Below are 144,179 nucleotides of genomic sequence, written 5' to 3' on the forward strand. Positions count from 1 at the left end.
GGATGATGAGCTTTTTTCATGTGTTTGTAGATCATGCATCTGTCTTCTTTAGAGAAGTTTCTGTTCAGGTTCTTTGCCCACCCTGAGATGGGATTGCTTGTTCTTTTCTTGCTAATACGTTTGAGTTCTCTGTGGATTCTGGTTGTTAGACCTTTATTGGAGGTATAACCTGCAAATATTTTCTCCCTTTCTGAGGGCTGTCTGCTTCTTTTATTTACTATGTTCTTGGCTGTGCAGAAGCTTTTTAGTTTGATCAGGTCCCAGTAGTGTATTTTGGATACTGCTTCAATTGCCTGAGGAGTCCTCCTCATAAAATATTCACCCAGGCTGATTCCTTCAAAAGTTTTCCCTGCACTTTCTTCAAGTATTTTTACAGTTTCATGTCTTAAGTTTAAATCTTTTATCCAGTGAGAGTCTATCTTAGTTAATGGTGAAAGGTGTGGGTCCAGTTTCAATCTTCTACAGATTGCCAGCCAGTTCACCCAGCACCATTTGTTAAATAGGGAATCTTTTCCCCACTGAATGTTTTTAATTGGCTTGTCAAAGATCAAATAATGGTAAGTAGCTGGATTTATCTGTTGGTTCTCTATTCTGTTCCAGACATTTACTTCTCTGTTTTTGTGCCAGTACCATGCTGTTTTGATCACTATTGATTTATAGTACAGTCTCAGGTCTGGTAGTGTGATTCCTCCTGCTTTGTTTTTATTGCTGAGTAACGTTTTGGCTATTTGAGGTTTTTTTCTGATTCCATATAAAATGAAGTATTATTTTTTCAAGATCTTTAAACTATGACAATGGAGCTTTAATAGGAATTGCATTAAAATTATATATTGCTTTGGGTAGTATAAACATTTTAACTATGTTGATTCTTCCCAGCCATGAGCATGGTATGTTTTTCCATTCGTTAATATCTTCAGCTATCTCTTTTCTTAAAGTTTCATAGTTCTCTTTGTAGAGATCTTTCACATCTTTTGTTAGGTATACTCCCAAATATTTCATCTTCTTTGGCACTACTGTAAAAGGAATAGAGTCCTTGATTGTTTTTTCGGCTTGGTTATTGTTGGTATATATAAAGGCTACAGATGTATGGGTGTTTATTTTGTAGCCTGAAACGTTGCTGTATTTCTTGATCACTTCTAAAAGTTTTGTAGTAGAATCCCTAGTGTTTTCCAGATATATGATCATGTCATCTGCAAAGAGTGAAAGTTTGATCTCTTCTGACCCTATGTGGATACCCTTGATCGCCTTTTCTTCCCTAATTGCAATGGCTAAAACTTCCATTACAATGTTAAAGAGCAATGGAGACAATGGGCAACCTTGCCTGGTTCCTGATCTAAGTGGAAATGATTTCAATTTAACTCCATTCTTTTTTTTTTTTTTTTATTTAATCATAGCTGTGTACATTAGTATGATCATGGGGTACCATACACTTGGTTCATAGACCGTTTGACACATTTTCATCACACTAGTTAACATAGCTTTCGTGGCATTTTCTTAGTTATTTTGCTAAGACCTTTACATTCCACATTTACTAGGATTCACATATACCCTTGTAAGATGCACCGCAGGTGTAATCCCATTAATCCCCCTCCCTCCACCTACCTCCCCCCTCCCTCCCCTCCCTTTCCCCCTTTTCTCTATTCTTAGGTTGTAACTGGGTTATAGCTTTCATGTGGAGGTCCTACATTAGTTTCATAATAAGGGTAAGTACATTGGGTACTTTTTCTTCCATTCTTCAGATACTTTACTAAGAAGAATATGTTCCAGCTCCATCCATGTAAACATGAAAGAGGTAAAGTCTCCATCTTTTTTTAAGGCTGAATAATATTCCATGGTGTACATATACCACAATTTATTAATCCATTCGTGGATCGATGGGCACTTGGGCTTTTTCCATGACTTAGCAATTATGAATAGGGCTGCAATAAATATTCTGATACAAATATGTTTGTTATGATGTGATTTTTGGTCTTCTGGGTATATGCCCAGTAGAGGGATTACAGGATTGAATGGCAGATCTATTTTTAGATCTCTAAGTGTTCTCCATATCTCTTTCCAAAAGGAATGTATTAATTTGCACTCCACCAGCAGTGCAAAAGTGTTCCCACCAGCAGTGCAAAAGTGTTCCCTTTTCTCCACATCCACGCCAACATCTCTGGTCTTGGGATTTTGTGATGTAGGCTAGTCTCACTGGAGTTAGATGATATCTCAAAGTACTTTTGATTTGCATTTCTCTGATGATTAAAGATGATGAACATTTTTTCATATGTCTGAAGGCCGTGCGCCTGTCTTCTTCAGAGAAGTTTCTCTTCAAGTCCCTTGCCCAGCCTGCGATGGGATCCCTTGTTCTTTTCTTGCTAATGTGTTTGAGTTCTCTGTGGATTCTGGTTATTAAACCTTTGTCAGAGACATAACCTGCAAATATCTTTTCCCATTCTGAGGGCTGTTTGCTTGCTTTACTTACTGTGTTCTTGGCTGTGCAGAAGCTTTTTAGTTTGATCAATCCCAATAGTGTATTTTTGAAGCAGCTTCAATTGCCTGGGGGGTCCTTCTCATGAAAAACTCGCCCAACCCAATTTCTTCAAGAGTTTTCCCTGCACTCTCTTCTAATATTTTTATAGTTTCATGTCTTAGGTTTAAATCTTTAATCCAGTGAGAGTATATCTTGGTTAATGGTGAGAGGTGTGGGTCCAGTTTCAGTCTTCTACAGGTTGCCAGCCAGTTCACCCAGCACCATTTGTTAAATAGGGAATCTTTTACCCATTGAACGTTTTTAATTGGCTTGTCAAAGATTAAATAACAGAAATTAGCTGGATTCATCTCTTGGTTCTCTTTTCTGTTCCAGACATCTATTTCTCTGTTTTTGTGCCAGTACCATGCTGTTTTGATCACTATCGATTTGTAGTATAGTCTGAGGTCTGGTAGTGTGATTCCTCCTGCTTTGTTTTTATTTTTGAGTAATGTCTTGGCTATTCGAGGTTTTTTTCTGATTCCATATAAAATGAAGAATTGTTTTTTCAAGATCTTTAAAGTATGACAGTGGAGCTTTAATGCGGATTGTGTTGAAATTATATATTGCTTTGGGTAGTATGGACATTTTAACAATGTTGATTCTTCCCAACCATGAGCATGGTATATTTTTCCATTTGTTAGCATTCTCAGCTATTTCTTAGAGTTTCATAGTTCTCTTTATATAGATCTTTCACGTCCTTTGTTAGATAAACTCCCAAGTATTTCATCTTCTTTGGCACTACTGAATGGGCTAGAGTTCTTAATTGTTTTTTCAACTTGACTATTGTTGGTATATATAAAAGCTACCAATTTATGAATGTTGATTTTGTAACCTGAGACACTGCTGTATTCCTTGATCACTTCTAAGAGTTTTGTAGTAGAGTCCCTAGTATTTTCCAGATATACAATCATATCATCTGCAAAGAGCGAAAGTTTGATCTCTTCTGACCCTATGTGGATACCCTTGATCGCCTTTTCTTCCCTAATTGTGGTGGCTAAAACTTCCATTACAATGTTAAAGAGCAATGGAGACAATGGGCAGCCTTGTCTGGTTCCAGATCTGAGTGGAAATGATTCCAATTTAACTCCATTCAATATGATATTGGCTGTGGGTTTGCTGTAGATGGCCTCTATCAGTTTAAGAAATGTCCCTTCTATACCAATTTTCTTAAGTGTTCAGATCATGAAGAGATGTTGGATGTTATTAAAAGCTTTTTCTGCATCGATTGAGAGAATCATATGGTCTTTGTTTTTTAATTTGTTTATGTGCTGAATTACATTTATAGATTTACGTATATTGAACTAGCCTTGAGACCCTGGGATAAAACTGACTTGGTCATGATGTATGATTTGTTTGATATGTTGCTGGATTCTGTTTGTTAGACTCTTGTTTAATATTTTTGCATCTATATTCATTAGTGATATTGGTCTATAATTTTCTTTTCTTGTTGGGTCTTTTCCTGGTTTGGGGATCAGGGTGATGTTTGCTTCATAGAACGTGTTGGGTAGTCTTCCTTCTTTTTCTACTTTTTGGAACAGGTTGAGTAATATAGGTACTAATTCCTCTTTAAAGGTTTGGTAGAATTCTGACGTAAAGCCATCTGGTCCCGGGCTTTTCTTTTTGGGGAGATTTTGTATGGTTGATGTTATTTCCGAACTTGATATGGGCCTGTTCAACATTTCCACTTGATTTTGGTTAAGTCTTGGAAGGTGACGTGCTTCCAAGTAACGGTCAATTTCCTTCAGATTTTCGTATTCTGAGAGTAAAGTGTCTTGTAATATTCATTAAGGAGTTTTTGGATTTGTGAGGAGTCTGTTGTTATTTCATCTTTGTTATTTCTGATTGATGAGATTAAAGATTTTACTCTTTTTTTCCTGATTAGGTTTTAACTCCATTCAATACGATATTGGCCGTGGGTTTGCTGTAGATGGCCTCTATTAGTTTAAGAACTGTCCCTTCTATACCAATTTTCTTAAGTGTTCTGATCATGAAGAGATGCTGGATATTATCAAAAGCTTTTTCTGCATCAATTGAAAGAATCATATGGTCCTTATTTTTTAGTTTGTTTATGTGCTGAATTACACTTATAGATTTATGTATATTGAACCAGCCTTGAGACCCTGGGATAAATCCCACTTGGTCATGGTGTATAATTTTGTTGATGTGTTGTTGGATTCTGTTTGTTAGGATCTTATTGAGTATTTTAGCATCAATATTCATTAGTGATATTCATCTATAATTTTCTTTTCTTGTTGGGTCTTTCCCTGGTTTGGAGGTCAAGGTGATGTTTGCTTCATAGAACTGCCTTTGCAGTATCCCAGAGGTTCTGATAATTCGTGTCTTGATTATTGTTTTATTCCAAAAATTTGATGATTTCCTTCTTAATCTTGTCTATAACCCATCTATCCTTCAGCATAAGGTTGTTTACCTTTCATGTTTTTGTATGGGTATGTAGGTTCCTGTTGTTATTGAGTTCAACTTTTATTCCATGATGGTCTGAGAAGATGCAAGGAATAATTTCTATTTTTTTAAATTTGCTGAGGTTAGATTTGTGGCCTAGGATGTGGTCGATTTTGGAGTATGTTCCGTGGGCTGATGAGAAGAATGTATATTCAGTTTTGTTGGGATGAAATGTTCTGTAGATGTCTGTTAAGTCCAGATGTTGAATGGTTGAGTTTAAATCTAAAATTTCTTTGCTTAGCTTCTTTTTGGAGAATCTATTCAGCACTGCTAAAGGGGTGTTAAAATCTCCAAGTACTATGGAACTGGAGGAAATCGAGTTGCTCATGTCTGTTAGAGTTTCTCTTATAAATTGAGGTGTGTTGTGGTTGGGTGTATAAATATTACTAATTGAGATCTCATCATATTGAGTATTACCTTTAACAAATATGAAGTGTCCATCCTTATCCTTCCTTAATTTGGTTGGTTTAAAGCCTATTGTATCTGCTTGCCAGGGCAGTTCTCTCACAATGGCTCCCTGAGCCCCACAGCCAAATACTATTAGCTCTGTCCAACTCAACAGCTCAGTCTGGGCCCCTAGACAATGCCCAAAGTTCTCTGCACTCCTGCCCAAGCTCTCTCCAAGGCAGTTCAACTGAGTGCCAAGTCCAAAAACACCAAAACAGTTCACAGGTAAGGCCTTTCCGGTTTGTAGTCTCACTGCTGCTTGTCCTTACGGTTGCTGGTGGGATTAGGTCAATCGAACACACGCAACCACTTGCCAGTTTTCCACTGTTTTTGTCCTCCTCTTGGGGTCCAGAAGTCCCTTGCTGACTCCCTGTATCCTCAAAGGGATGATTATAGGAGGCAGATCCCACTAGCTAGAGATGCCTGGAGTCTTATCTCCCCAGACTCACCGTGTCCAGTTGCAGGGAAGCTGTTACTCGGCTGCCATCTTGCTCTGTTAAGACATTTATATTCTGGGCGACGCCTGTGGCTCAGTGAGCAGGGCGCCGGCCCCATATACCAAGGGTGGCAGATTCAAACCCAGCCCCGGCCAAACTGCAACAACAAAAAAAATAGCCAGGCATTGTGGCAGGCGCCTGTAGTCCCAGCTACTCGGGAGGCTGAGGCAGGAGAATCGCCTAGGCCCAGGAGTTGGAGGTTGCTGTGAGCTGTGTGATGCCACAGCACTCTACTGAGGGCGATAAAGTGAAACTCTGTCTCTACAAAAAAAAAAAAAAAGACATTTATATTCTACATTTACTAAGTTTCATATGTACCCTTGTAAGATGCACCGCAGGTATAGTCCCACCAATCACCCTCCCTCCACCCATCCTCCCCCTTCTCTCCCCTTCCTCTCCCCCTTCCCCCTATTCTTAGGTTATAACTGGGTTATAGCTTTCATGTGAAAGCCATAAATTAGTTTCATAGTAGGGCTGAGTACATAGAAATTTTTTTCTTGATTGAAGCTCCCATTAAATTTTAATACCATGTACAGCATATCTATTTATATACCCTAATATATTTCTATTTTATACATAAAAATAAACATAAAATCTACAGACATTTTACAAAAGCTCTGTAAATTTACAAAGCAACTCTTAATTCACTTGATTATATAAATTATAATGTATCAATGGACATTGCAAATTAAATATACATCAATATGTACATAATAATACCAATGTAAATATATACTTAAAATCATTATAAAGTTTGTTTTAAAGGAGAAAAATGAAATTATTTCCTCCATATTGATTCTTAATATACTTAGCTTTTAATTTTGTTTCTTAGGAGAGACTAAGTTTACTTCATTAATACTGGATAAACATTCAGGGATTGTCAAGATTTTTTTCTTTTGAGCACTTGATATGATTATTTGATGTGTTGGAAAATTTTAGTAGAATTAAATGACAAGACATAAAAGATTTGCATTTAGTTTTCAAAATCTACCTCATATTCAGAAGCACTGAGTCTCAAACATAAGCAAAATCTGGAAGACAGCTAATGATGGCTCATAACTAAGCAAAAGCCACTTCTCACAACGTAGCTTTGAGACCAAACCATGAAGAGAAAATCTTCGCAAAGGCCATCTGTCCTCTATAGGTCTATGGCACTGGTCTTGCATATATTTTGTTTATCTTCCATGAAATCAATGTCAGTATTCTCATTTGGTATACAAAAAATCCAATGATAAAAATGAATACTAAGTTATAATATTATATTGAATAAGGTTGAGCTTAGGTGGGTCAGAGGCTATTGTAGTATCTAAGGTTTGTTCATATCCCAAGAACTAATATTCATAGTCTCGGTAGTAATACCATCACGGATGAAAATACATGATTTAGAAAATATCATATATTTGAATTTTTTTTTTGTATTTTTGCATTAAAGTTAAAATTTCCAAAAGGATTTCTTCACTCAGAAAGCAAAAAGATAAAGAAAGTTAAGTAAAATACATAAGACATAGAGAAGCATTAAGGATGAAAGAGAAATAACATTTGAAAAGTGTGAGGACATCACATAGGAGGGTCAGTGTGATGGTTAGTATTGTTTCAACTTGGCTGAGACAGGGTGCCCAGAGACTCGGTCAAACACTATTCTAGATATTTCTGTGATTTTATGTCTTAGACGAGATTAATATTTAAATAAGTAGACTTTTTGAGATAAAAAAATTATCTTACATAATGTGTGTGAGATTGATCTAGTCCATTGAGGATTTTAATAGAAAAAGATTGACCTACCCCAGAAGAAGAGGGAATTCTGCCAGCTAACCACATGTGGACTTGAACCACTCTGCCCTATTGGGACTTGCCAAGCTTCTACAAACATGGGAGCCAATTCCTCAAAATCAATCTCTCGCCCCACCACCCTGTGTGTGTGCCCATTCTGTTGCACATTATCTTGGTTGTTTTTCTCTGGAGAACCCTGACTAATATAGGCTGAGAAGCCACGCCTTGTCCCCCTCATACATTTGTCCATCCTCCCCCCTATAGGAAGGGAGAAGACAGCCACAGACAAAATTTATGTTTTTCCAAGGCCCGGATCAAACTCAAGTTTGAGAGCAGTAAATTAAATGTTGAGTGTGTAGCCTGACCAGAAGTTCGCAGAGACCCCTCTGCAGTTTGCAGGCCCAACTTGCTGACTCAGCAATTTATGCACACTTCCTGGTGAAATACTTCAATGACAATATAATGCTGACTATGGGAATGCCTCTCAAATTATACCAAAATTGATACATTTGAATAAATAAACGTCACTAACTCTCAGATAACAATGATGTTATTCATTAGCACTCCTTAGCTGTTATGCACTTCTCTCTCAGCGGCTACATGGGCAGAGTTTTTACTATTGAGGGGAAGAGGTGTCAACATCGTTGTTAAAAGTGACAATGAGAGTATTCTTCTATTTGTTAACATTTGAAGTGTGATACTAAGAATGAATCTGGAACTAAGATTGCACTGAGTTAAGGCACTACTAGACATGAACTTGATCTGAATACTTTTGAGTTCCAATCCATATTGGTAGCTCTCTGCCCCCATGGATGTCCCTAGTGTGAGAACTGCCAATCCCAAGGGGTCCATGGCTGGCCTGAAACTGGAGACCCCTTATCTTTCTAATAAACCAAAGGTAAGGAAAGAGGCTAATGACATCATAGAATCTCAGCAGGAGAGAAATCCCCAGGAAGTGATAAAGTTTCTGCATAGTTCTGAAACCTGAACTCTGGCCTTGGTCTCGGCCCTGTCACACTTGGCCACCAGGCTGTCTTCCCCTGGGAGGTTTTCAGAAGCCCACATACAGGCTGGACCTTGCTTTCTCTTTTAGCTGCAGCTACCATGATGTCATAGGCAGGGGAAATCCAGGAAAGCCTCTGGTGCAGATGTCACCGCAGAGCTTCGATGTTCTCTGTAAGCTCTGCTTTCACTGCGGTGTTCTGCTCTGTTTTTTTGGGAAACCACGAAGCCCCAGTGACAGCAGAACAGAAAGCAGCTCTGTGTGCATGGTCAGGAAGATGAAGGCAGTGAATGACCAGAGTCCCATGGGGTTCTACCCTGAGAGGAAAGAAACCCAGGTGATACGGGAGTGTATTCTGGAATGCTAAGGGTGAGGACCAGCAGTTACGCAGTAAATAATTGTCGCTTGTCTTCAGCATGTCTACATGTTCATTCCCGTCACTCAGGTATTTAGACGAGCCATCATTTTCTGTGTATAAATAGGACGCTTCTTTGAAATGAAGATTGACAATTTTCTAAAATTCCCAACAGAATGTTTTTTTAGGCTCCTTCCTTTGGAAATCAGTTACTGAAGGATGGGACACATTCCTAAAAATTTTACAAAAAGACAAGTAGTATTCTCACAGCCTTTTAACTCCTTTCTCAGCAGAGGATAAAATGAAAAGTGCTTTAAAGTGCAAGTGTTCATTTAAGATCCACAACTATATAGATATTTTGGACTTGTTTTATTTATGAGAAAACTGAGGCCCAGAGTAATTAAGTGAGTTTGTCAATGTCACACATACATCCAAGCAAAATAAAAATTTAAATGTAAAATTCTTTATTAGTTACACCTGATGTAAATTTTGCGTTCTGGTTTTTTACAGTAATTGTTAAACCTTTTTTTTACTCCTAAATTATATATAACTCTCTCTTGCTATCTTTATTTCTTTGGTTCGTGTTGTATTTTCAGGTAGTTTTGACCAATTATTTTTTCTTTACCTTAGGCATTGAGAGATTCTCTGATCTAGTATTCCAATTTTCTTTTATGAAGGAAATTTGTCAGTCTTTACTGATATTCAGCATAGTATTAATGAAAATAATGATAAATTATTACTGCAAATAATTTAATGCTCCTGTTACCAGACAAAAAGGATCCAGCCACCTGTCTCTGTCAACCAATCGGCAGAGATGGGAATAGGTCCACTAAACTTTGCCAGAAGGCTAGCAATTCTGGAGAATAGTGAGAGTAGCCTCTCCAAGATTGCTCTGTTCTTCCGTTTCCAAAACCACAGTTTTATACATAAATGTTAAAAGCAAGAACCTTAGTAACACTTGTCATAAACATTAACACTTACCTCAAACAACAGTAATCGCCATAACCTATGACCCATAATAAACAATAATTGACATAACTCATAATCCAATACAACATTTTTAAAGTTAATCTCTTAAATCAGTTACCCTAACCTACTCAAATGCACACCTTCAGGTTACAGTTGAATTTACAAAACAACAAGAATGGGAGACATAAAGTAACAGTCATGTCGGACATAAATCAGCCAGACCAGCTGTGCCATCTTGGCCTTAGCCTGACTGACTCAATCTTATTCTCACTACATGCATTCTTGTTATGATTTAAAATAAACAAAATATTAACTATGTTAATGTGATTTGCTGAAAAATCAAATCCAAGAAACCTGTCCAGAGACATATATTTTCAAAAAGGTTAAGCTATGCAGATAAAAATAGTTTACATGGTGTTTCAGGTTTAACCCTATTTCTGCCTCCATTTCAAAGGTAAACCTCTTAAAATGATTTCCTATATACATAATCACTGATTTCTCTTCTCTGATTCACTCTTCCACCTACTCCAATATGGTTTCCGCTGATTAATTCTAGGAACCAGCTCTCACTAAGATCATCCATCATTCCATCTATTTTCCTGATATAGTGAGCAGTTTCAAACTGTATTTTCTCTATCCCGAAGGCAACCAACAACATGGCTTAGATTAAATTGTTTTTTACTTACATCTTGAATATAACAATGATGAGTAAAAGAATTGTACCATCTGTTCCTTAATCAGGCTGTACAATCAGGCCTGATTTTTGTTTTGTATTTTTTTTGATACAAGCTCTTTCTCTGTTACATGGGCTAGAGCACAGTGGCATCATTGTAGCTCACTGCAATTTCATACTCCGGGGTTTAAGTGATCCTCTGCCTCAGCCTCCCAAGTAGCTGAGACTATAGCACTTGCCACCTTTGCCCAGCTAATATTTCCATTTTTTGTAGATTCAGAGTCTCACTCTTGCTCAGGCTGGTCTTGAAGTCCTGACTTCAAGCAATCCTCCTGTTTGGGCCTCCAAAAGTGCTAGGATTACAGGTGTGAGGCACTATGCCTGGTCTAACTTTTTTTTTAAAGAATAAATAATACAAAAAAAGTTCTATAGTAAAACTTTAATGAACAAGAAAAGATTAAATATGAAGAATGCATTCTGTTATGTAAACTACAAAGGTACACATAACATTTTGTGAATAAAAATAAATCTTACAAATAGTTTAATAAATATTTAAATAAATAGATAAATAGATACATCAGTATGGACATCTGTGAGGAACTAGTGCCTATAGAATTGAACATCTTGTTGCTTCATACTCCAAAAAACATCTGACAAATTTGAATCTGTTCATGTGATGGATATAGCAGAAATGACAGTCTTTGAAATACCAGAACTCATGAAAGTGTGAGGTCTTGCTATAGTCAATGAGAATTGTTTCCAGGTTGGACTAGGTCTCATTCCTCTCTCCTTATTCTTTTTTGCAACCTTCTTGATAAAGAGAAGGATCTCAGGATTTCTGCTCGGACAACCTCCCAGGCACAAGGGCTGTATTTCTTCTCTTTCAGGTAGAGAGTGATTCTTTGGAAGTAGCTCCTCACGGCCAGCATGGAGTCCTGGTTCATCAGGGCAGTCTCTTCCACTCCCTCCTCTGGCATCAGACAGGCTTCCAGCTCCTTCAACTGCTGATGGAGGCCAGTGCAGAACTGGTCCAGGAGGGTCTGATTCCAAGCCTCAGATGAGTCGTTTGAGCTGAAGAGGTTGAAGGTCAGCTGGATCATCTCATGGAGGACAGAGAGAGCTTGAGCCTTCTGGAGCTGTTTGCCACCAAACTGTTCATGGGGGAATCTAAAGTCTCTTCTGTCCTTTAGGCAGGAGAAAGGAGAGATTCTCCCCATTTGTACCAGGGGAATCAAGGCCCTTCTGTTGCCCAGGCTGTGGGACTGAAGCAGATCACAGCCCAGAGAGCAGATGGATGTGCTGCTGAGCACCACCACAGCCATCAGGACAGAGAAGGGCAAGGTCATTGTGGATGTTGAAGATACTTCTGGGCTGGCTAAGGTGGATGACCCTGAGCTTTGGTCTCTAGGTTCTCTGGAGACCTTGCCTTGTGCCTCAGTCTTAAATAGGGAACATTCTAGTTTCTATTTTCTGAATGCCTCCACGTTTATTTCTATTTCTATTTCTGCTTTCTTTATACACTTTCTACATGGGTTTAGAACAATTTCTCAATTATTACTTTTTTTGTTATTCTTTCCAAACACCTTTGCTCCCAGAGCCTTTTAAAGATTTTTTTCTAATTCAACACTTAGTGAAAATTAAATGACAGATACTCTGTATGTCTATTTATGTCCTACATGTATATTTCTACAAAAGTATAACATTTAAACTTTTTATTCAACGTAAGGTTAAGAATCATCAAATGAATGCTTTAAAGTTAAAAGTTAAATTTTCAATTTATTGCCATTTAGCTTCATAACTAAATTGGCATAACTTAGTGACTTTAGTGTAATTTATTTACTTTTATAAATTGTAATGTACCAAGTCCTATACCAAATTAACAAATTATAAAAATAAATATACGTAATGAAATACATAAAAATCATTCAAAACTGCTAAAGAGTATTACATATTTAAATTATTTGTTTACCTTTTATTCTTGGTATACTTAACTTTTAATTTGCTTCATATGAGAAAATTTTAACTTCACTAGCTGCTAGATAATACATTAAATATCATCCACATTTTTATTTTCACTCTTTGACACAATTTTTGTTATGAAGAACAATTTTAGTAGAATAGAAAAATATAAAGTGTATAAAGTATTTATATTTAATTCTCAAAGCCCAGAACAGAATCAGAAGTACTAAGTATCAAATACAAACAACATCCACAGACAGATAATGACAGCACCTATGTATACCCAGGCCACTTCTCAAAGTTACCAGAATTTCTTTCTTCAGTAGGTCCTTGGTCTGGGGGATTTGAAGAATGAACCCACTGACCACATATCGGTGGTAAGAAGAATTTATTGTACAGAAAAGAATACAGAAAAAACACTAGAGCTCCTGGCAGAGGGAAGGGCAACACAAGTTGGACAATCTCTCCGCCTGGGTCACTTGTCTAAAGGTATATATAGTCGCGTGAGTCCTTTTTAGTTACCTTTGGTAACAAATGAATACAGTCCCTCCAGCTAGGGCAAGATGAATGAGCACATTAATGAATGGATACAGTCCCTTCTTGAAATTGTCCAGGCCTAGGAAAGGGTGGGGGTCCCTGTTCACCCCTGAATGGGGAAACCATGCATCACGGTCACTCTCAGCCTCAGAAGCTGTGCGTGTGCTGCCCCACACCAGTTGGCACTGCACTGTACTCTGAAACAAGGGGAAAGAAGAGGTGGCTGGGGCAACAGCATGGGCTGTGCCGTGGTTTCCCTCAAATTCCTAGGGCCCCAAGGCTTCAGGCGCTTGTCCCGCTCCACTGTTCTTGGTTCATCAGCCCCCACCTCTTTGCTGCCCCCCGCACCAACACCCCCTTCTATTGACACAGAAGGCGCAGCAGATAGCGCTCCTCCAGAGCAGATAGCGCTACCCCAGCCTGGTCATCACCAGCCCTGTATCATCATCATGTGATTAGAGATCTAATAAACCTTGGAAAGTCCTCCAGTGTAGACATTCATTTGCCATGGGTTTGTAGCACTGACCTTACGTATCTTCCATGAAGTCAATGGTGGTGCTTCTCATGAGATACACAGAAATCCGAATTGGAAATAAGTACTTGAAAATACTGAGGAGTAAGGTTTTATCATATAGGGTTGAACTTCAGAGAGTCATAAACTATTGTAATATTTAAGATTAGTTTCCATGTCCAAGAACCAACTTTTACATCGTTGGGAGCCTTATAATACCCAATGAGAATATGCAATTGAGAAAGCATCATTAATTTGATTTTTTAAATTTTTGTATTAATGTTCAAATTTCCAAAGAATCTTTCAAGTTTCCAATCCTAATTGTGGTATATGTACACCATGGAATATTATGCAGCCTTAAAGAAAGATGGAGACTTTACCTCTTTCATGTTTACATGGATGGAGCTGGAACATAGTCTTCTTAGTAAAGTATCTCAAGAATGGAAGAAAAAGTACCCAATGTACTCAGCCCTACTATGAAACTAATTTAGGGTTTTCACATGAAAGCTATAACCCAGTTACAACCTAAGAATAGGGGGAAGGGGGAAAGGGAGGGGAGGGAAGGGGGAGGTGGGTAGAAGGAAGGGGATTGGTGGGATTACATCAGTGGTGCATCTTACGAGAGTATATGTGAAACTTGGTAAACGGTGTGTGAAGCTAGTGAATGATGCCCCATGATTATATCAATGTACACAGCTATGATTTAATAAAAAAAATAAATAAAGTTTCCAATCCTAGTTGATCTTATCAAACTAATAGGAACCACTTTTGTCCAAGTATCCATAATAGGATGTCAATATGATAAAGTGAAGAGGCTGTACAATTGCTCTACAGAGCATGCTAGACACCGGATATCTTTCTTTCTCATTTCCCTTTTCATGGAAAGTAAAAAGTTGTCACTGTTTGAGTCTCAATGAATGGGTACAAAAGGAAAACAAATGTATATATAAATGTGATAAAAATATAAAAAGGAAGCAATGTCACACTGAAAAAAAAAATGACAAAATGCACCTTAGCTACTAATATATTCAGCCCAGCCACAATGGAGGGACTGGGAAGAGCAGAAGTGCAGTCTGGGAGGGTAAAGCAGGCAGGCACAGGCTGGAAAAAGTAATCATCCTGGTCCAGGGGTGTGTGCAGCTTTGCTTACTCCATCCTTCACAGGGAGAGTAAAGGCAACCAACCATAAGATTTCATACACAAGAAAGACCAAGTTGTGAGAGAACAATATTCTCTCTGTACAATGTATAATTGTTAATTGCATCAAGATCTCCACTAGAAGATAAGTAAAATCAGAATATCAATACTTTTCTTGTCATGTCTCTAACAGGAAGTGAGGGAATTTCAAGGGATAGCACCCCTAAATTAATAGTTAAATAATAAAGACAATGTTAATTTTTTAAAAATGAAATAGCTAGATTTTAGAAAGTGTTTATTTTAATTCAGACATTGTGCTTAGCACTTGCAAAATCAATGCCCACTATTTTCTCCAGTTGCAAAGTTAAAAATGGAACCCTAAGAAGGTAATGAATTGTGGAGCCACTGTTGTATCCCAGAATATCTAACTCTAAATCCTCAGCTCTTGCATGTTCTCTGGGAATAGTGCTTGTCAGGAGAACCAGAGTTGATTCTAAACTGATTAGTGTTTTTCCAGTATGGTCCTTCCTAAGTAATGGCAAGATTTTTCTCTTCAACTTCCATTTGTTTTCTTCAGTGAAATGCCTTATTTGGGCATGTCAACATGCTACATTATGATTAAATTGGGCCCATTTTACTTACACATTATAGTCTAATTTTGTCTTCTGAGAATGTACCTTCATAAGCTTAAATGTGTTTATAAAACACTCTGTTCACCCCAGTAAATATATTCTTCAGCAACTCATTGAAATCTTACCTATTCCTACTCATTTATTCAAATATGCTTAAGGCTTTAGGTTTCTACCTCTTAGTGTAAGCCTAAGTAAGACTTGATAGGGCTGGAGACCTGAGCTAAATGAGAGCTCAACCACGGAGCTGATGTTCAGCTCAGGGAGATCAATTCTTAGGGGAGGAGGAGGAGGACTTACTAAAGGTATTAAAGTTGTGGAAATGGAAGCATTCTCAGAGAAATGAGGAGAGCCCAGCACATTAGAGAAGGAGGACTGAAATGACAAAAGACTCAGAGTCACCTGACATGCCAGCTGGTTGATGCCTTTTATGTTGTAGGCCAGCAGAGTTTGTTTCTGGGTTAACTCTACTGACTGAGGAAATAGTAAATAAAAAAATAGGCTAACTCAGCAAAACAATAATGAAGACTTTATTTAGGACTACTGTGACAGGTGCCAAAACTATCACCATAGGTCACAGAGATCAAACGAGACTCAATTTTGAATACAAAAGACAATCTAGGATTTGTAGCCAGCAAGCAGAGTGAGGGGGTCAGTGTATGGAATTCACTAAGAGAAAAATATCAAAGGCAGGAGGATCCTTGCTGAATAAACTTGGCAGAATTCTTGGTAAAGACAGGCCAGTGAAATCAGCTGTCAAGAATAGGAGATGAGGAATTTTATCAGACATGAAGGATGATCAGATATCAAGGATAGGGGATGAAGAATTTGATCAGATATCAAGGGTGATCAGATATTAAGTGTGGAGCAGGATTCCTATAAGAAGAATCCTTAGTAAGATTCTTGCTACAAATGGATGAGGCAGATCAAAGACTGGGCCCAAAGACACAACCTACTCAAAAAGAGGGCTCAGAGGTGCCCAACTAAAGTTTGCTCAAGGAGAGAGTTTTTGCTAGACCCTTAAGGGCTAAGGCTTAAGACACAGGACTATGTTCTAAGAGTTACATGGGAGATACAATTTTACATTTTTTTTTTTAAGACAGTCTCATTATGTTGCCCTTGGTAGAGTGCTGTGGCATCACAGCTCATAGCAACCTCAGACTCTTGGGCTTAAGTGATTCTCTTGTTTCACCCTCCCAAGTAATTGGGACTACAGGTGCCTGCCACAACTCCTGGCTATTTTTGTTGTTGTTTTGTAGTTGTCATTTTTGTTTAGCTAGCCTGGGCTGGGTTTGAACCTGCCATCCTCAGTGTATTGGCCAATGCCATAACCACTGTGCTATGGGCAGCAAGCCAATTTTACATTTTGTGAAAAATAATTAGAATTTAACCTATGATTTTAATAAATGAATTTTTTTAATTTTAATCACTGACATTAAGAATTTTGAAAGCCTGTTTATTTCTTTTATTTTGGAACAATTTTAGATGTACAAAGAGTTCCAAAGATAGTACAAATAATTTCTCTTCTCTTCACTTCTCCTAATGTTAACAACTTACATAACCATGGCACAACTATCAAAAGGAAGAAATTAAGATTGGTGCAGTATTACTGACTAAATTTCAGACTTTAATTCAGATTTCCTCAATTTTTTCACTGATGTGTATTTTCAGGTTTAAAAATCGATCCAGGATCCACATTACATTTCCTTGTCATGTCTGTGCAGTTTCCTGCAATCTGTAACAGAAGCTCAGTTTTTCCTGAATCTCACGGCCTTGAGACATTTGAACAACATGGGTCAGTTATTTTGTAAAATGTCCATCAGTTTGGATGCGTGTGGTATTTTCTCATGATTAGATAGAAGTTACAGATTTAAGGATATGATGAATCCCCCGAGCTACTCATCATATCACGTGATAGGGGGACACATGATATTAGTATGTCTTATTACTGCTGATATTAAACTTAATCAGTTGGCTAAATTCATGTCTTCCAGGTTTCTCCAATATAAGAGAACGTGTTTCCCTTTCTAAACTCTGTTTAGAGATGATGGAGCCTTCTGAGAAAGCAGATTCTGAGGAGAAGTTGGAAGAGAAAGCACCAGGAATCTGTCTTTCTACCTAGGCAATAATTGATACAGCTATTTTGGAACTTTGGAATATATTGAAGGCTTGCAATTGCTAGGAAAAGCCTTGAATAGTAACTGGTTAATTTCTGTCAATTTCAGCTTTTTAGCACAGCAGTACTTAATAGATCCTCCACCACCCCTCAGGCCCTGTGTCAGACAGCTGTGCCAATGTCCCAGAATCAGTATCTGCATAGCTCATGGAAGCCAGGGTGGGCAAAATCATCCTCTCCTTTCAAAAAGCCCTTGAAAGTATCAGGGAGCTATCCCCTCATCTCTGTTTTGTTTCTGATCTGCCCATTGCTTCAAGTTCCTCCCTTGCTATCTGAAATGACTTTTAAGATATTAAAAAGCCAGCATATCCCCCTTATTTTTTCCTTTTTCCTATTTTAGGAACTACACATTATAGACCAGGACATGCAAAAACACCTACACGTATGGGAAAAATCTGAAAACACCTGCACATGTCCTGGGAAAGGTCCAGGCTCAGAAACAACCTGAAGAAACCTTAAGTTTATATCTCAGGGAGACTTGGCACAAAGACAGATTACAGTAATCAAAAGAAACCAAAAACAGTATCATAAAATCAGCAACCCTTGGGTAAGGGGGTGAATTTGATTTACAGACCTACTACCTTATTTGATTCAGCTGTCAGGTTTTCAGCAATAACAACAGCAACATCACAAGGCACGTACTGGAACAGAAAAGGATGGCCCATTCAGGAGCAAAAAATAAATCATCAGAAACTATCCCTGAAAAAGGTCTGACAATCTGTCTTTGTGCCAAGGATCTCCCTGAGATGAAGATCTTTAAGCAACTTTGTTAAAGATGCTCAGAGAACCAAAGGAGAATGTGGAGAAAGTCAAGGAAATGATGGATGAAAAAAATGGACCTATCATAAAAGAGATAGAGGCTGGGCGCACGGGGGAATACATGCCTGTAATTCTAGCACTCTGGGAGATAGAGGTGGGCAGATTGCCTGAGCTCAGGAGTTGAGACCAGCCTGAGCCAGTGAGAGACCCGCCTCTAACAACAGCCAGGTGTCGAGTCAGGCACCTGTAATCCCAGTTACTCGGGAGGCTGAGGCAAGAGAATCGCTTGAACTCAGGAGTCTGAGGTTGCTGTGAGCTATGATGTCACAGCACTCTACCAAGGGTGACAAAGTGAGATTCTGTCTCAAAAAAAAAAAAAAAAAAAAGAGAGAGAGAGAGAGAGAGGAAACCTATAAAGAAATTTTTTAAATTCTGGAGTAGAAAAGTACAATGACTGAAATGAACATCTTTTCAGAGGGATTCAAAAGCACATTTGAGTAGACAGAGAAAAGAATCCGTGAACTTGAAGACAGAACAATAAAATTATCTAGTCTAAGGAACAGAAGGAAAAATGATTGAAGAAAAGCTAATCAAGTTTAAAGTAACTATGGAATACCATCAGATGTACTTTAATGAGATGGTCATGTATCCCCAAATATTTCTACAGTTTCTTTCTCCTTGTTTAAGCATGCCATGGATATTAATATGGGCTGATAACTAAGTTGTCATTGGTCGTCTCCTCTTATTCTCACCCAAGTTGCCAGGTATCAGATAGTTTGATATCTTCCAAATGACATTGCCCCAGTCCTCTGAGTCTCTGGGAAACCATGAAAATGAGCTTTGGGATCTTTCTTTGATGATATTTTGCTGTTGCTGCCCATTAGGTTACCAACCCTAAATTTCTAAATGAATGTGACCCCCCCCAAATTCCTAAATGAATGGTAGAAACATTTTTAATTATGTAATGAAAATTACTGGAATAAACACTACTTCCTAATAAGGCAAGGAAAGAAGGAATAGTTATCCAGCTGGAAAGGTATAAAGGGCGGCACCCAGGGAGACCCGCCTTGGCAGCAGAGATGTTCAAGCCAGGTTTATTGAAAGAGGGTGTGTGACCCGTGTGGGCAGTATAAAGGTGGCGTCTGCCCTGGGGGGCAGTTAGAGACCCCTTTTATAGGGGGCCTTGGAGATGGGCACATTCCATAGATTTTCTGTTATTTTAGGTCCTTTGGTGCGAACTTCTGTGGCGTGTGGCTAGCTAGATCTTTTGTATCTTTGTCTTAGGAGGTGGGGAGGCAGAGGAAGGGAGAAAGGGTTTGTGTGTGGCTGCATTAGACCTCTCAATACAGATGAAAAGAGAAAAGTAAAATTTCTTTGTGAAAAATTAACTTGATTATCTAGAAAATCCTACAGAAACTTAAAAATATATACTAGGCTATACTAGTCAGCTTATCAGAGTTAATACACAAAAATCAATAACATTTCTTTATAGTAGCAATGAATAATCAGAAATTTAACCTTACAAAGACAATATCACTTACAATGGTGCCGAAAATAATAAATATTTAGGAATAAATTTGAAGAGAGGCCTGTCCATGGGAAACTATGAAATATTGCTGAGAGAAAAAGCAGACAACCTAAACAGACAGAAAGATAAACTGAGTTAAAGATTTGTTATTGTTATGATTTCTTTTTTTTTTTTTTTTTTTTGAGATAGAGTCTCACTATGTCCCCCTCCGTAGAGTGCCATGATGTCACAGCTCACAGCAACCTCATGGGCTTAAGCGATTCTCTTGTTTCAGCCTCCCAAGTAGCTGAGACTGCAGGCGCCCACCACAATGCCCGCTATTTTTTGTTGTAGTTGTCATTGTTATTTAGCAGGCCCCGACCAGGTTTGAACCGGCCAAGCCCCGGTATGTGTGGCAGGTGCCCTAACCACTGAGCTACAGGTGCTGAGCCTATTGTTTGATACTAATTGTAATCACATTGACCTGTAGATTCAATACAATACTAATCAAATCCCAGCAGACTTCTTGGTGAAGAAATTTATAGATTCTAATATTTATATGAAAATGCAAAGGACCAAAAATAGTCAAAATAATTAAAAGGAAGAAAAAGTTGGAGGATTTACATGATCTAGTTTTAGGATATATGATAATAGTAATCACGACAGTGAAATATTACAGAGAAACAAACACATCAATGGAACAGGCAAGTGTTTGCCATGCAGCCACACATGGAGTGCTGAATGATTTTCAACAAAAGCACAAAGGACATTCAATTAAAGAAGAACCGAATAAGTAAATGGCGTTGTAATAGAAGATCTTAAGGAGCCCTCATCCCCAGTGATCCACTGGACTCCCTCTTGGCCAAGGGGAGCCCTAAAACTGAGTTACTAGCCATGAGAAAGGAGATCAGACATGCCCATCATGCCCCTTGCCTTTTCTAGACCTTCTTAGAGATGTCCTCTGTGACTCACTAATAGCCCTAAGGCTTTGTCTCCTACCTGAAAGTCCTCAGTCTACATAACAAACCACTTAAGTCTGCACCTGTGTCTGTCTCTAACAGATCCTTTATCTTAAACATTCCTTTTCACCTACTCTTGGTCTTTTAGACAAAGACTAACTCTTTTAGTCAATTGTCAGCTAAAGAATCTTCAAATCCACCTACCTGTAACCTTCCCCACCTTCCAGATATACCACCTTTTGGGGGCCAAACCAATGTATATTTTCCACATATGGATTTATGACCTCAGCTGTAATTCCTACATTCCCTAAAATGTATAAAACCACACAATAACCTCACCATGCAAGTCCACTTGCTCAAAGCTTCTTGGGTGTGGCACCAGGTCATGGTACTCAAATTTGGCTTAGAATAAATCTATTTAAATTATTTTACTGAGTATGGCTTTCTTTTCTGTTGACAAGATTGATGCCCAATGTGGGGCTAGCAGAAGACTTAGGATCCCCAAAGAAGTAGCTCAAACTTAGCTCTAGGTACCGGCCTTGTCCCTTTGGGGCCCCCCAACTCTGAGCTTCCCTGAGCTCTGGACCTCCCATTTTTGGTTGAAGGTCCCTGGTTTATTGTGAGCTGCTTCTTTTCCTAGGAATTTTTTTTTAGGGATCCTAATTTTTATTTGGAGGTGAATTCTAAATTGTCCTCTCCATTGCCTCTTCCCAAAACTAACGTAAGTAGGCTTAAGAATGGAAATTTTCCTTAAAAATGAGAAAAGACAAAGAAAACAACCTCCTTGGGCACCCCAGTTTGATTTTGGAGCCTCAACTTCTATTTAACTTGTGTTAAATGAAAAGATTGAAAGGCAGGCCAGGTTTTCTAGGAATTCAGCTAGTTATGGCTAATTCTTGGGCACAAGTTTTTTACTGAAGGGCAAATTGTATCAAGAAAACTTCAGAAGTCGACCTGCCAGTTTAGAGTTAGAATGTCTCTCAACCTCTCTCACTCTTTAATTTTCTGCTAGCTTTCTTTTCTGATCTGCAGGGAGAATGGAGACCGAAGACCCCATTCTTGGCAAGGGAAAACGCTCCCAGAAAGGGGGAAAACAGAGAAATAAGCTGAGCAAGGCAATACAATTTAGTACTTTAGAAAAAAACTCATTGTTTATGATAACTGAAATGGAAAGGCTAGATCTTGCAGCCAGTCGTAGCCAAAATGTAAACCGTTTTTTTTTTTTTTTTTAAAGGATTCATTTTAAACTAAAGAAAAAAAAAGGTAGAAGTTTTTAAAAATCAAACTGCCATGGAAACTGCTTCCTTCCAAACTTTGATCCACAGGCACAATTAGGTTACCCGTCAGGGCAACTAAAGTTTTGCCATGTGAACAAGTTCAAGTTTTGTTGGAAGAAATTTGGCTCAGGTTGTCCTTTGCAAACTGATGAGTTATGATACTATCACGTGGCAAAAGTTCTAAGGTAAAATCTATTGGAACTTTGCATGTGTACATGAGTGCGTATGTTTAGATATGTTCTGTGTGTCTCCACATATTATATGTTTGTGCTACCTAGCTCTGGATTGCCTTATGAATAGGAGAGCCCTTGTAATTTAATTAAACAAACCGAAGTTCTTTTCTATCTAGTTTATGTGAATGTAGTAATCTTTTGTGAATAAAGTAGGCTCTATTTTTAAGAAGTATTATTGGTAAAATAAGAGTAAAAATGTTTTAGAATTGTCAGCATATATTTTTACCTGGGTTTTACTGGACATTTCTTATATTCCTAAAGTGTTAGGGCTTGACACAAAGGTTATAAAACTATAACCCCCCCCGCCAAAACCAAAAGGATCTGTGTTTGCATGATTTTTAATAAGTAAGGTAAATTTGATATTGCTGGTCAAATGATAATAGCTCAATTTTCTGAGTTTCAACAAAAATACCTATTCATGTTAAGGTTCTTAATTGGTAAACATGTATACATGCCTAAACAAAAGTGTCAGCAAATTAGAATAAATAAAACATCAAGTAAATAGAACACAAGCACAAACTCATGGTCAAATGTTCATGAAAATATTTTAGTTTTGGTCTTTTAATGCTAGCTGAAGATATAGTTTCTTCCACTGATTTCAATGTCCATGGAAAGGTACACATAAAACATGTTTCTAAATATCATCTGACATTAACAGTACTGCCGAAATTCAGAGCTGTCCTAGAACCTACAGTTCTAAGAGCTTAAGCTGGCAGTTTCAGTTTTCCCTTGGTCTTGTTCACTCTTGATTTTGCTGGTTGGTTAAGTGTACATTGTGTTGCCTTAACAAAGTTTTTGCCTAGAAAAAAACAATCCCCAAATTGTTAATTTTGTACAGTAATATATTTTAAGATTAATTAAAATGAATGCTAAAATCCAAAGAGAATCTCAAAACATTCTTTCTCTTTAGAAATACATTTGCTTGAATTTACACCCAAGTTAGAAAATGTTTTTAAAACAGCTTAATCTTGATTCTCATGTAAGAAAAAGCATGTTACAACTTTGTCAGTTTTTGAGATGCTAAGGATTGGTGCTGAAAGTTTTGTAGTCTAAAATATAGTGATATTATCTTGAGGGGGCTCAGAAAATTATCTTAAAATGAAGGCCTAAGAAGCTAAAGTTCTCTGACCTTGCCTTGTCCTCCCGCCTCTTGTTCCAGTTCTTCCCTGAGCCGGCCATAGAAATCAGAATCTTTCCCCAAGGCAGGTCAAAAAGCCAGAACCTGTTTTTTCTGAAGGCTAACCATAAAACCTAATTTTTTCTATGTCATAACTGGCCATAAAGTAATAATCGGGCTAATTTGTTTTACTCTAAAAACCTCATTCCTAGAAGGAAGGAATGTACACTCAGAGAGACTAACAAAATCTAGATAAAAGGGCCTTGCTGGGTCTGCCACCAGCCTGTTAGTTTAGCTCAATTGCATTTCTACACAGCTCCCCATACTTCGTTGACCTGAGAATAAAAATGGACAATTTCCCTGGTATCTTTGTTCATTCTGAAGGCACCCATATATCAGCTTGTAATTTTTCCTCCTGTTAATTAATGTTCCTGATGCTAGTGAATTTTCAGCAAATCTTTATCTGAACAGTGGCCTTTTCTCTCTATAGTCTGGCTGAACTTTAGGGGGCCAGACACACTTTGATTCCTACAATGTCAATAGATTTTGTTTGGAATGTGGTGTTTTGCAAGTATCTAATTAAACACTTTTAAACAGAATATAGACTAAAAACATCTGCTATATTTGTAAAATCATTTCTAAATTTTATTTTGTTTAAAATAACAAGTCTTATTAAAATACTTAGGTTTATTTTCTTGGTAGGAATTATGAGATTAAAAGAGGTAGTTAAAGCTATACTTCATTCTGTAGTCTATGTTATATATCTAATTTACAGAGTATATTTAACAGAAAAATAACTTAAAATGATAATTTAAACCTAGGCAAACTGCTAGGATAATTTAGGTAATTAAGAGTCTGAATTAAAGTACGTGTTTAAAAGCTGGCAAATATAAATTCTGCTTCTGTCTGTATGTCACATGCATGTGACATTTCACTGCCAAAATATGCAAAAAAGCTCTAATCAATTGGCTTTTAAAAAAAAGTAAGTGCTTACATCAAATAATTTATCAGCTCCATCCATGTAAACATGAAAGAGGTAAAGTCTCCATCTTTCTTTAAGGTTGCATAATATTCCATGGTGTACATATACCACAATTTATTGATCCATTCGTGGATCGATGGGCACTTGGGCTTTTTCCATGACTTAGCAATTATGAATAGGGCTGCAATAAATATTCTGATACAAATATCTTTGTTATGGTGTGATTTTTGGTCTTCTGGGTATATGCCCAGTAGGGGGATTACAGGATTGAATGGCAGATCTATTTTTAGATCTCTAAGTGTTCTCCATATCTCTTTCCAAAAGGAGTGTATTAATTTGCATTCCCACCAGCAGTGCGAAAGTGTTCCCTTTTCTCCACATCCACGCCAGCATCTCTGGTCTTGGGATTTTGTGATATAGGCTAGTCTCACTGGAGTTAGATGGTATCTCAAAGTAGTTTTGATTTGCATTTCTCTGATGATTAAAGATGATGAGCATTTTTTCATACGTCTGAAGGCCATGCGCCTGTCTTCTTCAGAGTTCATGTTTACATGGATGGAGCTGGAACATATTCTTCTTAGTAAAGTGTCTCAAGAATGGAAGAAAAAGTACCCAATGTACTCACCCTTATTATGAAACTAATGTAGGACCTTCACATGAAAGCTATATCCCAGTTATAACCTAAGAATAGGGAGAAGGGGGAAAGGGAGGGGAGGGAGGAGGGGAGGGAGGGGGAAGGAGAGAGATTAATGGGATTACACCTGCGGTGCATCTTACAAGGGTATATGTGAATCCTAGTAAATGTGGAATGTAAAGGTCTTGGCAAAATAACTAAGAAAATGCTACAAAAGCTGTGTTAACTAATGTGATGAAAATGTGTCAAATGATCTATGAACCAAGTGTATGGTGCCCCACGATCATACTAATGTACACAGCTATGGTTAATAAAAATAAATTAAAAAAAGATAAAATAATTTATCAGGAAAACAGAAAAAAAAAAAAAACTCATGCGATTCCAGTAATCTTTGATCAAAAAAACTAGTTCTAAAACTATTATTAAAATTTACATGTTGAAAGGTCATAAAACTGTCACTCCTATAATATTTCTAAATTTTGCTGGACTCAGCCATGAGCTCAGTTTTGAGTCTCTGAATTCTGATCTCTAGAGAGGTGGTTGTTGTGAGGCCCAGGGACATGTTCTCAGCTACCCAGGCCAGCAGCTAGAAGGCACAATCTAACCCAGGTGGTCCCTTCCTTCCCTCTCCAGCTTTGCCCCCCTACTATACTAGGAGAAGCTGAACTCTCCAGTCTTCCTGCTTTTTGTCTTGAACTTTGCACCTGGTCAATGAATTAAGGCCATAGATAGGTCCTGTCCTTTGCAGCCACATGGCCATGTGCCAGTTAGGATCAGAAAAGACAAGGATAGTGCCTAGGTTGTGGTTTCAAAACACTTTTCAATTACTTAAAAGGTTACAGTCATGTTATGTCAAGTTAAAAAGGAAATCATAAAATGTCTAGTTATTTGTAAGATGTAACACTTCAGCTATCTATGATTATTTGAGAAACTGAATCTTTTCTCTGTCAAAGAATAAGATGTTTGCCTTTTAGAAATCTCTTAATTATCAGGTTGGCTAAGTGAATGACTAACTTTGTAGTAAACTGTGATTTTGTTTTATGGAGGAATTTGCATGTGATCTGATTGGCTATAATTTAGGAAATTTGGTTAAAACGACAGTTTTCTTGAAATTTTAATTCATTCCTAATGAAATTACATGACCCATTTCCCTTTAATCTAAAATCACACTACAGGAGATTTTTATATCTTTTCAGTAACTGGCCTGAAAGAAGCAATCCTTGTGTTGTCTTTATGAGAGTTTTGGATAACTAGAAAAAATATCTAAATTTTAAAAAGGTTAAGGTTTATACTTATATAACCTCCTGTATTGCCTTTAAAATCTTTTGACTTGTTATTCTATTCAAACAAATGTTTTAAGCCTTTGATAGTTGACAAACTTCCCCAAATCAAACATCAAATGTGAAATGGTGTTTAATTTTCTTTGGATTGTGTTTGTATATACCTATTGTTAATATATGTTCCAATATTGATATGAATATTGATATGTCTTAGTGTATGTCATCAGTAATAATTATGGTTATCATATTAAATTATTGTATGTCACAAAAATGACCAACCTTCTTTGCCAATTGTCTCCTTAACCTTGGCTATTCTAAGACTTTTATCTTCCTTTAGCAATTATTATATTTTGATTTATCTCAGAAAGTGTTTTTTTTTTTTTTTTCAGTTGGCTAGCTCCAAAGAAAACCCATGGAAAGGACTGTCATGTTCTCTGGAATATAGATTTCTTATAGCTTTAGAAATGTACCATCAGATTAAAACAAAGCAAACTTTTATTAGAAAGCTGGTATGTCTATGAGTTTTGCTAACTCAACCTCAAGCAGAACAGAAATTAATAACATGGGACTATACTTATTTTTTGTGACTTTTTGTTTAACACATTACTGATTCTCTTACTTTGTTTTCCAGAGTTGTGACGCGTATTGAGCAAATAGCAAGTTTACCTGATATCTTCAGGATTTAAAACTATTAAATCCTGGAAGGGGGCCCAACCTGGTATTCCCTGCCAGTGCCCTGCTACTCAACATCCTCCCTGTAGGCCCAGGGACTATTGCAGAAGAGGTGTGTGAGATTGTAAGGGCTAGAAGAGATGGAATTAGTTTAACTCCTCCAGATTAAGGATGGGCACACAGAAGCCTAAACAAACACTAAATGAGAAACTTTGCCTTTCTGGGTCACATGGTACAGGTAGGTTATCCATCCCCATCATAAAAAATGTCCTGCTTCCCACAGACTTAAGAGCTTCTTGAGCATGATTGCTTTCAGTTATGTGGTTTCAGTTTCAGGGTTTATGTAAAAGGAGATGTAATAAAAAAATTATTGACCACCATAGGTTAGATTACCAAAGACACTAAAATATCATGATACAACAAAAGTCTCTAAATCCTTTAGCTTAAATAGTTAACAATGCTTATGTTTGCTATAAGCTTGCAACTAAACCCAAGAATATAATAGCTCAACACTTACAAACAAATTAAATTTTGTAGCCTACCCTTTGACATTTTGGTTTTTACTTCTAGGTTTCTATTGCCTAGAAGGGTAAAGGGTTGATAAGTACCTGTTCACCTCCAGTCCCAGCAGCGTAAAAAATTCAATGCCTGTAAGCCATTTTGGCTGTTTAGTCTTCTTGGCCACAAGGGTCCCATCCAGGGTCTCCATGCACCCAGGGCAGGTAGTTACAACACCCCAGAAACACATGGGGGCAAAATAAGAGATTGGCCATTGATGCTGCCTCTGGTAGATGTTGGCGAAAAGGGGGAATTGTGAACCAAAATAAAAGCTTAAGGTCCTCCCTCCCACCTCAGCAACTGACGAGGCCCCCTTTTGGCCAACGGGATCCCTATAAATGAGTTTCTAGCCATGGGAAAGGAGATTAAACAGGCTTCATCCTGTCCTCTCCCCTTCTTAGAGATGTCCTCTGTGACTTATCAATAGGCCTAATGCTATGCAACATCTACCTGCAGATCTCCAATATGCATAATACACCATTTGAGTCTGTCTGGTACTTTATCTCTGAGGAACATACCTTTTATCTTGGGCATTCCTTTTTACTGGCTCCTGATCTTTCTGCTACTTTTCCTGTAATTAACAGACCCTTTATCTTAAGCATTCCTTTTTACTGACTCCTGGTCTTTCCATAAAGCCTAATTCTCAGCCAATTGTCAGCTAAAGAATCTTTAAAACCACCTGTCACCAATAAGCCTGCCACCTTCTAGATGTCCCACCTTTTGGGGTCAAACCCATGTACGTTTCCCATGTATTGTTTTATAATTTCACTTGTAATACTTATCTCCCTAAAATGTGTAAAATCAAACTGTATTCCCACCACTTTGAGTTCACTTGCTCAAGGCTTCTTGGGTGTGGTTGAGTCATGGTCCTCAAATTTAGCTCAGAATGAACCTCTTTAAATTATTTTATAGAGCATGTCTTCTTTTCTATTGACCTAATGCAAAACCATAAACTTTAAACCATCCCTTGCATAATATAAAAATACTAGAAATGCAGTAATATAAAAAATATAAAACCTAAAACCATAAAATTTCAAGAAGAAAATATAAAATTCTTTTCTTAGAAACGACACCAAAAGCACAAAATTTAAAAAAAATAATTTATTTTTTATTCTTGAAAAGATGCTTTTATGAAAAAGAAAGGGCAGGTAGAGCCTGGGAAAACTGTTAAACAATTATCCCATAAAATACTAGTTACTGAAACTTATAGAACTCCTACAACTCAACAAGACAACAAAAGGGGCTTAAAAGGACACAAAAATACTTAAATAGACCTTTTACCAAGTAAGATATACAAATGATAAAATGCTTAACATCATTAGTCATAAAGGAAGTGAAAATTAAAATCACAGTGTGGTTCTGCTACTGGAATAAGAGGGTCTGGCTGCCTGTCACTGTTAGCCAATGTGCAGAAAAGGGGATAGGTCCACCCAACTTTATTTGTGAGAATGCTGGGATTCTGGAGAACAGTGAGAGTAGCCTCTCCAAGACTGTTCTGATTTTCCATTTCCAACATTATAGTTTTATACATTTGAGTTCAAAGTGAAGACCATATTAACCCTTATCTTACTCAATAATTGGCTGAACCCATGACCATAGTAACAATAATCAGTATAACTCATGACACAAAATAACATTCCAATTCAAAAGTTAATTTCCTAAATCAATCTACCTAAACTACTCAAATAGGCATCTTTAGGGTGGAAGCTACATTTGCAAAACAGTAAGAATGGGAGACAAGGGGTGAAGTTCAGACAGGACCCAAATAGACCAACCCAGCTATGTCATGTCTGCCCTAGCCTGACAGACTCCATCTCCTTCTCACTGTATGTGCTTTCATTTTCATTATACACCAATTGGAATGACTAAGTAGAATGACTAAAATTTCAAAGACAGATTATGTCAGGTGTTGGCAAGAATGTGGGCAGTCCAGAACGCTTATGCCGCTAGTAGGGATAAAAATGAGGCAGCCACAAAAGAAAAGTATTTGGCAATTTCTTAAACACTGTCCTACTGTGAGACAAAGATGTTTCACTCATAAATTTAACCTTAGAAAAATGTCCACACAAATATAGTATAGTTAATTACACATCAACAAAGCTGGAGAGGAGAAAAGAGAACCCACTTCAGTTTTGTGTTGTCTTTAAGAATATAGTCTGGTTTTATGTGTGCCTGAAAATTGCTACTCACCCCTTGTGCCCTTAACAAAGTCCTTCACTCTCACAGTGAGCTCCTGGAGCCTGTTCTACAGTGTTTTTGTCTCACAAGTTCATATGAAGAACATTTGTGGGTTGTCACCTCCTAGGAGGCCGACAGCACCTTCAAGTCAAGGAATCACAGAGCAGACATCAGCAATTGATTTTGATACCTGTCACCTGGTCCTTACTATGACAGTGCCACAGTTGCCAAATTCAGATACATTGGAGCCTGTCTGGTTCTCCTTGCACCAAATCTGTCTACTGGCAAATGCTGCAGTGGAACAGAAATTATTAGCACATTGCAATGACTGAAATTATTACCTGGTAATCAGGCATAAACATCTGAATATTCAGAAACTAGGTAAAGGAAAATGGGTTTCAGACTACAATGCCTGAGTCAGGGAATGAGTTGTCTCTGTCAAGGGAGACAAATAGTATATGAAACCTCCCTGGGAGAGAGTATGGATGAGCATTCAATGTTTCATTTGCACTAAGGTATGTACACATCCATGCTGTGCTGTAAGGTTGATGTTGGAAAACAGAAAATCCCAGAGAAACACAACAGGATCTACAGCCCAGAGGACCTGCTAGGATGGATGGTACGGAACGGATGTGGGCTCATTTTCTGCTCCTCTCTCTCCTCCCCCACTCTTAGGAACACTCTAGGACTGTTCCACAGTTCCGTGCTGCTGACCTGGTCCTCTAGACGGGACTGTGTATTCTCTGTGTCCAATTACCGAGGAAGCAGCATACTCAGATTCTGGAGAACTTTGACATTTTATTGAGGCCTACACTTTGGTTCCATCTTTTAGTTTTGTGTAGAGTTAGGATCCTCTCACTGTCATGTAAATACAGAGGAATCCAAATTTACCAATGTCTGAGAAAAATGGAAGCATCCATCTGGTAAGGGATTCACAGGGTCAACATTATTCTACTTTCTCTCCCCCCTTTTCTAAATTAACTATTGGAATAGAGAGATATTTGGAATAGGCACTCTCAAAAGGGATTAGAACCTCATTGGCATAAAACAGAGTGGTCAGGGCCAGGGACAGGGTGGAGACTTGGACCTCAATTCCTTGCTCACAGCCCACCTCCCTGTATGTGGCAGAAGGATCCAAAATGAATTGTTAGGAAGTGATTCAGGGTCACTGAATTGGCTCATTCAGACACCCAAGGAGAACAGGCCCTCAGCCCTTGTTCATCAGCCACCTTCCCTTCTCAGGTATCTCTGGGCCGAGCCTCTCCTGTGTGTCAGGCCAACATGGAGAGCAATGCTGAGCCTGTGCAAGGCTCCAATCAGACATTTCTGGACATGTCCTCAGGGAGTGGAATCCTGTCAAATGGAGCAGACAGGGTGCCGGAGATCTGAGATGCTGTGGCCTTTCTTCAGCAGAGGACTAACATGGGAAATATTTTAAAGGGATCAAGTGCAGAATTCCATTATTTATTTTAGTTTTTCAAATAACAGTTAATATAAAATATTTTTATCTACTTCAAAAATGAATGACACGGAAAGAATACAGATCTCACATTTAAAGTAGAAAATCACATTATTCACTAATAACACTCTCTGGTGCTTTCTCTAAAAAGAGACAGTGTCTTACCAGGTCAGTTTTTCCTGTCTTTTAGCATTAACAAAGGTAGAGCTTTACAGGATGATGTTCTACGGTTGAAGGCCAGGCTTTGCTCGGGTTAGATTAATATCTGTTTTCATTGAGATCTCAGGTCTACAGTCATGAAAGAGATCGCTTTCTAAAATCAATCCTTTTCAGAAAATAATGATCTGAGCAGAGGGGAGTTTCTTAGTTAAGCTGTCAGGCGTGGGACACTTCTCCTATTCTTGGTTCTGCCTATGCATGGGAATTGAGCAGTAACTGAGTTAGGCCACTTATCTTGCCCACTAGAGGACGATGTGAGATACAGTGGAAGGACTATGGGATTTGGAGGCAAAATTTCTGGGTCCTGACTTTGGATATATTCTAAATTAACTTTCATAAATTTCAAAATTCTTGTTTCAGAGTACTTTATTGTTAGTGTTTTTGAAGCTTTGAGTTGAATCTTAATTCCTGGACATTCAGGGTCTGATTTTGAAAAAGTTTATTCCCAATGAAACTTATTTATCACACACTTACTTATCTTCCTTCAAGGTCCTTCTTTTAGCTGATATAACCCGGGCTCCTATTTTCTCCTAGGAGCTCCTCACAAAGGCACTAGTGCAGCACCAAACCGACTTCCTCTTTAGAAAAATGAATAATCTCCTTAGGTATTTCAGACATCTTTATGGTTGGAAAGCCTGGAGTAATCATGAGAGGGTGAATTCCTAGATAAAGTGATGTGACATCAAACCCTGGAGCATCAGGATGTCAGAAATGCTGGGGAATATGACCCTTTCCAGGCCTGCCTGTCCCATTGTGCTTCTGGATTTACTTGGACCTCCAATCTCTTGCAGAGATCTGCACAAGCATCCTTTGAACAGTGCTGCCTGAACCAGTTACAGCAAGACTTTTTCTCTGAAGCTAGACCAGCCACAGAAACAGATTACTATGGTGTTCCTGGAACTGATGGGATGAGGATCACTTCTCTCAGTCACCTTTGCATCTAATGAACCATAGCTCACTTTGGCCTCCTTACTCTGGCCTTCACCCTCCATGTGGACTGTGCCACCCACTTAGTTTCCCCTTCTTCACCATGTAACCATTGGATTTCCTTCCTTGACCACAACCCCTTTAGTCATGGGTTCCCACATTGTGAGAACCATCTTTAACCTCACCATTTACCTTTTTCCTTTCTTACCCAGAGCACACTCTGAGAGAGGACCTGAATCTCAATCCAGCCCTCACTTTGTACATGGACAATACCTCCTCATCTGACCCCACCTCATCCCCTGATCCCACTCCCAGGATTTCAACCACTCCCCTAACACAACAGAATTCCAGTGGTTCAGTTCAATGTCTCTAATCTTCCAAGGTTCCAAGTGAAGACTCCAGAAATGTTTCAACTATGTGAAGCCCTGCACAATGGCCTTGTCCCAAAACATAGCTAGAGATTCATCAAACTGTTCCTCATCATGCCTTATACTCTATCTCTGGGACCATGTTTCCTTTAGGTTAGCCAGAAGGTCCTTCTTTATCCAATAATCTCTGCAAAATCTTTCTCAAGGAAGTGTTTTTATGAAAGCAGAGAAAATTACCACGTCCTCTAAAGTAGGTTGTCTCTAGCATAAGTAGGATATCTATATTTCCCAAATGTATTTGGGTTTTTTCCTGAAAGGAAACGTATCTTATATTTCAGCCATGTCTAGGGAATATTCAGAATTACCCAGGAGTTCAGGCTTGGAGGAATAAAATGGTCAGCTTTAGGACAGACCTGAGAGTCAGCTATGACTTTTTCCAGTGACCAGTTCATAGAGGGATGTGAAGGGCAGCATCACACACATAACATCATCTTTGGGTTCTTCCATTTGTATTTGTGAATATATATCACTTTAAAAAACTTTTGCATATGCTATTACCTTATGAAAACAAACAAACAACAACATCAACAACAAAATATATATATATATATATATATATATATATATATATATATATATATATATATATATATATATATATATATAAATACTTAGCAGCTTGAAACATGAGAAAATCAAAAGAAACTATGTCCCAGAACCTGGACATGTAAGTTTTCCCCCACCTACTTCTGCATTTTATGGGTTGGATTAGTTGGGGGTTACACAGCCATTTTTGGGTCAAAAATTTCCCACTCAGTCTCTAGGAGAACAATCAGAAACAAGATATTTAGCATCTGCAAAACTGGAACTGGTGTATTTAAGCCCTAAATTCAGAAGTGTAGGGAGATATCCCCAATACCTTGAATCTTTGGTGGGGAATAACTCCCACTTGTCCCTAGATCTCTCCTCTATTCCTCATGCAGCCTGGAGAGATGAGTATGGTTCCGACTGATTCATGTCTTGTCCCTAATGAAAAATTCCAACTAACCACCAACTACCATCGCCTCTGTCCATGCAATAAGGAAGATGGAAAAACAAAACTCCTGACTCTATAAGTGGGGAGGGAAAGGAGAGGAAACCCAAAGGAGGACAAAGCAGATATCAAGTCTTAGCAAATCTAGAAGGAGAACACACTATCGGACTCTGGAAAGAAATCTCCACATGTCTTCAAGTGACCCTCATGTCACTGGGAAAGAACTAGATTCAAACTTAGGGACGTGAAGATTGGGTCACCTTGACCTCTCGACCTCACAGGAGAGCCCATCTTCGAAATGATTCATGGATAAGAACATTTTCCTGAAAACAGTGGCTTTTGAATCATCTGTAGTGGACACAGAGCTGCTTGAGTGTTAGGGGGAGGTGGTATTTGGAAGATATTGATGAGATGGATACGGGAGCTGATGTGGCAGTGCTGAGGCACAAGGTAAGTTCTGCTTAAGGATCTGCCATGTCTGTGGGGTTTGTGTATCTAGAAAGGAGCTTTTATTTCAACAATGAATTCTTCCCATTGAGTGGGGATCTGGGGAAGAAAAGTCTGTTCTCTTTCCATGATCTGCCACGTTGATAGTTAATTTATACATAGGTTGTGAAGAGAATGAATAAATAAGTCAATAAATGTTATCATCCACTCTTCAGTTAGGTTTAGAAAAACAGGGTTTGAAATTTGTTCTTAGAAAAAAAGTCAAGTTTTTTAAAACAAGAATTCATTTTTTAAAAAGATATGTAATAAAACAAGAAGGTAACCATGTTTTATAAATTTTAACAAAGTGTAAAGTGAATATATATTATATGACAATTTACATTGAAATAGATAAGATATAAGAATAATCAAATATAAATAAATAAACAAGAAAACAATAAATATCAGGGCTGTCACATCCTAGAAACATTACCAGTAAATATTTGCTTGATAGCAGTGACAAAGTAATTGATGAATTAATTTAGTGATTTCTATGACTGTATTTGAAATTGGAGCCTTTTGAAACTTGCAAAGAGTTAGAAGTTCTGGGTCTGGGCGGAGGCGGAGCAAGATGGCGGCCGAGTAACAGCTTCCTTGCATCTGGGCACCGTGAGTCTGAGGAGATAGGACTCCAGGCATCTCTGGCTGGTGGGAACTGCCTATCATCACTCCTATGAAGATACAGGGAGTCAGCGAGAGACTTCTGGACCCCAAGAGGAGGACTAAAACAGTGGAAAACCGGCAAGTGGTCGCGTGTGTTCAATCCGTCTAAACCCGCCCACAACTGTAAGTTCAGTAGCAGCGAGACTGCAAACCAGAAAGGCCTTACCTGTGAACTATTTTGATATCCTTGGACTTGGCACTGAGTTGAACTGCCTTGGGGAAGGCCTGAGCGGGAGTGCGGAGAACTTTGGCCGTTGTCTAGGGCCCCAGTCTGAGCCGCTGAGCCAGACGGAGCTAGTGGTGTTTGGCGGTGGGTCACACGGATCCATTGTCAGTGATCTGCCCCGGCAAGCTCCGCCCTCAGGGTCGCAGAGCTAGAAACGGGTGGGAGCTGGTAACCCAGCAACCAAGTAGCCTAAGGGTGGGGTTTGAGCCGCCTTGCAGCCCTAACCCTCAGGGGCAGAGTGAGACTGGTTTTGGCACACTGAGTAAGTGGATAGCCACTTCAGCAGCGATTCCAGCGAGAAAGCTGGGAAAGCTTCTGCTCAGCAAGTTTACAAGTTCAAAGTGCCTTTTAAGTAGGCTGAAGAGAGATTTAGGGTGTCTACCTGCTGGGGTTTGAGAAATCAGCAGCCTCCAGTCGTATCAGAACTGTGACTAACATCTCATACCCCAGAAGACCACGTGTTGCCCAGACAATATTCAATAACATATACAAACTGCTTTGTTTTTGGTTCTGTATTTTTTTCTTTTTTTTTGTTTGGTTGTTTTTTTTTGTTTCTTTATTTTGACGTTGCTGATGTTCTTTTGTTTTTTTAATTTCAATCTTTTCCACACAGATCCCTTTTTCTTTCTCAATTTTCCTAGTTTAATTATAATTTCCCATTGCTGCCTTTTTTAATAACTTCAACTTCATTTTTGCTAGTGTTTCTACCAATATAATTTGGTTTTTCACCCAATTTTATCCCCGTAAAGTTTTCTGTTTGCTTCTTTTGGTTTGATTTATAGCATTTTTGTCTTTCCTCTCTACTTGGTGGAGGTGGGGTACTGTGTCTGATGAGGTTAGCAAAGAGCTGCTGACCTCAAGGGAACCACGCAACTGGGCACCCCCAGAAGGTGGGGTTTTTTAAGGTTGTGTCAAAGTACCCTACTGTACACCTATATTGCCCTGTCTCCCTCTTTCTGTGCCTCTCTTCTTTTTGTCAATATTCCTTATACCCACCCCCTCTCCTTTCTCTATCTTTCTTTTTTTCTTATCACTCGGTCCTCCTTTCTTTCATCCCCTTTTCTTGCTCTTCAACCTTCTCACCTTTCTGGTCCTGTAACCCTTAGTCCACAGGCACAAGAACTTAAAGAGCAAGAGGAAGTGAAAGGAAAATTAGGGCAAGGAAACAGATAAAAGAAACCACTCATGAGGAAGAATCAGCAGAAAACTCCAGGCAACATGAAGAACCAGTCTAGAACAACCCCACGAAGGGACCATGAGGTAGCTACTGCAGAGGATTCCACCTATACAGAAATGTTAGGAATGACAGAAAGGGAATTTAGAATACACATGTTGAAAACAATGAAAGAAATGATGGAAACAATGAAGGAAACTGCTAATAAAGTGGAAAATAACCAAAAGGAAATCCAAAAACAGAATCAAATAAGAGATGAACGATATGAAGAATATAAAAAGGATATAGCAGACCTGAAGGAACTGAAACAGTCAATTAGGGAACTTAAAGATACAATGGAAAGTATCAGCAACAGGTTAGACCATGCAGAAGAAAGAATTTCAGAGGTAGAAGACAAAGTTCTTGAGATAACTCAGACAGTAAAAGAGGCAGAAAAGAAGAGAGAGAAAGCAGAACGTTCACTGTCAGAATTATGGGACTTTATGAAGCGTTCCAACATACGAGTTATAGGAATTCCAGAAGGGGAAGAAGAATGCCCCAGAGGAATGGAAGCCATACTAGAGAATATTATAAAAGAAAATTTCCCAAATATCACCAAAGAGTCTGACACACTGCTTTCAGAGGGATATCGGACCCCGGGTCGCCTCAACTCTAACCGAGCTTCTCCAAGACACATTGTGATGAACCTGTCCAAAGTCAAGACAAAAGAAAAGATTCTGCAAGCTGCCAGGAGTAAGCGCCAGTTGACCTACAGGGGCAAATCCATCAGAGTTACCACAGACTTCTCTAATGAAACTTTCCAAGCAAGAAGGCAATGGTCATCTACCTTTAATCTACTTAAACAGAACAATTTTCAGCCCAGAATTCTGTACCCTGCTAAGCTAAGCTTCAAAATTGATGGAGAAATCAAATCATTTACGGATATACAAACATTGAGGAAATTCGCCACAACAAGACCAGCTCTACAGGAAATACTTCAACCTGTTCTGCACACTGACCACCACAATGGATCAGCAGCAAAGTAAGAACTCAGAAATCAAAGGACAGAACCTAACCTCCACACTGATGCAAAAGACAAAACTAAGCAATGGACTCTCACAAAATAAGATGAATAGAATACTACCACACTTATCAATTATCTCAATAAATGTTAATGGCTTGAATTCCCCACTGAAGAGACATAGATTGGTTGACTGGATTAAAAAACACAAGCCATCCATTTGCTGTCTGCAAGAAACACACCTGGCTTCAAAAGACAAATTAAAGCTCCGAGTCCAGGGTTGGAAGACAATTTTTCAGGCAAATGGAATTCAGAAGAAAAGAGGAGTTGCAATCTTATTTTCAGACACATGTGGATTTAAAGCAACTAAAATCAAAAAAGACAAAGATGGTCACTTTATATTGGTCAAGGGAAAACTACAACAAGAAGACATTTCAATTCTAAATATTTATGCACCCAATTTAAATGCTCCCAGATTCTTGAAGCAGACCTTACTCAGTCTCAGCAAAATGATATCTGATAATACCATCATAACAGGGGACTTTAACACACCTCTTACAGAGCTGGACAGATCCTCTAAACAGAAATTAAACAAAGATGTAAGAGATTTAAATGAGACCCTAGAACAACTATGCTTGATAGACGCATATAGAACACTCCACCACAAAGATAAAGAATATACATTCTTCTCATCACCCCATGGAACATTCTCCAAAATTGATCATATCCTGGGACACAAAACAAATATCAACAGAATCAAAAGAATTGAAATTTTACCTTGCATCTTTTCAGACCATAAGGCACTAAAGGTGGAACTCAACTCTAACAAAAATGCTCAAGCCCACCCAAAGGCATGGAAATTAAACAATCTTCTGTTGAATAACAGATGGGTGAAGGAAGAAATAAAACAGGAAATCATTAACTTCCTTGAGCATAACAACAATGAAGACACAAGCTACCAAAACCTGTGGGATACTGCAAAAGCAGTTTTGAGAGGAAAATTCATCGCTTTAGATGCCTACATTCAAAAAACAGAAAGAGAGCACATCAATAATCTCACAAGAGATCTTATGGAATTGGAAAAAGAAGAACGATCTAAGCCTAAACTCAGTAGAAGAAAAGAAATATCCAAAATCAAATCAGAGATCAATGAAATTGAAAATAAAAGAATCATTCAGAAAATTAATGAAACAAGGAGTTGGTTTTTTGAAAAAATAAATAAAGGTGTGGAAGATGGCGCCTGTTGTGACAGGGAAATTTGGTGAGCGGCCTCCACCTAAACGACTCACTAGGGAAGCTATGCGAAATTATTTAAAAGAGCGAGGGGATCAAACAGTACTTATTCTTCATGCAAAAGTTGCGCAGAAGTCATATGGAAATGAAAAAAGGTTTTTTTGCCCTCCTCCTTGTGTATATCTTATGGGCAATGGCTGGAAGAAAAAAAAAGAACAAATGGAGCGTGATGGTTGTTCTGAACAAGAGTCTCAACCGTGTGCATTTATTGGAATAGGGAATAGTGACCAAGAGATGCAGCAGCTAAACTTGGAAGGAAAGAACTATTGCACAGCTAAAACATTGTACATATCTGATTCAGACCAGAGAAAGCACTTCATGTTGTCTGTAAAGATGTTCTATGGCAACAGCGACGACATTGGTGTGTTCCTCAGTAAGCGGATAAAAGTCATCTCCAAACCTTCCAAAAAGAAGCAGTCATTGAAAAATGCTGACTTGTGCATTGCCTCAGGAACAAAGGTGGCTTTGTTTAATCGACTTCGATCCCAGACAGTTAGTACCAGATACTTGCATGTAGAAGGAGGTAATTTCCATGCCAGTTCACAACAGTGGGGAGCATTTTACATTCATCTCTTGGATGATGATGAATCAGAAGGAGAAGAATTCACAGTCAGAGATGGCTACATCCATTATGGACAGACGGTCAAACTTGTGTGTTCAGTTACTGGCATGGCACTCCCAAGATTGATAATCAGGAAAGTTGATAAGCAGACGGCATTACTGGACGCAGATGACCCTGTGTCACAACTCCATAAATGTGCATTTTACCTTAAGGACACAGAAAGAATGTACTTGTGCCTTTCTCAAGAGAGAATAATTCAGTTTCAGGCCACTCCATGCCCGAAAGAACCAAATAAAGAGATGATAAATGATGGCGCTTCCTGGACAATCATTAGTACAGATAAGGCAGAGTATACGTTTTATGAGGGGATGGGTCCTGTCTTGGCCCCTGTCACCCCTGTGCCTGTCGTAGAGAGTCTTCAGTTGAATGGTGGTGGAGACGTAGCAATGCTTGAACTCACGGGACAGAATTTCACTCCAAATTTACGAGTGTGGTTTGGGGATGTAGAAGCTGAAACTATGTACAGATGTGGAGAGAGTATGCTCTGTGTCGTCCCAGACATTTCTGCATTCCGAGAAGGTTGGAGATGGGTTCGCCAGCCAGTCCAGGTTCCAGTAACTTTGGTCCGTAATGATGGAATCATTTATTCCACCAGCCTTACCTTTACCTACACACCGGAACCAGGGCCGCGGCCCCACTGCAGTGCAGCAGGAGCAATCCTTCGAGCCAACTCAAGCCAAGTGCCCCCTAATGAGTCGAACACAAACAGTGCAGGAAGCTACACAGACGCCAGCACAAATCCCACCAGTGTCGCATCCTCGACAGCAACGGTGGTGTCCTAACTACCGTCTTTTTGCTAGGACTTAAACTGACTTGAGTGCGCAAAAAGTTGACAAAAAAGAGGGAAAAAAATGAACCTTCTTTTGTGGTTTCTTGGGAAAACTTTTCATACCAGGTGTTACTACTATTCACAGCCCCGTTACCTGCAAGTGCTGATTTGAAATGCAGAAGCCACAGTAAAACACAAAAACATCAAAAGTTACAAACTATTGGAAATCAAGTTTTTCAGCTGTTCTTTTGTTTGTTTGGTTGGTTGATTTTTGTTTGCTTTTGTTTAAGTGGGCAAGAAGTAAATAATGTGGCTGGAATAAAAGTTAAGCAAACTAGAAGATACAAATCTAACATAGTTTTTATGGACCAAGGAACTGTATAAGCTTTAGTAAAAGGTACATTTTCACCAGACCTTTTTTATATCATGGTATATAGTACACCTTGTTACCAAATAGGTTGTTCTCTTCCCTTCCCACCTGTGAGCTTTTGCTCTAGAGTACATCCAGCTTCCAGGCCTGACCATTCTTGTTTAATCTAAATATCATACTCTTCTAGGGTTTTTGGTCTAAGGCGGGAACTAATTTTTTTTTAAGCTGAAATCTTACAACTTTTCATGAGTCGAAATTGTTTGATTTCAGCAAGTAAAATCTTGTAAAGGCCTACATATTTTTTTTTAAGATTATATGAAGTCTGTGCAAAAGCTTTAAAAAAAAATGCCTCTGCCTTGCCTGCAATACATGCAATGTACGTTAACTTAGTCTCTATCCTCAGACACTGTTGGTAGTCATTTCTGTGTCTTCTGTTTTTTAAATGTATTTATAGTAGTTATCCAAGAGGTTCTGACATTTACATGGATTTCATTGTGGCCATTTAGTCATCGATGAGTAAATGGCACAGAACATGTTGGTGTTTGAAGTGTTCTCTCCCCGTTTCCCTTAAATACATCTGTGTGTTCCAGGATTTCTTCAGGTTTTCTTTCCCTCTTCCTAATCTTGTACATAACTTGTATTATGTGTAAGTTAAACAATTTATTTTGAACTTGGAATGTTCCCGGTGATTTCAGCAGAGTGTTTTCTGCCTTGTTGGGAAATGACAAGAAAATATCATGAGAAGATTTGCTACCAGTTGGTAGATAGTGCCCTAAGGGGAGAATGGGGAAAATCTCAGTAAAAGCATTTTTTATTATCTTTACTTTTTTTTTTGGTAGCCTAGGCCAGAGCATCATTGTAATCTCTAAAAACATAAAATGCTTTTATTAGATGATCGACTAAAATAGCTGGAAGACAGAAGCAGGTAGTTGTAAGATTATAAAAATGCAAATGTAATTTATATTGCCATTGATTTCTCTGCCTTTTTTTTCTTTCTTGTTTTTTTTTCTCCAGTCCTGAGCATCTCCAGGTTTATTCAGAAAACGTTCCTTTTCCTTTTATTTGAGATTTGGTTGTGTTCAAGTTTGTGTGTTGGTTTTGCACACTAATCTCAACAGTTTTTTTGTTACTTTTGTTCCTGCACTTTGGTTATGACTTTGTTCGGTTTCTTGGAAATTGCAGCAGACTCATTGGGCTACATTTAGTACAAGAACCACATGTATATGTTATAGGACACAGTCTAGTAATACAATCATCTTTCATAGAGTAAAAACTACCTCTAGATTGTGGTAAGCTTTTACTGTCCCATAAAACAGGAGCCACAGTACCTTATGAATACAAAACTGTAACTTCCTATGTTTTCATACAGAACATTGTCTTTCTGATGTCTTGGGCTATTTTGAAAAAATTTCCATCTACAGACTTTTTAAAAACCGTTATTAGTAGCACCCCCTCCCCCCAGCTTTGCTGTCATTGTCACCCACTCTTTTGCTAAGACTATGCCATTGTAAATACTCTTCCTCATACCTTCTCCTTAGATTTCAAGGGGAAAGTCATCCGTAAAGCATGGTAGGTGGCTAAATCCAAGTTATTGTGGTTTTCTCTTCCTGCAGGCCTTGGAGGCCCCCAGCTGCGTTTCACTCTATATCCTCTCCTCTTCAAGTCTCTCGTTGCTCTCTTCCCTCTTACAGACTAACCCTGCCTCACACCTTAAATCTGTTTCAAGGGCAGAACTCATCGTGGCCTTATCTTTCTTTGTTGTAAACTATTCACTGGCTCTTACTTGCGAACTGGCTTCTTTCTGAGTAGTATTTATTCTTTCTGTTGAGTCACGCAGAAGTCAGTACACAGTGCTTTTGTTCAGAGTGTGGAGATGGTTGTAGTGCTGCTTTCCTTTTAAGGGGCCACAAGTTTCCTCTACTTCCTAGGTTTGATATTTAGTTAAGAAATCATACTAAATTAACTGATAAAAAATGAGATGCTTTTGAAAAACAAACTATTTCTTACCCAGCCATGTAGCTCAAAATAATTTTTCAAGTTCATGGCTTTGTTCAAATGAACTTTTGCTTTTTTAATGTTTATATCTTATTTTGGTTCTTTGTTTCTTTTAATAAGATAATTGACATGTCAGACTATAAACTCTTTTCATGTTTGTTTTTTTTTTTTTAAACTTCAAGAATGTACTTACAGGTATTTTCCCCACCTGTTGTATGCCATTCTCACCACAGACTAAAGAGCGAAAGCGGTTTGTTGATTGTAGCTTATGGTTTATCAGTAGTTCTTTTGTCAGCTGCTTAAAGTCTTTTTCATGGATTTGTGAATCATTTTCAGTATGTAATTTATAGGAACCGTGTTTCTAGTTGCAGTAGACAATGTCCCTCCCTCAGTGATGACATTATTAGAGGTGCTGGCCATGGACCCTATGAAACTCTCTTCTTTACAGTGATGATGCTTCAGTTATAATCTATTTAATTTGTTAAAATTCGGTTTTAGAAGTATATCTTCATGCTTTCATGATTCTATGTAATTTCTAGAAAATATGCATAGAAGCTGAGCCTCTGATCCAATATGTTTTTATTCCTTCTGTCGAATTTATCACATAGATTGGGAAGGCAAGCCAAAGGCTTCACATGTAAAATGCCCTTCATATTTTGAATGATTTTAGAGATAAACACGAGTGTACCATTTGCTGACTCTTCTCAAACAGTGGTAACTAAAGGCATCCTCATATGTTAATTTGTGAAATATTTGTCACTTTTACTGCACAGACTTACTTTTGATCATAACTGGTTAGTTTTTTTTTGTTTTTAATGAAACTGATACCATCTGTGCTTTAAATCCAACTTAGATGGACGAATCCAGGTTATTACGCAGGCCTCACAAAATCTCCAAAGCTGTTTTTGAGAACTAACCTAACTAGTCATGTTAACCAGAAGAATCTGTTGGGATGGGAGGGTTCCTTTTTGAAACAGAATGCTATTCGATTATTAACCAAGTTAATTTACTTTGATTTCAAAAGCAGCTGTGTTTCTGATGAGTACTGAACAAATGTGTGTAATTTTCTGTGCCAGACTTTTGACTTTGTTTTCAAGCACTGTAATGTGGGATGGATGGTTAGAAACAATAATATATTAGGGTTTCTATTTAACCCTTTCAGGACTGAACTGTATCTCCTTTTATTAATTTCCCCTGTGTTGTGGTAAATGTTTGCCAGCATTCAGTGCTGTGTCGGTCCAGATGTAGGTTTATATGCTCATTTTTAGCTTATTTCTTGTACCTTGCAGCATGCTCTAAGCATTCAGTCCTTAAGGGGTTTATCTTACAAACTGTGCACCTGTAAGGTTTATTAGCAATAAGATAGAAAATTGAGCAAGTTTATACCATAATTTTGTAGAAAAAAAGAATCTGCTCAGTTCCATATTTCATCCATGAAAAACCTGCAATATGGGCAGTTTCGAGGAATAAATAAAAAGGAAATGTAAACCATTGTAAAGTCTTCTGTTGGATGTGCCTGATGCATGTATTATTGCCTTTGATTTCAGAATACTTCTTAAAGATAAAATTAAATTCTATATTACAAAAAAAAAAAAAAAGAAAAAATAAATAAAATAGATAAACCATTGGCCAGACTAACGAGAAATAGAAAAGTAAAATCTCTAATAACCTCAATCAGAAACGATAAAGGGGAAATAACAATTGATCCCACAGAGATACAAGAGATCATCTCTGAATACTACCAGAAACTCTATGCCCAGAAATTTGACAATGTGAAGGAAATGGATCAATATTTGGAATCACACCCTCTCCCTAGACTTAGCCAGGATGAAATAGACCTTCTGAACAGACCAATTTCAAGCACTGAGATCAAAGAAACAATAAAAAAGCTTCCAACCAAAAAATGCCCTGGTCCAGATGGCTTCACTCCAGAATTCTATCAAACCTTCAAGGAAGAGCTTATTCCTGTACTGCAGAAATTATTCCAAAAAACTGAGGAAGAAGGAATCTTCCCCAACACATTCTATGCAGCAAACATCACCCTGATACCAAAACCAGGAAAAGACCCAAACAAAAAGGAGAATTTCAGACCAATCTCACTCATGAACATAGACGCAAAAATTCTCAACAAAATCCTAGCCAATAGATTACAGCTTATCATCAAAAAAGTCATTCATCATGATCAAGTAGGCTTCATCCCAGGGATGCAAGGCTGGTTTAACATACGCAAGTCTATAAACGTTATCCACCATATTAACAGAGGCAAAAATAAAGATCACATGATCCTCTCAATAGATGCAGAAAAAGCATTTGATAAAATCCAGCATCCTTTTCTAATTAGAACTCTGAAGAGTATAGGCATAGGTGGCACATTTCTAAAACTGATTGAAGCTATCTATGACAAACCCACAGCCAATATTTTACTGAATGGAATAAAACTGAAAGCTTTTCCTCTTAGAACTGGAACCAGACAAGGTTGTCCGCTGTCACCTTTACTATTCAACGTAGTGCTGGAAGTTCTAGCCAATACAATTAGGCAAGACAAGGAAATAAAGGGAATCCAAATGGGAGCAGAGGAGGTCAAACTCTCCCTCTTTGCTGACGACATTATCTTATACTTAGAGAACCCCAAAGACTCAACCACAAGACTCCTAGAAGTCATCAAAAAATACAGCAATGTTTCAGGATATAAAATCAATGTCCACAAGTCAGTAGCCTTTGTATACACCAATAACAGTCAAGATGAGAAACTAATTAAGGACACAACTCCCTTCACCATAGTTTCCAAGAAAATGAAATACCTAGGAATATACCTAACGAAGGAGGTGAAGGACCTCTATAAAGAAAACTATGAAATCCTCAGAAAGGAAATAGCAGAGGATATTAACAAATGGAAGAACATACCATGCTCATGGATGGGAAGAATCAACATTGTTAAAATGTCTATACTTCCCAAAGCTATCTACCTATTCAATGCCATTCCTATCAAAGTACCTACATCGTACTTTCAAGATTTGGAAAAAATGATTCTGTGTTTTGTATGGAACCAGAAAAAACCCTGTATAGCTAAGGCAGTTCTTAGTAACAAAAATAAAGCTGGGGGCATCAGCATACCAGATTTTAGTCTGTACTACAAAGCCATAGTGGTCAAGACAGCATGGTACTGGCACAAAAACAGAGACATAGACACTTGGAATCGAATTGAACACCAAGAAATGAAACTAACATCTTACAACCACCTAATCTTTGATAAACCAAACAAGAACTTACCTTGGGGGAAAGACTCCCTATTCAATAAATGGTGTTGGGAGAACTGGATGTCTACATGTAAAAGACTGAAACTGGACCCACACCTTTCCCCACTCACAAAAATTGATTCAAGATGGATAAAGGACTTAAATTTAAGGCATGAAACAATAAAAATCCTCAAAGAAAGCATAGGAAAAACACTGGAAGATATTGGCCTGGGTGAAGACTTCATGAAGAAGACTGTCATGGCAACTGCAACGACAACAAAAATAAACAAATGGGACTTCATTAAACTGAAAAGCTTCTGTACAGCTAAGGAGACAATAACCAAAGCAAAGAGACAACCCACACAATGGGAAAGGATATTTGCATATTTTCAATCAGACAAAAGCTTGATAACCAGGATCTATAGAGAACTCAAATTAATCCACATGAAAAAAGCCAACAATGCCTTATATCAATGGGCAAGAGACATGAATAGAACTTTCTCTAAAGATGACAGACGAATGGCTAACAAACACATGAAAAAATGTTCATCATCTCTATATATTAGAGAAATGCAAATCAAAACAACCCTGAGATATCATCTAACCCCAGTGAGAATGGCCCACATCACAAAATCTCAAAACTGCAGATGCTGGCGTGGATGTGGAGAGAAGGGAACACTTTTACACTGCTGGTGGGACTGCAAACTAGTACAACCTTTCTGGAAGGAAGTATGGAGAAACCTCAAAGCACTCAACCTAGACCTCCCATTCGATCCTGCAATCCCATTACTGGGCATCTTCCCAGAAGGAAAAAAATCCTTTTATCATAAGGACACTTGTACTAGACTGTTTATTGCAGCTCAATTTACCATTGCCAAAATGTGGAAACAGCCTAAATGCCCACCAACCCAGGAATGGATTAACAAGCTGTGGTATATGTATACCATGGAATACTATTCAGCTATTAAAAAAAATGGAGACTTTACATCCTTCGTATTGACCTGGATGGAAGTGGAAGACATTATTCTTAGTAAAGCATCACAAAAATGGAGAAGCATGAATCCTATGTACTCAATCTTGATATGAGGACAATTAATGAAAATTAAGTTTATGGGGGGGGGAAGCAGAAAGAGGGATGGAGGGAGGAGGGTTGGGCCTCAGTGTGTGTCACACTTTATGGGGGCAAGACATGATTGCAAGAGGGACTTTACCTAACAATTGCAATCAGTGTAACTGGCTTATTGTACCCTCAATGAATCCCCAACAATAAAAAAAAAAAAAAGAAAGAAACTTGCAAAGACACATGCTTGAGCATGACAGGGCAGATTAGCCAATGAGTGCCATTTCACGATGACCCCAGGCCTCCATCCTTGCTTCTTAACCTTTCTTGCAAGTTTGTTGATGTGGAGAAGGATCTCAGGACTCTGAAGGATCTCTGACAATTTCCCAGGCACCGTCACTATATTTCTTCTATTGTAGGTAGAGACAGATTCCCTGGAAGAACCTCTTCAAGATCAGTGTGGGGCCCTCAGTCACCCTGGCAGAGTCTTCCTCTCCCATGGCCTGCACCAAGCAGGTATCCAGGAGTTCCAGCTGCTGGTGAAGTCCAGGGTGCAGTTTATCCAGGAGGGTCGTGTTGCAGGCAGCAGAGGAGCCTCTGTGTGAGGAGGAGGAGGATCTGCTGGAACAGCTCATGGAGGACGGACATGGCCTGGGCCTTCTGCAGCTGGCTGCCATCCACCATCTCCCAGGGGAATCCAAAGTCACTTCCGTGCTTCAGACACAAGAAAGGGGAAATTTTTCTCATTTGGCCTAGAAGCACCAGCAGGCCATGGCTCTGAGGCATGGTCCCAGACAGGGTCCCAGCTGCACATCACTAGGGCCGTCAGTAGGGGGAGCAGGAAAGCCATTGGGAAGTGAGCCTGCAACTGGCCTAGCTAAGATGGGGTCTGGGTGAACTTGGGACCCTAGGTTCTTGAAGGCATTGTTTCTATACATGACTTTTTAACAGAGAACATATAATTTTCATTTTCTGAACATTTTTATGTACTTTTACTTCCACTTTTTGTTTCCACTTACATATCCTACATTTGTCCTAAGAATTTGTCATAATCTAAGCCCTTAATTTTTGTAATACAATGTATATTGTATACTAAACTTCAGATATGGCAATCAGATGAATATTTATCAATTAAATGAGAAACATCTTTGTCCTACAAATGAAGTGTATATAGGAATGTATCAATATGCCCATACATTTTTTATGCAAATATTGTTTTTTCCTGTAATAGAAGCAAAATTTTTGGCCCTGATGCTAGGCTACATTTTACACTCCATGCTTAACATATGAAATCAGGCTCCATCAACCCTCCTGGTTTCTGTAGTTGTTTGAGAATTTACTGGTAAATTCTCAATTCTCAATTTTTTCTAAAATAAAGTTTTAGAAAACTTTATTTCTAAAGTTTTATCTATAGAAATAAACTTTGTAGAGGCAAGAATGAGTTTGATTCACTGTTTTGTTCATAGCAGAGGCCAATGATTTGTAAATGAGCTTCTCTGATGTTTCTCTTTCTTCTAGAACACACAATGCAGATCCATGTGGTGAGGTTTCACTGGGGCCACAGGGTCAGGACTAACATAGACACTGCCCTTTCTTTCCATCATTTTGTTCTAGAGGTCTAGGTTCCTCCCCAGGCTGCACTAATACCTCCAGCAAGAATCAAGGTTGTTTTCTAGTGCTTATGGGTGCAGAGATTCTAATCCCAGGACAATTTCATTTTCCCAGCACCACCTCACTCTGGAGGTAGTTATTATATTCACCAACACCCTTTCCTCTAGAGTGACAATGTCTTCAACCCAAACTGTTCCGGACTCATTCCCTCAGCAGGCTCACAACTTTAACACACCTTTATTGGGGAGGGGAGGCCTCTGTCCTTGAGCCCAAATAAGCAATCCTCCAAAACCCTTGCCCATGCCACTAGAGTGATTATGTTAAGGACTCAGATTCTCAATTATAATCTTCTCCTTTCCTGACCCATGTGCCCAGGCATCAAATGTGTCAACAGTGCTCAGATGCTGATAGCAAAAGTTTGTTCTGTCTAAATAGGTGGAGGAATTATTCAATTGCAGTAATTTTTACTTCAGCAAACAAATCATTGTATTTGCCTTTTATTATTGTTCAACTCTTATTTTTCTTATTCTGTACTTAAAACTATTGAACACTTGTTATGTTTGACCTTTCTTAGCCAGCTACACAGGAGTCAATGAGGATGTTATATTTCAATCTCACCAGAAGCTTCCATTGCAGAAACTAATAACTTTCAGTTATTCAGTCAGTGTGATTCTCTTGGGTTTTTTTGTTCTCTGACTCATCCAGGAAAATACAGGGCAGTGAAGGGCAGGTTATTCCTTCAGGGAAAAATAGTCTTCCTTCCTTTAGTTATTTGTGATTTTTCACTTGAAATTATTGTACCTTCTTTTCACAAAGTGATTTACTGGGCAGATTTGTGATCCTGCTCCTGCATTATGTTCTAATTTATGTTGAAGTATCACCTAAAAGGAAAGTAAAAGAAACAAAAAGGGGCCACATTTTTCCTACAATTTTTAAGATTTCAGAGAATTTCTCACTTTTCCTATAAAGAAAAACTCAATACTTGCTTGTCAGCAAAAAGAAAATAAAAGTAAGTGTAAATGTCACAAAAATGAAAGAATAGAAGTAATTTTCTGCAGACAAATTGCAAAGTGTAAGTTAACAAATTTAATGCTGCAAAAGTGGGGACTAGGGGTTCCAGGAGAACAAAGAATGAAGGCCAATGTTGAGGTGCAAAAAAGCAGGAAAGTGGCTACTTCTGCCAGAGGCGCAAATAAGAGCAATTACTGGGTCAATGAACTGTCCTCTTGTTTGTGAGACTAATCCCCTGACTATTCTTTCAATAATACGCTTTTTTTTATTCCTTTGAAATTTATTATAGTATGTATTTTTAAAATGTCCATTGATTGTTTATGATACACATATTTATGAGATATATCTTACTCAGCATCCCATATGCTCACGCTATTTTTATATCTCCTCTGCTTATGTCTCACTTGCTAACATACAGGATGCTGAGTAAGAGAACATACTGTAACAATAGCAATACTAGTGTGAAGGTACCATGAGTGTCACAAGATATGTAACAGAAACAGAAACAACACAGGGCACATTATACCACACTGGTTTGTGCCCGTCCAATGGGCTTTGAGCAGCATGACACATCCTGGCCTTACCAACGTAAGAAGAAAAAGTCTCCCGCCTGACTGCAGGAAGGTGACAACATCCCCATTGGAAGGATGTCAAGGGAAAAAAGGGGAAGAGACAACCTCACAAAGGAGGAAAGGCTGGACGGAAGAAAAGGGATGACACATGAACTCCGTGGCCATGCCCACTGGAATGCGTGCCCACTCTAAACCTTCCACAGTGTACTTTCTCTTCAGTAAACTCGCTCCCTCTGTTTGCAATGCATTCTTTATCACTAGTTTTCATTCTTCCTTTAGAGGAAGACAAAACCAAGGGATCTGAGGTGTAGTTGGTAACAGAAGTATACTCTTGAGGGATCCTGGCCCCACGGTTTCTATGTCATTCCAGTCCCTGCTGGAATGGCTTTGGCCCTCTGTTGCTAAATGTACACTAACACCTGCTGTGCCTCTTCTGCTCTAGTACTATTTTATTTTGTTGTGTTTTTAAAGGAAGATGCATCATGACCAGCATTTGAGAGATGCCTCGGATTGCATTGGCCCCATGAATAATTTCCCCTACACTGTGAAGATTGCTGGGTCCTAGGGAGGAAACACAGGATGCAGCTGGCACTGGAATAAACTTTGTCCTTTCTAATACTCAGCAGGCTGCTGTGATATCAGTGTCGCTCATGTCATGCTCATGACATTGGCTGTGTCTCCAGGAGAGAACTCTGGACTCTGAGTAATCACTTCAATCTTCTCTTCCTCTAATCAAAATGATCTGAGCAGCTGACTCAGTGCTGCCGTTCCTATCCTTCCATTTCCTGAAGACCTGCAGCTATTCCAGTTAACACGTTAAGCATCTCTGTTCTCTTTCTAGTTCTTTTTTTCTTTTTTGCAGTTTTTGGCAGGGGCTGGGTTTGAACCCGCCACCTCCGGCATATGGGGCCAGCGCCCTACTCCTTTGAGCCACAGGCACTGCTGTTGGCTCTTTTTCTTTCCTGTTTTGTAATGTGCAGTCTAATTTTTTGAACAGATTAGAGGTTTCTGTCTGGTGCAGTCACCTCCTAAGGGAATCAGAATGTGGAAGCACTGAGATAAGGGTGGAGATAAGCTCGGGAATTCTTTACCAGCTCACTGAGGGTAGTCACAAGGGCAGGGTTCCCTCTAACTTGGTTCCGTAAGTGCAGCTGGGAGGACTGAGGCATGGCCGAGCTCATTCTCTTCTCTGAGCTCACAAAATTACTCATAAAGCTGATCTCCTACATCTACTCCAAGTACAGGGTGGGGACCAAGGTCCATGTGTCCCTCTCCAGTGGCGCTGCCCAGGGCCCTGTGAGGGACAGGCTGTGTGCGCACCCTTGGCTGCCATCTCTGCCCCTATACACACACACACACACACACACACATGCATAATGCATATATATATATATACATATATATATAACTTCTACATGTTATCAGGCTATGATTACAGAGATTTTTCAGGGCAAAATGAGAATATAAAGCCACATTATACAATTTTTGCACATTGAACAAAAAAAGTGATAAACATAAAAGTAAAATTGCATTAAAGAAATAAGCAGCTTAAAAAATAACCAAAGTATAGACAGAGTATTTATAATAGAAGAATGTTCAGCAATCACAGAGACAGGGAAAGAAGAGAAGAGAGAGAAGGAGAGAGCAGGAAAATCTACTGTATAGTATTTTTCCCTACTCCTAAACTGGTGCTCCACATTTAGTGGAGAAAGAAAGAAAATTGAGAGGTAAAGATATTGTGAAATATAACTTTGAGGGGTGGCACCCGTAGCTCGGTCGGTAGGGCGCCAGCCACATACACTGAGGCTGGTGGGTTCGAACCCAGCCTGGACCAGCTAAACAATGACAACTGTGACCAAAAGAAATAGTAGGGCATTGTGGTGGGTACCTGTAGTCCTAGCTACTTGGGAGGCTGAGACAAGAGAATCACTTAAGCTCAAGAGTTTGAGGTTGCTGTGAGCTGTGATGCCATGGCACATTACCCAGGCCAACAGTTTGAGACTCTGCCTCAAAAAAAAAAGAAAGAACAAAAAGAAAAAAAGAAATATAAATTTGAGTTACCCAATCTCTCCTCTCTTCCACCTGCAAAAAGCAGTCTCAAAGTTGGGGTCTGCAAACTGAGCAAAAATTTGAGAAATCTCTCCGAAAATGAAGCAATTCACACACACACACTTACTGATTAACTATTTCAATTGCACTATTTCACAAATCACTTTAACACTTCCCAAAGTCTACCCAAACATATACCTCTGCCAGCTGTCATTTGGCAAGAATTACAGCCTGTGAAATCCCTTTGTAAACGTCTGTGCTCTCTCACTACTGAGTGGAAGGAGGAGGCATCAAGTCCAATCATTACTCATTATTTGAAATGACAATGAGGATGTTCTCCTAACTGTAAAGTAACTTGAAAATGACTTAAGAAATGAATTTGCAAAATTAGCAACTGACTATTCAGAAAAAGTTAATGTATCTTCAAACAGGAGATTTTTCCCGATTTCCCTTGTAGTTCTACACCCAGATTAGCAGCTTACTAATTTTTAGTCCAGCACAATATGTGGAGGGAGTGTTAAGTCAGGAGGCACAGGGCTACTGAGCAGGCGGGAGGCAAGGGACACATCTGACTGTCTCCATTTGGTAGCTCATTGTCAAAAGAAAACATCCCCTGCCTACAGCTGCAAGTGTTAGATGTAAAAGCTGGGGAAACAGGCTTATTCTAAGATCAGGATCAGTTTGCTATTTTTTTTTTTTCTGAGAAGGAACCCCTTTTAGCTATGGAGAAAAATCTCTGTCCAGGTACAGAATTTTTCACAGAACAGAAACCTGCTCTCCACAAACCTGGGTCTCTGCTCCTGTCCATTGAGGCCAGTAGGTAGTTCCCATCATCCATAACTACTTTATAACTTTCAGAGTAAAATGGATCCTGCCCTCTATTTTCTTTTTTGCCTCAGCTGTCATTATACCATTGTAACAGGGATATTCCCTCATTTCTAAAAAATACTCACCAGGAGGGAAAAGAAATCCTCTTATGGGGGTTTCTGATAAAACAAAACCTTTCACTCAACCTTTGCTTTCAACTGATGGCTTCATACTTTAAAGGGAAAACTGACAGCCAGAAACCATGGTGGAAGAGGAAGCAGTTGGATGGATGGACAATGGGGGTCAGGGAGGAATGAATGAGCAGTGCACACAAAGGCTTTCTACACTGGCAGGGAGGTTACTATTGTGATATGGGAGTGAAGGAATGGGGTCCGGTAAGCAGGGAGGAAGGGGGTGTGGGAGTTATCAGAATCAGCAAGGATACTGCAAATATATAGAGAGATAAAAATAACAGACCATTATACATTACACACTATTCACTGATAATACACATATACATACACATGCAACTTTAGTCTAGGAGATTAATTTCTGTATCAGATATTTATAAGCTATCAATTTCTGATTAAATATAAAAATATGAAAATCAGACTTATTGTTGATGTGGAGTATATCTAATTTTGAGACTTCCCCAAGATATTTCTCAATTCTGTTTTTTAGACTGTTCCCATTTTCTAGTCAGTTACAGAGATAAGAATAGGAATGTTCACTGTTCTCAGATAGAACTTGCTGGGACCAAGTGAAATCTTTATCTTTGCCCTCTAAAGATTCACTGAAAATTACTAAGAGGTAGATTAATAGCAGAAATAGAAAAAAAAAATTACTTACATGTATACACGGGAGCCTTCAGAATGAAGACTCAAAGATACAGGGAGAATTGTTGATTTTTATGTTAGGTTAAACAAAGTATATGGACATCCTTGTAGAACTATGATTAAACGAAAAGGGTATCATCTAATGCTAACAGACTGAGTGGTGAAACCCAACAAGGTCTGTCTAGATTCTTCTTGGCATCTCTGAACATGTGTTCCTTCCTTCTGGGAATGAGTCAGGCCCCTCTCTGGAATAAGAGACTTATGACCTACAGTCAAACAAGTTAGATCTGTTAATTTTTTTATGGTCAGTTTTTACACATAAGGGCAGAGGCAAAGTTAGAGATAAATTTTTAAGTTTTATCGCTGGCTTTGGGGAAAAGGGGTTCTGATTTCCAGGACCTGCTGGGAAACAGGGATTTAATTTCTACAGCTAAACTTGAGGGAGAATAAGACTGAGAGGTCAGAAGAAGGTCACAGGGAAATTTTTGCTTCTGAGTCTACTTCTGAGGCTTTCATTTTGGGAGTATTGTTTTGTGTCTTAACAATTTATATGAATAGATAAGAAAATAGTCACCATATGTTAAACCCTGACTCCAGGGCAAAACAGACATTCTGCTAAGTGCTTTTAAATGTTTTAGTTTCTTTGATACAATCAATGTTGAAATATTTCTACCCTATTTCAAATTGAAGAAGTTTGAGGCTCAGAGGACTTATGTGAATTGCCCAGAATCACAGATATCTTCCTGGCAAAATGTAGATTCAATTCAAAATCTATATTGTACATTATAAGTAATTAAGTTTCATGTTTTGAAATTATGATACAAATTATCTCAAAATTACATACTCTTGTTGCCTTTTATTGATTTTATTATACTTATTAAAATTTATTGTTAATACCTAAAATTTATAATTTTTATGAAATAATTGGCCTCCGTATAAATAAAATCTTCATTTAATCAGGAAGAAAAAAGCAATAGAGAAAAATAAAGCAGTGGGTCTTATAATGACAAAGAGACTATTAGGTAACCTTATAATTAAAATACACGATTCCTAAATTACTGTACCATAGTAGTAATGGGACTTAGGGAAAAAAGGATGTATCTGATGTTAAAATGATAAAATTAATTTTCAATAAGATTTTTATATGATGATAACCAGGCAATCTAGGCAAATATCAATGTAAACTCTCAACTCATATGATAGATGAAAATAAAATACTTATAGAATAGAGAATTGAATTAAGATTAGACTTGAAAAAAGGGATTAGTATACTATAGGTTTCGGTCACAATATACCAGAAAGGCTTGTATATGTCCTACTAATACCATTAACAACTAGAGAACTGGCAAAAATATACAGAGCACCAGTTTATAGATATTGGACAACAGGCAGCTCAGGGCTGTGACCCAAAGACAAAACAAAATCTCTTTGAGTTCAGTAAATAACATGACTTTCTTACTGGAAGTTGGAGTAAGGAAGAAATGAAAGTATCAAGGCTTCCAGATAGTAGCTTGCTTCTTGTTAAGAACAAAATTTTACCTCTGCCCTGGGCTCTGTTTTTACCCTCTTTACTTTTCATGTTAGTCTATGGACTTATCATCTTGAGAAAGGATTTGTGAGACCTGTTTAAGTAATTTAAACTTCTTAGGAAAAAGGCATATATCTTTTTTACTATTTTATCATTATAAGGGGGCTCATAGTAATGACTCCAGATACAATTATTAACCAATAATTTTCTCCAATTTTCCCTACAAAGGAAGACTTTCAAGTGTGGCCATGTGGCTGGGCTTCACCAAGAACTTCCCTTGTCCAGGACTGTCATAGGAGTTTTTCACTCTTTGAGCATTTTCTTACAATGACTCTCCATATCATTGCCGAAATCACGGGTTATCTTATATTTTTAGTTACACGTGTGTTTCCATCGTAATCCCCCAAACTACAATGTTTTTATCTTTCTACAGCACCGCCTTTTAAATTAGATAGCACATCTTAAATTTTACCCTCTGGCTTGACATACCTCCAGGCACACATCACCAAACTTAAGTCTTGCTAACTCACTCCTAATGGGCTGGTGTGAGTTAGCTTATCACAACTTTAAACACTTAGTATGCTTTTATTAGAGAATGATTTCTTTTGTCCCTCAAACAATCAATTGCCCAAAATCCAGTATTGATTTTGTAAAGAACCAAGGTTGGAAGCCGTGACCCATCTTCTTCTAATCAGGTACAAATGTGTCAAATATTTCCATAGCTTCTAGATGACAGGAGCAAAAAAATTATAAACAATATGTGTATGTGTGCATGAAAAATAGTCCATATTCTTTTTCCTGTTGAAATAAGCCCACCCTATTTCTCACTTCCACTTCAGAAAGCAAAGATCTCAAAGTCACTTTTGATATAGATTGTGACTAACTTCTCTAATTTTCCCTGCCACAAACTCCAGTACAATTTCTGCTGAATAATTTTAACTAACGATCTTTCACTAAGGTCACCAGGCTATCTATTTTCCCAATATAGGGGGCAGTTTCAATTCATGTGTTGCATGCGTGAATTGAGTCTTCTAAGAAGTTTTAGTCTTTTAAATATGCTCTTATCAACATTCTTTACTGTATGATCATTCTGACTCTATTTCCTCTTCTTTCCCTTTAAAGTTAAGATTGTAGATATGCAAGTCTCTTTTTCATTCTGTAAACTATTCCCACACGACTACTTCTGTCCCTTGGGATTCCAGTTTGTATAAGTTTTTATAAATACAGAATTAAACACCCAACTGCCAATGTCCATTTGCACTTAGATGTCCACCAGTTGACTGTGGAGGATATCTACTTATTTTTATTTTATTTTCTGATATGCTTTGTTCTAGCATTGGCTGGGAGAATTGCAATAGGTTTTCCTTCTCATTATGGAATTTTACCCAACATATATTATTAAGTGGGATTATCATTTTTAGGTGATATTCCTTACAAAAATCAAAGACACAGGAAAGCTGGCATGGTATTTGTTGTTTTCACCTCCATATCCCAAGCACAACATACATCCCGGTTTAGTGAAAGGTAATTTTTATTTATAACTTAAATTTAATAATGATGGGTGACTGAGTTTAACAACATTCTTTAATGAGGTTGGTGAATATGACTGGTAGTTTCTTATCTAACAAATAAACAAATGCAAGAAGTTTTCCACATTAAAATGTAATTAAAAAAGCAAAATTGACTACAAAGAACACCTGTGATTATATTAACCACAATGTAAAGGTACACGTGTATTATATGATCAAAAATAATTTAAATCTTATCAATACATAAGTAAATAAATATTGAAATAGTTAAATAGATTCATTAGCACATTCATCTGTAAAGAATTACTGCCCATTCAGTTAAAGACAATTTTCCTTAACATTCCTGAACATATTTGAACAATTTGATTCATGTGATGGATATAGCAAAATTAAGAGTCATTAAAAAGACAAAACATTTAGAAATGTGAGATAGGAGAAGAGTCAGTGAGAATTGTTTCTGTGCTGAACTCCATTCCATTCTTTTATTAGTGTCTTTTGCAATTGTCTTGAATAAGAGTAGGATCTCATAATTTCTGTTCTGACGATCTCCCAGGCACAAGTGCTGTATTTCTTCTCCTTAAGGTAAAGAGTGATTCTTTGGAAGTATTTCTTCACGGCCAGCTCCTGGTTCATCAGGGCAGTCTCTTCCTCTCCCACCTCTGACATCAGACAGGCTTCCAGCTCATTCAGCTCCTGATGGAGGTCGGTGCAGAGCTGGTCTAGGACAGTCTTATTCCAAGGATCAGACGAGTTCCTCATGGACAGTGTGGAGTCCTGGTTCATCAGGGCAGCCTCTTCCACTCCCACCTCTGGCTTCAGACAGGCTTCAAGCTTATGCAGCTGCCTACCGAGGTTAGTGCGTAACTGGTCTAGGAGGGTATTATTCCAAGCATCATATGAATGCTTCGTGCTGAAGAGGGTGAAGCTCTGCTGGATTACCATATAGAGGACCCTGACGGCTTGAGTCTTCTCAGGCTGTTTGTTCTCAAACTCCTCCTTGGGGAATCCAAAGTCTCTTCTGTCGTTCAGGCAGAATAAAGGATGGATTCTCTTCATTTCCACCAGGAGTTTGAGGATGACAATGTTCAGGATAGGAGACTTAGGAAGATCACAGCCCAGAGAGCAAACGGACATGCAGCTGAGCACCACCAGAACCACTGGAACAGAAAAGAGTGAGGCCATTGTGAATGTTGAAGATGCTGCTGGGCTGGCTGAGATGGGTGACCCTGAGTCTTGCTCTCTAGGTTCTCTGGAGACCTTGCTTTGTGCCTCCGTCTTAAATAGGGAACATACTAGTGTCCATTCTCTGAATGTTCCCATACTACTTTTGCAGCCAGTAGAACCTTCCCCCTGAAAAATCAACTTGTAAAAGACAGACTAATTAAAGAAAAGGCAGAAGAACTTATTTAGCATGTATGGACTGGAGATTCAGAATGAAAATCTGAAGATACAGGGAATATTGTCTGTTTTTATGCTGAAATCCCACAATGGATAGCTGTGTAGAAATAGGATTGGACAAAAAGGGTATGGCATCATCCGAATAGACCGAGTGAGAAACCTACCAAGGCTGTCTGCCTAGATTCTTCTTGCTCTCCCTTAGGATACATTCTTTTCTTCTAGGAATGGGGCAGAACCCGGAGTCAGATAATATCTTTAAAGCCAGTTTTCACAAGGAAAGATAAAAGGAAAGTTAGAGTAATAATTTAGGTTTTATTTATGGTTTTGAGGAAAAAAGTTTCTGGTTTCTATGATCAGTCTTAGAAAAGAGATATTGCAGTTTCTATGGCTAACCCTGGGAAAGAATGGGACTGAAAGGCAGGAGAGTGGGAGAAAGTCAGAGGAAAACTTTTGCTTCTGAGGCTGCTTCTGCTGACTTAATTTTGGGGTATTATGTTCTGAACCCCAATACTTTCTATGTCTGTTTTAACTTTCCTCTATGTGCTGTTTATAGAGTTTAAAGTAGAATTTCCAATTGTTTTTCATTATTGCCTACATTTACCCCACCTCCAGCCTTTTGACAGATTTTTTTCTTGATTCAAATACCCAGGAAAATATAATAATACATATATAACTGTGTATCTACATAGGTAGTCAATGTATATCTCTACATAATAAGACTAAGTGTAAAGGTTATTCTTTTTATTCATTGCAAAGCTAAAAATGCCAAAATGTAAGTTAAATATTACATTTAGAAGCTATCCCAGCCTGGGCAATATAACAAGACTCTGTCTCTACAAAAAATTTTAAAAAGTTAGCCAGGTGTGGAGGCATTCCCCTATAGTCCCAGCTACTCAGGAGGCTGAGGCAGGAGGATTGTCTTAAAAGAACATACCAGGAAAAATGTGAGGTCTAAGAGAACAGAGGTTTTCTCAAGGAGATGCCAAGGACATAGCTGTGAGATCCTCCCCAGATCTTAGGACTTTATAGAAACTTAACTTCCTGGAACCTGGAAACTAATGCTTGCTTCTCCTTCTGTAAAAGCCCCCAGTTCTCTAATACCTGGAGCCTGCTTCTCCAGCTTGATTCAAACTAAGCGATGTGAAAGGTACCTATGGGCTGGGACTTTTTGGCTGGAGATAAAAAGGACTACTGAGCCAGTGGAGGAGCACAGCCATTTGGGGACTCTGGGTCTGCTGCTACTCTGCTGGCTGGAATAAAGGCCTTCCTTTTTTAAACTTGGTATTTGGGTGTCCATTCTCTCCACTGGGCCTCATCTTCCTGCAACAGCTTGAGCCCAGAAGCAGGAGGTTACACTGAGCTGTGATGTGGCCATTGCACTCCAGCACTGGGTGACAGAGTGAGACCCTGACTCAAAAATAAATGAATAAACAAATAAATAAATAAGAAAGAAAAAATACAAAGCTACTGACATTTAATTTAACCTTATAACTAAATTTACAAAGTGAATTTTAATTCACTTTCTTTCTTTTTTTTTTTTTTTTTTTTTATAGAGACAGAGTCTCACTTTATGGCCCTCAGTAGAGTGCCGTGGCGTCACACAGCTCACAGCAACCTCCAGCTCCTGGGCTTAAGCAATTCTCTTGCCTCAGCCTCCCGAGCAGCTGGGACTACAGGCGCCCGCCACAACGCCCGGCTATTTTTTTGTTGCAGTTCGGCCGGGGCCAGGTTTGAACCCGCCACCCTCGGCATATGGGGCCGGCGCCTTACCGACTGAGCCACAGGCGCCGCCCTTAATTCACTTTCTTAACCTACATAAGTTGCAGTGTATTGAATTAAAAATTACAAATACATAATAATAATACCAGTGTAATCAGCAGTCCTCACCAGGGCACCAGGGACTGGTTTCATGGAAGACAATTTTTCCATGGACTGGGGGACAAGGTCATTAGATTTTCTTAAAGAGCACACAACCTAGATCCCTCATATGTGCAGTTTGTGCTCCTATAAGAATGTAATGGCACTGCTGATGTGACAGGAGGGAGAGCTCAGGAAGTGATACTAGCAATGGGGAGCAGCTACAAATATAGATGAAGCTTCACTTGCTTGCCTGCCAACAGCTCACCTCCTGCTGTGCAGACCAGTTCCTAACAGGACCGGTACTAGTTGGTCTCCAGGCCAGAGACTGGGGACTGCAGAACGCAATGATATACTTAAAAGTCATTTAAAACATTTTGTAACTGAAATTAGACCTCCTGTTTGATCCTGCAATCCCATTACTAGGCATCTACCCAAAAGAAAAACAATCCTTTTCTCATAAGGTCACTTGCATAGACTGTTTATTGCGGCTCAATTTACAATCACCAAAATGCGGAAACAGCCTAAATGCCCACCAACCCAGGAATAGATTAATAAGCTGTGGTATCTGTATACCGTGGAATGCTATTACGCTTCTAAAAAAGATGAAGACTTTACATCTTTTGTATTAACCTGGGTGGAGGTGGAACACATTCTTCTTAGCAAAGCATCACAAGAATGAAGAAGCAAGAATCCAATGTACTCTATTCTAATATGAAGGCAGTGAATGAGCTAATACAAGTTCGGGGGTAGGGGAATAAGCAAGTGGGGAGAGGAGAGGTGGGAGAGGAGTGGGAGCTCACAGTGTATGGCACACCTCTTGGGGGGCAGGGCACAATTATAAGAAGGACTTTAACAAATGCAATCAGTGTTACCTAATTCTTTGTACCCTCAATGAATCCCAAACGATAAAAATAAATATTTGTTTTAAGAAGTTGAAAAATTAAATTATTTTCTTAATATTGATTTTTGGTATACTTAACTTCTAATTTTACCTCACATGAGAAAATAGCTTTTAACTTCACTAACTGATAAATGGTCATCCAGATGTCAACATTTTCTTCTTTTCACCACTTGATTATTTTTGCGTTGAAAAATCTTTAGTGATAAAATGTAAACTATTTTCAAAGGCCAGCTCACACTTAAGAACACTGAGGTCCAAACGTAAGTGAAGGAAGTCAAAATATTTTGCCCCTAAATATTTATTGTACATAATTCTTTGACATATTTTGACATGGCTGCCTGAGAACTAGCAAATAGAATTATCCCACAAAATCTGTCTTTTGTGGGGCAAATTTGCATCTGTAAAGAATCTGTGTTGATACAGCCTTGCCTCCCCTTGACCATTTCAAACAAAGATTAATTGAGATACCTTTAAAGGTCTGAAAGAAACATTAAAGATCTCTGCTCTCTGGGGCTGCTTTTGAGGTCTCATTTACATAATAAGAGCACCTTTGCTAGCCAAGTCTACCATCTTTCCCATAACCCGTCTTGCCTCAATAGTTTGATTTACAGTGATTTCTGTTGTGTACAAATTAGTACATTTTGTGTGCCTTTTCTCCAATTAATCTTTCTTCTATGAATTGCTTTTCAGTGAATGTTCAGAGGACAAAGGGGAGGTTGCCGCTTGGATCCTACATAAGCAACATCCAGAGGACAGGCAATGACAGCAGTAAATTAGCAAAGGACACCTCTGCCAATACGACTTTGAAATCAAGCAAATAAGGTAAAGTCCACCAATAAACCATAGGTTTCACCGTAGATTTATGGCACTGATCTTACATATACTTTATCTATCTTCCATGATCTCAAGGTCAATATTCTCATTTAAAAAGAAAAAAACAGCGAGATAAATGAGTATTAGGGAACAAAATTATGTTGAAAAGGGTTGAGCTTTGGAAAGCCACAACTATTGTAATATCAGAGATTTATTTATATCCCAAGAGCTAATTTTTGCACCCTTGGGAGCAATATCATCCCCACTATAAACACATACTTTTGAAAATACTCAAATTTGAATCTTTCTTATAACTTTTGCATTAAAGTTAAAATGGCCAAAATGACCAAGTTTATTCTTATCAAACAAAAGAGAATCATTTTTGTCTTAAATTCGTAACTCAATAAATAATGAGTATTTTCATGTACAGCATAAATTTTAAGGTCCAATTCTAAACTCTAACTCTACTTCTTCATTTTTATTTATTTATTTATTTTTTTATTGTGGGGGATTCATTGAGGGTACAAGAAACCAGGTAACACTGATTGCATTTGTGTCTTGCTCCCCCCTAAAGGTGTTTCATACACCGAGGCCCCACCCCCTCCCTCCTTCTCTCTCTGTTCTCCCCTCCCACCCCCACCATGTACTAGGTCATTAATTGTCCTCACATCAAAATTGAGTACATAGGATTCATGCTTCTCCATTCTTGTAGTGCTTTACTAAAAATAATGTGTTCCACTTCTATCCAGGTTAATACAAAAGATGTAAAGTCTCCATCTTTTTAAATGGCTGAATAGTATTCCAAGGTATACATATACCACACCTTGTTAATCCATTCCTGGGTTGGTGGGCATTTAAGCTGTTTCCACATTTTGGCAATTGAGGTTTTCAGGGGTCAGAGGGCAAGAGAAAGTATTGGGAGTATTGGCTGGTTGGGGTCTGATTGGAGGACTTTATTTTATTTTATTTTTATTAAATCATAGCTGTGTACATTGATATGATCATGAGGCATCATACACTAGTTTCACAGAGCGTTTGACACACTTTCATCATAATCGTTGACATAGCCTTCCTGGCATTTTCTCAGTTATTGTGCTAAGATATTTACATTCCACATTTACTAAGTTTCACATACACCCTTGTAAGATGCACCGCAGGTGTAATCCCATCAATCCCCCTTCCTCTATCCCCCTCCCCCATTCTTAGGTTGTAACTGGGTTATAGCTTTCACGTGAAAGCCCTAAATTAGTTTCATAGTAGGGCTGAATACATTGGATACTTTTTCTTAAATTCTTGAGATACTTTACTAAGAAGGATATGTTCCAGCTCCATCCATGTAAACATGAAAGAGGTAAAGTCTCCATCTTTCTTTAAGGCTGCATAATATTCCACGGTGTACATATACAACAATTTATTAATCCATTCGTGGATCGATGGGCACTTGAGCTTTTTCTATGACTTAGCAATTATGAATAGGGCTGCAATAGACATTCTGGTACAAATATCTTTGTTATGATGTGATTTTTGGTCTTCTGGGTATATGCCCAGAAGGGGAATTGCAGGATTGAATGGCAGCTCTATTTTTAGATCTCTAAGTGTTCTCCATATATCTTTCCAGAAGGAATGTATTAATTTGCATTCCCACCAGCAGTGCAAAAGTGTTCCCTTTTCTCCACATCCACACCAACATCTCTGGTCTCCGATAAAGGTTTAATAACCAGAATTCACAGAGAACTCAAACGCATTAGCAAAAAAAGAACAAGGGATCCCATCGCAGGCTGGGCAAGGGATTTGAAGAGAAACTTCTCTGAAGAAGACAGGCGCGTGGCCTTCAGACATATGAAAAAATGCTCATCATCTTTAATCATCAGAGAAATGCAAATCAAAACTATTTTGAGATATCATCTAACTCCAGTGAGACTAGCCTATATCACAAAATCTCAAGACCAGAGATGATTGGAGGACTTTAAATGTAACCATTTATGATAGTCTCCTTGAGGAGGACTTTAGCCTTGGATCTTCCTAGCCAATGGACCCCTCACTTCTGAGAATTCTGGCTTACAGTTTTCAATCACATCCTGGTCTCCTTGGATGTATGGGGAGGAAACATTGGTTCTCTGTGTTATTAGAGATTAAAGCTTTCTCTATTGCATGTGTCCAGGCTACATGACTTATAGTTTGGGACTTGGTACATCTATCTACAAGGTAACTTGATGTTCTGTAACAAACAGAGCAGAGTCAATTTGGACTGGTCCTGCAGGTACATTAGGTTGTCTCAGTCCTATAGATTCCCTATTCCTTATTTTTTATTTATTTATTCTTTTTCAGAAACAAGGGTCTTGTTATGTTGCCCAGGCTGGATTTGAACTATCAGGCTCAAGGGGTCCTCTTGAGTAGCTGAGAATATAGGAAAATGGCACTATACCTTGGATGATTTTTTTCTCTTTAAAATCATAGATATGGGATCATTCTCAGTAGATCAGCTCTTTAATAACTAGACTCTGTCTTAATTACTATTACCCTTAGCACCAGGACCAGTGTAATCATTCAAGAAATGATTTTTACTGGGCTGGATTCAATGGCTCATGCCTGTAATCCCAGCACTTTAGGAGATTGAAGTGGGTGGATTGCCTGAGCTCAGGAGTTCAAGACCAGCTTGGAAAAGAGTGAGATCCCATCTCTACTAAAAAATAGCCAGGTATTGTGGCATGCACCAGTAGTCCCAGCTACTTGGGAGGCTGAAGCAACAGCATACTTGAGTGCAAGAGTTTGAGATTGCTTTGAGCTATGATGCCACAGCACTCTATCAAGGGTGACAAACTGAGACTCTATCTCAAAAGAAAAAAAGAAAGATAATAATAATAATTTTCCTTGAAGCAATTTTTCAAATATTCTCTTCCTACTAAAAGGCATCACAAATCATTAAGTATTCCTTTCATCATGGCCACATTTGCTAGAATTATGATATACAATGGCTAAATTTCCACTGTACTGTTCTCACTGAGTGTCATTAATGCCTACTGAGTTTGTTCCTAAAATAACTGAAATTCTATTTTCTTGAAGGCTCATATGGTTCTGGGAATCAAATCATAAGAGCAGTACGACCTTCAGCCTCTGGCTAGCACTATATTAAACTCACAAATTGACATCATCTCTAATTTGTCTTCCACTGGTCATAACAGAAAATAACTAGCCTGGTGTCCTATACAGATGCACATACCCAAATACAAACTCTCCCAGAGTTACACAGTTCACAGCAATTAGACAATATACCATACTACATTTTGAGGAGGAGTAGCACTGTGTCTCCAAATCATCAATCCTCTACCTTTCCCGCCCTTGCCAAAAAGGACCAAATCTCCAGAATGCATGTGTGAATTATAAAGAGTTGTGATATTATTTTTCCATCACTCGGAAAATTAGGCATTAAATCATTTGATGATATTTAGATGATACTGGTATAAAATCAACCTGTTTATATAAGAGGAGAAATCAGAGAGTATCAGATTTTTTACATATATTATATAAATTTTATTGTTAATTATTTTTCATGATTCAATTAAACTCTTTATATTATTAACTAATTAAAATGCTCAAAGTTCTGAAATGGGTACAGAAGTTACTATAATAGATGGGATCTTCATTCTGAAAAAGTATATTGTAAAAATTGACAACTTTTAGGAGTTTAGCCAGTCAATATATTTTTATTGGATTTTAAATTTCTCCCTGATTGTAACATCCTGAAAATACAGGTTAATTCCACCCTAGCTATTTTCTTAGAGTCAAACCCTACGAAATCAGCATTTATTTTTGATTCACTGGGGGATTGTGCTGGGAACTTACATGCCTTCCCTTTCCTTGTGGTATTTTGCTATGTAAATTTATTTTGATAACTCTGGACTCCTTCCATTTTCATCTTCAGAATTATGTCAATAAAATGAATGATATTTATGTCACGATAAAATGAATACAATGTACAATGTTTTTATACAATGATCACAAGACCAGTTAACTTTCTCATTTAACTTTTCCTAGAAAGTAAATGCTGTCTGATTTTGTACCACAAGGCATAGGACAGAAAGAAATCATTTGCATGTTTAAATGTGATAAAAATGTAAGAAGAATATCAAATTTAAAAGTAAACTAAAAAATATTTGAAACAAACAAAGCATGATGTCACATGTCTGTAGTTCCATCTACCAGGAGGCTGAGGTAGGAGAATCACTTGAGCCCAGGAGTTTGGGGTGACAGTGAGCTTTGATTGGGCCACTGCACTCCAACCTGATCAACAGAATGAGAGCTCACTTCTAAGAAACAGTCTTGAGACAAATGAGAATGAAAAAAATGAATTCCAAGACCCACGTGATACAATGAAAGCAGTCCTGAGTTAAAAATTTACATTTATAAAAGCTTATAATAAAGAAAGGAAAATGCTCAAATCAACCTTTTTATACCTTAAAAAGCTAGAAAAAGAAAAAACTAAACCCCAAACTAGCAGAAGGAAGGAAATAATAAAGCCTGAAGGAAGGTAATGAAAGAGAGAATAGAAAAACAATAGAAAAGAATCAGTAAAACTAACATTTTGTTTCTTGAAAAGATCAATAAAATAGACAAAACCTTAACTATGTTTACTAAGAAAAATAGATAAGACTCAAATAACAAAAATAAGAAATGAAAGAGGAGACATTACAATTAATGGTACAAAAATTAAAAGTTTCCTGCATATAAGTGAATACCAACATATAGAATAGCCTAGAAGAAATATACAACCTACCAAGACTAACCCATGAAGAGATAAAAAATATGAACAGATATATAATTAGTACAGAGATCTAATTTGTAATCAAAAATATCCCCACAAAAACAAAACAAAACAAAAAAAAGGCATATGACCAGATGGTGTGAGTGTAAAATGTTATCAGCCATTTAAAAAATAAACACCAGTCATCTCAATCTCTTCTAAAAAATTGAAGAGGAGGAAGCAATTTTGATTTATTTTATGAGTTTGATATTATTCTGTTGTCAAATCCGGGCAACTACAAGAAAAGGCAACTACAGACTAAAATTCATGTTTAATACTGATCCAAAAATCTACAACAGAACATAGGCAGACCAAATTCGACAGCACATTATTAAATGATTAAAAACCAATGCCAGTGGGATTTATTTCTGGAATGCAAGAGTGGTCCAACATATGAAAACTCAGTCAATGTTATACACAACATTAACACACAAAAAAGAGAAAAACCCACAATCATCTCAATCGATGAAGAAAAAGTATTTGACAAATTCCAAAACCATTTTATGATAGCAACAATGAACAAAATAAGAATAGGAAAAAAATGACTTCAGAGTGATAGAGGACATGTATAAAAAGCCCACAGCTAACATTGTACTCAATGGTAAAAAGTCAAGAACAAAGCACAAATACCACACTCATCTCTTCTGTTCAACAAAGTACTAGAAGTCTTATCCAGAACAATTAGGTAAGAAAAAGAGAGAAAAAACATCCATTGACTAGCATCTTTTCCCACCCTCACCCCCCAGCTTCTACTCTATTCTCTTCCACCATTCTACTTTCCATTTCTATAAGATGCACTTTTTTAGATCTTGCAGATGAGTCAGATCATCTGGAATTGGCCATTCTATGCTGTACTTATAACACTCCATGTAACCTCTAAGTTCATCTGTGTTGTCACAAATCACAGTATTTCATTCTCTTTTATGGCTGAATAGGTTTGCATTGCATATTTATTGTATATATGTGCACACACAGTGTTTTTAATCCATTCATCGGTTGATATACACTTAAGTTGATTTCCTAGTTTCATATCTTGTCTATTGTGAATAGTGTCACAAAAAACATGGAAAGGAAGATATGTCTTTGCCACACTAATTTCCTTTCTTTTGAACATATACTCAGGAGTGGAACTGATGGATAATATGGTTACTCTGTTTTTAATTTTTTAAGAAGTCTCTTTACTGTTTTCCATAGGAGGAATAAGTTCTAATGTTTTATTACACAGTAAGATAGCTATTGTTAACAGTAATATAAATTTCAATATAGCTAGAAGAGAAGATTTTTGCATGTTCCTACCATAAAAAAAAGTAAGGTCTGGGGTGATGGATATGCTAACCACCATGGTTTGATCATTATGCAATCTATACAAGTATTGAAATATTGCACCATACCCCATAAATATGTACAATGACTATGTTCATTCAAAACAAAACTGAACAGGAAAAATAACTTGACATGATTAGCAAATGATAGATCATAAATAAATTAAATTTTTAAGTTTCATAAAAAATTTATTGCCAATAAGGCAAATGAGGGGCATTATTGTATCACTGACAAAATTGGCATATGGACTACAGATTAGCTAATAGTATCCATATTACAGTTCCCAAATTTGATAACTACACTGGGATTATGTAAAAGAAAGTCCTTGTTTTCAGCAAAGAAGTATTGAAGCATTTTGGGTTTAAAATACATTGCATTTATTATTCACTCTCAAAAGGTTTGGGAAAAATGAATGTATGTGGAGAAAGAAGGAGGGATCAGCAAAGGAAATAGGGAAGAATACTATGAAAAAAAACTTTGGGAGGTGATAAACATGTGCATTATCTTGATTGTGATCACTGTTTTCTTAGGGAGTTTAATACCTGCATTTGTCAATACTCCATCAAATATCACTTTTTAAATATACACAGTTTCATATATGTCAATTATATGTTTATGAAGGAGTCAAAATGGCAAATAAAAGACATCCAAATTGGAAATAAAGAAGGAATTTTATCTTTGTTTGCAAATGACATGATCTTATACGTAGAAAACCCTAAAGATTTCTCACACACAGTTACATGCAGTTAGTTAGAACTAATAAATGAATTCAGTAAAGTTTCAAGACACAAAATTTATAAGCAAAAATAGGTAGGATTTTTATACAGCAACAATGAACACATTGAAAGAAAATTGTCCCATTGGCAATAGCATCAAAACAAATAAAATACTCAAGAACAAAATTAACCAACCAGGAAAAAAAAGTCTTATACGCTGACAACCAAACATTAGTGAAAGATGTTTAAAAAAATACAAAAAACAAAAAGACATTTTGTGTTCATGGATAGTTAAGATGTTCATACTGTTCAAACTATAGACACAATGAAAGGCATATCAAAATCACAAAGGCTTTTTATAGAAATAAAAAAATACTATCCTAAAATTAATATGAAATCTCAAAGAATCAGAATAAATAAACTAATATTGAGAAAAATGAGCAAACAAGAGGCCCCACACTTCATGATTTCAAAGCATATTAGGAAGCTTCAGTAATTGAAATATTATGATATTTGCATAAAAATATAACATCCACACCACTGGAATAGAAGAGAGAGCTCGAAAGTGAACCCTCATGTGTATATAGTCGAATGACCTTTGGCTAAGGTGTCAAAGGTATTCTTATGGCTTTAATATTTATTCCTCTAAAATTTGTCAAATTCAATCCTCAATGTAGGAATTGAGCGGTTGGTCTTTTAAGGGTTTATTGATTCACTGGGCGGTGCCTGTGGCTCAAAGGAGTAGGGCACTGGCCCCATATACTGGAGGCGGTGGGTTCAAACCCAGCCTCAGTCAAAATCTGGAAAAAAAAAAAAAGAGTTTGTTGAATCATGATCGTTTTGCCCTTATGAGTGAATTAATTCATCCATGGATTAATAGATTCATGTGTTAATAAATTAATGGGTTATATCATAGGCATGGAACTGGTGGCTTTATAAGAGCAGGCCCCTTTGCCATGTGATACCTTGTACTACCAGTAAGAAGGCTGTCACCAGATGCAGCCACCATGACCTTGGACTTCTCAGAATCCATGATTACAAGAAATAAATTCATTTTCTTTATAAATGTATCTATTTACAGGTATTCTGTTACAGGCAACATAATCAGGCTAAGACAGTTACACAATGGAAAAAAATTAGTTGCATCAACAGATAGTGTTGGAAAAACTGGATATCCACATTCAAAAGAATGTATCTGGAACCCCACTTTATACTATATACAAAAATTAATACAAAATGGATTAAGATATAAAATATAAATATATAAAACTCCTGGAAGAAATCTATAGAGAAAGCTTCATGGCAATGAATTTAGCAATGAATTCTTGGATATGACGTGAGAAGCATATGCAATTAAGTAAAAATAGATTAATTCGACTACATCTAGTTGCTCTCTTAACTGACCACCAGCCAGGATAAAGTAAAAGTTATTGTTCTGTTGTTTCCCAAGAACAATGGCCTTAAAGCATCCCAGGGGGTGCAGAAGGGTTTTGCTGTGATCACTCATTTTAGTTTCTGGCCTGCTTTTTCTCACCAGCTGTTTCCAAAAATGGCTTTTTATTTCTGTAAAAAGGCTTTGTGATTTTGATATGCTTATGATGCAACTTGACTGTACTCTTGTCAGGGTTGTGAGGATTTCTTTCCTACAATCACCATTCTCTTTTGTCCTTCTAGTGAAAGTATTCCACCTCTGCTTCCCTTGGAGCTCTTCTCTCCTGTCCCTTTGAAGTTGGAAGGCCCTCAGAATCGAGTTGAAGTCTTTCTTTCCTTCTGCACCTTCTCTGCACATGACAAGCTCCATTTTTGGCTTTCAGTTGCCAGTCACTAGACTCCAGGCCTTGTATTCTTAGAAAATGCAAAGTCATGTATAGTACTGGCAATGGATTTACCAATTTATAGAGAGTATGTCTGCATTGATTTTGATATGCTCACATGATTCAGTCTATCTTCTACTGAGAGAATGTCTTTGTTTTTTTCTTCTTCTCAATATAGCATTTAATGACTTTATATTGGTTTAGTGTGATTATTGTTTTCAGGTTTCTTTCCCCATAAAGACCAAAGATACGAGAGAGCAAGAAGTGTATTTCCCAAAGGCAACAGATTAGGTGGTTTAGATTAATCAATTTGTGCTTATATCCTGAGTATAACAATTTTGGGCAAAAGAGTTTTAACAGCTCTTCTTTAGGCAGTTGGCTCAATAAAGGTTGGAGTGTCATTTTGAAAAATAATTAAATACCAGAAGTCTTCCATAGTAAAACTTTAATGAACAAAGCAAAATATTAAAATTACTAAATATAAAGGATATATTTCATTGACATCAGGGTAAAGGTGTACAGAAAATTGTATGAACAAAAATAATTTAAACCTCACATATACTTAAATAAATAAATATAAAAATTGATAATAAATAGACACATCAGTATAGGCACCTGGAAGCAACAAGTGCCCATAGAGATGGAAAATGTGTTGCTTAATATTGCTCAAAATATTTAACAGATTAGAGTCAATTCATATCATGTTTATAGCAGAAATGAGAGTCTTTGGATTGGCAGAACTCAGGAAAGTGTGAAATACTGTCAGGGTTAATAAGAATGGTTGCTATGTTGGACCAGTCTCATTCAACTCTCTTTAACCTTATTGCAAGCTTGTTGTAAGAAAAGGATCTCAGGATTTCTGCTTTGACAACCTTCCAGGCACAAGTGCTATATTTCTTCTCTTTCAGGTAGAGAGCGATTCTTTGGAAGTAGCTCCTCACGGCCAGCATGGAGTCCTCGGTCATTGGGGCAGTTTCTTCCACTCCCTCCTCTGGCACCAGACAGGCTTCCAGCTCCTTCAGCTGCTGATGGAGGCCAGTGCAGAACTGGTGCAGGGGGTCCTATTCCAAGCTTCAAATGAGTCATTTGTGCTGAAGAGGTTGGGTCTGCTGGGCCATCTCATGCAGGACAGAGATGACTTGAGTCTTCTGGAGCTGCCTGCCACCCAACTCCTCCTGGGGGAATCTGAAGTCACTCCTGTCCTTCAGGCAGGAGAAAGGAGAGATTCTCCTCATTTGTACCAGGGGAGTCAAGGCCCTCCTGTTGCCCAAGCTGTGGGAATGAGGCAGATCACAGCCCAGAGAGCAGATGGACGTGCCGCTGAGCACCACCAGGGCCATCAGGACAGAGAAGGGCAAGGCCATTGTAGATGCTGAAGATGCTGCTGGGCTGGGCAAGGTGGGTGACCCTGAGCCTTGGTCTCCAGGTTCTGGAGATGGTGCTTTGGGCCTTGGTCTTAAATAAGCAACATAACTACTTTCAGCTTTCTGGATGTCCCCGCATTACTTTCTACTCCTGTTTTTGCTTTCTTGATGCGCCCTGTACTTGGGTTTAGAGCATTTTCTCACCCACGTTATTTTCATGTTCTTTTCATTATTATCTCCCCACTCCTTGACCAGTGAGCCTTCTAAGATTATTTTGAATTGAAGCTCTGTAAACCTTTCATACAGGTAAACTGCATCTCTTAATATGTAGTTTATGTATTTCTCCACTTTTTATACAATGGATGGCAATATTGAATTTCTACATTCATTGCATGGTTGAAAATGTACTACAAATGAAAATTTTAAGTCAAAATTAAGAAATTCTTTTTACGAACCATTGACTTTTAACTTAACTTCAAGACTAAGTTTCATTAGTGACTTTAATCTAATTTATTTATGTAGATAAATTGTAATGTGTCAAATAACACTAATAATTATGAAAATATGCATATAAGAGTACTTAATGTAATGAAATACTGAAAAATTCTTCAAATAGGCTAAAGTCTATTAAGATTCCAATCTTTAACATTTATTTCAGTGTACTTCAATGTTTAATTTTGGTTTATGAAATAATAACAAAGTTACTAACAAAGAAATCAAGAGAACATTCCATATATAAGAGGTACAAAAATGAAATGAGATAGTTAGAAATGAAGGTAACCAAGAAGATGAAAAACTTTTGAAACAAAAGGACAAAATTCTGAGAAAAGAAATAGCAGGGGAGACATCCAAACAGAAAGGCAGCCCATCATTGTGGATCTTAAAAATTAGGTTCTTAAAATGAGAGTATTACTCAAAGGAAGCTACAGATTCAGTTCAATTTCTACTAACATCAATGATGTTCTTCACAGAAATAGAAAAAAGAAAAAAATACTTGTATGGTACCACAAAAGGACATGAGTAGCATAAATAATCCTGAGCAACAGGAACAAAGCTGGAGGGATCACACTATTGACTTCAACATATCCAGTAAAGCTGTATTAACCAGAATGGCATGGCACTGCTATAAAAACAAAGCGCAGACCAAACTTCAGACATGAAACAACAAACCTACTAGAAGAAAACTCTCAGGGAACTACTCCAGACATTGGTCTGGGAGAAGAGTTAATGAGTAACACCTGAGTGATGATCTGGGAGCCTCTCCCAAAGGTAAAATTATGTAAATGGATTTATATGGAATGAAAATCCTTCCTTCTGCACTGCAAAGGAAGCAATGAACAGACTCAAAAGACAAGCATGGGGAAAATATTTGGAAACTGCCCATCTGACAGGGAATAAGTATTGAGAACATACAAGAAACTCAAACATCTCGACAGTAAAAAAGCATTATGATTAAAAATGGACAAATCATGTAAACAATAGTAGGACAATTTCTTTCTGACTTCACCCTTAGAGTGCAATATGCAAGGGGACAAAATACTTCACGTAGGAGAATATGCACTCTGAATCCGGAGCTTTTCCTGAGTTTCATGCCCAGATTGGCAGCTCTGCCTGTTGCCTGGAAATTTCAGGAGGGGAAGGATGTGATGCTTGGGTGTGCACCCTGGTCTACATAGCCCACTGTAGGCAGCAACTACATGTCTCTCCCTTCCTAGACTGAAATCCCAAGGAAGCCATGTCATGCCCCAAGCCACACACTTATTCTCTTTGTCATAGTTTAGGGGTAAGGAAACAGCCTGATGACACATAGCATCTGTTCTTGCTGAGGAGTAGGCGTTTTGCAGAAGAAAGAGAAATCCCCAGGAATTGGTGAACACTCTGCATACATCTGAAACCAGCCTTTAGGTCTGGTTTAGTGGCCACTGTGGTCACTTCTGGCCACCAGGGGGCTGTCTTCCCCAGGGAGTTCTACAAGTGCCCACACACAGGTAAGACCCTGCTTTCTCTTTCCTTTAGCTACAGATGCCATGATGTCATAGGCAGCGGAAAACCTGGAACCCCTGCGTTGCAGATGTCACTGCAGAGCACAGGTGTTCTCTGTAAGCTCTGCTTTCTACTTGTGGCGTTCTGCTCTTTAGGGAAACCATGAAGCCCCAATGACAGCAGAACAGAAAGCAGCTCTGTACTTATGGTCCGGAAGATGAAGGCAGTGAATGACCAGGGTCCCATGGGGTTTCTGCCTGGTGAGGCAGGAAACCCACGTGCTAGGAGGGTGTATTGTGGAATGCTGAGTGAGGATAAGGGTGGGCATGTGCCAGGGGCTAGACTCACTAAATAGATATTGCATTTTTTCTGAATTCCTCCTAGACGATAATTCCCCTTTCAGGCACTCCTACGAGCCATTAATTTCTGAGTATAGAGAGAACACGTGTTTGAAAAGGGGAGTGACGATTTGGAATCCTCTCTACCATTTGTTACAAAATTTGTTTCGTGAGGCTGCCTCCTTTGGAACTTAGTTCCCTGAATGGAAGGACACAGTTACTGTGAGCATTATAGAAAGACAAGTAACATTCTCATCTACAGCACTATGGAGAAAAATAGGGAAACACCTACCAGACCTTCTTAATAACTCCTTACTCAATGAGAATGCTACGTTAAGTGCTTTGAAATCCATGTGTTCATAGATGATTAAGAAATACACAATAGAGAGAATACATTTATTTTTTATGAGAAAACCAAATCTCAGAGAGATTAAGTGGATTTCTGAGCATCATCTGTTCATGCAAGAAGAATGGAATTGCAAGGTAGAACTCTTTGTTGTTATTTGTAATCCATATGATGCTGTAAGGTTGATATTGTGAATTTCTGCAAGAACTCCCCAATCTCTCTTTACTTCTCGATTATAGACTATTCTTTCTTGCCCTGTCTGCATTTCTTTGGGTCAGGAGTAGTTTCAGGTGGTGTTACCCCATGTTTTCCTTCTTTACCGTATTAATGAGAAAGAGATTGTCTGATCCAGTTTCCCAATTTTATTTTCTGAAAGAAGTTTGTCAGTTTCCATGATAGTCCATATAGTACAAAACTGATGATCCAGTATAATTGGGAACAATTTATTATGTTATGATTGAAATAAATAAGATATATTAAAAATATGGATACAGTTTACCAATATATCAAAACCGCAAAATCTATCCAAAGATATACATACTTTATAGAATAAAAAACTATGCAGATACAAAATCGTCCTCATTCTTTTTCAGGTTCAACCGGATTTCTCCCGTCCATTTCAAAGGCAACCTTCCCATAAACTTAACATTTTCTGTAGACGAGGCCCTGATTTCTCATTTCAGTTTTCCACCTACTCCAGTGTGGTTTCCACTGATTACTTCCACCAAAACACTTCTCGCTGTGCTGTCTATTTCCCTGGTAGAGTGGACAGTACCATCCACATTTCCATAAGTCCCCTGATTCTTCTTCTAAGCACATTTATTTCCTTAAAGATCTTGTTATTACCATTTCCCCTGTCCTTCTAATTTAAGGTATTCCACCTGTTTCCATAGCAGCTCCTCTCTTCTGTCCCTCTAAGAGTGGAAGGTCCTCAGAATCGAGCTTGAGTCTATTTCACTCTCTGCTCTCTCTCCCCACATGACCACCTTCATATTTGTCCTTTCAGTTGCCAGGTGTGAAGTCCCAGGCATTGAATTCCTTGGAAATGGCAAACTCATGCATCCCCAAATGGGAACAGACATTTTGACTTAGATATTTAACTGTCAATTTATAAAGAATATCGCTGCTTTTTATTTTTTATTTCCTGGCATACCTTAGTCTACCTTCTTCTGTTACGACTGCACCGGTTTGTCATTGTTCTCATTATAACATTTACTTAATTGACATGAATTGGCTATGGCTATTGTTTGTAGGTTTCTTTCCCTACAAGGATCAATGGTTCAATAGAGGAAGAACTGTATTTGTTATGTTCACCTTTATATCCTGAATGAATCAGACAGCAGTAGCTTACATTAGACTCATTTTTACTTATATCCTGGATATTATAATGACTGGTAGAAGAATTGTACAATGCATTTCTTAATTATGTTTCATCATCAAGCTTGGGGTTCCATTTTAGAAGAATAAACAAATACGAGAAGTTTCCCTTAGTAACTATTTCATGAACAAAACAAATTAATAAACTGACTAAATATAGAGGACATATTTTATTATGTTAACATCATAAAATTGCACATAATTTTATGTTTTATTTTCATTTTCTTTATTAAATCATAGCTGTGTACATTAATGCGATCATGGGGCGCCATACAGGCACATAATTTTTTGAACAAAAATAACTTAAATCTTATAAATAGTTGAATACATAGATATTTAAATGAATAATAAATAGATCCATCATCAAGGTCATATGTAAGTGGCTAGCACCCATAAAATTGAAGACCATGTTGCCTGACATTCCTGAAAATACTTGAAACATTTGATTTGATATCAGTTGGTTATAACAAAATTTAGAGTTTTGAAATGGCAGCACCCATGAAAATGTGAGATGGTGACTGTGTGAACCTGAATGGTTGCCACGTCGGACCCATCTCATTCCTCTCTCCTTAATCTTTCCTGCAAGCTTGTTGATGAAGAAAAGGATCTCAGGATTTCTGCTCTGACGATCTCCCAGGCACAAGGGCTGTATTTCTTCTCTTTCAGGTAGAGAGCGATTCTTTGGAAGTAGCTCCTCACGGCCAGCATGGAGTCCTGGTTCATCAGGGCAGTCTCTTCCATTCCCTCCTCTGGCATCAGACAGGCTTCCAGCTCCTTCAGCTGCTGATGGAGGCCAGTGCAGAACTGGTCCAGGAGGGTCTGATTCCAAGCCTCAGATGAGTCGTTTGTGCTGAAGAGGTTGAAGGTCTGCTGGGTCAGCTCATGGAGGACAGAGACGGCTTGAGCCTTCGGGAGCTGCCTGCCACCCAACTCCTCCTGGGGGAATCTGAAGTCACTCCTGTCCTTCAGGCAGGAGAAAGGAGAGATTCTCCTCATTTGTACCAGGGGAGTCAAGGCCCTCCTGTTGCCCAAGCTGTGGGACTGAGGCAGATCACAGCCCAGAGAGCAGATGGACGTGCCGCTGAGCACCACCAGGGCCATCAGGACAGAGAAGGGCAAGGCCATTGTGGATGTTGAAGATGCTGCTCGGCTAGGCGTGGTGGGTGACCCTGAGCCTTGGTCTCCAGGTTCTCTGAAGATGGTGCTTTGGGCCTTGGTCTTAAATAGGGAACATAACTACTTTCAGCTTTCTGGATGTCCCCGCATTACTTTCTACTCCTGTTTTTGCTTTCTTGATGCGCCCTGTACTTGGGTTTAGAGCATTTTCTCACCCACGTTATTTTCATGTTCTTTTCATTATTATCTCCCCACTCCTTGACCAGTGAGCCTTCTAAGATTATTTTGAATTGAAGCTCTGTAAACCTTTCATACAGGTAAACTGCATCTCTTAATATGTAGTTTATGTATTTCTCCACTTTTTATACAATGAATGCCAACGAATCTCTGTATTCAATGCAGGGTTGAAAATGTACTACAAATGAAAAGTTTAAGTTAAAATGCAGCAGTTCTGTTTACTAGCTATTGACTTTTAACTTAACTTCATGACTAAGTTTGGTTAGTGACTTTAATCTGATTTATTTACTTAGAAAAATTATAATGTGTGAAATAGCAGAAATAATTGTAAAATTCTAAAAATATGTGTATTATAGTACTCAATGTAATGAAATACAGCAAAATTCCTCAAAATTCTTCAAATCTTTTAAAATTTCAATCTTCAACATTTATTTCAGTGTACTTAGATTTTTTATTTTGGTTCATAAAAAAATAACAAATTTACTAGCAAGGAAATCAAGAGTCACCCCATTTATAATAGGTATGAAAATGAAATGAGATACTCAGGAATAAAAGTAACCAACAAGATGGAAACCTTTTGCAATAAAAAACCCACAAAATACTGGGGAAAGAAATAGCAGAGGAGACAAACAAATAGAAAGGCAGCCTGTGCTTGTCGATCTTAAGAATCGTATTGTTAAAATGACAGTATTACCCAAAGCAAGCTATAGATTCACTTCAATTTCTACTAACATAACAATGACAGTCTTCACAGAAATAGGAAGAAAACAAAAACAACATGTCTATGTAACCACAAAAGGCCATGAGCAACCAAAGCAATCCTGAGCAACAGGAAAAAAGCTGGAAGGATCACACTGCTAGACTTCAACATATCTGGCAAAGCTGTCTTAAGCAAAATGGCGTGGCATGCTATATACTAACAGGTGCACAGAAGGATGGAACACAGTGGAGAAACTGGAGATCAGTCCACCTATCTACAGCTAACTTATTTTGAACAAAGGTGCCGAGAATGCTCATTGGGAAAAGGAGTCTCATCAGTAAATAGGACTGAGAAAACTGAATATCCATATGCAGATGAATGAAACTGGACCCCCACCCCACTCTCTTAAAACCAATTGAACACAGATAAGAATCATGAATCTTAGACACTAAACAACAAAACTACTAGAATAAAACATTTAGGAAACTACTCCAGACATTGGTCTGGGAGAAGAGTTGATGTGTAACACCTGAGTTATGATTTGGGAGCCTCTCCCAAAAGTAAAATTACATAAATGGAATTATATTGAACGAAAAGCCTTCCTTCTGCACTGCAAAGGAAGCAATGAACAGACTCAAAAGAGAAGCATGGGGAAAATATTTGGAAACTGCCCATGTGACAGGGAATAAATATTGAGGACATACAAGAAACTTGAACATCTCAACAGAAAAAAAGCATCATGTTTAAAAATGGACAAATCATGTAAACAATTGTGGGACGGGTTCTTTCTGACTTCACCCTTGGAGTGCAATGTGCAAGGGGACAAAATACTTCACATAGGAGAATTGCACTCTGAATCCGGAGCTTTTCCTGAATGGTATTGAGTTTCCCACCCAGATTGGCAGGTCTGCCTGTTGCCTGGAACCTTCAGGAGGGGAAGGGTGTGATGCTCGGGTGGACACCCTGGTCTACACAGCCCGCTGTAGATAGCGACTACATGTCACTCTCTTCCCAAATTCCAATCCCATGGATGCCATGTCGTGCCCCAAGCCACACACTCATTCTCTTTGTCATAGTGCAGGGGTAAGGAAACAGGCCGATGACACATGGCATCTGTTCTTGCTGAGGAGTAGGCTTTTGAGGAAGGAAGAGAAATCCCCAGGAAGTGGTGAGATTTCTGCATAGATCTGAAACCAGCCTTCAGGTCTGGTTTAGTGGCCACCCTGGTCACTTCTGGCCACCAGGGGGCTGTCTTCCCCAGGGAGTTCTACAAGGGCCCACACACAGGTAAGACCCTGCTTTCTCTTTCCTTTAGCTACAGCTGCCATGATGCCATAGGCAGGGGAAATCCTGGAACCCCTGCGTTGCAGATGTCACTGCAGAGCACAGGTGTTCTCTGTAAGCTCTGCTTTCTACTTGTGGCGTTCTGCTCTTTAGGGAAACCATGAAGCCCGAATGACAGCAGAACAGAAAGCAGCTCTGTACTTATGGTCCGGAAGATGAAGGCAGTGAATGACCAGGGTCCCATGGGGTTTTCCCTGGTGAGGCAGGAACCCCACGTGCTAGGAGGGTGTATTGTGGAATGCTGAGTGAGGATGAGGGTGGGCATGTGCCAGGGGTTAGACTCACTAAATAGATATTGCGTTTTTTCTGAATTCCTCCTAGACGATAATTCCCCTTTCAGGCACTCATACGAGCCATTAATTTCTGAGTATAGAGAGAACATGTGTTTGAAAAAGGGAGTGACGATTTGGAATTCTCTCTACCATTTGTTACAAAATTTGTTTCGTGAGGCTGCCTCCTTTGGAACTTAGTTCCCTGAATGGAAGGACACAGTTACCGTGAGCTTTATAGAAAGACAAGTAACATTCTCATCTACAGCACTATGGAGAAAAATAGGGAAACACCTACCAGACCTTCTTAATAACTCCTTACTCAATGAGAATGCTACGTTAAGGGCTTCGAAATCCATTTGTTCATAGATGATTAAGAAATATACAATAGAGAGAAAACATTTATTTTTTATGAGAAAACCAAGTCTCAGAGAGATTAAGTGGATTTCTGAGCATCGTCTGTTCATGCAAGAAGAATGGAATTGCAAGGTAGCACTCTTTGTTGTTATTTGTAATCCATATGATGCTGTAAGGTTGATATTGTGAATTTCTGCAAGAACTCCCCAATCTCTCTTTACTTCTCGATTATAGACTATTCTTTCTTGCCCTGTCTGCATTTCTTTGGGTCAGGAGTAGTTTCAGGTGGTGTTACCCCATGTTTTCCTTCTTTACCACATTAATGAGAAAGAGATTGTCTGATCCAGTTTCCCAATTTTATTTTCTGAAGGAAGTTTGTCAGTTTCCGTGATAGTCCACATAGTGCAAAACTGATGATCCACTATAATTGGGAACAATTTATTATGTTATGATTGAAATAAATGAGATATATTAAAAATATGGATACAGTTTACCAATATATCAAAACCACAAAATCTATCCAAAGATATACATACTTTATAGAATAAAAAACTATGCAGACACAAAATCGTCCTCATTCTTTTTCAGGTTCAACCGGATTTCTCCCGTCCATTTCAAAGGCAACCTTCCCGTAAACTTAACATTTTCTGTACACAAGGCACTGATTTCTCTCGTCTCATTTCACTTTTCCACCTGCTCCAGTGTGGTTTCCACTGATTACTTCCACCAAAACACCTCTCGCTGTGCTGTTTATTTCCCTGGTAGAGTGGACAGTACCATCCACATTTCCATAAGTCCCCTGATTCTTCTTCTAAGCACATTTATTTCCTTAAAGATCTTGTTATTACCATTTCCCCTGTCCTTCTAATTTAAGGTATTCCACCTGTTTCCATAGCAGCTTCTCTCTCCTGTCCCTCTAAGAGTGGAAGGTCCTCAGAATCGAGCTTGAGTCTATTTCACTCTCTGCTCTCTCTCCCCACATGACCACCTTCATATTTGTCCTTTCAGTTGCCAGTTGTGAAGTCCCAGGCATCGAATTTCTTGGAAATGGCAAACTCATCCATCCCCAAATGGTAACAGACATTTTTACTTAGACATTTAACCGTCAATTTGTAAAGAATATCGCTGCTTTTTATTTTTTATTTTCTAGTATACCTTAGTCTACCTTCTTCTGTTACGACTGCACCAGTTTGTCATTGTTCTCATTATAACATTTACTTAATTGACATGAATTGGCTATGGCTATTGTTTGTAGGTTTCTTTCCCTACAAGGATCAATGGTTCAATAGAGGAAGAACTGTATTTGTTATGTTCACCTTTATATCCTGAATGAATCAGACAGCAGTAGCTTACACTAGACTCATTTTTACTTATATCCTGGATATAATAATGACTGGTAAAAGAATTGTACAATGCATTTCTTAATCATGTTTCATCATCAAGCTTGGGGTTCCATTTTAGAAGAATAAACAAATACAAGAAGTTTCCCTTAGTAACTATTTCATGAACAAAACAAATTAATAAACTGATTAAATATGGAGGACATATTTTATTATGTTAACATCATAAAGCTGCACATAATTTTATGTGTTTTTTTCATTTTCTTTATTAAATCATAGCTGTGTACATTAATGCAATCATGGGGCGCCATACATGCACATAATTTTTTGAACAAAAATAACTTAAACCTTATAAATACATAGATATTTAAATGAATAATAAATAGATCCATCATCAAGGTCATATGTAAGTGGCTAGCACCCATAATATTGAAGACCATGTTGCCTGACATTCCTGAAAATACTTGAAACATTTGATTCGATATCAGTTGGTTATTACAAAATTTAGAGTTTTGAAATGGCAACACCCATGAAAATGTGAGATGGTGACTGTGTGAACCTGAATGGTTGCCACGTCGGACCTGTCTCATTCCTCTCTCCTTAATCTTTCTTGCAAGCTTGTTGTTGAAGAAAAGGATCTCAGGATTTCTGCTCTGATGATCTCCCAGGCACAAGGACTGTATTTCTTCTCTTTCAGGTAGAGAGCGATTCTTTGGAAGTAGCTCCTCACGGCCAGCATGGAGTCCTGGTTCATCGGGGCAGTCTCTTCCACTCCCTCCTCTGGCATCAGACAGGCTTCCAGCTCCTTCAGATGCTGATGGAGGCCAGTGCAGAACTGGTCCAGGAGGGTCTGATTCCAAGCCTCAGATGAGTCGTTTGTGCTGAAGAGGTTGAAGGTCTGCTGGATCAGCTCATGGAGGACAGAGATGGCTTGAGCCTTCTGGAGCTGCTTGTCACACAACTCCTCCTGGGGAAATCTGAAGTCACTCCTGTCCTTCAGGCAGGAGAAAGGAGAGATTCTCCTCATTTGTACCAGGGGAGTCAAGGCCCTCCTGTTGCCCAAGCTGTGGGACTGAGGCAGATCACAGCCCAGAGAGCAGATGGACGTGCCACTTAGCACCACCAGAGCCATCAGGACAGAGAAGGGCAAGGCCATTGTAGATGTTGAAGATGCTGCTGGGCTGGGCGTGGTGGGTGTCCCTGAGCCTTGGTCTCCAGGTTCTGTGAAGATGGTGCTTTGGGCCTTGGTCTTAAATAAGGAACATAACTACTTTCTGCTTTCTGGATGTCCCCACATTACTTTCTACTCCTGTTTTTGCTTTCTTGATGCACCCTGTACTTGGGTTTAGAGCATTTTCTCACCCACGTTATTTTCATGTTCTTCATTATTGTCTCCCCACTCCTTGACCTTTTAAGATTATTTTTAAGCCTTTTAAGATTATTTTTAATTGCAGCTCTATAAACCTTTCATACAGGTAAATTGCATGTCTAAATATGTAGTCTATGTATTTCTCCACTTTTTATACAATGAATGGCAACGAATCTCTGTATTCAATGCAGGGTTGAAAATGTACTACAAATGAAAAGTTTAAGTTAAAATGCAGCAGTTCTGTTTACTAGCTATTGACTTTTAACTTAACTTCATGACTAAGTTTGGGTAGTGACTTTAATCTGATTTATTTACTTAGAAAAATTATAATGTGTGAAATAGCAGAAATAATTGTAAAATTCTAAAACTATGTGTATTATAGTACTCAATGTAATGAAATACAGCAAAATTCTTCAAATCTTTTAAAATTTCAATCTTTAACATTTATTTCGGTGTACTTAGATTTTTGATTTTGGTTCATAAAAAAATAACAAATTTACTAGCAAGGAAATCAAGTGTCACCCCATTTATAATAGGTATGAAAATGAAATGAGATACTCAGGAATAAAAGTAACCAACAAGATGGAAACCTTTTACAATAAAAAACCCACGAAATACTGGGAAAAGAAATAGCAGAGGAGACAAACAAATAGAAAGGCAGCCTGTGCTTGTCGATCTTAAGAATCGTATTGTTAAAATGACAGTATTACCCAAAGCAAGCTACAGATTCACTTCAATTTCTACTAAAATAACAATGACAGTCTTCACAGAAATAGGAAGAAAACAAAAACAACATGTCTATGTAACCACAAAAGGCCATGAGCAACCAAAGCAATCCTGAGCAACAGGAAGAAAGCTGGAAGGATCACACTACTAGACTTCAACATATCCGGCAAAGCTGTCTTAAGCAAAATGGCGTGGCATGCTATATACTAACAGGTGCACAGAAGGATGGAACACAGTGGAGAAACTGGAGATCAATCCACCTATCTACAGCTAACTTATTTTGAACAAAGGTGCTGAGAATGCTCATTGGGAAAAGGAGTCTCATCAGTAAATAGGACTGAGAAAACTGAATATCCATATGCAGATGAATGAAACTGGACCCCCACCCCACTCTCTTAAAACCAATTGAACACAGATAAGAATCATGAATCTTAGACACTAAACAACAAAACTACTAGAATAAAACATTTAGGGAACTACTCCAGACATTGGTCTGGGAGAAGAGTTGATGTGTAACACCTGAGTTATGATTTGGGAGCCTCTCCCAAAAGTAAAATTACGTAAATGGAATTATATTGAATGAAAATCCTTCCTTCTGCACTGCAAAGGAAGCAATGAACAGACTCAAAAGAGAAGCATGGAGAAAATGTTTGGAAACTGCCCATCGGACAGGGAATGAATATTGAGGACATACAAGAAACTTGAACATCTCAACAGAAAAAAAAGCATTATGTTTAAAAATGGACAAATCATGTAAACAATTGTGGGACGGGTTCTTTCTGACTTCACCCTTGGAGTGCAATGTGCAAGGGGACAAAATACTTCACATAGGAGAACTGCACTCTGAATCCGGAGCTTTTCCTGCATAGGATTGAGTTTCACACCTAGATTGGCAGGTCTGCCAGTTGCCTGGAACCTTCAGGAGGGGAAGGGTGTGATGCTCGGGTGGACACCCTGGTCTACACAGCCCAGTGTAGACAGAGACTACATGTCACTCTCTTCCTAAATTCCAATCCCATGGATGCCATGTCGTGCCCCAAGCCACACCCTCATTCTCTTTGTTGTAGTGCAGGGGTAAGGAAACAGGCCGATGACACATGGCATCTGTTCTTGCTGAGGAGTAGGCTTTTGAGGAAGGAAGAGAAATCCCCAGGAAGTGGTGAAATTTCTGCATAGATCTGAAACCAGCCTTCAGGTCTGGTTTAGTGGCCACCCTGGTCACTTCTGGCCGCCAGGGGGCTGTCATCCCCTGGGAGGTCTACAAGTGCCCACACACAGGCTGGACCCTGCTTTCTCTTTCATTTTAGCTACAGCTGCCATGATGCCATAGGCAGCGGAAATCTTGGAACGCCAATGTTGCAGATGTCACTGCAAAGCACAGGTGTGCTCTGTAAGCTCTGCTTTCTACTTGTGGCGTTCTGCTCTTTAGAGAAACCATGAAGCCCGAATAACAGCAGAACAGAAAGCAGCTCTGTCGGAAAGATGAAGGCAGTGAATGACCAGGGTCCCATGGGGTTTCTGCCTGGTGAGGCAGGAAACCCACGTGCTAGGAGGGTGTATTGTGGAATGCTGAGTGAGGATGAGGGTGGGCATGTGCCAGGGTCTAGACAAAGATCCTGAGAGCAGTTATTGGGTAAATGAGTCTTGTCAGTAAATAGTACTGAGAATACTGAATAACCATATATGGAAGAATGAAACTAGACCCCCTCCTCTCACCCTCTTAAGAGAAAAGTGAACATAGATAGGAGCCATCAAAGTCAGGCACAAAACAACAACCCTACTAGAAGAAAACATTTAGGAAACTTCTCCAGACATTGGTCTGGGAGAAGAGTTAAAAATTAACACCTGGAAGGCACAGTAAACAAAAGTTAAAGAACATAAATGGAATTATACTGAACCAAAAACCTTCGTTCTGCTCTGCAAAGGAAGCAATGAACAGACTCAAAAGACAAACACGGGGGAAATATTTGGAAATTGGCCCTCTGACAGGAAATAAATATTGAGGACCCAAGAAACTCGAACACCTTAACAGTGAAAAGGCATTATGATTAGAAATGGACAAATCATGTAAACAATATTAGGATAGGTTCTTTCTGACTTAACCCTTTGAATACAACGTTCAAAGAGACAAAATACTTCACATAGGAGAATGTGCCATATGAAACAGGAACTTTTCCTGGATAGTATTGAGTTTCACGCCCAGATTGGCAGCTCTACCTGTCCCCTGGAACCTTCAGGAGGGGAAGAGTGGGATGCTAATGTGGGCACCCTGGTCTACACAGCCTGCTGTAGGCAGCGACTACATGTCTCTCTCTTCCTAAACTCTAATCCCAAGGATGCCATGTCATGCCAGAAGCCACACACCCATTCTCTTGGTCATAGAGCAGTGGTAAGGAAACAGGCTGATGACACATAGCATCTGTTCTTGCTGAGGTGTAGGCTTTTTGCAGCGGGAAGAGAAATCCCCAGGAAGTGTGAATTTTCTGCATAGATCTGAAACCAGCCTTCAGGTCTAGTTTACTGGCCACCCTGGACACTCCTGTCACCAGGGGGGGTGTCTTCCCCAGGACGTGTTCAGGAGCCCACACATGGGCTGCTGGACCCTGCTTTCTCTTTCCTTTTAGCTACCTCTTTCCTTACAGCTACCATGATGTCATAGGCAGTGGAACTTCAGGAAAGCTTCTGTTGCCGATGTTACTGCAGAGCATCAGTGTTCTCAGTAAGCTCTGCTTTCTAATTGCGGCATTCTGTTCTGCTCTTTAGGAAAACCACGAAGCCCAAATGACAGCAGAACGGAAAGCAGCTGTGTATGCATGGTCCGGAAGATGAAGGCAGTGAATGACCAGGGTCCAGGGGGTTTCTGCCTGGTGAGGTGGGAAACCCACATGCTAGGAGGGTGTATTGTGGAATGCTGAGAGAGGTTGAGGGTGGGCATGTGCCAGGGGCTAGACTCACTAAATAGATATTGCGTATCTTCTGAATTTCCATCTAGATGGTTATTCCCCTCTTTCATGCACTTACACAAGCCATCAATTTCTGAGTATAGACAGGACACTTGTTTGAAAAGGGGAGTACAATTTGGGAGCCTCTCTATAATTCGTTACAAAATTTGTTTTTTGAGGCTGCATCCTTTGGAACTTAGTAATGGGAGGGCACAGCTCCTAACATCTTTATAAAAAGACAAGTAATATTCTCATCTACAGCTCCGTGGAGAAAAATAGGGAAACACCTCCCAAACTTTCTTACTAAATCCTTACTCAATGGAGAATGCTGTGTTAAGTGCTTTGAAATCTATGTGTTCGTTGCAAATTCACAAAACCTATACAATATGTACAACATACATTTTTTTTTTTTTTACAAGAAAACCACTTCTCAGAGAGATTAAGTGCACTTCTGAGGAAATGTGGAAATGTGGATGGGTTCACGCAAGCAGAATGGAATTGCAACGTGCAACTCTTTGGTGTTATTTGTAATCCATATGATTCTGTAAGGTTGACATTCTGAATTCCTGCAAGAACTGTCAAATTTCTCTTTCCTTCTCGATGATAGACTCCTCTTTCTTGCCCTGTCTGCATTTCTTTGGTTCAGTTGTAGTTTCAGGTGGTTTTGACCAAGGTTTTCTTTCTTTACCTTATTAATGAGGAAGAGATTCACTGATCCAGTTTCCCAGTTTTATTTTCTGAAGGAAGTTTGTCAGTTTCCCTGATAGTCCACATAGTGCAAAACTGATGATGCAGTATAATTGGGAACAAATTATTTGGGAACAAATTAATTTTATGATTGAAATAAATAAAATATATTTAAAATATGGATACGATTTGCCAAAACATCAAAACCACAAGATCTATCTAGGGATATACATACTTTATAGAAGGATAAACTATGCAGATACAAAATCACCCACATTCTTTTCCACGTCAACCTGATTTCTCCCATCCATTTCAAAGGCAAACCTCTCATAATTGTAACATTGTCTGTATACATTGCACTGATTTGTCATTTCTAATTCACTTTTCCACCTATCCCAGTATGGTTTCCACAAATTAATTCCACCAAACCAATTCTCGCTGTGCTGTCTATTTCCCTGGTAGAGTGGACAGCACCATCCACATTTCCATAAGTCCACTGATTCTTCTTCTAAGCACCTTTATTTCCTTAAAGATCTTGTTATTACCATTTCCCCTGTCCTTCTAATTTAAGGTATTCCACCTCTGTTTCCGTAGCAGCTCCTCTCTCCTGTCCCTGTAAGAGTGGAAGTTACTCAGAATCAAACTTGAGTCTGTTTCACTCTCTACTATCTCTCCCCACATGACCACCTTCATATTTGTCCTTTTAGTTGCCAGTTATGAACTCCTTGGAAATGGCAAAGTCATGCATCCCCAAGTGGTAACAGACATTTTCACTTAGATATTTAACTGTCAATTTATGAAGAACATCACTGCTATCACTTTTTTATTTCCTGGCATACCTTAGTCTACCTTCTTCTGAGAGGATTGCACCAGGTTTTCTTTCTTCTCATTGTAACATTTAACTTAATTGATATTAATTTGCTATGGTTATTGTTTTTAGGTTTCTTTCCCTATAAGAATCAAAAGTTCAAGAGAGCAAGAACTGTATTTGTTATGTTCACCTTTATATCCTGAATGAATCAGACAGCAGTAGCTTAGATTAGACTAATTTTTACTTATATCCTGAATAAAACAACGGTAGGTAAGAGAATGGTACAACCCATTCTTTAATCAGGTTTCATAATCAAGCTTGGAGTTCCATTTTAAAAGAATAAACAAATACAAGAAGTTTTTCTTAGTAAATATTTAATGAACAAAGCAAATTAATAAGTTGGCTAAATATAGAGAACATATTTTATTATAGTAACAACATCATAAAGTTGCACATTATTATTTGAACAAAGACAACTTAAATCTTATAAATAGTTGAATACATAGATATTTAAATAAATAATAAATAAATCCACCATCAAGGTCACGTGTAAGTTGCTAGTACCTATAAAATTGAAGACCATATTGCCTGACATTCCTGAAAATACTTGAAACATTTGATTCAATAACTGTTGGTTATAACAAAAATGAGAGTTTTGAAATGACAGAACTCCTGAAAGAGTAGGGACGGTGTCAACGTAATGGTTGCCACGTTGCACCAATCTCATTCCTCTCTCCTTAATCTTTTTTGCAAGTTTGTTGTTGAAGAAAAGGATCTCAGGATTTCTGCTCTGACGATCTCCCAGGCACAAGGACTGTATTTCTTCTCTTTCAGGTAGAGAGCGATTCTTTGGAAGTAGCTCCTCACGGCCAGCATGGAGTCCTGGTTCATCGGGGCAGTCTCTTCCACTCCCTCCTCTGGCATCAGACAGGCTTCCAGCTCCTTCAGCTGCTGATGGAGGCCAGTGCAGAACTGGTCCAGGAGGGTCTGATTCCAAGCCTCAGATGAGTCGTTTGTGCTGAAGAGGTTGAAGGTCTGCTGGATCAGCTCATGGAGGACAGAGACCGCTTGAGCCTTCGAGAGCTGCCTGCCACCCAACTCCTCCTGGGGAAATCTGAAGTCACTCCTGTCCTTCAGGCAGGAGAAAGGAGAGATTCTCCTCATTTGTACCAGGGGAGTCAAAGCCCTCCTGTTGCCCAAGCTGTGGGACTGAGGCAGATCACAGCCCAGAGAGCAGATGGACGTGCCGCTGAGCACCACCAGAGCCACCAGGACAGAGAAGGGCAAGGCCATTGTGGATGTTGAAGATGCTGCTGGGCTTGGGGAGGTGGGTGACCCTGAGGCTTGGTCTCCAGGTTCTGTGAAGATGGTGCTTTGGGCCTTGGTCTTAAATAGGGAACATAACTACTTTCTGCTTTCTGGATGTCCCCACATTACTTTCTACTCCTGTTTTTGCTTTCTTGATGCGCCCTGTACTTGGGTTTAGAGCATTTTCTCACCCACATTATTTTCATGTTCTTTTCATTATTGTCTCCCCACTCCTTGACCAGTGAGCCTTTTAAGATTATTTTTAATGGAAGCTCTGCAAATCTTTCATACACAAAACTATATATCTACATGTGTGGTCTATGTATTTCTCCACTTTTTATGCAATGAAGGGCACTGTTGCATCTCTCAATGCAGGGTTGAAAATGTATTATAAATGAAAATTTTAAGTTAAAATTAAGAAATTCTGTTTACAAACTATTGGCCTTTAACTTCATGACTAAGTTTGGTTAGTGACTTTAATCAAATTTAATTACTTAGACAAACTATAATGTGCCAAATAACAGAAATAATTATAAAATGATGAATATATATATATAATAGTACTTAATGTAATGAAATACACAATAATTTTTCAAGTAGGCTAATGTCTATTATAATTGCAAACTTTAACATTTATTTCAGTTTACTTAGACTTAATTTTGGTTCATAAAAAAAATAACAAAGTTATTAACAGAGAAATCAAGAGGAGCTCCAGAAGGCTCAAGCCATCTCTATCCTTCATGAGATGACCCAGCAGACCTTCAATCTGTTCAGCACCAATGACTCATCTGATGTTTGGAATAAGACTGTCTTAGACCAGTTTGATCGTATATACAACAAGTATGTTAATATTTTGAAGCCATTTTATTGATGGGAAAACAGAGGCTGTAAGACATTAAGTGGGTTTCAGATAGTCACTTCTTCATCAAGCAGAATGAATATCAATATCAAATTCTTTAATGTAAATTATGGGTGATTTTATAAGTTTTGTATACTGAATTTCTATTTCAATTTTTAAATAACTTTTTACTCTTGCATCATACCTAACTCTCCTTTGCTCCCTGCAATTCCAAGGTCCATGTTGTATTTTCATCTGTTTTAACTAGATTTTTTTCTTTAAGCATAAATAGGGATTCTCTGATCCAATTTCCCACTGAAGGAAGTTTCTCAGTCTTTATGTCTATAGTAATTTGATTATTTTTGGATCAATATCAGATTGTAATAATAATGAAATCAGGAAAAATTACCAAGGATTAATATGAAAGGATTCTTCTTGTATCTAGCTCCTCCAGAAAATGAAATGTTGTATAAAGCAGCAGTGTAAGTGCTGTAAACTGAGAGAGGGGCCTGGCAGGCCTTTCTCGATAAGGAGTCATAGGCCCAAGGACCTTTTGTCAAGGTCCTTGATAAAACAGAAGACAGCAGAGAAACCTGCCCAAGGCAGCTCAAACCCAGATGACCACAAAAATGACCTCTGTTACCCTGACTGCTCATTATAGCCTGCTTAGAATGGATTAGCTGTATTAGTGTACTAAAAGGAACTCCTACCCACCAGTGCCAAGAGCCATGTCCATTCCTGGAAATTATCCTACATGCTTTGAAAAGAGAAGGAAGTCTTAGCTCCTAGAACTCCCCAGTCTTTTCCTAGGAATTTTATGGCTAATCCTCCTTCTACTTAACATAAGGTATAAAATAAGACCCCGGAGCCTCACAAGGTGCTACTCTCCGTTGCTCTCAGAGATAGCTGCCGCCCTATGTGTCAAGCCGCTCTTCTCTATTTTCTTTCTGTCTCAGTAAACTTACTTTTGCCTTACTCTATTAGTTCGCTCTTGAATTCCTTAATTCACAACACCAAAAATCCACTTGGCCAGAAGGCTGGACCGCAGTTTGGGGGTCCACTTTTCTATATCAAAACTAGCATGAAAATGATGCAAGTAAAGTACCTTAATAAAACAAATAATTGCAGGAATCACTATATTTTCAGTATTAGTTAATGTTTTGATTAATAATTGAATTAGTTATGGATCCCTGCCTAATGAATTTCCCAAAACTGAAGCAACTGACTAATATTTATTGTTGTATGAATTATGACAATGATAAATTATTGTAAGTAATTCGATGTGTCATGCTTTAAAATAAATGTATTAAGTCTATTAATATAATTTGCCAGTGCATCAGTTACATGAAATTTATTCAGAAAAAAATTGTACCAAAGGAAAAACCATGCACAGACAAAAATAATCCACATTCCCTTCTATTTCCTTCTTCACCTCACACTTACTGCTCTTCTCTTAGGTTCACTTCCACCTACACCAGTATGGATTCTGCTTAGGAATCCTACCGAACCACCTCTCGCTTCAATTCACACCTCCCGTGAATCCACTGATTCTTCTCTGCACATTTATTTTCTTAAATACACTTTTCTCACCAAAGTCCCCTGTTGTCCTTCATATGTATGCTCATTCCTCCTCTGTTTCCTTTGTTGCAAATGCTCTAATGAGAACAAGGAACGGCCCTTTACCCTCCTTTAAAGGTTAAAGGTCCTCAGAATCCTGTTGAAAGCCTTTCTCCCTCTGTACTCTCTCCCCACAGGAGCACCTCCATTTCTGGGCTTTCCCTTGTCACATAGGAACCTCCAGCAACCCCAATCCTTGTGAATTGCAAACTCATACGTCCACCTGGCAGTGGGCATCTGCACTTAGATGTCTACCAGTCAGCTTATAAACTGAACTCTGCATTTGTTCGTATTTCATAATATGCCTTGGTTCTCCCTCTGCTGAGAGACATTCAGTCGGTTGTTCCTTCTTCCCAAAATAGCATTTGTCAAAAATGGAATTCAGTGTGATTACTATTTTTAAGACTTTTCCCTACAAAAATCAAACACACAAGAGAGCATAAACTGTTTTTGTTATGGTTACCTTGATATCCTGAGGACATGTAACCTGGGTTAGAGAAAGTACATTTTTACTTTTAATTTGAATGTAATAATGATGAGTAAATGAACTATTTTTAATCCGGTATTAATCAGGTTGTACAAGCAGGCTGGAAGCTTCATTTTAAAGAATAGACAAATGTAAGAAGTTTAATGAACAAGGCAAAATAATACATTGACTAAATATAAGAACATACTTTATTAACCACAGTGTAAAGGCATACACAATGTTATATGAACAAACATAATTTAAATCTTATAAGTATCTTAATAAATAAGTCTTGCAAATAGTTAAATAAATAAATATTTAAGTAGGTAGATAAATAGATCCATTAGCATGGTCATCTGTAAGAGACCAGTGCCCACAGAATTAAAAATAATGTTGCTTAATATTACTGAAAATATTTGACACATTTGATTCAACTCATGGTATGTACATCACAGAAATGAGAATCTTTCATGGCCTAACCCATGAAAGTGTGAGATCGTGTTTTAGTCAATTAATTGTTTTTATGTTGAGGAAGTTCTCATTCCTCTCTCCTTAATCTTTCTTGCAAGCTTGTTGATGAAGAGAAGGATCTCATGATTTCTGCTCTGACAATCTCCCAGGCACAAGGGCTGTATTTCTTCTCTTTCAGGTAGAGAGCCATTCTTTGGAAGTAGCTCCTCATGGCCAGCATGGCATCCTGGTTCATCAGAGCAATCTCTTCCAGTCCCACCTCCGGCATCAGGCAGGCTTCCAGCTCATTCAGCTGCTGATAGAGGCCAGTGCAGAACTGGTCCAGGAGGGTCTTATTCCAAGCCTCAGAAGAGTCCTTTGTGCTGAAGAGGTTGAAGACCTGCTGGATCATCTCATGCAGGACAGAGAGGGCTTGAGCCTTCTGGAGCTGGATCCCATCCAACTCCTCCTGGGGAAATCCAAAGTCATGTCTGTCCTTCAGGCAGGAGAAAGGAGAGATTCTCCTCATTTGTGCCAGGAAAATCAGGGGCTTCCTGTTGCCCAGGCTGTGGGACTGAGGCAGATCACAGCCCAGACAGCAGATGAACGTGCTACTGAGTGCCACCAAGGCCATCAGTACAGAAAAGGGCAAGGCCATTGAGGATGATGAAGATGCTGTTGGTTGGGTGAGCTGGGCAACCCTGAGTTTTGGTCTCTAGGTTCTCTGAAGACCTTGTCTCGTGCATAGGCCTTAAATAGGGAACATACTTACTAGTTTTTGTTTTCTGAATGCCCTCATGTTACTTTCTACTTCTGTTTTTGCTTTCTTTTTAAATTAAATTAATTTTTTTTTATTGCTTGAGATTCATTGAGGGTACAAAGAATTAGGTTACACTGATTGCATTTGTTAGGCAAAGTCCCTTTTATGATTGTGTCCTGCCCCCAAGAGTTGTGCAATACACTCTGATCCCACATCCTCCTCTTTCTTCCCCCTCCCCACTCCTTCATTCCCCTACCACCCACCATGTATTAGGTCATCTACTGCCTTCATATTTTAGAATTGTGTACATTGGATTCTTGTGTCTCTTGAGAAATATCGCCAATGAAAATGTATAAATTTGTCTTTAAAAAAACTTTTCCATTATTGTTCAAATATCCCAAAGAACCTTAAGACATTTCAAGTCTAAGGAGATTATTATCAAATAAAAGGAAGCCATCCTTTCCAAAAAATCAATGAAGGATGTAAATATGATAAAATAAAGTGTGTACAATTATTCTGTGTAGCTTTCAAAACAACACATATCCTCCTTTCTCATTTGTTTTGTCATAAGAAAGCAAAAGCTGCCACTTTTACATTCCAGTAAGTGGGGATTTACAGAAAAAAAAATGTGTAAATGTGACAAAAATGTAAGTAACATTTTGTTGGAGAAAAAGAGACAAAATGTAAATTAGCTACATTCACCCAGGCAAGATGGTGATTAAAGATGGATAGAGCAGAAACAAAATGGCGGGAGTGCCTCAGCTGAAAGGTGGCAAACAAGCCTGGACTAAAAGAAAAGTATCACTCCTGGACCAGTGTGTGTTTTCAGCTTTGATAAATTCAGCTTTAATAGAGAATAGTGGGAGATATGCCAACTACAAAACAAGAAAGGCACGCTTGTGAGGATATAGTATTCTCTCTGGATGATGGAAATGCATAGTTACATCAAATTCTCTCCCAGTAGATAAAGCAAACTCAGAATATCAATATTTTTCTTGTCATATCTGCCAAGAAGTAAAGGAATAGATGATTTCAGAGAACACCCTTCCCAACAAATAGAGTTAGAGGTAGATAATAAAGGTAATATTTAAAAAGTAACAAATTATAAAAGGTGTTTACTTTCAGTAGAGAAACGAGGAAGGTCCAGGACATTGGAAGAGGAGGACTGAGATCACAAAAGATTCTGAGTCACTTGACTTGTCAGCTGATTGATGCCTTTTATTTTGTAGGGCAGCAGAGTTTGTTTTCAGGTTACTTTTACTGAGTCACTTTGAGAAAATAGGCTGACATGATGGGTGATGTCTGGATAGAACTACAGAAGAAGGGTTGGAGAAAATGAATATGTTTGCAGAGGTGGAGAGTATCTTGACATAAATGGGCATATGTGAAGCAAGCCATTCCTTTGGCCTTCCATTTCTGAGGTTAACTTACCTAAACTTACCCTGCAATTTTGTTAGGGTTTACACACACACACACACACACACACACACACAGATATATAATGAATGATAATTTGCTTCTTGTTATCTCCATTCATTTTCCATAGGATAGTGGAGTCAATTTTTTAGTTATTTTCCAAATGTGGCATGAGTAAGTAGAGAGCTACTACATGTAAAAAACAAAGAAAAGTCCACAGGATTTTGGATTTTGAGTTCCTGGTCAAATGTTTCTGCCTGCTCAAGATTTTATCCTTCTTTACACAGAGCTATATTCTATCTTCTAGTTACTGGCTTTAATAAGCTGATCTATTTTCTATATAGGTCTATCAGATACCTATGATCAGGGAAATAATCTTATCCAGCCTTTTTTCCTAGGCAGCTTAGCCTAGTCCCTGTCATTTTAGGAGCTTAGTCAACAATCATGGAAAAGAATAATCATTACGATAATGAAAGAAAGAATAATCCCAATATATACTAGATATACATATGATTGAGGGGATAATAGATCACAAGACACTATGTAAATTCTTCATGATTCTTTGTAACTGAAGTGTATGTGGAGTATTCAAGACAAAAAGAACAGCCATTTCATTGTAGGAACATTGTCAAATTTGCATTTTTAACGTAGAATATCAGGATGAGAAACAAGTGCCTGGTTATAAATGGAAGACTCAAATACCTAAACTGCCTAATCATACTTACCTTGTCTCCTCATGTAATAAGGAAACCATTTGAGCTTTACAGTGTGTTCTAAACCCTTATCCCCATACCCTCAGCCATTTTTCATCTTTAACTTATGCCTTTGGAACCAATTTAAATGCTTCTTACTAAGACTCAGTGATGTGGAGAACTCTAATGAATGGCATCGATGGCATTATTTTCCCTGACTTTAAATTGTGGAATCAAATTTTTCTACAGATTTTTCTAAGGGTGTGATTAACATTAACATTGCTTATCTTTCTTCCTAAAAATAGCACTAACACAAATATTATAAAAATGAAGAATAGTCTTCAAAAATTTTGTCTTCTCTTCCCATTAGTCAATTAGACTCACTTTCTAAACTTCTTTGCCCTTTGGTATCCCCTGAGAATAAATTCATGTCAAGTAAATATGGATAGAAGTGATTTTTGCCCTTTAATATCTTGACATTTTGATATGATCTGCCACACTGTCTTCTCTTTGCAACTGAGTAGAATAAAGTTAAGCTCCACAGCCACATTTGGGGCTCTATGTTGGTTGACGATATCAAGGCCACAAATATTTGGGGGCCAACCAAAGGAGCATTTGATCAAGAATTTCTACATTGAGCCCTTATATGAAAGAAAGAGCAATTTATATTATGATCTAATTACTGATAGTTTTCTGTTTATCCGTTTTAGCAGATGATGGCCTCAAACTTAACTGACAGATGTCTTTTAAAAATACCATCCTGTGAAAATTTTCCAAAAAAATTAAATTTCAAACTTTGTTAACAGCAAATACCCCACAAGAATTTAAGCAAATAAATAAAACTATAAATCATAACTTCAAGGAAATAGATCATGTTCTTTCTAAACTTTTTGTTTGTAAATTCATGATACAATACAATTTTAAAATAATCTCATGATTGCGGTTTCAGATTTTTTTTATCTGGTGCACAAACTGGAATTGGATTGCCTTTTTGGCTTAGAAAACAATAATGTAATTGGTTAGAGAGTCGTGAATATATGTAGTATTACTTTCTTGTTTATTTGCTGACTTTAAGGATTACTAATGAGAGGAAAACACACTTCATTTTCTCCTCTGACCGTTTCCCAGGCACAAGGGCTGCATTCCTTTATCGTCTGGTAGCAGATGATTCCCTGGAAATACATTTGTGCAGCAATTCCCAAATAAAGAAAAGACAGATTTTCTACTTTTGTCAGCTCCAGTTGACACACCCTGTGATCCAGGCTGGAGAGTATTATTGAGGAGAGTCTTATCCCAAACACCACGGATGTCCTCTGTGTTGAAGAGGTTGAAGATTCACTGGGGCATCTGGTGGTGGAAACAGGGGGCTTGTGTCTTCTGGATTTGGGTGATACTCCCCCTTTTCCAGAGAAATTTGAAGTGAGTTATGTCACTCAGGATCCTATTCTGCTGTCTCAATAGCGTTGAGGTTTCCTGTTTTCCCAGCCCTGGTCCCAAGACCTGCCTCAGCCAAGTGAGCAGGCAGGGCTGGAGCAGATCATTTCTGCTGCCATTGGCCTGGAGCGGTGGGCCATTGCCACTTTCAGTGTCCACTTTCACTTCTTCAGCCGTCCGCCAGGGGGCGCCCAGTGCCGCGCGCTGAGCGCAAAGCTCCCTTAGCTGCGCAGCGAGGGCCGCAAGGGCAACACGGGCCGCCTGCGTGGCCTGGTCCTGCGCCGGCGGAAAGGCCGACTTGGGGCTTTTGGATTGAGTTGGTCAGGCACCCCGAGAGAAACGCCTTCGCAGCTTCTAATCTCAAGTTTGTGCGGTTACAACAGTGGGCAAAAGAAATCTCCATTTGATGGCTAGGATGGGAGCGCTACTGCGGCTTCACCTGAGACATCCTTCTTGGCGAGCACAGAACCTTTGATTTTCTTACCTTTTCTCTGTGTTGGGGCTTTATCTCTTACAGAGACTTTAGGTATCCTGTTGTTGTTGTTGTTTTTGAGACAGAGTCTCAAGCTTTTGCCCTGGGTAGAGTGCTGTGGTGTCACAGCTCATAGCAACCTCAAACTCATGGGCTTAAGCGATTCTCTTGCCTCCACCTCCTGAGTAGCTGGGATTACAGGCGCCCGCCACAACGCCCGGCTATTTTTGTTGTTGTTGTTGCCTTTGTTGTTTAGCAGGCCAGGGCTGGGTTCGAACCCGCCAGCCTTGCTGTTATGTGGCTGAAGGCCTACTACGGGCGCCTCTGGGTATCCTGATTTTTGCTGTTGGCTTTTGTTTGTTTGTTCTTTTTTGTTTGGTTGTTTTTGTTCTGTTTTGTTACAAAAGAACTTATTTTTCAGGGACTTGAGGGCTCCAGATCCCTCACATTCTAATTCTTAGAGCTCACAGTTGTAGTCGTGTGTCTGGGTGAGCTGCAGGGACAACTTTGAGCCACCTGAAGCGCGCAGACCAGGGGGCTGGAGTAGATGGAGTGTTGTGGCCCCACGAAGTGAGTCAGGTCAGGCGCTCTCAGGGACCAGAGGAAACGGAGCTGCTGTGCAGTGCTCTGCGTTTTCCCATGGCTCATTCTATAACCATATGTTAACGCAGTTGAAAAAATACTAATTCAGGTATGTCAAAATTCACAGAATGATTTTAAGTTTAAATATTTTATTTATGCTCACAAAAGAATTTTATATGGTTTTACTTTCCTAAGCTTTAAAGGAAACAAACTCAACAATGCTTTCAAGATTACTTTTCATTTTCAACTGAAAGAATTGTCATGCTTAACAATTTCTCTCACTCATGGTTCTGTGACAATCTTAGATCATTTTTATGTAACTTCAAGTTACTAAGGCTTCTTTCTCAGGAGCCCAACTTGCCTTGTGTTACTGAAAAGAGGTGTTGGGTACAGTTGAGAACATTTAGCATGTCAGAACTTTTCATTTTCTTGAGAACTTTGTAGATTTAGTGGAATTTGCCATAAATTGTTGCACTGCGAAGGACTATTAAGAATTTGCAAGGCTGGCTTGTTGTTTGTCTTTTCCTACAATTTGATACCGCCTCTATGTTTAGGCATTATTGTATTAAAATATTACTTTTCTTAATTACTTAGATTTCTTGCCTCCTTAAATTCTGTTCTTGGGGGAAATAATCACTTCTCTAATATATGTACCAGTCCAAGGAATTGCTTTTGAATTAATATTGAGAAATTCCATGGCTGAAAATCAAGAAATGTCCCCTGTCCAATCATCCTCCCAGCATACATATTGTTTATATCTGTATATATACATAATATTTATATACATGAAGTTTTTATGCATATACTATCTGTAATATACAGGGTGGACATAAAATATGTGTGCGATTTAAAGTTATAACTATTTTAAATTGCACAAGAACTTTTTGTCCACCCTGTACATTTATAACACTTATAAATATAGGCATACATCTTAATAACAAGGACATGTTTTAAGAGATGTCTTTAGATGATTTTTGACCTTGTTGAAACATAGAATATACTTACACAAATCTACATAGTGTAGCCTACCTACTGCAATCAAGGCTATATGGAATAGCCTGTAGCTCCCAGGGTACAAATCTGTGCCACATGCTGCTGTAGTGAATACTACAGGCAACCTAGGGGCTACTCATAGGCGTGCACTCTCTTATTGACTAAAATGTTAACCCATGCCTTTGAAAGTATCACCAAAGTTGGTTTGATACTAACTGAATATTAGGGAAAGGATTATTTATTTTATTTACTTAGTCTTTTCACAGAGCAGTCATGTCAATCCAGACAACTTGCTGAGATGCTAATTTCCTAGAAAGTGCTTCAAGTGGGCTGTGTGGTTCTTCTGTGCCAGGCATAGCTTTGACAATTACAACTTGGGCTCTGCTTTGTCACAGCTCTATAGGCACAGTCCCCCCACCAACCCGAGTTTTTATTTGGGGATCCCAAGGTCCAAAACGCTGAGTATGTCAGGGGAGCCACAATCAAAGCTTCTCTTGATTTGACTTGGGTGAATGTGGACCATATAGATGATTGTGATATTTACTATACTGATACTAAAGGTAACTATTATTTACCATGCTCAGAGTCTCAGCTAGGATTTTGCAAACTTTAATCTTTACAATTTCCTATGTGACAACTAAAATGCAGTGGCCTCCATACCTGAGAAGTGGAAAGAAAAGTCTGATGTCATTTAACTTCCCAGGAGCCATGAATGTTTTCAGAAAACAGAGTTTTCTGCTGCCTTCTAATTCCCTTCTTCATTAGCTCTAAGTGCTTTTTGGTTGCACTGAGCATGCTAGCATTTAATTAATCATAATTATGCCTTTAATATGTCTTGCCCGCTCCCTGGAGGGAAGTCACCAACCTGTCTTACTTATCCCTGAATCCACATCACCAAGAACATTGTCACATACATGCAGTCAATACACTTTTATTGACAACTGGATGGCTTAAGCCTTGGTGCAGTTATTTGTAGGTTGAATCAGAAAACATGAACTAAGGCTCCTGTAAAGAAAGATAGAAGAAATCAAATCTAGTACATTTGTCTCTAAAAGGGGAAATGCAAAGAGGCAAAGCAACTTACATTTCAGTGCAATTTATGAAGTCTAAAAATAATGTCCAAGATCAAAACTCTAAGTATTATTATCAGAATTTAAAACAAACAGAGAGTCAGGACTTTATTTCACCATTGGGTCTCATGTGACTGCACACAACTTATTAGACTGAGATTTCTGTCATTTTCTGAGTGCATTAACTCCACTGAAATAATACAAAACAAGTGTTGAAGTCATGAGATTACCTGAGGCCCATAAACAAAAGAGAAAATGAACACATGGAAACAAAATTGGGGTAAGTATAAAAACTGAAAATCCTGGAGGAATATCCCAGGCAAGCAGGTGCTGATACAACTGGGTAAAGGCTCCTCAGTTGAGTTAGCTGTCTCTCACAAACCCCTTCCCCCATGATTTGTGGGATGATGTTCTCCAGCTCTCTCTGCACCCTGAGCTATGACATGGCCCACTGCCCTGGCCTGACAAAGCAGGAGACTGTCACAGTCCTGTGCCAAATCAGGAGGAGCTTCCTTTATTTCCGCCCAGGAAAGGGCAAGTGTTTTCAGGTTTCCCCTGGAACAACTAAGTAGCAGCTAATTCCAAAAGGCTCAGACCACCTCTCTTCAGCATGAGATTATCCGGCCAGTCATCGACTTTTTCTAGACAAAGGGCTGAAATTCCTCACTGCATGTGAATTTCCTCACTGCATGAGTAGCTGGAATTTCTGGAGACCTATTTGGTGCAAGAGATGGAAGAGACCCTCAGCCTGAGGACTGAAATCTAGCTGCAAAGGAGTAGGGGAAACAGTGTCTATCTCAGTGTACCACAGTACCACGAGAGCATCTTAGATGTGCCATGAAAATTTTTAAAGATCATTAATTAAATTATTTTCAAAAGAAGTTCAAAACATAGTAAGTATATTCTTTTTATTTTGATCAACATAAATTAAGTGTGCTGTGGAAGTTTAACTACAGGTTTGAGTGTGCCATGAGATAAAAAAGGTTGAAAAATACTGGTCGATCTGAAAAAGAAAGCACTCAGCTTCTATGTCTGGGACATTGTCATAATGGAAATTATAATAAGAAGTGAAAATCGTGAGTGCTTTCCCTATGTTACAAACTCATTGAAAATCCCAAGAGATCTGAAGGAAGATTTAGACTTACACTACTTTTTGTTAATTGGATCTCATTACTTGTATGTTGCCTCAAGCTTATAAAATTCACTCAATTCAAAGACTTTTATTTCTGCTTCAGCTATAACATGTATTGAGTCACTTTTGTTGGATTGGTTTGCAATAATAAGAAATGCTACAGTATTTTTTAATATAAAGAAATTTCATTTGTAATATGTAATAATTAAAATTTATATCTATGGTAATTGCTATACAGGTACTTTCAAGATTTATTCTTTATAAATGTAGTCAGCTTTGCCTTCTGCTTCCGTAGTTTGGCAAAGGATGTGGAGAGTTAAATCTTTACTGGGAAAGTTTGGTATTATTCCTACTCTTAAAGAGATACAAAGTGTCTTCAAAAATTTAATCTGTTTTCAGACCCAGAGCCTAGAATTGGCACTAGTCATTTCATTGCTTCTTAAAATATTTTGAAGTATTTCTGCCCCAAGTAACTTATTGGTCTTTGTGAATAATATTGGTAAATGAAACAAAGATACTACTTTCTTTAGTGGAGGATTGTACCAAGCAAGACAGGGTTTCAAGGGTAAATAATTAGATAGGAACCCTTTCCAGAACTCACAAGGAACTAAACAGATTAAAGTATGTTTTCTTAGAAAAGTCACATCTAATGGTGTTGATTCAGTTTCAGCAGTTGCAGTAAGTAGAAACTAACATGAAATATGAAATCATCCACCTTGAAACTTCAGCAAGTCTGTAGTGAATACACCTTCTATTTTCTGGCACTGCAAAGGGGGCCAGGTCCAATGAAAAAATTAGACACATACCCTGCTTCCAGGGAGATTCTGGGGTGGGCAAGTGCACATTCAATGAAAGTCATGCTGATGGCTTTGGCAGGGAAAGTACAGGATACTGGGAGCATGTAGGACTGTGTGAGTCAGGGAAAGCTTCCAGAACAAGCAGCAGCTTAAACTGGCAACTAAAGGCTCTCTAGGAGTTAGCCAAGTAAACTAGGGATGATCGAAGTGTTTCAGAAACAGGGAGCAGCAAATGTCAAAGTAGGGTGGCCAGAGGGAGGATGTATGAAAGAATGGAAAGAAAACATAAGTACGTAGAAGTGGAGAGGAGGAATGGAGGGAAGGAGACAAGAGAGCAGACGTTGGAGAAGAAAGGGGAGATTACATCATAAAAGGCTTTGCAAACAAATTTGGGATCATCATTTACAGAAATGATCATTGGAAGTGTTGAAGTGCTTCAAGTAGTTGTGTTGGTAGATCCGAATAAACATTAGGACTCTCCTAGATGCCCTTTGAAAACAGGTTGGAGAATGAGTGTGTATGTTGTGTAGGAATGAGTAACGTAGATCCATTAGGATGAATTCATTATACCCAAGAAGAAAGATTATAGGTTTATAAGATATTTATACTGGTTGCATTAGTAAAGAGTCTAGTTGAAAGGTAAAGTGAATGACTAAACAGAGGAATAGGTATTTAAAAGACACAATGCTTATAGAACTATTGTGATGCTTTAGAAAAAAGTTCTAGATTTTCAGAAAAACACCACTAATCAAACCAGAGAACTGGCATGATGATAAAAACAAAAACAAACAAATAGAAAATATTTCTGCTGCTCCTGTGCCATTAAGAACTGCAGCAAGGAATTGCTATTAAGTGATGCTATTTCTTTACCAGAAACTTGAAGTTGCCACCCTGGGGAACCACCTTAACCAGAGCACATAGGACCCTCACAGAGAAGCTGTTCCTGTCATTGCATACTTCATGATCGAAATCTTACAGGTCTTGTTCAAATGCTCATATCCTATTTACAGAGGAGACTGGAGATTTGCACTGTTGCTTACACGGGAATATTAGTTTTCCAGTGATGCATAATTAATTACCCACAAATTTAGCAGCTTAAAACAACTAATATTTATAACCTCATATTTTTCTATATATCGTAAATTCTGAGGGTCGCTTCAGTGGTTTCAGGAGTCTCCATGAGGTTGCAGTCAAGATGTCAGCTGGGACTGCAAGCATCTGAAGGCTTGACTTGGGCTGGAGGGTCTGTTTTTAACATGGATCACTTTCATGTCTACTGAAAAAAAGGCTCAGTTCCTCATCATTGTCACAGGAGCTTCTGTCCATGGAGCAATGTGATATGTTCCCACAGCACAGCAGCTGGCTCCTACTGGGGGGTGATCAAAAGAGAAAGAGAACCAGAAGAGGCCATCAAATCTTTTGTGACCTAGTCTTAGAAGTTACATGCCATCACTTCAGTTATATGCTGGGTGTTTCAGGGATGTCAGTCAAGGCTGACTGGAAGTGGCATTTGACCTCAGGAAGATGTAGCTCATTGTGAATCTCACCTTGAGCACTTTCTGCAGAACAGTGAGGCTGACGTCCCTTTATAGTGAGTGGAAAAATGAGCTGCATTTGAAGAAGTAGGGACAGATATTGGAGAGAACATTCAATAAGTTTGGTTTTAGTCAAATACCATTTATTTATTCTTGTTGCTGTAATTGCCATTAGGGTCTTAGTCATAAATTCTTTGCCTAGACTAATATCTATAAAAGTTTTTCCTACATTTTCTTCCAGAATTCTTATGGTTTCATGCCTCACATTGAAGTCTTTTAACCATCTTGAATTAATTTCTCTGAGTGGTGAGAGATAAGGATTCTGTTTCATTCTTGTGCATGTCACTATCCAATTTTTCCAACACCATTTATTGAGTGGGGATTCTTTTCACCAGTATGCACTGTTGTCTACTTGATCAAAGATCAGTTGGCTGCAGGTAGATGGTTTTACATCTAGGCTCTCTTTTCTGTTCTATTGGTCTATGTCTCTATTTTTGTACCAATACCATGCTGTTTTGGTTACTATAGCCTTTTAGTATAGTTTGCAGTCTAGTAATGTGATGCCTCCAGATTTTTTTTTTTCTGTTTAAGATTGATTTGGTTATTGGGGCTCTTCTCTGGTTCTAAATGACATACAGAATTATTTTTGCTACATCTTTGAAGTATGACAATGGTATTTTGATTAAAGCTTCTGCACAGCTAAGAAAATAATCAACACAGCAAATAGACAATTGATAGAATGGGAGAAAATAGTCAAATATAATACATCTAATAAAGGGCTAATGTCCAGAATCCACAAAGTATTCAAGAAAATTAGCAAGAAAAAAAAACCTTATTAAAAAGTACACAAAAGACATTAACAGAAGCTTTCCAAAAGATAGACAAACAGCCAATAAACATATGAAAAAATGTTCAATGTCACTAATCATCAGGGAAAGGCAAATTAAAACCACAATGAGATATCACCTTACCCCAGTTAAAGTGGTTTTTGTAAAAAGTCCAAAAACAATAGATGCTGGTATAGATGCAGGGAGAAAGGAATGCTTATACATCACTGGTGGGACTTCAAATTATTACAACATCTATGGAAAACTAAAGTAGACCTACTATTTGATCCAGCAATCTCACCACTGGGTATTTACCCAAAGGAAAAGGAGTCTTTTTATCAAAAAGACCCCTGCACATGAATGTTTGTTGTGCAAACAAATCCACAACTTCAAAGATGTGGAATCAACCCAAGTGCCCATCAATTCATGAGTGGATTAATGTTGTATATGTACACCATGGAGTACTACTCAGACATAAAAGGATGATTTAATGCCTTTTGCACCAATTTGGATGGAAGTGGAGACCATTCTCCTAAGTGAAGTATCTAAAGAAAGGAAAAACAAACACCACATGTACTCACTATTAAATTGGAACTAATAGATAAGCACACATATGTTCATAGAGAAGTAAAACTCAGTGGAAATTAGGCAGTGGGGAGGGGCAAGGAGGAGATGGTCAAAAAACTGCCTAATGGCTACAGTGAGCACGATTTGGATGATGAGCACTCTTATAACCAACTGGAGCATTTAAAAAGTGATCCAGGTAACCAAAAACATTTGTACCCCCTTAATATTTTGAAAAAATATTATATCATAATAAAGAAGTTTGAGGGAGGGGCCTAAGGCTCAAAGGAGTAGGGCGCTGGCCCCATATGCTGGAGGTGGCAGGTTCAAACTCAGCCCCAGCCAAAAACTGCAAAAAAAAAAAAAAAAGAGAGAGACAGAGAAGTTTGAGTATGAACAGAATGATAGAAATAAGATAATACTTACAGGTGGTTTTAGGTCTGAAGGATGCTTGTATTAGGATAAAGGAGATGAAAATCGAGCACATTAAATATTGATGGAAACTAGCCAGTAAAAGGGAAGATGTTAATTCAGGAGAGAGAGGTGGTGACCAATAAACCACAGAGGGTTTACTTACTTACTGAAGCCCTCTCTGCCTTCCCATCCAGGGAACCCCTCTCAAGAACAAAGCTGTAATAGAGCATTATCATGGGAACCTGTTCTATTATTTACACATGTTTAATTATATCAGTATTGAAAAACTCACATAGAACTTGAGTAAGTGTGAAGACATTTTTCAATGCTCTTTTGAACCTGGCACCATGGTACACTTTTACTCCCAGCTACTTGAGAAGCTGAAGCAGGAGGATTGTTTGAATCCAGGAGTTTGAGCTGTAGTGGGTAATGATTCTACCTGTGAATAGCACTGCACTCCATCCTGGGCAACGTTGCAGCGAGACACTGTTAAAAAAAAAAAAAAGTGAATTTTTTTCTCTTGCTCCATTCCCTTCCTGAGTCACTCTTCTGGTAGCTCTTTCTGCGCCAATTTCTTTTTTCTTCAAACATCAGCATATTCATTCTTATAGCCTGCTCCTTGCATTTTTCATTCATTCCCACTTAGATGGGACTGTCCTTTCTCTGCTGTCCTTGATTCAGCATCTGAGTTTTTTACCTGTGAAAACAGATGTCAAATCATCTTTTAGAAAAAAAGATTAAGAATTAGACTTAACAACTTTGTCTCTGTCATTATGATTTGAACTTGAAATATTTGGTCACAAAGTCAACCAGTATATCATAGATGCTACATAAATAATGCCACGAGGAGATTCCAGGTTACATGGCAATGTTTTGTTATTTTTTATTCTCTACGTTTATTTCAGGATAAAGAAATAATAATAATAATAATATAATAATGCTCCCTTCATTTGTTTTATAACACATTAATCCTGAATTGATGACAAAGTCTCTGATGTTTTCAGTAATTTGTAATCTCACGGCCAAATTTGTAGATGCATTGGGCAAATGAAAAAAAAGTATCTTGATTATTTTATATAACTGGCAAAACGGAATTAACAGTTGGTAGTTATTTCTAAGACTCTAAAATGGGATCAACAAAAATCAATGATTTCAGTAATTATTAAAATAACAGAAGGATAAATCAACAAATTCATTATGCTCCAGGTGGTTCATATCCTTTGCTCTGCGAATGCTCATAATAAGTTAATAAGAAGACAAGACCTGCGGGAGTTACGGGCCCTGCACCGGAGAATGAGTGAATTACAAACCTCATAGTGACTGTGAACGATTGGTTCTTGTGGGTTAAAAGAAGAGAAGAGATACTTATACTACCTACTAACAACTTATGTGAATATGGGAAGTATATTGGGAAACTAGAAGATGGCACGTACTGATGGGTGAAATGTGAGAGATCAGCGCAGACATCAGGGAGGGCAGAATTTCAGTGAATCGCCAGGACAGCAGTAAAACTGAGCACCCGGCCGCCGCTCCCTGCGCGCAACGCCCAACGGCCGACAGAGGGCGCCCATCCCCGCCGTAACGGACCAACTGGCGGGCAGACGGCGGGCCCGGCAGGTGTCCAGAGCCATAGACGCGGGCGGCGCTCCTGCCCAGGGCCCAAGGGTGCTGCAGACACCGCGGGGCCGCGTGCGCAGGCAGCAGACTTCGGAGCCCAGCTCTACTCCGCCCCTCCCAGACATTTTTCTCACATTTTTCTCATGGAACAGTTTAGCCAGACCGTTTTACCCAAGCGTCCGTTTACTGAGGGGATTGACAGCTCGAAATCAGATCATACTGCATGTGTGTTACAGATTTAAGACTTTTTCTGGCGAGAAAGACACAATTCAGAGAAATAAGAAAGGCAAAGTCAATCGGGGTACCAATCTGCAAGAAATTGACCTTCCAGTGGACGCGGCCAGTGTCCAGCAAGACCTACAGGAGACCAAGGGGAATAGGAAAATGTGTACCCCTAGGTAGGTGCTTCTATTTTTAATGGTTAATTTTTCCTACAACGTTAAAGTAGTTGAAAATAGAAAAGTATTAAAACACATTATTTTAGGTTTTAAACATTTATGTCAAAACTAGACCTTTGCGTACACCTATTACCGTTGTTCTATTATCATACACTTCGCTGGTAGTATTTTTTATGCCAGTATTATGGTTTTCCAGTTTATTAATGATTTAGTATACTAGATCATATCCAAGTTTGTCTTTCATAGCTGTTTGTTAATCAGGCTCTTTGCATTTATAAACTAATCTAATGGGTATACATGTCTAAAATGTCCAGCGTTTTTAAACCCTTGGCTGCACATTGGATGTCATCACAAATTCAGCATCTTTTTCTCAGGAAAAAAAAATAATTGATTTTACAGTACAAATGTAATTTGCATATGTGAAATACAAGTGAAATTCCAAGTAGATTATAATTTCAGCAAAAGATTCTAGAAAGTGCCCGTCTAACTTGACAGCTCTTTCTGGATGATTTTTTTTTCTTTTCTTTTCTTTTTTTTTATCCCAAAATACACAAAATATAAAATGACTAAGGTGTATTCACGTTAGCCTTTTCTAGGCTCCTGGTAGCCTCTACAAAGAGCAAGTCAAACAAGTTGAAGAAACAGCATTAAATTTCTGACTTACATTAATTCTTTTCTCAATTCTCATAGTCAATGCATTTCCAAAAAGAAGTATTCTTCCTGTTTGCAAATATGATTTCTTGGCAGGCAATATTTTATAGCTTTTCTAAATGGCTGACATTAATAGTAATAAGCTTGGTGGCACGTGTCTAAACTATCTCCTTCCATTTTAATAAAGTCAATAATTACATTGAGGCATTTGTATGTTTTAAGGTAACAGAAGGGTGATGAAAATTTTCATTATGAAAACTTCAACATGACAGGTAAGTCACTGACACGCTTTTTGCAGTGTTTTGTTCAAAGTGTCCAGAACACTTAAGCAAGTAAATGCTTTTCAGCTTTGCACTGTGCCCTCCTCCACCACTCTCAGGTCTTGAGATTGCAAGACTGGATCCTGTCTTTACTTAAAATGTTGATTTTTTTCATCATGGGTTTCATTATTTTCATTTTTTAAATTACTGCAGTAAAATTCTTTTTCTTCATTACTGAGTTCTTTCACATCCCCTTAAACTTGTGCCTAATCCCCTCAAACTGGAAATAATTTTTGATGTGAAGTATTGGGATTTTCCTTGGTTGAAAATTTATGTCTGGAAGTTTGGGAATGGCCCCAAACATCCCATTTCCTCATCTCTTTCTCCCCTTGTATTTTTTTTTTTTTTACATGTTCTGTCTTCTAACAAAGTTTCACTAGAGGTGGTCTAAAACTAATTAAAGATGAGGGAAGAGATTATTTATATCATCGATTTACACATTTCACAGAATAACTATGATCTGTTACCCAATGTGCTAGAATGCTGGGGTTTTTGGAAGACCTTGGGGTGTGCACTGGTATTTCCTTTCTATAAAAGTCTTTCACATTGTGAACCTGGGATGTCCTCCTTCCCTGTCCTACAGATAATCTCCTTTCCTAGAGTTTCCATTTGGGGAGTGGGGTGCTAAGTTGCCTGACTTTGAGAGTGTCAGGAGAGCTGCCCTCAGTTGTAATTAGAGCTTCTCTTAGCTTGTTTTGGTTGAATAAGAATGCAGAGATTATTATTATTGTGTTATGTTAATACTGAAGGAAGCTGTCTTTTACTATGTTTGCACCCAGTAATTAACAGACTGTATTTTCTTTAATCTGTATGAGAATTACTAAAATCATCTTTCATCGATTATCTTTTATCTGAGTAAACAGAAAACAAATTATTTAATTTTCAGGAGACAAATTTCATCAAATATTGAACCCTCCTTATTTCCATTTTTCCTTCATCTTGTTTGTGTTAGATATGTCTCAGTAGGGTGGCAGAAGGGGTGTGGGCCTGGGGTTGACTAATGGGGGAAGCCTGATGTGATAGTGCACAGGGGACCACTAGAGGGAGACACTCAGAATGGCATTGGACAGTGCTGCTCTAGAGGATGGAGCTTCATATTGGAGTAGAGGGAGAAGCCAGAGTAGGGAGACTGGTGAAACAGAAGGGATACAGCAAGCATGCAGACTTCTATCAGTAATGGAGGAGATACATTTGTGGAAAAGGGAGTGTGTGTATATGTGTGTACACACACAGCCATATGCACACATGTGCTCTCCTCATTCCTCCCACTGATAGGACCTAGGAGTAGCAATACAGTAGGAATGACCAAATCTGTTTCCCGTTCATGCTTTTAAGCCAGTCTCCACTAAGGAATCAGATCTCCATGGAAGAGTAATTATAGGATTGTTTCAGGGGATTGCAAGATGACCTTAAGAACATTCAGTTGTACCTGAAGGAAAAGAGTGCTCAGGAATGATGGGGAAATGCCCGAAGCATACCAAAGCCGTTGTGACAGAGCTCACTCTGGCCAAATTTAAACCATAAAATAATGATAGTAGCAGCTTATAAATCATTATATACAAAGGTAATTTATAAACCTAGATTGACATAAATACATACAAAATGGGTAGAATAAAAAGCACTTACAAGGGAATAGTAACTGATAAATATAGTAAGAATGATGAAGTAAGAGTATCTTAATAATAAATCAGTTGAGGTGTACTAATGGATGCTAAAGACAGTAAGTAAAAAAGGAACAAAGATTGAGATATTCCCATATTCTCAACCATCTGCACTCAAAACATTTCATTAATTAGAAAGGTACAGAGAGTAATCTTACGGTGGATTCATTTGGCAGACACCATCTTATTCAAATGATCAGTCAATTCTATCATTTACACTAATAGGAAACATTGAAACACCAGATTCTCTGTGTAGATACTCTTTGTGAAAAATGTTTAAGGGCAGGTAAATTATGAGGCCACAAACTAAGGACAGTCTACAAAAGACTTCCCTGTGTCCTTCAAAAGGTCAAGTTTGTGAAAGTTAATGAAAGTCTGAGGAATTGTTCTACAAAATGACCTCCCTACATCCTTCAAAATAGTCAAGGTCATGAAAATTGAGGAAAATCTGAGACTGATCCTAATGGAAGAAGACTAGAAAGACATGTGAACTGGATACCGGATGTGATCCTAGAATAGGTCTCTTTAATATAAAGGACATTGTCATAGCGATTGGCATGTGGGGCTCTTTGAGTGATGAGCAAATGGATTGGATTGGACACTGACAGCCTAGAATTCCAGTGTTGGCACTGTCCTTTACTAGCTGCGTGTTCTAGGAAAAGCTGTTTACTAATCAATTTAGTTGTAGCAATACTAGCAGTAGCACTAATAATACTAATAAAATCTACCTCACTGGTTCAAGTGTAATTTAGAGGAAATAATCAGTAAGGGGTAATAAGTAAGAGGTAAGCATCCTGGTACAGACAGGTTCAAGACCTTGTGTAGTAACAGCAATGGGGGACTTGGTATTTTACATTGGGTGATCAGAGAAAGCTTTACAGAGGTAATATTTCAGCAAATTCTTAGAAGAGTTGAGGAAATGAGCAATGTGGATATCTGGCAGGAGGCAATTCCAGGCAGTACAAACAGCCAAGTGCGCTGTTCCTGAAATGTGTGCATTCATGGTGTATTCAAAGAATAGCAAGAAGCTGAAAATTTTGACCTATTAGATAACTAGTGGAGATGTTAGACAGTTGGCTGGCTCTCTGCTGATGGCTCCATGTATGTCAAAAAGCACAAACTACTAAATGATGTCTATGGCACTGTACTGTGCATGTAAAAATTGTATACAATATACATTATATATGTAAATTAGGAAAAGTTACCCACCAAATTCTTAACAGTGGTTATTGTTTGAGAGGGGAGTGGAATTAGGAATTATTTCCCCAGTGGTCGAGAGATTTTATTTATTGGAATTGATTGTATTTTAAAAATATAAGTATATATATATAGTTCTAAAAATTATAATTCTAAAAATTATAATTCTACATACACCAGTAAATACCCTTTAAAGATTATTTTCTCAAGATCACATAATCGTGTCTCTTCTTTACAAATTATGTTTCTCTCTCTTTCACCAAAAGCCAGTGAACTCACTTGTCTCCTGTTCCTGATTTCTTGCTGGATTTTTTCCCCATGAATGTAATTATTATTATCAAAATTATTATTTATCTTAATTTATTCTTCTTATTATTTCTGAGTAGTAGCTTCAATGTGCTAAATATTTACTATCAATAACGATAATAACCACTATCCTATGTTTATATGTCCTCTATCCTTTGTATAATTCACTCAGTTAATTCTCCATACCAACTTTATGAGGTTTGTAATAACATTATCCATATTTTAATGGATAATTCTCATTATCCAGAATTTTAACAAGTGCTGTGCTGGATACAGATGATATGCTTCAACATAGTTCAGATAGTCAAATGTCGACATTTTGGTTCACACTTCATGTTGACATTTCATTTACTATGATTTAGGACAAGTTTCTCAGTAAGCAAGGGAGAAATGTAGCCTGGATTGAAAGGTAAAATTTACATAGATGAGTAGAATGAAGTATCTATGAGAAAGTGCTTTCACAGTAATGAATTATGGGTAGTCTTCCTACTCCTTCCTTTCAGCCTGTAACTTTTAGACTTAGAAGGCACATTCTGCAGAGAAGTGTCCTGAAGAAGTGGCCAAGTGGGAAGTTTATCAGAGAACACCACAGCATGTGTGTTACAACCATCTTTAACAGGGCCTGGGAAAAAGTGAAAAGTAACCGTCTTTTTTGGAAAATAATAAAGTCCTGATTCAAGTATTGTAAAAGGATAAAATAACATAGAAATATATACTTCTGAAAAAAAAATTGTAGATACATAACAAGTAAAATATCAGAAACTAAATCATAAGCAAGTTAATAATAAATCATAATCAAGTAAAGTGTATCTAATAGTAGCTTATCCAATAGCTATTCATATAATTAAGTAGATTTTAGAAGTCTTGTGCTACAAATGCAGAGTTTTACCAAATTTCTGGATGAAAATCCTCAGAGGTGTGAACGTTGGGTACAATTAGACTGGAGGTCTGATGTGGGAGGAAGAGAGGAGATGAGAATCACTTCGTACTTAGTATATTTTGACTTGAAAACCTCGAAATGTGGAGTTGCCAATTCACTGAATGGGCAAGGGTAAGAACAGAGAGGTTTGTTTTGTGTTTGTTTACATTTGGTGTTTTGTTGTTCTTTTGTAAAGGGGATTTCAGTCTTGAATAAACTAAATTTGAGGTGCTTCTTAGGTATCAACTGTGAAATAGGCAGTTAGAATATGATTTCAGAATTCATATGTACTTGAGATCTATCGGCATTGAGGTTGTTTTTAAAGCCCTGAAATGTAAATTATGTCACTAGTTTATGAGTTTAAACTGAAAAGAGTTCTAGGCACTAAACACAGGAAAACCAGAACTTTAATGCTGAAATTAAAACATAGAAGGGGCTATCAGAGAGAGAGGTAGAAAGAATACAGTGTGAGTGTGGACTCTAGAAGCTAATTGATGATCGTGCAGATGTGAGTGTGTATCTCCTACTTACATAAAAGAAGGAAAGAGTTAGTACAAAATGCATAGACGATTTCTTCAAGTCAGTAAGAAAAAGCATACAATGTAAAAACAATAGGTGCATTATCTATAAGCAGGAGATTCACAGAGGAAGAAATATGAATTTCTAATGCATATGGGAAAACTCTTCAGTTCCAACTCTATTATTATCTACTCTGCTTTCTGATTGTAGACTCAAATTCCTTCAGTTACATTTCCGTTTTGCTGGCAGATTTTTTTTTTATGTTCTTCCACATCCGTTTCTATGGAATAAATTATGTGTTGTCTTGCTTGCACTTTGACTGATACAACAACCAATCAGGAGAAGGAAAACTCATACTTGCTACTAGGTGCTATTTGTCACCTATCAGATTGGCAAAAACTAAAAAGGGTGATAATATCTTGTCCTGGTCAACGTGTGGGAACATGTATAAAGCAAGAATCTATCCAGAGGCAAATTATCCCCGCCTGCCATGGTTGGCCACGAATTTAAACAGGGTCCTGCTCTCTAAACTTGCCTGATAATCCTCTCTGCTTGCCAAGGCTCCCAGAAAAGGAAAGAGCACACCCTGAGTCCTGGACTGAATGAGGAGGCAACTGTCACAAGTACTTAAACTGCTGTTGGCCTCCCTAGTAACCCAACAGGTTAGGACCACAGATAGATAATAGGATAATTTGGGTTCTCGTTTGCAGATCAAAAAGTATCTCTAGATGAAAGAACTTGAAAGTAGAGCCCATCACTTGGCCCCTGCTCTAAACAGGCAGATGGGTTTATTTCCCAGTACTAATCTCCATTATTCTGGCTGTATCCAAAAGTTGGAACACCTTAGACAGTATCTGGCTCCAGAAAAAAGTTTGGGGCATCATCAGTTGGGCTCTGGAGACCTGTGCCCAATTCATCCTGAGCTGTCCCCCCAGTCATTCATTTTTGTCAACTCAATCCTGGGTGTGGGGTGTAGGTAGTGCCACAAATGATGTCCCTCTTGTGTTCTGTCTGTCTCTTATTTTCCAAAATGTGCAATACTTAAAGAAGGGAAGGGGGAAACAGGGCTGGAAGCAAAGCTAGACCAAAGGGTCTCTCCTGTCATGTTCCCACCTAAGTTTGGACAGGTCTCTTGGCCACTTTTGTGTGTGCTTGTCTTAATGCCTCACTCCATGTGTGTTTTTGGAGAAAAGTACCAATCTAAGAGATAGGTATGAATTGTTGTGTGACCCATGGCCCATCATTCAGCACTTCTAAATCACCACTCCACATTGGATGAGTAGTCACAGAAGAATGAGAAATCTCCTGAGGGTCATCTCCTCTGAGTTCTCTAGTCCAGGATTTTCTACCTGTTTGGTTTCTCATCCTCTCTGAACTTCAAATTGAGAAACTCAAATCAAAAGATGTATGTGTGTTATTATGAAAACCAGACAATACTCTCGCTATGTAAGTGTGAATCTCTCTGCAAGAGAAGAGGTTTGCTTTTCTAGGAACCAGATATGGTAGCTAAGTCTGGGCAAAAACAAAAATGAGTAGACCCAGGATGGCCTTCATTGACGTAACTTCTCCTCTCCTCTGGGTGGAACAGGTGCTCTAATGTCCCTTCTCTCTACTTATTTCAGGAAGACTCACTTCTGTTCGGATGACCCTACTTTATGGTTCTTGTTTTCTAGTCATTCCTCATAGACCTTAATGGCATTCAACCAGACCATATGGATGTAGAGGACTACGAAGAATCATTTAGAGCATCTGACCATGTTGGCCTCAGTGGTCCAAGGTGACATCAGAAGAACTACTCTTGTCACAAATTCCAGATCTTACGACTGTTACACAAGGGTGTGTTCTTGGAGGGGATATCTCATGGTTCTATCAAACACCTGGAGATAACAGAGGATTCCTCAGCACTGATACCCTTTGAACCAAGTCCAAGATCCTATGCAATGTTATCAAGAATGACTGAAGGAGGGCATCAAGGTCACTCACCCAGAAAGGGATTTCCAAGCCTGAAAACATCTCTGCAGACGTTGCCTTTTTTGCTTATATACAAGCCACACTGACAAGATGGCACCAATGTGTTCTACAGTGTCCTTGTCAGCCACCTACAGGACGAACCTGGTGGTGTGTATGTTTGACTGGAAGGTGAGTATTATCTTGATTAGTGACAATGGAAATATTCCCATTCTTTCCCAAAAGCTGGGTTTATTTTAAACCCTCTTCTCTGGCTTTTCTCCTTTCCCATGCACTCAACCTCCAACTTTTTCCTCATTATCTGCTTCATTTCTCTGCAGGCACTGTGTGGCTGTCCTATGAATCATTCCATCTTCAAAGGCTGTGTAATCCCTTTGCCCGACAATGATATTGTCAAGCTAGGCACCACATAGATTCTCCATAGGGAGTAGTTTCCCTTTCTCAAGTTTCCCTTCCCACTTAGTGCAGAGAATTCAATGCTGAATTCAAAATTTCTTTAAGGCAGATGAACACCACAGGGAAGATCCTGTAAGTAGCATCTACCTTCTTCCTTAGCCTTGCAAACCTCATCCCTCCTATAATCCAGCTCAGCAACATCTTTCCAAACACGTAACCTCCCCTGAAGCTCACCCAAAGTTTGTGTCCACTGGACAATGGCTAATTTTTCTAACATTCAAAAAGTCTTTGTTTTCTAGACAATGATTTTATGCCTGAACATTTTGAGAGCCAGACTGTCATGTGGTAGATGGGAGATTGAGCAAACCAAGCAATAGGCCAATGTCCCATATTCTTACCTTGGAATCCAGCTCTCACTCAGTGTTTGGAAAGTCCCAGCATTCTGTTTGATGCATGTGCAGATTTCTTTCCCAAGCTTGATAAAATGATGCTCTCCTTTGAGTGCCAGTTTGCTAAGACCTTACACCTACTCTGCCTTTCCTTTGGTCTCTTGTCCCTGCATGCTGAAACTCAAATATAGCTCCACAGCTTGTCATACTAGGAGAAGGGGGAAAATGGTCACTTGTATACTTTCATTAATGCTAAATTAACAGTTGGGGAGCAGGCCTAATCCTTCCAGCCTTATTCAGGAATGGAAGAGGTTCTTTGTGAGGAGGAAGGTATTCTCCATAAAATGTTCAGGGTCAAGAGGTTTACTCCTTACACTGCTGAACTCAAACCACTAAGACTCCAAAACTCCAGTTCCATTTTGGGGACATGTGAAATGTCTCATGCTGTTCATGGAGGCTGAATGGGACCTTTCTGGGCCTATGATATCTGTATAACCCTAAGCATTCCAACCCATGGGTGTACATGTTAAAGTATCATGATAGAGCAAGGGGACAGATAAAGTCCAGTTTCTGAGGCATATTCTTTAATTTTGCTCATATTTTTAAGCCCTTAAATGTTTGTCCATTTGTTATGTGTTTGTATTTGTTGAGGGTTTTTTGTTTTGTTTTTTTCCAAATTAATACGAGGGTACAATTTTTAGGTTACATTGTTCTCACTTCCAGGGTAAAGTTCCATTTGTAGAAGAGCCCCTCACCCAGGAGGCGTGTTGTACACCCTCACAATGAGCACATTAGGTGAGATCCCGGCTCCTGCCCTCCCTCCTTCTGCCAAATGTCCTCCCCCCTCCTTCCTCCAGCTTCCTTCTTCTCCCAAACTGGACTATGTCAGTGTTTTATTGTTCTTATGACCATGTTATTGTTTATATATTGATTTCATATTAGTATGGAGTACATTGGATTTTTATTTTTCCATTCTTGCAATACTTTACTGAAAAGAATATATTTCAGCTCCATCCAGGTAAATGTAAAAGATGTAAAGTCTCCGTCTTTTTTAATGGCTTAATAACATTCCATAGTGTACATATACCACGGTTTGTTGATCCATTCATGGGTTGATGGGCACTTATGTTGCTTCCACGACTTGGCAATTATGAATTGAGCTGAAATAAACATTCTAGTGCAAATGTCTTTGTGGTAAAATGATTTTTGTTCTTCTGGGTATATACCTAGTAATGGGATTTCAGGGTCAAATGGTTTATTTGTTTTTTGTTAAGACCACATTCAAAACGACAAAGGAAGGTGCCTGAGATGGTGGTGGGTATGCCATGCCTCCATCAGACTCCCTGCCTACCCTTTCTCGGTTTTGAAAACTCCAAGTTTGCTGTCAGAGCTGAGCCAACCTCTTCTTTTCTCCAAGCTCCAGTTCCTTGGATATACTTTCCTTCCACCAAATGTAGCAGATGCAAAAGAAAACACCCACTTTTTAGAAGAAAAATATTTGTGAAGAATAAGTTTTTCTGTTTTTAGAAACAGAAAAACTATTCTTTTCAGAGGATGTGTAATATGAAAAACTTTTTTTTCTAATTTAAATTGAAATATTCCTTTGAGAGAAATTTTGTTGGGAGTAGAGGGTGGGGAGGGACTTTCTAACTGACCTGTGGAAACACATCCCCAGAGACAGATTCTGGGGCAGCTCTGAGGATGGTCTGATGAGCCTGCCACTGTCGGTCCAGGCAGTCTTATTCTGGCTGGGGACATCGGCTCCCTAGGGAGTATGAAAGTGGAATATTTTTGTTCCCCACCTCTTTTACGTACACGAAAGCACTGAGAGAGATGTCTGATTATGTTTTTGTTGTTACTCTTTGTGAGACTGATGGCAGGAACTGGGGTTTCCTGTGCCCCGGAGCTTCTATTAATCTATCCTGAGCAGGGGTCTCTTCTCTCTGAGGTGGATGGCCACCATTGCTACATCCTCTAATTTACTTTCTTCTGCTAAGAGTCTCCTAAAGTGATTCTCTCTCTCTCTCAGTGTCTCTCACTTCTGTCTGTCTCTCATGTTGATGATGAATTCCATTTCTGTTTGCTATCCTCCCCAGTCAGAGGGACCTCTGAAACCTGTAACCAGAATATCAGGGGGCCCCCTCTCATGGCCATCTGTCTTTCTTTTACCCACAGGTGACCATGGAGTCTAAGAGCTATCTGGGCAAGAGACTGAATCTTTTCTGGTAGCCTCCTTTCTGTGACCTGCCTGAGGGTTTGCTCCAAGGATGGTTGCTTGACTGAAGAGTCAGCCTTTGAGTCACGGGTAAATGAGGAAGTAAAAGTGGACTGGGGATGAGGTTGGGATTGGGTCTTCTTGATGTTGGGTGTTATAATCAAGAACCTCAGAGTGTGTCCTGTCAGACATACTCAAAGCTTCCCAATATGGGCTTCTAAAACCTGTTGAAGACTTGGATGAAGGAAAGAGAGCCCCTTTGGATGAAGGAAAGAGGCATGCTGGTAACATTTCTGGCACAAAAGAGAGCCACATTTCTGTTCTGTCCATGGTTATGATACTTCCCAGGATGGAGCCACCCACGATGGTGCTGACCTCCCATCATCTTGCTCAGATCTATGTCCTGGATGTTTTCAGGATCCTTGTAGCCCAGCCTCTCCTTTGGATGTTTTGATATTTCAGACTCAGAACCTGTCAGAAACTCAGCAAACTACATTTTATGTGTATCAGAGCCTCTCCACATGAAGCTTCCCTCAGAAGACAGCTTAGACACATGCTGTAAGAGGAGAGAGATCATACATAGTGCACACAGGAGGAGAACGGAGATGACCCGCCAGGCAAGCCTTGGAAGTATCGCATCTATTCACTTAAGTGACTTAGTGATACTGCTCTTATATGTCATCCTAAGGGTTCTTTCACAATCTATTCCCTGTGGACTCCCGTGTCAACCCCAAGCTGCACTGGGGCCCTGGGATTCCATAGTGCAGGCTAACAAGGAATATTTGAAATAGTGGAAGAAATTAATCACCTTTTCTGAAGTGAAAGGCACCTTTCAGGTGGGCTCTCCAAACTCAGAAAATGGTATTCTGGATGGTGTCGTGTGAAGGAGGAGGCTAATCAGAAGTTCCATTGCGAACAGGCTCTTTCACAGGTAGGCCCTGATTTCAAGGTTGCAGTGAGCTGTTAGGGTGTCACTACACTCTAACCTCTAGCCCCAGCAACAGAGAGAGACCCTGCTTCCCTCCTTCAAAAAAAACAAGATTAGGCCCTAAATGCCAGGAATATGATTCATGGTGACAGTTTCGAGGACAGTAAGGTTTACATATCTCTAAGACGGTATCATTTGAAAGTGCTTTCCCACATTATTCCAGGTGATCATCACAACCTCAAGAAGTTTGTAACCAGGTTTTTTCTCTCAAGGAATCTGATACTTGTGGATACTTTATTTGTCCTAAATCGTAACCCCAAAATTTTTCCTCCAAAACAATCATTTTTCCACTACAACTCACTCTTCCACCCAGCGGTAAGACCCATAGCCCAGACCCACTGTTTATTCTGCAGATTAGATGCCCAGGTTCTGAGTCTGTCCCTCAGAAAACTATTTCCTGAGAAGGACCGGCCCTCAGAGGTGGCATGTCAGTGGTTGTGAACCTGGCACTTTATGGAAAAGATAAATAAGTTAAACCAGCCACATTAAACCTGAAGAGCCTAGGGTTGAAGAGCAAATCCTAAAGTTTTAAAGCTCCTCCTTTGTTTTTTTTCCCCAAATTTTTGGGAAAATTTTCTTGCTTTTGCATTATTGTTCAAAAACAAAAATGACTTCAGAGTCTATACTTTGCCCTTCTGATTTTAAAGTAGCTAACATTATCAATGAACAATTTGACTTTCTCCATGTATTTAATTGAACCTTGTACCACACTGAAATGTGTGGTCCACGAGTCTTGGACGGAAGCCCAGTCCCTACTCTGCCCTGCCAGCTCCTGTATCTCGGTAATGCTTCAGTCCTTCCCGAGAGCTCCCCTTCCTGATATCTCTCAACTGTAACCAGTGGGTTAGAATAGTGGGAAAAAGGAAAGGAAAATCAAGATTCATCTCTTTTTGTGAGCTAGACTTTGGGTTCTTTACCTGAATGTTGTCTGTTTGATTTTTTTACTTGACACAGAGTCTCACTCTGTTGCCCAGACTGGAGTGCAGTGGTGTGATCATAGCTTACTATAATCTCTTAACTCCTTGACTCAAGCAATCTTCCTGCCTCAGCTTACCAAGTACCTAGGACTATAGGTGCATACCACCACACCTGGATATGCTTTTTTTTTTTTTTTAACCTTGTTTAATCTGGGCACTCTCAAATACAATAATGTGACAGAAATATGGTCCCAGCTGCAAACAACTTTAAAACAAGTGGAGCCAAGGCCCCAGGTTTACTAAAACACAGTTTAACTAGGGAAAGTTCTCCATCTAAAGCACATTGCTATCTAAGATAACTGAGCACAGAGAAATTGTACTCTGCCACAGAATTCCAGGCCCCTATCACAGAGTTGTATAAGCCGGTTAGGTGAGAGCTTCACAAACCCCCTCTCTCCTTCTCTAGCCCTCCCCACTCTGCTTTAATTTAATTAGTCAGAAAGGATTCCTGAGTGTGGAGAAGGGGACAAAAGATGAGCTCAAGGCCCCTCCCCCAACCAGCCTAGCAAATCCAGTCACTCCTAATGGCCTGTGTGTAAATATACACATCGATGTATGAGGTAGAAATAATATATTTACATGCACACTGAGGTGTGTGTGGCACATATGAAGTATTGGCACATATACACATACAGACGTGTGTATGTACGTGTATATATTGCATATCATATGTTGGATATGATTTGTTCAAAGGTTGCAGGTGAAAAGTAGAAAAGTCCTTAGAAGGGAAAATAGAAAGGACTGTTGAAGGGTGGAGGGTTATTACCTGAGTGTAGTTTTACTTTACACCAATTTTATCCTACATATCATTAGCAGGTTTCCCTTTTCTCCCTGGAGAAATAGACTTGGTCACCACAACGTGGCTTTTGGATGGCTGAAAGTTTCTCAACAATTTTTACAAATTCCCAGGAACATTGTTTGATGTATAACCCACAGAAATCACAAGTATCTTAGGTATATAGCATGGTGAATGTTCACACATGGAATGCACTCTGAATGCACCCTTGTTAAAAATTTCCTCCCATCTAGAAGCCTCCTGCGTGAGTGTCCCCTTTGAGTCAGAGCCTCAGGCCACTTTTCCTGCTCTTCCCTTGGGGGTCACTACTTTGACTTCACAGTCCTCCTTATTTTTTGCCAGGCATACTTTGATGCATTTTGTGTGTATTTACTCATTTAATTCTTGCAATAATCCTATGAAAAAATACCATTATTGTCCTCTTATTAAAGATGAGGAAACTATGGAGCACAATGTTTTGGCTGTTTTCCAAGGTCAGAGCTAGGATCCAGTTTCTGAGCTGTGGCTGCAGAATCACATTCTTTAACCATAAATAATGCTGGGGGGAAAACGGCAAGCTGGAAAAACAGTCCATTTCAATGCAGTTACATGTATTGAAAATAACCCACTAACCTCCAGCTAGCACTTTGCAGGTGGTTTTACACTTATTGTTAGAGTTCACGTTTTCTAAATTGTGTCTCAGAGGATTGTGGGGAGTCCAAGACTCAAAGAAGAGATTTGCTCAAAGGCCAAACAGGATGAAGAGTAGTCAAATTTGACCACAAGATAGACTAAAACCATTATTTTTCCCCTCCTTTTCACAGTACAGGAGGAACTTGAGCCAGCGGGTTAAAAGAGTTGTAGTCTCTCCTTTCCAGTAGGCCCCTCTCAGCAGTCTGCATGTGGGGGATGCTAAACTTTTATGAAGTCCACGTCACCCCTTCATTTTGAATCTCATGCTCAAATGCTTTTTAAACTCTCAAATTTCATAGGGGAGCCTAGGGTCTCAACTGCACTCATGCTGGTAACAGAAGAGTTCTTTATGACTTTGTTTTTAGGAAGATAAAAAGAGAATTGGGGGGAGGAATGAGGTGCTGGGTGAGCAGAGCTGAGGCTTTCTGAGGTACATTCAGGGCTCCAGTAGGTGTGACTCGCGGGCACTTGATCTGTCCTGACAACCCACACAACCTTGGAGGAAAGGATCATGGCATCCACTCAGTGTTGTGGACGCACAGTTTTACACAATATTGATATCTTGTGTGAACTTGCCAGAATTATATGCCAAACAACACAGTTAAGACTTAAATGTAACAAATTTGACAAATTATATACCTGTGCAATAGTGAGCCCAACACCCCTGATTTTGCTGAGTTTCTTACATTCCAAGTTCTCAAGCTGCTGCTGGCTTTATGGTTTCACAGGTCTCGATGCTCACTTTTCCTGAGAAGCAAAGGAGCATGAAGTGACTGGTGTTGTCACTTCCTAGTGGAATCAGAACTTCAAAGTGCCTAAATAAAACCCCCAGCAAGCTCCTAGATTTCTTCACCAGCTTTAGTAGTGTAGACGTGTGGGCAGTGTTCTCACTGCTGAGCTTCTGTGCCAGGTTGGTCCTCTGTGGAACTTGCCTCCTGCAAGGCAGGGCATTGGCAGGCAGGGAATAGCAGCCTTCAAACTCAACTGCTTCCAGCTGATACTACATCATCATTTCCCCCAAAGACATTGTGGTGTCTGTTGTTATAACCCAAACCTCCCTTTATATAATTTCCAGAGAGAATGTGCCTTGGGTGGCTAAAGTTCTGAACCTGGGAAAGACGTGGAATGGGTGGGTGAGCAGCACACCACTACAGTGGACCAGTTCTCACCCCTGGCTCCGCTGTTTTCAGCACTACCTCAGTTTTCTAGTTCTTTTGAATATACAGTGATCCTTGAACATGGGTTTGAACTGCAAGGGCCCACTTATAAATGGATTTTCTTCTGCCTTTGCTACTTCTGAGATGGTAAGACCATCCTCCTCGCCCTCACCCTACTCAGTGTGAAGACAATGAAGATGAAGATATTCATCATGATTTGCTTCCATTTAATGAATAGTAAATACATTTTCTCTTATGATTTTCTTGATAACATTTTCTTTTCTCTGGCCTACTTTATTGTAAAAGCACAGTGTATAATACATATAACATACAAATGTGTTAACTGACTGCTTATGTTGTTAAGCTTTTGGTCAATTGTAGGTTATTAGTAGTTAAATTTGGGGGGAGTAAAAGTTATTCTCAGATTTTTGATGTTGAGGGGGATTGGCACCCAGCCTGCAGATATTCTCAGGGCAAAGTGACAGTACAAAGCTAGGACAATTTTTTTATACCATATAATAAAATGAACAAAAGTAAAATACGTATATATGTATGCATGTGTCTATATGCATATAATATATATAATCTCCTAGACAACACCATGCATAAAAAAAGGTCATAATATTTGAAACATGTTAGGTAATCACAGAGAAATTCAAGAATTGCCATGCCTTCCCATCCCCCCTGCACCCTCACTCTCCAGCCCATCTGCTCTCCTAAACTCATCCACCCAGAAGCAGTAGTAGTGGAGGAAAGAAAGACAAAAGACAAAAATTTGTTAAAATATTGCTAAGATTCTCCCTACGCACAATTATCTCAAAGTAAACTAAATTATTGGCTGGGTCACTTGAAACAGATTCAAGAAATTCAACTTGACCTTCCTCCCTGCTGCCTGAGCAATGCACGCATGCTCCCCCTCTCACCTCTTTGTTAACCTCAAATACAAAACTGTGTAGGTTATAGTAACACCTCTCAGATTCTGCCAATATCAATATGCTTCAATGAAAAAGCCTCTATCACTTGGCAGGATTAGAATCCTCTAACTTAAAATACATCTGAACTCCGTATTTGACTATGTGGAAGGGCTGCCACTATCACCATCTGCATGATGATGGGTATGTTTTCCAATCATATAGTCAGAGATAACCTGATATAACAAAACTGGAAATTTGCTTTTGACAAAGGGGCTTAACATATCAACTATGAGACTTCTCTCTGATTTAATTGCTGCTGTGGTTCTCCACTGAGTTTACCTGCCTCTACTTCACAGTGTGGATACAGATGATTAAGGAGGTTGTGACTTAAACAACAGGTTGGAAACAGGAAATGCATTTTAGCTGCTATTGCCCAAAAGGCCAGGCCCTGCCTGAATCTGGAGACTTATTCTTTTTTTAATGATATAAGCTAAAGAGCAGTCTTGTTCCAGTATTGGTTCAATTCCTATCCCCAAAGGGCCTGTTGTTCCCTTTGGAGGGGACTGCACTTGTGTATAGAAAGAGAAGCATGTTCCCTTAGGAAGGGACTGCACTTGTGTGTAGAAGGAGAGGCCTGCCTTCCACAGAACCCTACTGTGAACTGCGCCTCATCCCATTAAAAGCTCATACAATAAAATTTCATAGTGAAATAAACATACCATTAAAATCAGCATTAATTGGGACATGATGAAAGTTATTATCTTGGAAATAAAAGTTGGGTAAATTACTTTATGTCTACAAAAATTCAATCAGTCAGCAATGAGGTCTCCAAGAAAGATTCCTGTAAAGAAGAGTGAGCTGGGGAGGAATCATGGAATTCAAAAGACAAAGGAAAGATGCACCATCAAAAAAGTGGCTAGAAATTCCACTTTAATGCAAATAACATCTCTGAAATATTCACAAAGCAATAACATAACTTATATAGACAGGGAACAAGCAGGGAGAAACTGACTCCCTGTAGAACAGCTTTCCTAAACCTTTGGGTTCAGTTACTTTTTACACATAATTATTGAGGACCCACTAAGTTTTTCCACATAAATTTAAACTGAGAAGCTTTTAATAAGACTATACAAGCACTCATTCCATTACCTGTTAGAGCCAGGACAATGTCACACATCACTTGACATTTGGAAAAGACCATCAGAAACTCAAGAATGAGGAAGAAAAAAATCTTAACCCTATAATAAAAATAGTTTGACCTATGTACTCCCAGGAATTGTCTCAAGAGTCCCCAGGCAATAATACAGCTATTGAAAAATGTAAATAAATTGACATTTAATGGAATATTGAACTTAGCTATATAAACTGTGATAATATGTCTGTTATTGATACTAAAAAAGTTAAAAGCTGGTATAGAGTAATGATTTTTAAAAGAAACTAAAAACATTAGCATTGACTTTCTACCTAACCCAGATCTCATTAATTTTGTTTATAATAAAGGGCCTAGGGTGAGCTGTTTTAATGATTTTTTCTTTTTCACACAATGTCTATTTTTCTTAAGGACAAGCTTGAAAAATTTTGCCTTTGCAAGTATTTACGAAAGTCAGAAATAAAAATGTGCACAGCTTCCCGAACTTCTTTCATCACCTGCCTATCTGTGTGCCCAATATGTATTATACGTGCAGAGACAGAGACACATGGAGCTTTGGCTTATGGCCCGGGGTTCCATTTTCATAGTCCATGTGTAACAAAGGCCTTTGTTACTGCTGGCTCAGAGCCATCCAGGGTCCTGATCAGCTGTGTAGGGGGGTAGTCTGGGGCCCTACCACTCTCAGTGCAAGATAAAGTTAGCAGCGCGGAGCCCGGCAGGAGGGGCGGGTCTAGGCGTAGCCACGTTTAGATTCTTTCTTCTGACCCTGCTCTCACCTGGGGCTGCACGGTAATCCCTTGCAGCTCATCCCTGGGCACTAGGCTCTGATTCCCGCCTTCCCGAATTCCCTCCTTCTATAGACTAGAGGAGGATGAAGTCCTGCTGGGCTGCAGAACCCCTGCAGGCTCAGGGCAGCACAGCGCTCTCTCCCCTAACCACGTCCTGCTCTCTCCCCTAACCACGTCCTGACCTCCAACCCTGCCCCTCGGTTCTCCAACACTTCCAAATCTTCAACAAGTTTGTAACTCCGGGGTATGAAACAAGATATGGTTACAGGGATTTTCAAGGTAAGGTGACTATGGAGCCAATTCAAGGAACCTTTGAGTCCCCAAATTATAGTGAAAAACTATTTTCAATGTAAAATTACATTTAAAAAGCAGCAAAGAATGGAAGGTGTTGGGTAATTACAGAGAGGGAGCCAGATGAGTCCAAAAATGTTCATTTCCTTGTTCCTAAACCAGTCCCCTAAAGAGGGAGCCGAAAGAAAATGGAAGGGAGAAAAATGGCTTAAGGGAGGGTGGTGCAGTCATGCAGATCTGTAATCCTAGCAACTCGGGAGACTGAGGAGACAATCACGAGGGCTCCAGAAAGCCACAGCAAGTTCTGATAAAGCCACAGTATTCCAGCCTGGACGATGGGGAAGACCTCAGTCTCCTAAATAGCCTTTAACATAATAGTCTCCAAACCCTATCCCACCCCACCCCCATTGGGAGAAATGCAATATAAAAGTTGGGTTTGTAATCTAAGGAAACAATTTCAGAGATTGCACCTAAATTAAAACCCAATCTCTGCTACCTAAACAATTCACACACACACTTCCTGATTAACTTCTTCAATTACAATATTGTGGATATTACCACAGGATGTCAGTTGCCAACACTTGTGTTCTCTGAAGTCCCCTTACAGATGTCTACATTCTCTTTTTTTTTTTTTTTGAGACAGTTTCATTTTGTTGCCCTTGGTAGAGTGCTGCTGCATCACAGCTCACAGCAACCTCCAACTCCTGGGCTTACGCGATTCTCTTGCCTCAGCCTCCCGAGTAACTGGGACTACAGGCACCCGCCACAATGCCCAGCTACTTTTTTTTGTTGTTGCAGTTTGGCTGGGGCCAGGTTCTAACCCACCACCCTCAGTATATGGGGCCAGCGCCCTCCCCACTGAGCCACAGGCACCGCCCTACACTGTCTCTTAACTACTGAGTCAAAGTGGAAGGGATGCAAGGTTATTTTCAAAGAGATAGTGAGAAATTTCTCCTGGATTGTAAAGTCAAGCAACATGATCTGATAGTTGGGATTTGTAGAACTTACAATTTACTCTTGAGTTAATAATGTACCATCAAACAGGAGATCTTTCCTTATATCTCTTGTAGTTCTGCACCCAGATTGGCAGGTTCTCTGCCTCCCAGTGTGGATGCAGTATGTTAAGGGAGTGATTATTCAGGCAGGTCAGCTGAACAGGCTGGAGACTAGGAAAACATTCTGATCATCTCTCTCTCCATATAGCTGCTCATTACTTTAAGAGAGCATGCTGTGCTTGAAGCTGAGAGTATTTTTCCTCTTTAACATAAAAATCTAAAAGAAACAGGATTCTTCCTATGTGAGGGTCAGTTCTTCTTTCTCACATCTGGAGAAAAACAGGTAATGGGACAAAATTTCTCAGGTTACTTCAGTTACCCACATCGGCTATCCATACCCTGTCTCTGTCTTTGTCCATCCTGGCCAGTAGGTGGCTCTCTATTCCTTGTAAATATTTTAATAGCCCCCAGAGTAAAATGGATCCTGTTTCCTTTCTTCCTCTGCTACTGTTACATCATTGCAATGGGGTATCCCCCGTTTCCAAAAACATTCATGAGGGGAGCGGGGAGGAAAGCCCTCTCTTATGTGAGTTTCTTGTGAACCTCCAACTTTTGCTTTCATTGGTAGTTGTGTACTCTTAAGGGAAAACTGACAGCCAGAAACCACAATGGGAGAGGAAACAGCTGCACTGATGGGCCGTGCAGGTTAATGAGGAGTGAATAAGGAGACCACACTGGGGATTTCTACACTGGGGAAGGAGAAACTGTTGTGACATGGGAATGAAAAAATGGGGTCTAGTAAGCAGAGAGGAAGGGGGTTACATGGCAGGCATCCAATTAATACTTAAATTATATATCCTTTCAACTTCACTTTAGTGAGCTACCCTCTCTTCCAGATATTTACAGAAACCACCATTTCATAGGACAATATAAAAACCATAGGTATCTCCAATGTTAAGGGTAATTATTTTTCAGTCTTCTTCCTCAAATTGCTTTTTTTAACTGTTACTTTTTACAGTCAGTTACTGAGAGAAGAGTAAAAGAGCTCACTGTTCTGATGTAGATAATGTGAAAAAAAGTGACTTATATTCTACATGTCCCCTTCCACATGTTAAATCATCTCTCTGTGAAAGATATTCTGCTAAACGCCTTGAAATGTTTTTGTTTGCTTAATAAAACAACTCTAGATATATTTTAAGTTCATTTTATGCTTGAGAAAAAATGAGATTCACAGAATTTAGTGAATTGCCCCAGACCACATATTTTGGAATTCTGTGACGTTTTAAAACATGCTTTGAACCCAAATTACATAATCTCTTGCTTTCTTGTCTTCATTTTATTCATGGGTGCTATTGTATTTTTTTGCTGATTTGCTCCTGATTTATTCTTTGCCTTTGATATTGGGAAAGAGAAATTCTCTGATCCAGTTTCATTCATCCATCGTAAGTAGGGATTGTGGTAGACTATTACATTCATTCAGTTTGGTTATATGTGCTTCTCCTACAATTTATGATAATGAAGATGAGCTACAAATTTAATCAGGAAAAATGCAAGGAATTTTATTTTAGAAAAGGAAGAACAAAAATTCTTGGCATGCCTCCACCTACTACAAAACAAAATGTGTTTTTAATTGCAATAGTAAAAATAATGTGACCTATTGGACAATTAGGTAACCAGATTATTAAAATATATATAACCCCTAAAATTAATTTATCCATAGTATTTAAATTTAGGAAAAAGGATATATATGAGGTTAATATCAGAGAAAAACATTTTAAATGGATTTTTGTAGCCTTCATTAATTGCCTCTCTATAAACTCCCACTTCAACAGTAACAAACCTGGCTCCCACTATCTGCCATCTATGCAGGTAATAGTTCAATTCCAGAATACCTTTACATTAGTGTTAGAATTGCAAACTAGTACCACCATGAGAAACAGCTGTATCACATAAAGCCCAGTAGTTAAATACAATTTCTTTTGCTTTTAATCCTAACAGATGCCGTTCATCTCCAAAGTTACTTCTCTCGGTATTTTTTCCTCCACTAACTTTAGTGAATTTATTTCACTAAAGCTATAATAGGTCGAATCTTTTGTCACATTCTGCATTCTATCCTGGGATCTACTGATCCTCCTAATGATTTTTTAGATTTTTCTCACATTAAATCTGCTTGCATCAAAATTTGCACACTGAGATAAAATTATTTGGGTTTTGATAAATGCGTATTGGCAATATCAATCATTAAAGTATCATAAAAAATGGTTCACCTTCAGCACCCCACTTTGAACTCCTGAAAACCATAATTTGTTTAATATCTCTGTTTTTGGCTTTTCCCAAATGCCATATAAATGGAATCATACACTATGTGGAGTTTTTTTGCATAAGTTTCTTTCACTTAACAACATGAATTTAAGATGCATCCATTTTATTGCCTGGCTTTATAGCTTATTCCTTTTTATCACTGAATAATATACATTACATGGAAGTATCACTGTTTGGTTATCCACTTACCTATGGTAGGTCATCTTGTTTCCTTCCAGTTTTTGATGACTATGCATAAATATTGGCATGCTGTTTTTTTCTTGGATATAATTATTCCAACCAGTTGAGTAAACACCTAGGAGTTTGAATATTGAACTGTACAATTAGTCTATGTTTAGCTTTGTAATAAGCTATCCAAGTGTCTTCCAAAGTGGCTGAACATTTTTGCATTCCCACCATCAATGGATGAGAATTTCTGTTGTGCTGAATTCTCATCACCACTACCATTAGAAGGGTTCTTTTAATTTGAGCCATTTTAGTATGTATGTAGTAGCATCTCATTGTTGTTCTAATCTGTATTTCCCTAATTACAGATGATGTGAGTCTTTTTGAATGCTAATTTGTATTAAAGTATCAATTCTTATTTGTATATCTTCTTTGGTTAGATGTGTATTAGGGTCCTTACTCATTTTTAATTGGAGTTTGTCTTTTTACTGTAGAGTTTTATGCGTTCTCTGAATATTTTGGATACAAGACCTTTTATTGATATGTTTTTTGCAAATATATTTTCTGAGTCTGTGGTTTGTCTTTGTATTCCCTTAACAACACATTTTATTATTTTTTTATTAAATCATAGCTGTGCACATTGATATAATCATGGAACAACACATTTTAGAGTAGAGTATCTTAATTTTAATAATGTCTAAATGATCAGTTTTTTTCTTTCATTGATAGTATTATGCTTTTGGCATTCTACATAAAAAATCAAAAAAAATCATGAATAATTTATTCTATGATTTCTTCTACAGGAATTTCCAGATAAGTCTATAAACTATTTTGAGTTAATTTTTGTGTAAATTAAGAAGCTTATATCTAAGCTCATTCTTTCTTACTATATTAATATACAATTGTTCCAGCACCATTTTTTATTTTTAAAAGACTGTTTCTTCACTGAACTGCCTTTGCTCTTCTGTAAAAGTTGACTACATTTGCATGACCCTATCTCTGAGTTCTTAATTCCATATCACTTCATCTATGTCACACTCTGTTAATTACCCCATTTTTAAAATGAATTTTGAAATAAGGTTGTGTTAGACCTTCAACTTTTTTCTTCTTTAGTATCTGTTGGTTATTCTAAGTCCTTGCTTTCCATATAAATTTAAGAATCAGTGTTAATATCTTAAAAAGGAAACAACAACAACAAAAACCTAACTGGCTGGGGTTCTGATTAGGATTGCTTTGAATCTACAGATTAATCTAGAAGAATTGGTATGTTACCACGATATTACAAGCCTGTAATCCTAGCACTTTGGGAGGCCGAGGTGGGAGGATTGCTTGAGCTCAGGAGTTTGAGACCAGCCTGAGCAAGAGTGATACTCCATCTGTACAAAAAATAGAAAAATTAGCTGGGTATGTTGGCTCATGGCTATGTTCCCAGCTACTCAGGAGCCTGAGGCAGGAGAACTGCTAGAGCCCAAGAGTTTGAGATTCCAGTGACCTCTGATGATACCACTGCTTTCTGTGGTGAGAGACCCTATCTTAAAACAAAACAAAATAAATTATTGGGTCTTCAAATCATGAATAAGGGAGTATAATGTGTCCTTTGAGAATTAAATGCAAATAGTTTATATTTTACCATTCAATTTTACTATAGTTTTTGAACACATTAATAAATGTATAGAGTGCTTAAAAGAAATATTGACATTCTTTGGATATATCTAGCAACTACTAAAGTCGAAAATCATTTTCTCATACGAAGGAAAATTAAATATTAAGTACTCTACAAATCAATGTGAAGAAACTAATTTCACTTTTTTAAGTTAGATGTTCATGGAACTTTTAGCTTCAAATTTTTACCATTTTTGACCCTACAATAAATAAAAAGTAAACTTTACACTTTTTTGTTTTATCTTCAGAGATATGAGTAGGGTATATGAGTAGACACACAGTATACCTCCTATTAAAGTGTAATAGCGGTTTTAACTAAGAAAGTTTATAGAAAGATTCTAGGGGAAAGAAAAGGGAGACAGTAAGGAAAACAAAAAAGATTATGTGCCTCAAGGAAAGCAAAAACAGAAGTGGAAATGTGGGACATCCAGAAAATGGAAACTACAATGTTCCCTATTTAAGGCCTATGCAAAAGGCAACCTCTTCAGAGAACCTAGAGATCAAGGCTCAGGGTCACTTGCCTCAGCCAGCCCAGCAGCATCTTCAACATCCACAATGGCCTTGCCCTTTTCTGCACTGATGACCCTGGTGGCACTCGGCAGCATGTCCGTCTGCTCTCTGGGCTGTGATATGCCTCAGTCCCACAGCCTGGGCAACAGGAGGGCCTTGATTCTCCTGTCACAAATAAGGAGAATCTCTCCTTTCTCCTGCCTGAAGGACAGACGTGACTTCGGATTCCCCCATGAGGAGTTTGACGGGAACCAGCTCCAGAAGGCTCAAGCCATCTCTGCCCTCCATGAGCTGACCCAGCAGACCTTCAACCTCTTCAGCACAAATGACTCATCTGAGGCTTGGAATAAGACCCTCCTGGACCAGTTCTGCACTGGCCTCTATCAGCAGCTGAAGGAGCTGGAAGCCTGTCTGACGCCAGAGGAGGGAGTGGAAGAGGCTACCCTGATGACCGAAGACTCCATGCTGGCCGTGAGGAGCTACTTCCGAAGAATTGCTCTCTACCTGAAAGAGAAGAAATATAGCCCTTGTGCCTGGGAGGTCATCAGAACAGAAACCATGAGAATCTTCTCTTCATCAACAAGCTTGCAAGAAAGAATAAGGAGAGAGGAGTGAGGACGGTTCAACATGGAGAATATTCTCACTGATTGATACACCATCTTACACATTCATAAGTTCTGCTATTTAAAAGACTCTCGTATCTGCTATAATCATGATATGAATTGAATCAAATGTTTCAAGTATTTTCAGGAGTAATAAGCAACATTCTGTTCAGTTCTATAGGCTCTATTATCTTACAGATGACCATGCCAATGTAGCTATATATCTATTTATTTAGATATTATTTATTAAACTATTTGTAAGATTTAAATTATATTTGTCCATGTAATATCATCCATACCTTTGTATTGTAGTTAATATAACAAAAAATTTTCTTTATATTTACTCAATTTATTATTTCATTTTGTTTATTAAATTTTACTATAAAAATATTTGTTGCATTTGTTCATTCTTTAAAAAGAAATACCGTCTGATTGTAAAACCAGATCAAAGAAAGAACAGTATAACTCATTTACCCATCATTATTATATTTAAGTTATAAGAACACTTCAAAATGAAGTTCTTTGTTTTGGTTGTATGTTGTCCTCAGGATATGGAGGTAACCACAAAAGTACAGCTTCTTCCCTCTTGTAACTTTGAATTTTGTTAGGAAAGAACCTAAAAACTATAACCATACTTAATTAATATATGTTAAGATAAATAATATAGTAACAAAAAAGGAAAACCAGTAATATTCCTTTAGTAGAAGCGAGAGTGAGGGACATAGGAAAATAAAACAAAAGTAGTAGATATACTCTACAGTTGAGAGACACAACACATAAGTGCAAATGTCCACTGGTAATTCAATATTTGAGTCTGCAATTTTCAAACAAAGCTATGAACAGAAGTGGTTACAGGGGAAGAATTTACAGAGTAAAAACAGGACTTAGAATTGATTCCAGCAAACTTTAACTTAAAGGGAGGGAAAAGATATAAATGAAACTAATTGGAATGGCCATACACTAGAAGGATAAGAGAAAATGGTGATGAGGGCATATTTAAAGAACTAAACTGTTTAGAAATAGAATTGATACATTCATGCAAAATGTAGATTGAAACTGACTGGTACAATGGGCATTGGTGATTTTAGTAGGAGCTGGTTTGGTAGAATTAATCAGCAGAAACCATATCAATATGCATGGCAGGGAAAATAGGAGAAAAAAGTTAGTGACAATATATCTAGAAAATAATTTTGAGAATTTTGTCTTCTAAAGTTAAGGCAAGAAATAGAATAGGATCTGGAAGAGAATGTATAGGATCTGGAAGAGAATGTATATTATATTTTCATAGTTTACCTCTTTTAGAAATATATATATTATAGATATATAAAATTATAGATCATTTATATGGATTTTGTGTGTTGATAAATCATATTAATGTTTTACATTTATTTATTTTAAATCATGACTTATTATTTGCAATAATAATTTATCATTATTGGATTAATACTATGTTGAACGTCAGTAAACTGCTCTGTAGGTTGAAATCATCTACTGTAGTGGGAAAAGAGATGTTATCAGAAACTTTAGTGAAGCTGGCTTGGTAGAATTAATGAGCAGAAACCAGATTGGAGTAGGTGGAAAGCAAATAAAAGAAGAGAAAAATACCCATTGTCATTTTTTGACCTGGGAATCACTTTCCTTCTTTTACTTTCATCACATTCAGACTCGATTTTTATTTCCTCTTGCTTCAACTTATTCAAATATCATGATGGTTTTCTATGAATGTTTAATGAAAAAAGGAAAAAATTACACATTGAAAACTATGGAAAATAATGGTTCTGAATCTCTACATTTCCCTTTGTACTTCCATATTTGGTATTTGCCTCAAGGTAAAATTGAAAGTAATTCAGAAGCAGCCATAAAATAATTGACCAGAAAAATATTAAATTTAAAAGAATGTATACAAATTTCAAAACTAGTAAAGGAAAACAGGCTAATTTTATCCAAAATGGTAAGTTTGGTTTCATTGACCTACACTTAACACTTTGAGGTGGAGAATGATGAACTAAAAAGCTCAACAGAAATTCATGAGTGAATGATCTAAGGACAGTTAGTAGTTACTTCAGTGTAATCTTCTGATGGGAGCAAAACTAGGATGGAATATCCTGCAGCCAGCTTAGCAGTGTAAAACATTAAAATCATTGAAAAGTTTAATGAATTGAATTCAATATGGAAATCAACATTCAATAAAATTTCTTTTCCTAGTTAAGGTGAAAAATTTAAATAGGATATTTTACACAACTCCTTGCCCACATGCACACATATTGAATTTTTGCTCCTGTCATCTGAAGGCTATGGAAGTATTAAACACCTTTATACCAGATTAGAGGAAGAGATAGCTGCTACTGACAACCCAGTTCAGTCATAGAAACACTCTGGGATCTTCAGCAGTTGATTGTTTGGAAGACAAAACCAATCACTCTCCAATGAAGGTCTGCCCAAATTTCTAAGTTGTAATGAGTAAACTCATGCCACCCAATAGTGAGCTAGCAAGGGTTAAATTAGAAGACTGGTGACTCTGTGTACTGCTGAGCAAACAGTTAAAGATATGCTATCTCACCTGGGAGGTGAAGTGATGCTGGGTAAAGATAAAATGTTGTGGGTCTTAATTCAAACTGGCATAACACATGCACCTAAAATCATAAGATAGTGAATGATTTTGGCAACAACCTAAAGAGTCACTAATAAAAAAATCGGTGAAACAGTGGAAAACTTCTGTAACAATCCTGGACATGAGGCATTGGTGAAGCTCAGCCACATGGCCACATTTGAAAGTTTTCCTTTGTAAGGGAAAATCTGAGAACATTATTTGTTAATAATTACATCTTCAATCGTCACTATGAGCTCTGTGATAATGATAAAATAGTGAACAAGATACAGGCTTTTTTCTTACTTGCTAAATAGGTCAAATAAATCCTTTCTCAAGAGGACAAATTTAGAGCCTCGTATGCAAAACAAAGCAAGTAAAGAAAGAGCCCCAAAGTTAAAATCTTGTTCTTAGTAAGAAAAGGAACACTATGTTGGTTTGACTTTAATACAAACACTTTTCTCATTTTAAAGATTTGAATCTATACTGGGACATCGGAAGTTTCTTAGCAAAATTGAACTTCGTTAGAAGAATGAATGGAATAATATAAATTGCTGATGCCCTCTATTTAGTTTTAGAGGAAACACAAAAGGAAGCAAAGAAAAAATGCATACATAGGAGCATTCAGAAAATGAATAGCACTATGTTCTCTACTTACGAGAGAGGTCTTGCAAAGGTCTTCAGTGCTGTTAGAGGCCAAGACTCACATAGACACACACTTCATCCAGGCCACCAGCTTTCTCAAGATCCCCAATTGTCCATTAATATTGATGATTTTAATGATGGGCTGTGACCTGTCTCACAACCATGGACTAGTTACCAGGAAAACCTTCATGGTTCTGAGCCAAATGAGGAGAATCTTCCCCTCCTGTGCCTGAAAGACAGATGTAACTTCAGATTCCCCTAGGAGACGGTGGATGGCAGATAGTTGCAAAAGGCCCAGGCCATATCTGTTCTCCACAAGATACTGCAGACCTTCCACCTTTCCCACACAGAGCACTCCTCTGTTCTCCTCTGCTGCCTGGAACATGACTCTCCTGGTCAAACTCCACACTGGACTTCATTGGCAGCTGGAAGACCTCTTTAACAAAGAAGAAGGGACTTGAATAATGAATATTTGGTTTTATAGTGTGTTTTGGCATTTCATCTTTATTTAGCAATTGTGCTAAACACTTGTGCTTGTCAAATAGAATGTATTTTTCATCATATGTAACAATACAGTGTAGAAATGTTCACCTTTATGTTGTGGTAGGAAAGAACAGCAGGCTTGAAGACTATTTCTCTTTTGATGCTCATTTAATTCATGCAGAACCCATCTATGCAGCTTCTTTTCCTTACCTAATTGTTTCAAATGGTCCAATATTGTTGGAGTAGTAACTTCAAACCTTACTGCTAATTCACACAGGGTGAGATGGATTCGTTTCCACTACAGCTTTTACCTCGTCATTGTACACTTTGGTCTCAGGTTGCCCGTGTGGCTTATTTTCAAGATTAAAATCACCAGAGTGAAACTTCTCAAACCATTGACATACTGTGCCTTCATTAGCCATATCCTTCCCAAAAACTTCATTCATATTTCAAACTGTCTGCACTGCTTTGGTTCCACAATGGAACTCATATTCGAAAGTAACATGAATTTTCGACTTACCCAAGGTTTTGCAAAAATTGTTCTAAAAAAAATTTGAAAGATAATCACAACCCAAAATTTTCATTTGAAGGAATGAGGATGTACTTTCACAATTAAAAAAAAAAAAAGAAAACACCCAAAAACCAAAATAAAAATGGAGGACATCAACAAAGTAAAATGTCAGAGGCATTAACTGTCAAACTTAGTACTTAAGGAAATGGAACATTTCCTACTTAATGACAAAATATTATTATTTATTTTACTATTATTAAGTAATATAAATTAGGTCTGACAACTAAGTTCACAAACTCATCCTAGAAAAAGTGCTATATACCTCACTGCTGAACATCACTACAGTCACCTTCGAAGTACACACCTTGGGAGGCTGTGCACTGATGCCAGTGCCTAAACCACCCCTCAAATTTGGAACTCTTTTGATAGAATGACCATCAGAGCTATGATTATACAGCTCACAAGAACACACAATGATAAAACAATGAATGCCACTCAGCAAGACATTGGCATATGTCAACACGAGCACAGTTGTAAGACACTGATATACCACAATTATGAAACCTTACCAAAATGTTCCCACAGTGCTGCCAACATACATGCATGGTGGCAAGTTTACAAACTTAGCTGTCAGATCCCTTTGGACAACACTTCCATGGCAAAATCTTCTCCTTTAGGGATACTTGTCTTCCTGTGATAGAACAGAACAGGAACAGGTCACTGATTTTTAATATAAAGTAATTAGTGTTCTAAGTATTCAGCATTGAAAGAGGATTGCTTCTGCCTACTCAATTCATCATAGGAACACAGTTAACATCTGTATAAAGGGTTTTATAAACTTTTAAGAATTAAGGAGGTAGAAAATCATAATTCATAAGAATAATACAAAAATATAGTTAATGTCACAAAATGAAATCTAAATAAAAAGAATTAAAAATAGCAAAGCAAACAGAAAAACATTCTAGCCCAATGTATTTGAAAAAATGTTATACAATGACACTTGAACATTTTAGCTTATTAGGCAATTATATAAACATTTTAACTTATTAGCTAACTAAATAAATATTAATTTTATATGCTTTATGTCACTACATCCATTCTCTGAAATCAGTCCTTAGGAAGTTTGTAAAAAGGTTAAAAAATTCTATTCAACAATATGACCACACATTTTTCTCCAGGTACTGCTCTTTTTTCTTTCTCTCTTCACAGATAATCTTCTCAAAAGAAGTTTCTGTCCACTTTGTCCAATGCCTTTTTTTCTTACCTATCCCTAGTCAGTATACTCCAGTCTGGATTCTGCAGAATAACTTCCATCAAGTCAGCTCTCCCTTTGCCTTAATATAAAAACTGTCCTTTAAACACATGTCTTCCCTTAAACAACACTCTTTATCATTGTTTTCTTTTGGCTGACCTCCTATTATACTATCATTCAATCCCAATGCCTTATAGGTTCCTTGTTCTCTTTCCTGCATTAAAATGTGAAGGTCTCCGACTACTTCAGTTTTTAATCATCTTCTCATTCTCTATTTGTACTAGCTTCACTTATCCCTAGGCATTTGGGTAACAACTATACCCCAGCTCTCAAATTACCATATACAGCCATAGCATTCTGCAAATTCCACAATTGTGCATCCAGTTGTCAAGTCCTCCAATTTCTGGTGATAGAAGACACTTTTCTTTTGCCCATGGTGTTAGCTTAAAATGCGGTTGAAATTAACTAATTAATACTTTTATGTCTTTTTCCAGGAAAAAGGAAAATTTCAAGCGAACTGAAGCTCTCTTTTTACCTGAAAATAGTCACACATCAATTGTTACATATAGCTTGAACTAGATGAATGAATGAACTGAACTTCCATTCTTCTCTTGAGATTGCCAAATCAGCTTTGGCATCAATTTATTAAAAGTAATGCAAAAAGATCTGAAAGTAAAACTTTAAATAATAAAGAAAATAATTTAAAAATATAAAGGTGAACACTTTCTATGTAATTAGCACAATGTGCAGGTGAAAATATCATACAAGCAAAAATAATGAAATACAATAAATGTTGTAGAATTGATATAGTTAAGTATATAAGTAATTGAATTAATAATGTCATGTACGATGGGCTAATGTCCCTAACAGCTGTATGCATAGAGTTGCTTACAGTTACCAACAGGAGTGGTGACAAATTTGATTCAGTTTATTTCATGATGAAGGCAGAAAAAATAGTCTTTTGAAATGACTAAACATGCAAGAGTATGATGAAGAATATCTGTCCATAATAATCATTTCATTGAGAGAACAAGTCTGTTCCTTAGTTATTAATTTTTCTTGCAAGTTTGATGACAAAGAGAAGTACCTCATGATTTCTTACTCTGACTTCCCAAGCACAGCAACGCTGTTCTTTTCCAGATAGAGACCAGTTCCCTGGAAGTACCTCTCCACAGTGAAGATGGACCTGTCATGGCTCAAAGAGTCCTTCTAACAGCCCAACCCCTGCACCAAGCGTTTCTTGAACTTCCCAAAGCTGATAAAGTCCAGTAAAGAGTTTATACAGGCTAGTCTCATTCCAACCAGTCTCCTGGGTTGTACAGATTGACAACCTGCAGAAGCATCTCATGGAAGACCATCCATCAGAAACAAGAGAAAAAAAATTGAAAATATTAAATGTCTATCAGAAGAGACTGAATAAATAATTTATTACGTACCCACTCAGTGGGCAACAATTAAATTATTTAAAAATATAAAGAAGCTCTGTATATATCATAAAAATTTGAGGATATCTTGAGGTGAAAAAGGAAAGATGCAGAACAATGCATATGGTTTGCCAGCTTTTATATAAAAATGAGAAGAATGTAATAAAAGAATATAACTACATTCTTAGCTTGCATATGCATATGAAACTTTGGATGGATTCAGAAGACAACAGTAACTTCAAACTTTGGAAAATGCTGGAAGAAATTGTGTCAAAATATGTATTTGCTTTTATGTCAAAATTTAAATTTACTAGTACTTACAGAATTTAAGTTAATAAAATACCCATAAAGAGAAAAATGAGCAGAGGGGAAATGCACAAACATTGTTGATGACAATAGTTTGGAAACATCGTCTGAATCAATATTCTGTTAAATATTATCCCAAACAGAGCAAAATTTTGTGCCCAGATTCTATTAAGTTTATTACAGATGCTATAAAATAATGGCGACAAGAAGGTATATATTCAGAAATAATGGGATAACTATGTAGAGTTATTGAAAAAATGTGCAATCATTTAGAAATTGCGGGAAACAAAAGCACAAAAAAATTATTTATGATAGCACCGTGAGCCAAAAATTCAGAATTTATCATTTATCACACTATAGTTACAAACTTGGTAGACAAATACTGTGTGTTTTGAATAGAGTATGAACCAAATTGTACCTGAGGGGGTCATTAAATTGTGTGAGATAAAAATTGCTTTATAGAAGAAAAAAATTAAGCATCCTCCTTCTGTCTTCTACCAGGTTCTCTTACAATTTATACAAAAGCTGCATTTGATTGTTATTCAAAAGACAAGCCGGAAAGTGTAAACCTTTTTTTTTTTTTTTTTTAAGTATCGGTTTTGTGGAGGGAAAGCTCACCTGCGAACAATTTAATATCAAAAGTGCAGGAAAATACACGTACACTACCTGGGTCACCCACTCTGGTCTAATTTAGTCCCACAAACACTGCCACCCTAAGAAGCCTCAAGGGGCGCCCACCCAAAACACCTCGGTTTCCGCAATCCCGGCCCCGCCCCTCCTGCGCACTTCCTCCCGGACCCGCGACCCCTCCCCACCACGCCCGCCCACGAACGAGCTCCGGATGCCGCGCAGCCGCAGTACCTGCTGTGGCCGCTCCTAGCCTGGGGACTAGGCCTTTCCGGAAGGACCGGCTCGGTGTCCGTGGCTAGGCCCGTGTTCCAGGCCCAGGCCGGTGTTCCAGGCCCTTGCTCGAAGACAGGCCGGTGGCAGCCGCAACGCTCCAGTGACGTCGGAAGGTGCAGGGAGCCGCTAGCTGAGGTGCCGTGACTCGCCGCCGAGCGAGCCGTGGAGCCGCAGTACGTGGCGGCGCCCTCCCCCCACCAGCTTGGCCTGAAGCGGAACTGCTGAAGCAGCGGCCTCACTAGCCGGCGGGACGAGGTGAACCGGGTCATTTAACTGCCTTCGGGTGATGAATAATCTGCATAATAATCAGATTTGAGGTCCACAGCCATTTGTGGTCCTGCTAGAGAACGATTATTATCGGTGGGTGACTGTGTGTTCTGAGGGTGCCACAGTGACTGCTTGCTCTTGATAAGGCACGCGAGCTCTCCTGCTCTTTGGACACCTCGTTTCCAGTAAAACATTCGGGTTTTTCTTTGGCTTACATCTCTGTGCAAAAGGAAAGCTTTCCCATGAAAGTGTCTCTGGGTAACGGCGAAATGGGCGTTTCTTCCCATCTGCAGCCTTGCAAGACAGGAACCACACGCTTTTTTACCAGCAATACTCACAGTTCGGTGGTATTGCAAGGTTTTGATCAGCTTAGAATAGAAGGATTGCTTTGTGATGTGACCCTGGTACCTGGCGATGGAGATGAAATCTTCCCTGTTCACAGAGCTATGATGGCGTCCGCTAGTGATTATTTCAAGGCTATGTTCACGGGTGGAATGAAAGAACAAGATTTAATGTGCATTAAGCTTCATGGGGTGAACAAAGTTGGTCTGAAGAAAATCATTGATTTTATTTATACTGCAAAACTTTCTCTAAATATGGACAATCTTCAGGACACACTTGAAGCCGCCAGCTTTTTGCAAATTTTACCCGTTCTGGACTTTTGTAAAGTATTTCTTATATCAGGAGTCTCTTTGGATAACTGTGTTGAGGTTGGACGAATTGCTAACACCTACAATCTTATAGAAGTGGATAAATATGTTAATAATTTCATCCTGAAGAACTTTCCTGCTTTACTGAGTACTGGAGAGTTTCTAAAACTTCCTTTTGAACGGCTTGCCTTTGTGCTTTCCAGTAATAGTCTTAAGCATTGTACTGAACTTGAACTCTTCAAGGCTGCTTGTCGCTGGCTAAGGTTGGAGGACCCTCGGATGGATTATGCTGCAAAATTAATGAAGAATATTCGATTTCCACTGATGACACCACAGGACCTCATCAATTACGTGCAGACAGTAGATTTCATGAGAACAGACAATACTTGTGTGAATTTGCTTTTAGAAGCTAGTAATTACCAAATGATGCCATATATGCAGCCAGTGATGCAGTCAGATAGAACTGCCATTCGATCTGACTCTACTCACCTGGTTACATTAGGAGGAGTTTTGAGGCAGCAGCTGGTCGTCAGTAAAGAATTAAGGATGTATGATGAACGAGCACAAGAGTGGAGATCTTTAGCCCCCATGGATGCTCCCCGTTACCAGCATGGTATTGCTGTCATTGGAAACTTTCTTTATGTAGTTGGTGGTCAGAGTAATTATGACACAAAAGGAAAAACTGCTGTTGATACAGTTTTCAGATTTGATCCTCGATATAATAAGTGGATGCAGGTTGCATCATTAAATGAAAAGCGCACATTCTTCCACTTGAGTGCCCTCAAAGGACATTTGTATGCAGTTGGTGGGCGCAGTGCAGCTGGTGAACTGGCCACAGTGGAATGTTACAATCCAAGAATGAATGAGTGGAGCTATGTTGCAAAAATGAGTGAACCGCACTATGGCCATGCTGGAACAGTGTATGGAGGCTTAATGTATATTTCAGGAGGAATTACCCATGACACTTTCCAAAATGAGCTCATGTGCTTTGACCCCGATACAGACAAATGGACACAGAAGGCACCAATGACTACAGTCAGAGGTCTGCATTGCATGTGTACAGTTGGAGATAAGCTCTATGTCATTGGTGGCAATCACTTCAGAGGAACAAGTGATTATGATGATGTTCTAAGCTGTGAATACTATTCACCAACCCTCGACCAGTGGACACCAATTGCTGCTATGTTAAGAGGTCAAAGTGATGTTGGAGTTGCTGTCTTTGAAAATAAAATCTACGTTGTTGGTGGATATTCTTGGAATAATCGTTGTATGGTAGAAATTGTCCAGAAATACGATCCAGAAAAAGATGAGTGGCATAAAGTCTTTGACCTTCCAGAATCTCTTGGTGGCATTCGAGCTTGTACCCTCACAGTTTTTCCACCTGAAGAAAACCCTGGGTCACCTTCTAGAGAATCGCCTCTCTCCGCACCTTCAGATCATTCTTAAGTCTAAGATATAACAACATTGCAATACATTATGGGTGATCTCAGACTTCCCCTTCACTTGTATCTTCTTGCAATGATTGGTACAGTTATTAGATGATAAAGGTAATTGATATTATTTGTCTTGTTTGGTAACTTAGTACGTTTATCAAATGGTTAACAAATGTATTCAACATAGTTAGCTGTTCTAACAATGAAACAAGATACATAGAGAAACGTTTAGATGTCATTTCGTGATGTTACATAAGTTAAACTGTAGGTGGTAATTTGTCCATTATTCTTCAGAGTTGAATGTTTTCATATTTGACTGCAAAACATCAAAGGGAGGCCACCTGCTCCAACCTAAAATAATAAACAAATGGTTGCCAAGTATTATTAGCTACCTCCCTCTTTTCATAGTTTCTGACATACTTGTTAACTAAATTAGATTGTGTGGTTGCATTCAGAATATGTGAAATTTCTTAGGCAGATAGTAGAAATAAGAATATTAACTAGAAAAAATGTTGTAGCACTAAGTCAGTATTTGATTATCTCTAGAGAGAGAAAGAAAAAACACATGTAATAGAAATATACATGCATACACATATACATACTGAAGTATATACATATACGCAGTTTTAAAATGGGCACTTCAACTGTGGTGAAATTGTTTCTCAATTTAAATTATTTTCTTCCACAAAGCAGCTTTTACTATTCAAATGGAAATTCTGTACCAGAGAATAAATGTGTAGATAGTCATACTGAATATAGATAAATTAGGGCTACATGGTGTTAAGTTGGAAACTAAATTTGTCATTTGGTTAAATTGTTACTTCAAATGAAGCTTATGTTATTTGCTTGTAGAATGTTTTCTATAGAGTTGCCTTTACACCAATCAGCAAAGGTCTGGTTTCAGAGAATTACTTTTGCTCAGTAAATTTAGGCTGTTCTTTTTTTCACCTTTTTGTTCAGTAAAGTTTAGGGATATGAAAAAAAAGAAAAATATTCTGAATAAAATTACAGAATTTTAAGTTCAGTTCCCCATTTTGATCATCCTAACATGTTTATTTTCTGATGTGGGGTGATTGCCCTGGTGCTGCTCCAGTCCATGTACATTCTGAGCTGTGTGATCTGCCTCAAGGTTATGATATGAGCCAGCAGGAGATAGACTGATAGATTCTCTTCTGCATCCAGTCAGAAAAAATGTCCATTTTTCAAGGCCGTGTTTTAAGGATGGGACCAACTTCAGACTCCCTAAGAAGCCAACTGCAGAAAGCCTAGAACACTATTGTCTTGCAGGCAGTGCCCTTGGTTACAGAGGCAATACCAAGGGCATCCCTACTGGTTGAGAACCCAATGGGGAGATTTTGATGGGACCTTATCAGCAAGTGGAACTATAGGAGCCCTCTGTAATGAGTAATTCTAAAAAGGTATTTTCTTAGAATAATTGTCTAACAGAAGAAAAAAAATACCATAATGATAAAGTATATGTATATCCCTATAGTTGGGACATTGTGAGGATGTAAATCAGGAACAACTTTCTCTTTATTGACAATCCCATAATAAAACTCAGGAACCAAGGCAAATGATTGGCTTTTTGGGGTCTGAACCTTACTGCCCGTACAAGTGTAGATTGATTTTAATTTTTTTATTTCTGCATTGGCAGAGATTTTCATATTTCTTGTGTTTTTTTAACAACTCAGTGTTTTATTACTAAAAACAGCATATTTGAGTACATTTAGAAAAAGTAGAAATTGCTGTTAAACTTTGTTGTATTGAATAACAAGAAATGACATCCTGATCCTTTTCTTGAATATTAATGAGGTTGAATATTTGTGTAATTTTGGGTAGTTGTGTTTCTTCTTTGATCAGAACTATTCATGTCCTTTGCCCTTGTGATACCTGTTGGAGTTCCTTTGTTTTTCATATCAAGTTATATAATCTCTTTATATAATAAATATAATTTAACTGGCATTTGTTTGCATTGTTGGTTTTTTCTTTCAATCTACTCAGTTCATTTTTGAGGTCATATTTGTCATTTTGTTCTTTGACCTTTTAGGGGTAATTTTGTTAGGATTTCTTTATTTTTTATGTAGCATTGATATATTACTTTTTGGTGCTAATCCTGATATGCCAAAGTAGTATAGTCCTGCTTCTTTCCTATTCTGTACAGCTTTTTTTTCTCTTATTGAAAAAAGGATTTCTGTCTTCTATTGTATCTGACCCTAGTGCTTTGTAATTAACATAATTGC

At 38.4% G+C, this 144,179-nt stretch overlaps 8 protein-coding genes and 1 pseudogene across 8 annotated transcripts; 3 read left to right on the top strand and 6 right to left on the bottom strand.

Moving 5' to 3' along the window:
• Positions 1 to 11,462: 11,462 nt before the first annotated feature.
• On the bottom strand, positions 11,463 to 12,032 carry LOC128567716 (interferon alpha-10-like). The gene has a single exon (XM_053565163.1). The coding sequence runs from the start codon at positions 12,030 to 12,032 to the stop codon at positions 11,463 to 11,465; it is 570 nt and encodes a 189-aa protein (XP_053421138.1).
• A 26,545-nt stretch (positions 12,033 to 38,577) lies between these two features.
• Positions 38,578 to 40,223, top strand: LOC128573376 (recombining binding protein suppressor of hairless). Its single transcript, XM_053573587.1, has one exon. The coding sequence runs from the start codon at positions 38,580 to 38,582 to the stop codon at positions 40,041 to 40,043; it is 1,464 nt and encodes a 487-aa protein (XP_053429562.1). The 5' UTR covers positions 38,578 to 38,579; the 3' UTR covers positions 40,044 to 40,223.
• Positions 40,224 to 71,060: 30,837 nt separating this feature from the next.
• On the bottom strand, positions 71,061 to 71,624 carry LOC128596808 (interferon alpha-10-like; annotated as a pseudogene).
• Positions 71,625 to 76,223: 4,599 nt separating this feature from the next.
• Positions 76,224 to 76,793, bottom strand: LOC128566382 (interferon alpha-10-like). The gene has a single exon (XM_053563256.1). It carries the CDS (start codon positions 76,791 to 76,793, stop codon positions 76,224 to 76,226), a length of 570 nt encoding a protein of 189 aa, XP_053419231.1.
• Positions 76,794 to 81,617: 4,824 nt separating this feature from the next.
• On the bottom strand, positions 81,618 to 82,187 carry LOC128567228 (interferon alpha-10-like). The gene has a single exon (XM_053564275.1). It carries the CDS (start codon positions 82,185 to 82,187, stop codon positions 81,618 to 81,620), a length of 570 nt encoding a protein of 189 aa, XP_053420250.1.
• Positions 82,188 to 88,289: 6,102 nt separating this feature from the next.
• On the bottom strand, positions 88,290 to 88,859 carry LOC128566395 (interferon alpha-10-like). Its single transcript, XM_053563295.1, has one exon. It carries the CDS (start codon positions 88,857 to 88,859, stop codon positions 88,290 to 88,292), a length of 570 nt encoding a protein of 189 aa, XP_053419270.1.
• Positions 88,860 to 92,333: 3,474 nt separating this feature from the next.
• On the bottom strand, positions 92,334 to 92,903 carry LOC128566444 (interferon alpha-5-like). The gene has a single exon (XM_053563316.1). The coding sequence runs from the start codon at positions 92,901 to 92,903 to the stop codon at positions 92,334 to 92,336; it is 570 nt and encodes a 189-aa protein (XP_053419291.1).
• A 34,698-nt stretch (positions 92,904 to 127,601) lies between these two features.
• On the top strand, positions 127,602 to 131,491 carry LOC128571836 (interferon alpha-5-like). Its single transcript, XM_053571614.1, has one exon. The coding sequence runs from the start codon at positions 130,922 to 130,924 to the stop codon at positions 131,489 to 131,491; it is 570 nt and encodes a 189-aa protein (XP_053427589.1). The 5' UTR covers positions 127,602 to 130,921.
• Positions 131,492 to 139,563: 8,072 nt separating this feature from the next.
• KLHL9 (kelch like family member 9) lies at positions 139,564 to 142,908 on the top strand. Its single transcript, XM_053571601.1, has one exon. The coding sequence runs from the start codon at positions 140,099 to 140,101 to the stop codon at positions 141,950 to 141,952; it is 1,854 nt and encodes a 617-aa protein (XP_053427576.1). The 5' UTR covers positions 139,564 to 140,098; the 3' UTR covers positions 141,953 to 142,908.
• Positions 142,909 to 144,179: the final 1,271 nt, after the last annotated feature.

This window comes from Nycticebus coucang, chromosome 2 (genome assembly GCF_027406575.1).
Source record: "Nycticebus coucang isolate mNycCou1 chromosome 2, mNycCou1.pri, whole genome shotgun sequence".
Lineage (NCBI taxonomy): Eukaryota > Metazoa > Chordata > Mammalia > Primates > Lorisidae > Nycticebus > Nycticebus coucang.

What these genes read in the sequence shown, in the direction of transcription:
- LOC128571836 (XM_053571614.1), top strand. Translation starts at nt 130,922, where the DNA reads ATGGCCTTGCCCTTTTCTGCACTGATGACCCTGGTGGCACTCGGCAGC.
- LOC128567228 (XM_053564275.1), bottom strand. Translation starts at nt 82,187, where the DNA reads ATGGCCTTGCCCTTCTCTGTCCTGATGGCTCTGGTGGTGCTAAGTGGC.
- LOC128566382 (XM_053563256.1), bottom strand. Translation starts at nt 76,793, where the DNA reads ATGGCCTTGCCCTTCTCTGTCCTGATGGCCCTGGTGGTGCTCAGCGGC.
- LOC128573376 (XM_053573587.1), top strand. Translation starts at nt 38,580, where the DNA reads ATGGCGCCTGTTGTGACAGGGAAATTTGGTGAGCGGCCTCCACCTAAA.
- KLHL9 (XM_053571601.1), top strand. Translation starts at nt 140,099, where the DNA reads ATGAAAGTGTCTCTGGGTAACGGCGAAATGGGCGTTTCTTCCCATCTG.
- LOC128566395 (XM_053563295.1), bottom strand. Translation starts at nt 88,859, where the DNA reads ATGGCCTTGCCCTTCTCTGTCCTGGTGGCTCTGGTGGTGCTCAGCGGC.
- LOC128567716 (XM_053565163.1), bottom strand. Translation starts at nt 12,032, where the DNA reads ATGACCTTGCCCTTCTCTGTCCTGATGGCTGTGGTGGTGCTCAGCAGC.
- LOC128566444 (XM_053563316.1), bottom strand. Translation starts at nt 92,903, where the DNA reads ATGGCCTTGCCCTTTTCTGTACTGATGGCCTTGGTGGCACTCAGTAGC.